Below are 132,899 nucleotides of genomic sequence, written 5' to 3' on the forward strand. Positions count from 1 at the left end.
ATCATGAACATAAAACTCTAATGCTTTTAGAATATCACAGGGGGAAATCTTTAGGATCGAGGGCTAGGCAAGGAGTTCTTACACTTGACACCGAAAGAAAGAAATTGGTAAATTGGACCTAGTCAAAATTTAAAATTTTTGTTCTGTGAAAACCCATGTGAAGAGAAAAGGCAAGCTACAGAATGGGAGAAAATATTTGCAAACTACAATCCAACAAACGATTAATATCTAGAATGTATAAAGAATTCTCAAAAGTCAACAGTTAGAAATTGGGCAAAAGACATAAACAGACACTGCACCAAAGAGGATATACAGATTGCAAATAAGCACCTGAAAAAAATGTTCAATATCATTATCCATCACGCACATTATAACCAAAATTAGAAGTCACTACACACCTATTAGAATGGCTAAAATAAAAAATAGTGACATCAAATGCTGGCAAAGATATGGAGAAAGTAGATAACTCATACACTGCTGGTAGAAATGTAAAATCGTACAGCCACTCTACAAAATAGGTTGACGGTTTCTTACAAAGCTAAGCATGTTATTATCATACAACTGGACTCTTGGGCATCTATCCCAGAAAAATGAAAAGTTAAGTTCCCACAAAAACCTGTACATGAATGTTTATATCAGCTTTATCTGTAATAACCCCAAACTAGAAACAGCCCTGATGTCCTTTGACCGGCAAATGGTTAAACAATTTGTGGTACATCCATACCATAGAAAACTACTCAGCAATAAAAAGGAACAAACTGACACATACAACAGCTTGGATGAAGCTCTGGAAAATTATTCTGAGTAAAAAAGTCAGTCCCCAAAGGTTACATATTATATGATTCCATTTATATAACATTTCTGACATGACAAAATTTTAGAAATGGAGAACAGATTGGTGGTCACAGGGATTAGGGCCTTTGGGGGTGGGGAGGGAGGGAAGCAGGTGTGGCTACAAAAGCCCAAGAAGAAGAATCCTTGTGGCGATTTAAGTGTTCAATATCTGAGGATGGTGGTGAATATGCAAGCCTAAGCATGATAAAACTGTATAGAACTAAACACACACACAAATGAATACAAGTAAAATTATCAACGTCAATATTCTGGTTGTGATACTGCATTAGAGTTGTGCAAAATGTGAACTGGTGCCCCACCTTCATGCACGTCTGTGGGTGGATGCCTTATGAGGAAAAAAAGAAAGAAAAACAACCGTGAGATATCTGAAGACTTTCTAATTATAAAGACCTGGATATAGCAGCGACTTAAATTGGTAAGTGTCTTTTTAAAAAACCCAAACATACAAGTGTTTTCCACTTTGAAAATAAACCATGTTCACTATATTTTAAATCCTCTAAAATGCAAAAATAAAAACACAGCACTGCAATTCCAGCACACGAATACAACCATTTTTAACTTTAATATTTCTATGCATTCCTCCGCAGTCTTGTTTCTGTTTCTAGAGGTTTTTAATTTTGTTTTTTGTTTGTTTTGGTCGCGCCATGCAGGGCATGCGGGATCTTAGTTCCCCGACTGGGGATCGAACTCGTGCCCTGCAGTGGAAGCGCGGAGCCCTAACCATTGGACAGCCAGGGAATTCCCTCCGTTCTTAGTCTTTAAAAACACAACTTCATTTACTTAGCAATTACTATTTCGTGTCCTGCCTTTTTCACTCACCGTCACAAAATAACCTTTCCCCCCACACTTCCACATTTTCCAAAGACATTCTGAATGGCTACGTTAAATTTCTTGGTAGGATCATTCACCTTAATTCCTCCCAGCAGGACTGCGGGATGCGTATCTCTGCGCAGAACGTTTGGCCCACAAAACTTTTAAAATATGTTCCAGAAGCGGACCACTGGGCCAACTTTCAAGTCTCACACACAAGACGCCCTCATCCGTCAGCCCACCTCGCCTATTTACTTACCGCCTCAACCCGGACCATCTGCGCCTCTGTCCCTTTCCGAACTCCCGGCGACCTCTTGGTTGCCGTAGACTCGTGAGGACGTCACGCAGCGGCGTGGCTGGTTTCCCTGGTGACGGTTGCCGGGGCAGCGCAAGAAGGCGTCTGATAGAGGTGCCTGAGCTGCTGCAGCCCAAGAAGGCAGCAGCGGAGTGACCACTGTAAGTGCGGGGGCGGGGGGGGGGGGGAGTACAGAAGGGCCCGGGCTGGAGCTGGGGGAGCCGGCAGCCACCGGGGCCCTGGCCGGAGCCAGGGCTGCATACCTGTGTAAAGATTTATTGAGCTGTACACTCAGGACTTATGCACTTTACTATGTGTAAATTATAATTCAACCTAAAATTATACCTTAGTTAAAAACAGTAATGATGTCTGAGCCCCATTCCTAGGAATTAAGATTTTAATGGTCCAGGGATGTGCCCCAACATTGCTATATTTTAGGAACTCCTAGAAGATTCTAATGGTCAGCCAGAGTTGAGAGCCACTGTTTTTAGGGACAGGTAGGAGTCAACTGTTGAATCTGAGTGATGGGGGGGGGGGCAGTATTCTGATGCCATTCGAGGTCTGGTGGCACATTCAGGCATGGGAGGGTGTGTAGAGAGCTGACGCTTAGCTCGGCTCAGCTTTGGCTTTCAGGGGACCTGAAGTGAGGGTGGGTCTTCCAAGCTTCCTCATGGACACATGCAAAGATAAGGAGCCAACTCCAGGCTTGGGGGTTGTAGACAGGGCTGACTATGTGCTGAGCACTCTTGGGAAAGGAGCGGTTTGTGGAGTTTGCTTAGGCTCAGGCTTCTTTTCCTACTCCAAGGGCAAGATGGCAGAGGATGAAGGCTCACAGGACACCTTGAGGCTCCAGTTCAGGGCCATGCAGGAGATGCAGCACAGAAGGTTACAGAAGCAGATGGAGAAACGGAAGGAAAAAGAACTTAGCTTCCAAAGCAGAGTTGATGACCAAAAAGAGCCCGTGGAGATCTCTGATGGCCTCAGCGTCCTCCAAGCCGGGGAGCAGAACTCAAAAACCAGCTTTGAGCAGAGGTAAATGCAAGTTTGGGCTCTCTCAGGAGCACTGCAGGGAGGTAGGGAAGGTGGGGGAGAATGATTGCAGACAGTTCGACAGGCAGGTTGACCAGATGTGTGTTTATCAGCTGAGACCCAGAAGTTTTGACACAGAGATTGTTATTGAAGACTCTTGCATCGGATAAAGGGACATAATTTGACATGAAGTGTATTCAAAAACCACTTAAAGTCAAATGGAAAATTTGAAACTCATCAAGGTGTAATTTATTCACTTGAATTTTCTTAGGTAGTCTCTCTTTCGTGAAAAATGTGTTTTGGTTTTTGAGGAGCTGGTTGGCTGGCTCTGATGATTCACAGGTGATCACTACTCCAAACCTCACCCGCGACTGTTTTCCTGTGTCAATTTCCCTTCCCTGACACATAAAGACACATAAACATACCCGTCCTAAAGAAGCAGTTTATGGATTCCTTGCTTTTATATGGTTGGTGAAACAGTTGAAAGGAGTCCAGAATCTTCTCATTTTGCTTTAAATTTGCCAATGTCACACAGATGCATTGATTTATATTGGTTGTTAGAAGCAGGAGTCTGGATTGAAACAAAATTGTTTTCTAGTCATTTTGCAAAAAAAAAAAAAAAAAAAATCACAGCAGTTGTTGAGCTATCTCTTTGCTTCTGGTTTCACCCAGAATCTATCTTCTCCATCTGCAAATTCTACTTTTCATGGTTTCTCGATTTTCACAATGTTCTACTGAAAAATGCTAATTAGGAAAAGATAAAGATTTCTCAATAATTGAAAAAATTCATACAGCTCCTAAATATTAGCTCTAAGTTAACCCCAGACCTATTCCCAAATGATCTTTCCCCAAGTCAGAGAAACTGGAATTTGTGGAGACTTGAGCTGTTGGTAGAATAACACCAACAATAATAATAGCTGTTAGTTAATAATTACTGTTATCTATAATTTCCGTAACTTATTTACTACCTGAGCAACTGCCTCTATGGAGCTGGCTCCATGCCTAATGGTAGAAGTGATCACAGACCCACCAGTCACATGTTCCTCATGTTTTAAAGTTCTAAAAAACTGACTTGCAAGACAATTGTAATATACAAAACTAGCCACCTATTCTGATTTCCTATTGGGTTTACCTGGGAGACCCAGAGACCTGGTCTCAACTCAAGGCTTAGACAATTCCTCTTTCGTCTTCTAATATACATATGCAATTAAGGCTATAAACTTCCTTCTAAGTATCACTTTAGCTGCTGTTCACAAGTTTTCATACATATTGCTTCTACAGTCAATCCGTTCTAAATGCTTCATAATACACATTATGATTTCTTCTTAACCCATAAATAATTTAGGAGTGTGTGTATGTGTGTGGTTTTTTGGTTTTTTTTTTCAGTTCCAAGCATATGATGGGTTTGGAGTTCTGTGTTTTATTTTATTTTTGTTCTCTGTTTAGTATTGATTTCTAATTTTAGTCAATTGCCATTAAGAAAATGGTCTGTATAATGTCCATTATTTGGAATTTGCTAAGGTTGCCTTTGAAGCCTAAATTATAATACATCTTTATGCATGTTCCATGGATGCTGGAAAGGAGTATGAATTCTCTGGGTGGGGTTTTATATAGCTCTGTTGAATCCGTAGTAAACCATGTTATTGAAAACTTCTTTCTCGGGCTTCCCTGGTGGCGCGGCGGTTGGGAGTCCGCCTGCCGATGCGGGGAACGTGGCTTCGTGTCCCAGTCCGGGAGGATCCCACGTGCCGCGGAGCGGCTGGGCCCGTGAGCCACGGCCGCCGAGCCTGCGCGTCCGGAGCCTGTGCTCCGCAACGGGAGAGGCCACAGCAGTGAGAGGCCCGCGTACCGCAAAAAAAAATAAAAATAAAAATTGGCACGTTTAAAAAAAAAAAACTTTTCCCCTTTCACTTGTGTGTGCCCTTAATCGTTCAGTTGTGAGAACAGCGTATTAAAACTCTGCTCACTGAGATTCCCTTAATTTCTCATTCCTATTTTGTACAGACCAGTTCTTATCTCCACCCAGTGCCCAACCAGGTACAATAAACCCGGGCTGTGGAGGCCTGACCCCTGCCCATCGGTTCCTGTGATTCTGCCTTTGCCTTGCAGGATGCTTGAAGACGAGATCGAACGGCTTCGGGATCAACTCAGGGAAACAGTGGATGAGAACGGGCGATTGTATAAGTTGCTGAAGGAGAGGGACTTTGAAATCAAACACCTCAAAAAGAAAATAGAAGAGGACAGATTTGCCTTCACAGGTAGCTCCACCGCTGTTGCGAAAGTTTCTGCTCTGAAGTCCAGGTGGGCTGGCCCAGCTGCCATGGAGGCAGCGTGGGTGACCCCGCTGGGACTCATGACAAGAGTTCTCCGTGATGCTCGCTACACGTTCGGTGGGCCAACGGCACCCATTCTGTCTGGATGCTCTGGCTCAAACACTGCATCATGGACGCGAAAAAGCCCCAGTGGAAGCAGGCATTTACTCTACACCACTTGCTGTTGCTGCTCCAGAAGGGTGGACAGGACAGGGGAGTTCGCTCTTCTGGGAGGAGTTCCTGGGATCCAGCAGCATGTACAGTGGACCTTGGCCCTTCAGGTCGGAGTTGGACCTTGGTTCTGTTGCTGGAGACCTTGACCCTGTGGGTCTGTTAGGGACCTTGGCTTTGTGGGCCTGGAGATGACCTTAGCCTTGTGGGTGTGGGCTGGACATTGACCACTGACCCTGTGGTTATGAGCTAGACCTTGTTCTTACAGATCTGGTGGGGAACTTGGCCCTGATTGTCCTCTGCTCGATGTATGCCCGTTGAGCAATTCCCAGGTGGTTGACTGAGAAAGCACAAAGTCAGTGCCAGCCATCACAGAGGGCATGATGCCTCACCTGGCCTCTGCCAGAGCGTCTCTCTATGCCTTTGCTAGTAAACGACTTTAAGAGTAGGCGCACCCAGAGGACCAGTGCTGAATTGAAAAGCAAGGGGAATCTGGTATCTTAAAGGCCCTTGATAGCCTGTTGTGCTTCCCTCCATTCTTTGGCCTCTTCTGTCTAAAACAAAACCACACTGAACAGAAGATAACACCTAACCTGGCTCGGGGTTCAGATGCGAAGGGGCAGCTTTTGCAAGGGTGTCGAGAAGTTGATGGGCTCTGGGGAGAGCAGGAGATGCCTCCTCACCCCAGGAGACCTGGGAGACAGGGCCTGCTCCCTTTTCTCCAGCCTGCCCCACGTCCTGTCTTCTGCCGCTTCTGCTGGCGTGCTCATGGCCTCATCTGATTGCCGGCCCCGAGCCTCCCTCAAGACCTCTTAAATCCAGTCCTCACTCAGAAGTCCCCATTTCTGATTTCCAACTTCACGTTTTGAAGAGAAAAGTCTGACAGTCTCAGTTCATGTTTTTAAACCAGGCTACAGTGACAGGCTGCTGACAGCTGAAGAACTGGTTTACCTTTGGGTGGACTTTTAGTGTTTGCTTTAGTTTAGTTTTTCTATTTCTTTGTACAATTTTTTTAGTGATTGCGCTAAAAGTGATTCCACTTCAGGTGGAATGAAGAAACTTGACCACCACATAAGTCCCTTTACCCTCCCCCCTTATCATACAGCTTTTATATGTATTATGTCTGTATATGTTGAACATCCCGTCAGACTCTGCTATCATATTTGCTTTCAACCATTATACGTTTTAAAAAAACTGAAGGTTGCAAAATAGTCTATTATATTTACCCAGATATTTTAGCATTTCTGTGCTTGCCCATTCGCTGATGCCCCCATTATCATGGGGTTGCAGCTTCAAGAGTGGGGCTTGTCTGGAGACAGAGTTGGGAGAGAGCCCTGGCTTGCTCTCAGCCCCACTTCCTGCCCTTCGGACTAGAGAGGGCTTCTCTTAGACTTCTTTCTGATGTCTAGTTCCAGGATTTGTAATGCTTTGGGGTCCTGGGAGGAAAACATAACCAGAGAAGTCACCACTGGACCATTTGTATTTCTAGGTTTGGTTTCCTTCCCCAGGTTCTTCCTCCTTTTCTCCTGATGTGTCCTAATCCTCTTCAACAGACACGAGGTGGCCGAGGGCAGCTACTCATCGTTGCCCAAATCGCTGCTGGCCCAGGCCAGCAGCAGCAAGCCTGTTCGATGTGTGGGCCTGTGTTTTTAATTGACCTTACCGTTTTCCTTCATTTTAGGGACGGCTGGTGTGGCTGGGGATGTGACTGCCACCAAGATCGTTGAGCTGTCCAAAAAGAACCGGGTGCTGACGGCAGAGTCCGAGGGTGCGAAGACCAGAGCGAGGCAGCTGAGCAACCGCATCCAGGAGCTGGAGCGAGAGGTGAGGGGCCTCAGGCGCCCCTGCCCCGGGCTCCCTGTACCCCACGCCACTCCTCCAGAGAGGGAGCACACTTAGATGCTGTAGGTCCTTCCCAAGGACTGGTGGGTCAGTGTTTGCAATGAGTCCCTCAGTCTCTGTCATATCCTGAGAGGGGAAAGTGTCGGGAAGCAAGGAGGACGCAGGCGATGGAGTGATAGCCCGACATAGCAAGGAGGACGCAAGCTTGGAGCCTGACCAACCTGGGTGTGAATCTCAGCTCCACTACTGACTTGTGTTGTGACTTGGAGCCAGGTATAAGCCCTCCGTGCCTCAGTTTCCTCCACCTGTCAGTGGCAGTTATAACGGCACTCACCCCAAGGTTTTCCGAGGATTAAATGACTTAACACTGTAGAATACTTAGAACAGTCCCTAGCAGGCAGTTAGCACCAGAAAGGCATTGTTGAATAAATTAACAGGGATCCTTGCTAATCTGAAGCTAGAGCCAGGAGCGTTCCACCAGTTCGTCTCACTTTTGTCCACCTTCCTCTTTCTGCTGCCCCTACCTTCCCACAGCTGATGACAAACCCCTCCAGTCGAGAGAGGGCACAAGACCCAGCAGTTCATGGTCCCTCAGGAGCTAGGGTGAACCTACGCAGCTTCTCCTTATGTGGCTGGAGGAGCAGAGGCTGGCAGAGGTTAAGAGGCTTTCTCAAGTCACACAGCATGTGGTGGTGCCGGATTTCAAATCCAGTTCTGTTGCTCTCCAAAATCCTCCACAGTCATTACACTTGGCATTGAATTAGACCTTCTTTATTCTACAATGTATTTTTTTGAGAATCATCGCAGGCTCTGGGCCAGGCCCTGGGGAGACTGTGGGGAGCAAAATAGGCTTGGTCCTTGCCCTCCTGGAGACAGACCAGCATCGAGGGCCCCTTAGAGGGGGGAGTATGCACAGTGGGTCCCTGGAGGATGAGAAGGGGCCAGACTCGGAGGGGTGGGGGAGAGGCCTTCATGCAGAGGACCCAGCAGGTACAAAGTCCCTGAATAGGAATAAAGGCCTGAAAGGGGACCAATGTGGCCGAGCTTGGAGCAGGATGAGGTCAGAGAGGTGGGAGGGCGGGTCGTGCCCAGCCTTGTCAGACAGGGATGGTCTTTGTGTGAAGGACAATTGGGAAACCCTTAAAGGGTTGGTTGGCTGTCTGTGTACAGCAGTGGTCTTGGCCACCAGGCCATGAGCCTGAGTGGCAGGTTTCTCAGTGTCTCTGACCTTGTCTCCTCAACTGCAATGTGAAGTCCGTAGTTCCTTTTCTCTCCGCCTCCCAGGCTGTTGTCAGATGCAGACCATGGCTGCAGAATCATTATTTACTAAGCTGTTCGTGAATCCTAGGCTACGACTGGGGAGTGGGGCAGACAATCAGTTAAACCCTCTCCCATCGCAGGGTGCCTTGTAAAGGAGAGTCCTTCCATTCATGGGCCTTAAAATGAGCTGAAGGGACGGACTGCTGAGATGCGTGACCACACATCAGACGGCAGCACCAGAGCCCTTCACTCAGGCGCCGCAACTGCTGAGCAGGATTAAATATTAAGTGCCAGGTTTGCTTTTTCAGCTGCAGATGGCCCTGGCCAGGCTGCCGGCCAAGGGAGCCACCGACGCAGGAGCCAAGCTGCCGAAGGCCCAGATGGGAGACAGAGCCTTGGTATGAATTCTCTTCTGTGCTGGGGAGTGTGTGAGGCAGCCATGGGCTTGGGCCTCCCCTCTTCCATGGGGGCGTAGGTGCCTCTGTCCAGCATCCACCCCATTACTGAGCCAGTGCCACCATTGCAGCATCCTCAGAGTAGCCATCAGGGGACAGTGACCAAGCCTACTGTCTGAGGCCAAGAATGCCCCAGTGAAGGCTGGTGAGGGGTTAACTCTGATTTAGTCCCCAGAGAGGGAGGTCAGGAGGGGCCTGAGGACCCTGGAATCCTAGAATTTCAGGACCAGGAGGGAAGGAAAACCTGATCCAATTAGCCTCCTATTCTCAGCCCAGCTGTAAAGGATGTCCGTTACAGCATCCTTACTGGAAAGACATCCAGCCTTTCTACCTTAACCCAGGGATGGGGAGCTCACTCCTCAATGGAACCCTGTTTTTTGCTGGGGCAATCCATATTGTAAGAAGTCTTCCCTTTGTGGAACTCCAAATCTACAGCGTAAAAGTGACTATTGGGAATGGGGCTGTTCCCAAGATTCCAGTTTTTCTAAGCCAATGAGCCTCCACGAAACTCAGGGCATGGGAATTGCAGCTCCGTGAAAGGAAGGCAGTCTGACCCAGTGCGCCACCGGGGAGGAGCATGGAGCCCAAGCCAGACAATAAATAGCTCAGAGTCTCAAGAACATCCCAGGAGGCCTCCCCTTGGTTTTCTTTTCTTTTTTTTTTTTTGGCCACACCTCATGGCTTATGGGATTTTAGTTCCCCGACCAGGGATTGAACCTGGGGCCTCAGCAGTGAGAGCACCAAGTCCTAACCACTGGACCAGCAAGGAATTCCCCCCATGGTTTTCTTAAGAAGCCAAATGAGTTGGTGAAGCAGAATCCAAGCCTCAGGACTCCTAGTTCAGTGCCCCTTTTCCACCCAATCTTCGCTGTTGTCTATGACTCAAGATCAAGCCGCCTCATGCCTGTCTTGAGGAGAATACTGCCCTCGAGTGATGGGCCCCTCAGGTTCCAGGTCAGGGGTGAACATGTCTCCTGAAGGCTAGCCTTGTGTAGATCTGTCTCATTGCTGGGGAGGCAATGGAGGGGCTCCGCCCTCAGCAGACGCTAGACTGAGTGTCATTCAGTGCCTTTCCCAGCTCTGAGGGGCACTTCTAAGCTGCCCCTTGTTTATCCATACCTCTGACTGGGGCTGTCCTAAATGGGAAACTACTTGTTCAGTCACTTGTTGAGCCTGACAGAATGTTCTGAGCCCTGGAACACAGAGAATCAAAGACAGGCCCACTGTCCACAGGGGGTTCAAGAGGGGATATAAGTAGGCATATAAAGGAAGGAGGGGGACAGGGCCTTCAGAGAAAGCCCCTAGGCCCTGAGTTCACAGAGGGAGCACACGCTCCACCTGAGGCAGCCAGGAGGTGGGATGGACGAGGGCTTCCTCAGGTGGCCTTGCTGGAGCAGGAAGATGGGGGTGGCCCTTCCAGCAGAAGCAGTACAAGCTCAGAGCAGGAAAGCGTCAATATTCCCATTCTGTTTGTTAGCCGGGCATCAGCGGGATAACGTTTGGCTGCAGCCCAGGGGCCCTGACAGGGAAAAGGGGAACATATCAAAACAAAGTCACCTGTGGATGGAGGCCTTGACGGTAGCTGGGGTAGGAATTCCGACTTCATTCTGTGGCTGCAGGGAGCCTGGGAGGTTTCTGATGGAAGAGTGCATGGTGGGTTGCAGTCTCCGTTCCTCAGGACACGTGTTTTCCCGGGCATCTTCTGATCAGAGAGAGGACAATAGCCATGTCCCCCTCGTTAGACTGTTCAGGGCGACCCAAGCCTGGGCCATACTCCGGAGCCTGCAGGCTCACCCCACATCTCAGTCCAGAGCTCCAAGCACATTCCAGAGTGGAGCTGAACGCCCTCACTCTGCGTGGGGCCTCATGAAGCTGTGGTGTGAGTGGCCTTGGCGCTATCTGCTCCCATGGACACCATTTCCGGTATCGCCTCAGAGGAAACAGCGCGGGGTGGGGGAAGGGCGTGCCAGGCCCAAGACACACACAAAGCCTGTGAAATCTCACTCTGGGCAGAAACAGCTCTGAAATGTCAGGCAGGTAGGGTTGGCTCAGTTTCCTGGGAGGTGGAGGTCTGGGGCCTGGCAGAGCAGAGGGGGTGATGCCTTCCCCAGAACACCATGTGGCCCTCAGCCGCCTTTGCCAGCTGCCCACCCGAGCCAGGTTATGCCCCCCAGCATTGCTCCCCGTCAGAATCTGCCCCAGAGGGCATCCTTTACATGCGTTATCCCATCAACACTCACATGTACCCCGGAGGCTGGCATAACGTGCCCCCATTTCACAGAAGAGGAAACGAGGCTTGGAGACAGTCGTTGCCGCCTGGGTCTCAGATCCGGATCCAGTCGGTGTGCTCTTTCCGTGCCCTCAGGCTCCCAAATGCTCTCACGGCTCCTGCACCGCCAACCACCAGAGCCAGCGGGGGGCTCACGGCACCGAAGATCTGACAGGCAGGGACTGTTGCTTCCCAACCCAGGGCAGATTCAAAGCAGCACCTTAGCAGGGGAGCAGACAGGCTCCCAACAGCAGTGGAGAGGGATGGCATACAGCCAGGCGGCGGAAGGACATGCAAAAATATAGATGAAAGAAAGATGGGGCTTCCCTGGTGGCGCAGTGGTTAAGTGTCCGCCTGCTGATGTAGGGGACACGGGTTCGTGCCCCGGTCCGGGAAGATCCCACATGCCGCGGAGCGACTGGGCCCGTGAGCCATGGCCGCTGAGCCTGCGCGTCCGGAGCCTGTGCTCCACAACGGGAGAGGCAACAACAGTGAGAGGCCCGCGTACCGCAAAAAAAAAAAAAAAAGAAAGATGCATGTATGTTTTATGTAAATTCCCAATTTGCAAATTCTGCTCACACTGGTTACTCTGTTTAGCCTCCTGGGGGTGCTGTGAAGAAGCAGCCACTTCCTAGATGAGAAGACCGGATGAGTCCAGGTCTTCTGGGGCCTGTGTGCAGGTCTAGTTTCCTTGACCAGTGGTTTTCAGCGGGGCTGCCCAGAGCCTCTGGGGTCCATGGAACTCCCCAGACCCAGTCTTCTGGGATCTCTCTTTCACACTAGCGTTCACAGGAGGTTTTGTCTGTGGCTACTAAGGAAAGTTCAGAAAGCCACTGCAGTACCCATCCTGTTTCCCAGAAGTCTAGTCCACCTGATCTGTTGGGACAGGAGCAGATGGTCTTAGTGTCATTGCCTGATGGGACACACAACCCACCAACCAATGTTTCTGTCACCACGATGCCCTGGCATCAGCAAAAGCTTATATTGGGAGAATCAGCCAGTGCAAAGGAAGGACCAGGCCTCTAATCCCACTTCTGTCACCCCAACCAGCTGTGTGCCTGTGAGGCCATGTTATTTCCCTTCTCTGGACCTTATCTGCATCACCTATGGAAAGGGTTTGAATGGGCTGACCTTGGAGTCCCTTTAATGCCAAAGTTCTGAGGGTTTCAGGAACTTCTATTTAAGTCATAAATGGGGAACACATTTGAGAAAAGTTTCATCCAAATAGTTTAAATGAAATATTGTTTTAAAAAAAGACTTTGCTAAGAGTTCCAGCAGGCAGAGTTTTCATGGTTCCTGCAGTTCTTCAAGCCACAGAAATGGAGCATTTGGGGGATTAAACTGGGTCCTTATTTCTATTCAGTGAGCTCATTGCCAGGAAAGGGAGCCCAAGGCCCAGTCTGACAATTCTAGGAGAGGAAGGGCCCAAGTTGGGATGGTCATGGCCCTCCTGCCAAGCTGGGGCCGCCTTCGCTAAAGGAGCCAGCGCCCCTCTTCATCCTGAGTGAGGATGGATTTGCTGTGACGCCAGTCTCTGAGCACAGCAGAGCCCACAGCCTGGGAGTGTCTGGGAGTTGGGAAGCAGCTTCATCCAGATGCTCCCTGTCTGCGGCCACCACCCACATCCACCTGTGTGCGCCACCCTCGGAGCACAGGGCTCAGCCCCCAAAGCTGGGCTGCCGGGATCCACATCCACGCTCCCCCTTACCTACCAGGTCCCCCAAGCCGAGGGGTCACCTCCCTCCAGCATCTGCTCTGCATCGGTAACGGAACCTACCTCAAAGGGGTTGTGAGGATGAAATAAGTTCCTCCTTGTCAAGCACTTCGTGTGGTACCTGCACATACCTGGATAAACGGGGGCTGTGATTATCGTTACTATCTAGGCCTCAAATGACTGCTCTCCCTCCTGTCTTTCCCAACTAGCAGGACAGCCCAGAGGTGAAGGTCTTGCAGGACAGGCTGGCGGCCACAAACCTGAAGATGAGTGACCTCCGCAACCAGATCCGGGCGGTGAAGCAGGAGCTCCGGATGGCCCAGAAGGTATTTCCCGGCCAGGGTTCGGGTCCTCGTGGGTGGGCCTGGGACTGGGAAGGTCATGGCTGGGACAATGGCTTCCATTCAGGAGCTGGGCCCCGCGAGCATCATGCTGCTTGTTCTGGGTCAGGGCTCAGATCCAGTAACTTCCTTCCAGCCCTTGAAACAGACCCATCAGGTGAGGGTGGTTGCCGGCTGCCTGCATGACCCTGCATAGAAGCCCTTGTGGTGCCCATCCAGCCCTGGATGGAGGAGGACAGTGCTGTCCACCCTGGAGAGGCCCTTCAACCTTCCCTGTGCTATGTGCACCCCAATAGATCCTGGGCAGCTCCTTAATAAGCCACCTTGGACTTGGAAGCCTACCGAGACCCGTCTCCTGCCCTCTGCTGTCTGTAATATTAGAAAATGTGAAGGTTGTTTGTGTGTTAAAGGCCCCTTTCAAAGGAAAATGCTCGGACTTCGGAGGCAGGCCCAGCTGGTTCATTATTTATTTTTATTTACATAGTGAATTCTCTGGCATTTGTACCACCAGCAGCGGTTCCTGCTGGAACCACTCAGACCAGCCAAGATTTCCAAAACAGAGTTCTATTGTGGAAACAAGCACCAGAGACTTGGTACGCTAGATGGGTTTCCGTGACAGGCTGCAGAGGGGCCCAGGGCACAAGCTGGGGTGTACTGTTTCCACCTCAAAGCCTCGAAGTTGGGCCTGAACACCTCTCTGCAACAGCCACAAAGCTGGGCCCTTCTGGAACCAAACATCCCCAAGTGACATTCGGTAGCCCCCCCTTCCTTGCTGCACTCAGACATGGCCCCTTGTCAGTGGCTTTGCACGGAGGGCGAGGCCCTGTGGTCGTGTCCTCCCTGGAGCCATCCAGAATGATCTCCGTTCTGGGTGACAGGTGAACAAATTTGGAGCAGGTCTTGGTCAACTTTGTGGTTCACTCATCCCAGAATGTGTCAAGGACAAGGGGCCCCACCTGGGCATTGTCAGCAGTTCCTTGTCTGCCCTAAGCATCACCAAGAAGTGCTGGGGATGATGGGTTCAATGCTTTCCCAGGGAGAGCTGCTCTTGGAGCGTGGTCAATTGGCCTTTGAGGCGGGGGAAGGGGGAAGGTTGTGCAGGTGGAGGCCGGGCCTTCGGGGAGCCCCACGCGCCCAGCACTGTTTCTGCGCGTGCAGCAGCTTTAGGGCTGTGGCAGAGCCCTCTCTCCCGGCCATACTGAAGGCCTCACCTTTTTCAGGTTTTAACCAATGAGGTTGGGGAAGATGTGAACATCCAGCAGCTCCTGTCCTCGCCTGGGACGTGGAGGGGTCGAGCTCAACAAATTCTCGTCTTGCAGAGCAAGGTGAGTGAGTCATCAGACTTCTCCTGGCCCTGAACGTAAGGCTTGAAATGCCCCAGAAAGACCCACGCTGAGCCACATTAGAGACACAGAACCCGAAAATGGCCTTTAGGTTCTGCAGAGCGCACTTGCAGGGCTGTTGTTTCACGTTCTCCCCAGCCAGCCTTATTTTCATTTGTTGTTAAGTGAACAAGCATTTATATTAACACTACATACCAGGCACTGGCGCTCAACAAATACCAGAGCCTCTGATTTATTTTACTCCAGGCAGATTTTTTTCCCCTGGTTCGTGTAAATTTGCGTGACTGTTGTAGGCTTTTTCCGGTTTTGTCCAGATGCCTGTAGGCTTTTGAAGGTTTTAATTACCACCCCCCCCAAAAAAAAACTTAGCCTGTCTCCCTCTTTACGCTTTAAATATTTTGGAGCATCTCTAGAGGCTAGGAACAGGGGCTCCGCAGCCGGACTGCTTGGCTTCAAATCTCAGCCCACCACCCACCAGCTGTGTGGCCTTGGGCAAGTTGCTTCGCCTCTCTGTGCCTCAGTTTCCTCCTCTGTGTACTGTGGATAATGACAGTGCCTACCCCACAGCGTTGCTGGGAGGACTGAATGAGTACAGACGTGTAAATTGCTTACCACAGGGCCTGGCATGGAGGAAACACCGTCCGAAGGTTAGCTGTACCAAGAAACCAAGAGTCACACAAATAAGTGTGTCGTTTCCACTATTTGCCAAGTGCATTGCCTTCATTCCCAGGTTCCCAGGTGGCTTTTCCCCTCAGGGTCTCCTGTGGGATCCCTGAAGCCAACATGAAGGGGGAGAGGTCTCTGAAAAACTGTGGTTAACGACCACTGTGTGGCCTTGTGGTTCAAGAGACCTGAGTCTGAGTCTGGCCTCAGCCACTGGTCTCTAAGTTTGGTGTCTTTGGGCAAATCTCTTCATCTCTCTGGGTCGCAGTCTCCTCACCTGTAAAATGGAAATAATAATGCCTTCCTTGTAGGGTTGTTGTGGGTTAAATGAAATATCGTTTGGGAAGTGCCCAGCACAGTGCCTGGCCATAGTAAACACTCAACACGTTAGTTATTATTGTGAGTGTTGTTAAGCTGTGTAAACAAATGGTTAAAAGTAATAGTACTGTGTTCTTTAACGTTTAAATGGAATTACCACACAGTGCCACACGAGGGCACTGAAATGTGCTTTCAAAGCCATACTGAGGCCCTTTACCAGGGATCCTAGTGAATTTTGCCCCTGGCTCAGGTTTACCCAACTTTGTTCCATCATTTATGTTGCGTTGACGTGGAAATCAGGGTTAGAAGGACCCTAGGAGTTATCCACTTTAAACCCAGTGTGATAAAGCCGTGGTTCTGTCGGATGACATCCACCTCCCCTGTGCTGAGGGCTTCACCCAGGACATTTTGGGGTTTCCCGAAGTTGCCTAATCCTAGAAATCACCCGTAGCACTTGTTTAAAATGCAGATCCCCGAGTTCTTCCCCTGGAGCTCTGACTTGTTGGTATGGAGTGGGCCCCAAGATCTGTCATCCCAAGAAGCGTCTTGGGGATTCCCAGGCTCAGACAACTTCAGGGTACTGAATTCTCCTAACGACATTATGCAGGCCTCTCCACAGATGAGGGACCTGAGATTCAGAGAAGTTAAGTAATCTGTGCACAGTCACACAGCCGGCGAGGCTTTGAGCTGGTCTCCCCGATTCCAAACCCTGCCCGCCCTCTGCAGCATCTCCTCCAAGTGGCCAGGAGCCCGTAGCCTCCCGAGGAGCCCGCCCGGGCTTGGGTGGCCTGTCAGCTCTTCCTGGTACTAAGACCTGCTATCCTTTCCCTCCCAAGTTCCTGGGGCTACACATCTCCTTCTTGGCCTCAGAGATAGGGTGATTTTTCTCATTTACTTTGAAGTCTCTCTTTTCCAAGCTTAACCTCCCTAGTGTTTCCCCTTGTTTTGCTCAGGATGCCACCGCAGGTCCCTCCCATCCGTCCCCCACCCCGGTCCCTCTCCTAGGGACCTCCACGTCCATCTGGAACCATGTTGTCCTCTGTCTAGTGGGGTCTCCTGTCACATCACAGGGCGGCCCCTCTGAGGGTCGAGTCTGACTGCAGACCTGTTGTGGAACCACCCTCAGGTTCGAGAGCTTGAGAAACAGCTGGGACACACTCGGAGCCGGTCGGTAGAAACGGCCAGTGATGAGCTGTCTGTCTATCCCGATCCAAGGAAGCTGTCGGCACAGGAGAAAAATCTGCGGAGGATCCACAACCTGGAGAGGGAAAAACAGGAAAGCTGGGAGGTAACGTATGCCTGGAAGGGGGTCAGGGGCGCCTGGGGCCAGGAGACCACGACCACCCCTGTGAGGACTTGGAGGCTCTGGGGTTCGGGGTCACCTCTGGGCATGTTCCTCACATCCTGTCCATCCACCTTGAGCTGCCTGACGGGTTCCTCACCCAGAGCCCATTTCATGGACGTCGGGTGGCCGCATTCTGGCTGTTTTGGAGATACTGGACCCGAAACCAGCTCTTGGTGGAATGAGGCACTTCAGTTTGAACCCTAGGCTTGGCGCTGTCCACTGAAGCATGACTTTTCTCTTTTTGCCTCTCAGGCAGGGATTGAGGGTCCTCGGGAGGACACACCCAGCGTTGGCCAGTGGGTTTCCTCTCGTGTCCGAGTCTGGCCCCTGTGTTCTCGGGCTGTCATCCATCTGGGTCACGTCCATCATGTGCTTGGGCTGCCTGACACCCCGGGAGGCCGAGGCTGGGAGTCAGGGCTCCGGCTCCACTGACTTGCCCTGTGACCTCAACAAGTCCCCTCCCAGCTCTGGCCTCACCAGCGAGTGAGAGCAAGCGCTCAGCCGTGGCCCGAGTCCCACTCAGCCCTGCAGCCCGTGACCGTGCCCTCTGGTTACAGAAACTTGCAGCGGAGCGGGATGCCCTCCAGAGAGAGCTCGAGGAGCTGAAAAAGAAGTTTGAGGGCGTGAGGTCCCGGAACAAGGTGCTGTCGAGCGAAGTGAAGACCCTCAGGAGTCAGATGGGGACCCTCGTGGAGAAGGGCCGGCATGACGACGAGCTCATCGACGCCCTCATGGTACAGCCACCTCTGGGACCCCTGCCCCACCCAGAGGCCTGTGACCCAGCCCCAGCTCCCCCGGAGCCCTCCCTCACCCCAAAATGCCACCTGCATAACCCGGGAGCTCATTGCCTCCACTGGGCCCAGCCCCAAAGCTTGGCTGCAAGTACGGGAGCAACTCAGAAGCTGCCCGAGGGCCAGTACAGGTCGCGTTATGTGAGGTTGATGCCAGGCACAAGCCACTGCACCTGTGGACCCCAAAGGGGAAAGAAGAGGATGAGGGGGCAGCAGACGGGATTACACCCTGGGATATTTCTCATGGAGGAACGGAAGGGACAGCTGAGGGGGGCGCTGGTGCATATCCTTGTCTGTGTGACAGCATACAGCAGCCCCGCTTCTGGGCACGTGGGGTGTGGTTTATAATGGTTAGTCACCAAGATAACCCTCAGGGACACATAATCCTATTTCACGGATGGGGAAACCAAGGCTCTAATTGGCTAGATAAATCATCCAAGGCCACACAACTGAATTCAAACCAGATTTATCTGATCGTAAAACCTCCTTTGATTAACAAAGCCGCACTGCTTTCCTGACCCTAGCCTGGCCTTTTCTCTCTGGGGCCTGAGCCACCCCAGGGTTTTGGTCTCTGAATTCCTAGCTGTGCCCACAGGCCCCTGGGGTGGTCATGACTGGCTTGACGGTGGTGCAAGGGGGAACTGCTGCTGGCTTAGGCATGCCTTGGTCCATAATAATTCACCAGGCAGTGTGGTGGACAGGGCACAAAAGACCTGAAATCTGGGCCCCCTCTGTTCATAACTCACTGTGTGATTCTAGGCTAATTGCATCCCCTCTCTGAGCCTCAGGTCTCAGTTTTTATTTTATTTTTATAAATTTATTTATTTCATTTGTTTATTTTTGGCTGTGTTGGCTCTTCATTGCTGTGCACGGGCTTCTCATTGCGGTGGCTTCTCTTGTTGCGGAGCACGGGCTCTAGGCGCACGGGCTTCAGTAGTTGTGGCACTCAGGCTCAGTAGTTGTGGCTCGCAGGCTCAGTAGTTGTGGCGCACGGGCTTAGTTGCTCCGCAGCATGTGGGATCTTCCCGGACCAGGGCTCAAATCCGTGTCCCCTGCATTGGCAGGGGGATTCTCAACCACTGCGCCACCAGGGAAGCCTCAGCTCCCAGTTTTTAAATAAGGTGTGGCCTGGATGTCCATTGAGGTCCCTGGGGCCACTATTCTTTGTCACTGAAGGTGCATGGTGAGAGCTGCAAACAAGCCCTAGTCCTGCCATTCACCAGCAGTGTGTCCTGGGCTCTCTGGGCCTCCATTTCCTCCACAAAGAGGTGAAGACAACGCCCTCACCTGTTCCAGGTCGCCAATATGGTCCTTCCCAGCCCCCAGGCAGGAAGCCTCCACCCCAGAGGTCTCCTTGGGAGCATCTCCAAGGATGGGGCCTCCATCAGGTGCTGAAGGATCCGTGGTGAGGGGTCCAGGTACTGCCTTCAAAGGTGGTCTTCCAGCACAGTGGGATAGGGCTTCTTTTTACCCACTGGCTGAGGGGCCACCATCTGAGCTGTTTTCTGTTGTCCCGAGAGCCGCTTAGATGTCCTTCTTAGCCTCGATCTCAGGGAGAAAGAAGTTGAGGACAGGAAAACCTGGTTGAACCCCGCCCTGAGGACAGGCAAGGTGTTCCTCCTGCTTCTCAGGGAAACACTAGCGTCCCACTGTTAGGCTCCCGAGGGAGCAGGGAAGGTGTGGGAGCTGTGGGTGGAAGGAGGCGGTCTTCTCTCATGTCTTCTTTACTCAGGGCCGTGGCTGACCCTCACCTACCCTCCCACTTGGCCCCGCAGGACCAGCTGAAGCAGCTACAGGAGATTCTGGGCAGTCTGAGTCTGCAGGAGGAGAAGACGCGAGCGTCCAAGCACCACTTGGACCAGCAGCTCAACAATGAGGCTCAGCAGAGCAGCAGCCTCGTGGCCCAGCTGCGGGCCACGGTGGCTGAGCGGGAGGCCAAGGTGCGGCAGCTGGAGGTGGAGATCGGGCAACTCAGTATGCAGGTGAGTAGGGCGCTGGCTCAGCCCAGCACCCATTCCCAAGTCCTGGCAAGTCCATCCAGTATCCAGAGAAACCTCAGCCACCTCCCCTTCTCCCCACCTGCCTTCACTTGGGCTGCGCCACGTCCTACCTGGTCCCACTTTGGCCCCCTGCTTCCATCTGGCTCCCCGGCCCATTGTGCACACAGCTTTCCTCTCGAAGGGACACACCAGATTGTCTCCCTGCTCCACATAGAACCTGTCTGTGGCTCCCCATCACTACCCACCTCACCCAATCCTCAAGGGTTCGGGCTCCTGCCAGCTCACCCTCTCCCTCCCCAGCTGTGGCCTTCGTCCTCATGGTCCAAGATGGTGGCCACAGTGCCAGCCTTTACGTCCACATTCCAGGCAGTGGGATGGCAGAAGGGAAGCCACGCTCCTTTGTCCAGTTTGCAGGGCGCCATGTGACTAGCTCCTGCTGCCCCCCCCAACCCTGAATCTTCTCTTCACTCCCCACTTTCCACAACTCCGGCCATGTGAATGCCATTTAGCTCCTCCATGGCCTTACTTTCTCCCTACTCTGGGCCTGTGCACATGCCTGAAGCACACATCTTCCCTTTCCTCCCCCTCAACCTTTGGATCTTATTAGTCAAGAGCTCCTCCAGGAAGCTCCAGGGCTCCCATTCTGGGTTACGTGCCCCTGCACTCCTAACTCCCTGTACATTCCCAAGCCAAACTTTGGTCATGCTGTGTGATCAATTTCCTGTTTTCTCCCCCAACCGCTCCTTGAGGGGGAAGAGGCCATGGTGCCTGGCCCAAGACTGAGCACACAGTAGTTGCTCAGTCAATGCTCGTCTCAGGAGTGAGCTCCTGAAGATATTTTCCCTTGGCAGAGGCCTGGAAGGAACAGCATCTTCACCTCACCGCTGTCCTGGCTCCAGGCACACAAAAGAAGACTGATTCTCACCTCAGAGGCACCCGGACAGCTGGGGCCAAGCACTACCCCACCAGACAAGCTGGCACACACTGAGAGTTTTCTCAGGATGGGCAGGGCTTGGGGGACAGGCCAGGTTGTTTGGGGCTCACGCCAACTGGCCCACCGTTGATGGCAGCCTGACCTCCTGCTGGGGGTCCTGCAGTGCTCCTCCTTCAGCCGGCCCCACCAGCCATCCGGAAGAGGGAGGGATGGGGGAAGGTCTGAGTGTCTCCAGCTGACAAAGGCCAGTGGCCTCAAGTCACACCTGGCATTCATCCATGTGGGTGGGGCTACCTAGAGAGGTGGGCCTGTCCCCATACTTCCCCCTGGGACCTGAATGTGGAACAGCTTCCTGGCCCGATCACCCTCCTTTGGCCATGAAGCTCCCTTTCTGAAGAGAGGCATTATTAGCTGTCATTATAATGCAAGGAGCGCCTTCACCAAACAGGCCTCGCTTTGCACTCCTGAAAAGAAGCCTCTTTCATATCTCCTGAAAGCCCCAAAATCAAGCCAAGGCCCCCTTCTGCCTTCTCCAGGCCTCTGAGCCAAAGCCCTGAGAATGGAACCCACATCTGTTCCCTGCAGTATCTTCGGAATAAAGGAGTAGGCGAGGGGTCCAGTGGGCCCGAGGTCAACCCGGCCTCCGCCAAGTTCCCCGAGGACCCGGGCCTGACCAATTCCCCGGCCTCAGCAGGCGATCACGCTGGCAGGCTTGTATCTTCTCGGTAAGAAAAAGTGGGAGGGGTTGGAAAGTGAATAGTAATTATTCAGAAGAAAGGATGGGAAGCCACGGGTGCAATTTTACGATGCCTGTGGTGTTGTCCTCCCAAAGTGGGGCGGGGTTGCGGGGGGCTTCCGTCAGCCCTGCATCTGCATGAAGGAGCCAGTTACGTCCAGTATTACTTCAAGAGCGTTTGGTTGTAGCTCCCTGTAAATTCCTCTCCCAGCTGGCCTCGAATCTCACCCGCTTCTAGGATTCTCAAACACACCTGTGTTGGATTGTTCGAGGCTCTGATGTCCCCTGCTCCTGTCTTGTTTTAAGCAAGCAAGGGTTCTGGAAAGGAGGGCAGCAAATCCACAGGGCTGCTGCAAGGGCCAGTGCTGGCCCCCTCCTCTGGCTCCCCAGTGCCCTGCTGGCCCCTGCTCCCCTCCCAGCTGGGCCCAGCCTGCCTGCCTGTGGTGATATGCCTGTTCTGCCTTCGCACAGCTCCGTGACCAGCCTGGGCCACACACTGGTGGAATCTGCTCTCACATGGCCTTCCCTGCACAGTCCTCACGGGCCCTCACCCAGGTAGGAACCCAGGCCCCCCACCCCGGGCCCTCACAGGCCTTCCCATCCTTGACTGCTCAGTCAGTATTGCCATCCCATTACAAGGATGGGAAACCGAGGCCAGGCCAAGTCCAGGGACTCTTCCAAGGTTCCATAAGGACATGGAGGGTCAGGGAGGTCCAGTGCCTTATCCAATGTGATAGGGCAAGTGGCTTCAGAGCTAGAGTCTTGGTCTAGTGTTCCTTCCTGCTACCACAGAGTTAACACGAGGAATCTTCCAGGGCCTGGAGCCCAGCACCTTCCCTTGCCTCCCCTTGCGCATTGAGAGTCCATCTCTAGGGGAAGAATTTCACATCATATGGGTTCCCACTTTAAGCCACTGATATCCCCTCAGCTCTCTGGCCCCCTCTTTGTTGATAGAATCAAGCCTTAGGGCTTAAATGGGCCCTTGTTCTTCCTGCCAGCTCACAGACAAAGGGTGGCTTTGTCCTGCCTCGGAGCCCTGTCCCGAGCCCCACCCACTGTCCACTGGAGCTACGCTCCGGCTGTCAGCTGCTTCTCCCACCCCTCGGGCAGGTCAGTTCAGGTTCCGGTCGAGCCTCTGAGGGGCCCTCATCTCATGTTTGACTTGCTGTGTGGCTCCGTCAAATCGGTCCTCCTTGGGCTGCTGTTCCCCAAGAAGTGCTTGGGATACTTCTGGCCTGACATTTGGTAGCACAGGTACCCATGGGCCAAGGCCACCCCTGCAGATGCCCCATCCAGCAGCCTGGGGTCACAAGGGCACTGGGAGAGAGGGGCCCAACTCTGAGCCTCAAGGGCCCATGCCACACTCTTCCAACACCACAAGGAAAACAGACAGGCTCTGTCACTCTGAGGTGGTTGTCACAGTAGTAGAGGCAAGAAGATGGACAAGATGCCCCCAAGGTCCCTTCCAGGCTTATGTGGCCGTGACCTTTGCACTCCACAGGGATACAGGAGCCGATGTGCCCTGGGCTGCCCAGACTGCTGGTTCTTAAGCTTGTTTCTTCCACCACACACAAGTATTTACTGAACCCAACCGTGTGCGGGCCCCTGCCCTCACGGAGCCTACAGTGCTCTCCCGTCAGTGACAGGACAGACGTTCACGGGGTGGGAGTGACCCCAGAGAGCGTGTCTGTCAGGGCTGGCGTGGCGGCTCTGATGGGGTGCCTGGGAGGCAGGCGGGGCAAGGGGATCAGCTCCTCCCCCAACGCGTGAGATCACAGGGGTGACTGGCGTAGGGTTCCCCACTGTGCTGTGCACGCAAATCAGCTGAGGATCTGCCGGGTTAGATGCAGGTTCTGATTCCGCAGGTCAGATCCTGCAGGAAGTGGGATCCTGCAGTTCCAACAAGCTCCCAGGTGATGCCACAGTCACTGGCTCAAAGACCACACTGAGCGGCAGGGCCTTAGAGTGTATTTAGGAGCCAGAAAATGGAGGAGCCTGTAGTCCTCAGAGCCCATCTCAACCAACCCCTGTTTAGAGGGAGGACTGCGGCCCCGCCCTCCCCATGTCCTGTGATTCTGGAAGAGCGAGTCAGCATCACCAGGGTCTCCCTGGGAAGGGCGAGGGCAGAGCAGAAAGCAGCTTGGCACTCGCACATGGGCTCTGGGGGCTTGGGGTGGGGGGCAGAGCTCACCTTGGGTCCCAACCCCAGCCAGCAGGTAAGGCCCAGTGGTGAGGAGGGAACCGGTGATGGGCTGGATCAGGGCTGGAGAAAACTGACCAAATTACAAAGCAAGTGTCCAGGGTCCAGGAAAGTGGACTGGGCTTGGGGCCATGCCAGGAGATACAGGAGGGCCAGGACAGGCTGACAGGGAGACAGAGGCTGGGCCTACCTGACACTGAGAAGGGTGGTCAGGTCCCAGGCCACACAGGTTCCCAGGGCACCCCCAGGTCCCCAAGAGCCAACTTCCATAGCCGCCAGACTAATTCCAGGCCCCTACAGGGATTGGATGGACAAAGGTGCTGATGGAACTACAGCCCTGCTGGGGTCTGGCTTTGGAGCCAGCCAAGTGAGGTCTAGAGACTTCAGCAGGCCCAGGAATAGTAAACTGAGAAGAAGCCAACGGAAGAGGCCGGGAGGGGCTGGATTGGCTGCTTCTCTCTGGCACCCTCTGAGGACCCCTGAATGTCCTTCCAGCCCCTCCCACCACCATAGGGATAAGCATCTCTTCAGGTAACCCTTAAATGACCTCTGTCCGCACCTTGGTCCCCAGGTTCTCGGACTCCCCAGAACAAAAAGCCTGGCAGACACAGGTGACAGAGTTCAAAGCCCTGTGGCAGGCCGCTGAGGTGGAGCGTGACCGGCTCACCGAGTTTGTCACCGTTCTGCAGAAACGGTAACACCTGGTGCCAGGGATGCACTCTCACGGGCCTAGGTGGGCTGAGGGTGGGCAGCCTGGCCCAAGGGCATCCCTCTTGGACAGAGGCCAGGCCGCGTCCATGACTGGGTCCACCTCACTGGTGAGTGTGGTTCCCACAGTGTTGGCCCCGGGCATTCCCAGCCACATCTCACGTGACCCTCAAGTGGCCCTCTGCCTTGGGGACCCGTTGTCACACTTGTGGTTTGCCCTGTCCTACATGCCCCCCGTAGGACAGTTGCATGCAGGTGGCTGTGAGGTGGGCATCTCAAGGGAGGGACTCTCTGCAGTAGGTAAATCAGTCGGATCAACTCACCAGTAATGAAGATCTTGCATGAGCATGGCACTGCACTCGGTGTCACTGGCGGCTTTGGTGGGAAGAAGTCCCAGGCTAGACTGAGGTCTGGAATTACAAAGAGGAAGAGAGCCACTGATAGATGGGGAGCTGAGACTTCCCTGGTTGGGGGAGGAAAGTATGTGGCCCAAGGCAGTGGACCAGGGGGTTTGGTTTCCTCCAAGGGGTTGTTGACAGATTTCTATTCAGATAAATCAGTGTTCCTTGCTCAAGTGACCCTTTTGGCAAGAACTGTAGGTGCCCAGGCCAACACATGGCCCAACGGTGTGACCTCCGCACTGAAAAATATAAAGGACAACACTGAATGTCTGCCTGAACAGGCCGTGTCACATGTCAGTCAGGGCTCTTTGGTGACAGACAATAGAAACCAATTCTGGCTAAATTAAGGGAAAGGAGAGTGTGGGAAGGTGCTGGCCGACTCCAAAGTACTGCCCTCCTTTGCAGGGCAGAAGAGGAGCCCAAGAAGATCCAGGGACCTTGGTAGCAGGAACCCTTGAGTGGTCTCTCCTGGGCCGCTGGAACGATGTAGGCCCAGTGGCTTTCAGTTCTTGTGCCAGTGGTTTCTAGGAGAGAAGGTCTAGCTGGCCTGGGGTGGCTCACACGTCCAGCCCTGGACACAGGCCAGGCACCCTGACTGGAAGGACCTCCAGGTGCTGACATAATGGAGGAGGGGTGGGAATTCCCTGGCTGTCCAGTGGTTAAGGCTCCGCACTTCCACTGCAGTGGGTGTGGGTTCGATCCCTGGTCAGGGAACTAAGATCCTGCATGCCGTGCAGCGCGGGCAAAAAAAAAAAAAAAATGAAATGGAGGAGGGGCAGCTTGCCAAAGGGAAAGATGGAGTACAGTCACCAAAGGAGCTGGGGTGCTGGGATGGCCACTCCCTAAGCAGTGAGGAGTGATCAGCTTTGTTTTCTTTTCAGTAGAAAAGAGAGGATATGAATTGCAGACATGCTCAAGCAAATGAGAAAAAGTAACATTAATTCTTTTTCTGTCATTGAAATATAATGGAGGGCTTCCCTCCATTATATTATATGGTGCAGTGGTTAAGAATCTGCCTGCTAATGCAGGGGACACGGGTTCGAGCCCTGGTCTGGGAAGATCCCACATGCCGCAGAGCAACTAAGCCTGTGCACAACTACTGAGCCTGCATGCCACAACTACCGAACCCCGTGTGCCTAGAGCCCATGCTCCGCAACAAGAGAAGCCACCGAAATGAGAAGCCCGTGCGCCGCAACGAAGAGTGGCCCCCGCTCGCTGCAGCTAGAGAAAGCCTGTGCACAGCAATGAAGACCCAATGCAGCTAAAAATAAAAAATAAATAAATTTATTTTAAAAAGAATAAATAAATTTTAAAAATATATATATAGTGGATAATACAAGCCTCTAACCTATCCAATGGAAGAAATATACCCAATTATGACTTTCTCTATCAATTCCTTTGAGTTTCTTTTTTTTTTAAATTTAATTTATTTAATTATTTATTTTGGCTGTGCTGGGTCTTCGTTGCGGTGCGGGGCTTCTCCAGTTGCGGTGCAGGCTTAGTTGCGGTATGTAGGATCTTAGTTCCCTGACCAGGTATCGAACCCCGGCCCCCTGCATTGGGAGCGCAGAGTCTTAACCACTGGATCACCAGGGAAGTCCCTCCTTTGAGTTACACCTGAGTTTTGGGGCGGTGGATTTGTGCATCAAGGTGACTTGGTTATCTACTGCTGCACCATCCCAAACCCAGTGGCCTCAAACACGATGGTTTATTCTTTCTTACCATTCTGTGGGTGGCCTAGGTAATTCTGTTTCACATCATGCCACCTGGATCACTCACATGCCCCGTTCAGCCAGCTCAGCAGGGGCACCTCCATTCTCCTGTACGTGGCCTCTCTCTCCATGTGGTGCCTCATCTTCCAGGGCCTCTGGGATGAGGGTGGGGCAAGCAAGGCGCCTAGGGCACAAAATTAAAGAGACACTCACCCTCAGAGTCATGCGTGTGTGATTCTCTCTCAGCTGATACCCTAGAGCTTTGGGGGAACTGAATTTTATTTAATTTTCATTAGTTTTTAGTTTTTTTCATTAGTTTTTGATGGACCGTTAGGTTATTTTAGTCTTTTGCTTTTGCAAATAAGTTTCAAGGAACAAGCTTGAACAGGTTGTGTCAGTAGCTTTGTACTATGCTAGCATACAGTTTTGTGTTGGTAGTTGTGTTCTTTTCAAAACTGTTACCATTCTGTTCCTTCTTGACTCTTCACCAAGGTGGGAAGAGCACTTCCTCCAACACTGCACATACACGTCCAGGCTTCCGCTCTGATTTGCATGTGTGTATGTACGTATGTAATCCTTTGCTTGGGTGAGATCTCTTGGGACAGTCCTGGCCTTCTAGCTGAGCCTTCAGTATCACAGAAGTCTGAAATGCCATACCTAACCACAAGAAGGACCTTAGCCCCAGCCTCAGTGAAAGTAATCAGATCCTTTAGTAAAATAACCAAATAACAAGTTCTTCAAGGCCCATGAATTCATGACAGGCATATAGAGAATAATAATAATAATAACAAACAGAAAGCAATCACTAAATCCAGGAAAAGCAAGCAAATAAGAAAGAAAATGTAATCATGAGTCTGAATAATCTTCCTAGTGTAACCCCTTGTGGTAGACAGGATTTTGTCCTCAGTGCCCTTCACCCCGCTCTTGTGCCTGTGAATACTTTGTTATATGGTAAAAGAGACTCTGCCGATGTGATGATCGTTATGGACCCTGAAATAGGAAGATTATCCTGGATTACCAGGTGGGCCCAATCTAATCACTTGAGCCCTTAAAAGCAGAGAAATTTCTCCAGCCCGGGCCAGAGAGATGCTTCAGAAGAAGTTAGAGTCAAAGCATGAAAAGGGTATCTGGCTGGCTTTGAAGATGGAGGGGGCCAAGTAGCCTCTAAAAGATGAAAGTCACCCAGCTAACAACCAGCAGGAAACAGGGATTTCAATCCTTCGGTTGGAACTGAATCCTTCCAACAACTTGGACGAGCCTGGGAGCAGATGCTCCCCTGGAAACTCCAGGTAAGAGCCCAGGTCAGCCAACACCTTGATTGATTTTGGCTTGTGAAACCTGGAGCAGAGAAACCAACAGAACCTGCTGAACTTCTGACTTACAGAACCATGAAGCGAGAAATCTGTGCTGTTTTAAGCTACGTTTGTGGTAATTTGTTACAGCGGCAATACAAAACTAATGCACCACCTAACACTAATCGAGCCCAAAAATGGCAATATAACTACATCGGGAGGTGGAGGGGCGACTCTGTTTGGCAAGGAGAGAGTACTAAAATAAAACTAAGTTCTCATGTTGCCTGACAGGAAGTCAAAAGATTATATTTAAGACTTAAAAAATTAGCAGGATAAACATCTGTAGAAATATGGCAGTAGTGGAAGAAACAGCTCAAAGCGGTAGAAATGGTTGCTTCTGGAGAGCAGAAATCGGGAGTGAGGAGGGGTGGGGAGAGGCTGTGTGTTGTTTTGTTTTTGTTTTTTTTCATTTTAAGCCTTGGAGAGAACGATATGGTTTTAAACGCACATTCCTATATTACTGCAATAAAAATCAGGAAGGACGAGTCCCATGCCCCCTGGTGTAAGGTGTGCCCACCTCTCTGAGAGCCTGAGCAGGTGGGGTGCCAGGGCTTATGGCAGCCCCTGCTCTCTCATCACCAGGGTGGAGGAGAGCAACAGCAAGCTTCTGGAGTCAGAGAGGAAGCTGCAGGAGGAGCGGCACCGCACCGCGGTGCTGGAGCAGCACCTGGAGAAGATGCGCCTGGAGCCTGGGAGGACGTCAGCTTCTCAGAGAGCACCCCCCAGGAGCAAAACAGGTAGGGCTGAGGTGGGGCCGGCCCGGGGTCACATTGGGGCCATGGTGCTCTGGGGCTCCTGGTTCTGACTCGGGGGCCAGCGGGGAGAGGATACACAGCAGCAGCGGCAGGCAAAGCTCCACCCTGACGGAGGGGCTGACCGGTGCTGCTGATTGGCTCCTCCCTCTTTCCTGAGCTCCTTACCTTTCAAGGGCAGGACCCTAAGGTTGCTTGTGTCACTTATGCTTTCATCCCATTGGCCAGATCCTAATCACATGACCACACCAGCTCCAGAGGACAGTTTAGTTGTCCTAAATCAAAAGGTTAGTTCTAGGGCTTCCCTGGTGACGCAGTGGTTGAGACTCCGCCTGCCGATGCAGGGGACGCGGGTTCGTGCCCCGGTCCAGGAGGATCCCACATGCCGCGGAGCGGCTGGGCCCGTGAGCCGTGGCCGCTGAGCCTGCGCGTCCGGAGCCTGTGCTCCACAACGGGAGAGGCCACAACAGTGAGAGGCCCGCGTACCTCAAAAAAAAAAAAAAAAAAAAAAAAAGGTTAGTTCTACTGCTCTAACACAGTGGTTCTTAAGGTACAGTCTCCAGACCAGAAGTGGTAGCACCTTGTGGGGCTGGGGAAGTGAGGGTGTGGGATGCCAGAACCAGAAGCCATTTCTGGGGAGGAAGAACCTTCAGTGTGAAGAGCATGAGCCTGCCCCTCTCCAACATCCCCATCCCAACCCCTCCAGGCTCGGGAGTAGAGGTGTTGCCCCCCAACTTCCCTGCCTCTCAACACCCCAGTACTCCCCCGCCCCCAGCCAAGGACACTCAGATTTTTTCCCAGCGCAGAGATCAGAACGTTTCAGGAGGACATTCCAGAAGTAGGACACAGAGGGGGAGTGGTGCCATTCTCCCACCAGCAGGGCCAGGGCTCCAGGGGCCTTCCAGGAGCTGCTGAGAGACCAGGCTGGGGAAGGTCCTGGGGGCTTAGCCCTGCTGGGCTTGCAGAAACAGGTCCCTTAGGAATGTAGTGTCTCCAGACCATGGACGCACCTCCTGCCACATGGCCGGGCTCCCAACTAGGGACGGCTAAGCCACAGCAGGGAAAACCACTTTGGTCCTGCCTGGACAGGGAAGGGCAACTGCCTGGGGAGAAAGTGACCATGTGGCTTCTGTCCATGCTGGCCTGTGACGTGGGAAGAGCACCGCCCCTCTTGGGGGCATAGCACACCCCTCCACCTGTACAACAGGGAGCCTGATTGTGCAATGTGGTCCCCCGTGGCAATTCCATGCCAGTGGGGAAGAGAACAATAAACCAGTAAAAGATGGTAGGTCAGATGGAGGCGAGTGCTGTGGCTTACAGCTGAGTATAAGGGGACAGGAGGTACAGAGAGCAGCTGTCTTCTACAGGGCGGCCACCCTAACTGATGAGCTGATGTCTGAGCAGAGATGGTGGAAGGGGGTGAGGATGTGGCATAGATAACAGAGGGAAGAAGAAGTGCAAGGGCCCTGAGGTGGGCGCACGGCTGGAGGCTTGGAGGCAGTGAGACTGGATCATGGGGAGGGGAATATGTGGTGAGGTAGGGAAGTCACGAGGTGCTGAGGAGGTGATCCCATCACACAGGCCTTGAGGGCCGAATGTGTATTCACTGTGGCTTCACAGAGCTCTAGAGGCAAGAACTATTATCCTCACGTTACAGGTGAGGAAACCAGCTCAGAGAGGTTGATGATTTACCTGGGGCCACACAGCAGGAAGTAAAAGCCAGGTCTGCTGGTGCCAAGTGATTTCCCCTGCGCCATGCCACCACTGAGGGCCTGTTCAGCACAGACGTCTTCTGATGCTGTGACAGTGCTCGAGATCCCCACCAGGTGGGCTTTGATTTCTTTTTCTGAGCACTCTTTGTCCCCTGGTCCCAGCCACCGTGGATCCCCTGTGCGTATGGATGGAGACTGGAGGTGGGGGACCCAGTGGCAAGAGGGCATCAGATGCGGTGACAGCCTAGACTCAGACTCGACCTGCAGGCCAGACCTCAGGCCCAGCCGCCTTCCAGAAACTTATAGAGTGCAAATATGGAGAGAGCAGTGAGAGGAACCTCCTTGGTACAAAGCGGGCAGTCAGAGCCTGGAGGAAGGCAGCCCTTGTCCTGCACCTTGAAGGAGGTCTAATGTTTCAACAAGTGGAGAAGCAGGAAGTGGACAGTTGGGGGTGGGAGAAGGAAGTGTTAACACAGGGCCATGGCCTCACCACAGAAAGTGGCTGCTGCTGCCCCACAGGTGTGCCCACCTCTAACACCAGGCACAACCCAAAGGAGAGTGAGAGGAAGGACCCATCTTCTGCCCAGATCTCCAATGTGCCCGTGGAATCCCAGATGGAGGAGCTGACCACCAGGTGCTCCCTGCCCCGTCTTCCTGAAAGGGTGGTGTTGTCTGGGTGGAGGTGTTTTGATAGGCAGAGGGATCACGTCCCTCCCCCTTTGACTTCTATTTGCCCAGAAGGCTGGTCCTGCTGGGTCCTGGGTTCTAGGCCTGCAATTCAGTAACTGGCCATCAGAGGGCAGAGAAATCCAGCCATAACCCTAAAGAGCCCATGCTTCCCAAGAGAAGTTTTATCAAGTGTGGGTTACTGAACCCACTTTTCTCATTCAATTAAACCTTTTAAGGTTAAATGCAGTGGTGGGAAAGGGGGAACCTCTATAAATTAGTACTCATGCCTGAGGCAGCCAACATTTGGGGGAACGACGGGGTACCAGGCCCAGTAGCTGTGGCTGGGCCCAGACAGGAATCCCACATGGTATTCCCCCAAGGGTCCCTGAGAGGAGTTCAGAGAGTACCCTGAGTCTGAAGAGCAGCCGAGCTGGCAGCCTTTCCCAGGGCCCTCTACATGCATGCACACACACTCACGTGTGCCAGCTCAGCCGCGCTGAGCCCCCTTCTCTGTGTGGTCTAGGCTGGCCATCCAGGTGGAGGAGAACGAAATGCTGAAGGCTTCCCTAAGCAGTGCCCTCCGGGGAAAGGAGGAGGACTTCCGAATGTACCATGAGACCCTGGGCCAGGTGAAAGGGGTCTTCCTGCAGGCCCTGCGGCAGCAGAAGGCAGACAAGCACTAGGATGGCAGCCCAGTGTCAGCCTGGCTGGACAGGGCAGCCTTAGGCCTTGAGAGGACGAGGCTGTATCTGAGGACTCCATCTGCTCCTGGAAGCCAACCTGGGGCAGCCAGCTGGGCCCCTTCTCCTAGAAGAGGCTCTCCAAGGGCAACAAGAACCAACATCCCATGGCAGAAGGGCAAAGGAGAAGCCCTGGGCACGCTTAGCGATGGCAAGGGAGGAAGCCAGTAGCCTGTCGGCATCAGCAAGAGCTCTGGGATGAGAAGCTGGCTGTGAACGGACAGATGCAGTCCCTTGGGCAGGTGCTCACTGCCCTTGTCCTAGAGCCTAGCAGGGGACCCTGCATGCCCATAGGGCTCCACATGTGCAGGAGAGCCCAGAGGGCTCCAGGCTGGGAGCATCCCCCAGGCCGCCCAGCCCCGCCCCACCTCCCTCACCAGAGCATCCTCACACCCCACTCCTACCTCCATTGCTCTATCTGTGGGCATCCCCACCCTCTACAGACTTGGGGGCACCATGCTCCTAGCCACCTTGTCGGCCCACCCCTTAGGGTTCTTCCTTAGGTGCAGACCCTCAGGCTTGTAATAATAATGATGATTTTCATGATCACCACAGCTGCCAGTGAGTGGGCACCTACTGTGGAAACCCGATTCCATCTAGACCTCTAGTAACCCGGGGGTTGTCACCCTGTTTTACAGATGGAGAAACTGAGGCTCACAGAAAGACACGGAGCTAATATTTAACCCTGGCCTGCATGCCTGCAAAAGCCAGGGTCCTCCAGCAGATCCGAATACCCAGGGTGGGCGTGCCTACCCAGTGCTGGGCAGCTCTGTCCCCCTGCCAGCTGCTCCAAGAGGCACCTCTTTTTGCTTCCGAAAGGCTGCAGCTGGTGGGTGCTGGTGGCAGAGGGCAGAGGTGGGGCCGGCTTGGAGCTCTGGGCAGGGGGATTTTGAGGCAGTGGGTCCAGGCGAAGCCATAGTGTACCTGCCTCACCACAGCACAGGGGTGAACTGGGAGGGCTGCTGCAGGAGAGCCCCCAGGCCCCTCTGTGACTGCCGCAGTGTCACCCCTCTCAACTGCAGTTACTGCCATGGGGAGGGATGGCTCCATGGAGGGTAGCCACACACCCCGACCCCAGACACCCTGGCCGCACCTGTGCACACAGGGGCCCACACAAAGACACAGATGCACCCAAATGCCTAGACTCAGGAGCATGAATCACATGTAGACACACATGTGCCAGCAGACAATGCTGGCTCCACACTCACAGGCCCTGCCTAGCCATTTCCCTGCACATGGGATCAGAGAAAACTTCCTTCACGGGAAAACTGAGCACCCTTTCATCCTCATGGCCTTCACTACACTTGCTGGGGGTCTCTAGACCTGTCACCCCATGCAGGGTCGGGGCTCCGAGTAGCGGGGCCAGCATGGAGTCCCTCCTCAGCCCCATCCCCGAGGAAGGGCTCGAGCAGACAGGGTCCCAGAAGCCCCAGGTAGCTTCCCCCATGGAGGGGGTTCACGGTATGTATGCCGCATATGTGAGCCACTGCACAAGTGACACAAGTGACCGGTCTTCACGAGCGGGAATGTGCGTCTACATACACACACACACACACACACACACACACACACACTTACACGCGTGTGCTTAGAGCAGGTCTGCTCCATTCCCCCAGCAGAATCCCTCTTCAGGACTCACTGAGTTAAAATGTGCCAAGTGCTAGTGCAGCGGCTGGCACACAGTAGGCGCTCAATAAACGTCAGCCAACAGTATTACCTCTATTAGTTCCACACATACTTGTTAAGCAATTACTCTGCCCTAGGCAAGGGGGTGCCAGGTGAGGCAGACTCAGTCCCCGAGCTCCTGGAAGCCCCAGATCAGCTGGGGAGACAGATTCCCAGGCCACCATCTACCGAGCCAGCTGGCCATCAAGCAGTCATCGAGTGCCAACTGCATACCAGCCTCTCCAGGCCTGTGAGGGGCCCAGAGGTGAATCTGACTTGCTGCTGCGGCCTTCAGGGAGCTGCCTGTCCGGTCAGAGAGGCGTGGGAAATAGAGCGCCGCGACGGGGCGGGATGGGTTGGGGATATGCAGAGACAGAAAGCCGTATCTCAGAGCTTCCCACCTTTCCTGTTGGCTTCCGGGCTCAATGCCCAGGTCTGGGTGGGGTGAGGGCTGTCCTTCCAATCTCCCTGGGGTGTGGGTGGGTAAGGGGGTGGGGAGGGGAAGGCCCAGGAGAAGAAAGCGTTGTCAGAAGGACCAAGGGCTGGGGCCCTGAAGGTGGGCCAGGCACGGAGCGCGGCAACCTGGTCTGTCCAGGTTAGTGCCTGTGGCCCCTCCTGAGCAGCACCGCCTGTCCCTGCGGCCCTGAGGAGGACCTCCCAGCCCTCAGGCAGGTGGGCAGCAGGTGGGCTGGACCTGCCTTTCACAGATGGGAACGCTGAGGTCCCTACCCGGAGCCACGAGGTGGTGGGAACGGGAGACAGGTGCCTGGAGAGCGGAGGAACAGCAAGCAGTGAGGCCGGGGGTGGAGACGCCTCACGTGAGGACTCTCCCTGGCCGCACGCCAGGCTGTAGGCCTGGGCGCTCAGGTTCCGACACTGACAGCTGAGACCCGGCTGAGCCATGGGTGTGACTTGGCCACTGTCCCCTTGGGGGCCTTTGGGGCACCACAGCCGAATTGGACAAGGCTGCGGTCTGGCTCAGGCTGATTCAAGCCCCAAACACGCCCCCATGTCCCTGGGCCCTCCCCTGCTCTCAGGAGGCCGGGTCAGGGGGGCCTGCAGCAAGAGGACTCCTCTGGGCCCTCGCATCCAGCGGCCAGAACTAGCCTCGCCATCCCCTCCTCCAGCGAGCTCACGGCCACCCCACAAGGAAGTCTCTGCCCACGCACCCCCTCTCCTGCACACACACCGTATCTCCTATAGTCCCTGAGCCTTACACACACACACACACACACACACACACGCCATAAACAACATACCACACACACACTTTCCCCGACTTTTTACTTTGAGCGACAACAAGAAACAAATGAAAAGGACTTTGAGACTTGAGAGAACTGGCCCCCTGCCCATCTTTCCCGGTAGCCCTTGCTGGTCTTAGCCCAGTCACTTCCTGCCCCTCGTTTTGTGGGCACCAGGTGCCCTCCCCTCACCACCCCTCACTCGGGGGAAGCTGGCCTCAGGCTGTCCGGCCCCAGGTCCAAGGGGCCTCCCTAGCCCTCTACCCGCCTGCCATCCCCACAAGCCAAGCTCCCTACAGACCCCACCGCACGCGGTGGCCCGGTGGACCCCTCCTCCTGCTGTGTGTGAGCGCTGCCTGTCTTGGCCTCTGGAGCGAGGGGTCTCAGCCTCTCTAACAGCCTCTCTTTATGAGCAGTTCAGTGAGCCAGGCCCTGGCCACGGAGTGAGCCATCGAATCCCCCCAAGAGCCCAGTGAGGTCAGGGCCGGCAGTGTGCCCATTTACAGATGAGTATCTGAGGCTCAGAGAAGTGGGTTGCCAGCAAGGCGGAGCTCAGGCTCAAGTCAGCTGGCTGTACCTGTGCTCTTAACGGTGAAGCCAGAGCACCCTGTCTGCCTCCCAGAGCCATTCTCTTGGAGCCTCACGAGGGCACCAGCTGCATGGCCGGCTCAGGCTGGTCTCAGCCAGCACCAGGTGTGGGTGAGCTGGGTTCTTGCCCCTGCAGGTCAATCAACTCCAGAAGCTCCTGCGGCTGAGCCAGTGACTTAATCTAACCTCCTGTTCGTCAGTTTCCCCTTCTATCAACTGGGGAAAATGGTAACCACTTCCCTAGAGGTTGTGGTGACATTAAAAAGAGTTAATCCAGGTACAGCCTCAGAACTGTGATTAACTTATTTCTCCTCTAACAACCACTGACTCTACCTCAGGACTCTACTCGGGTGCCCCACCTCCTCCAGGAAGCCCTCCTTAACGCCCACAGTCTGGCTCAGACACACCCCCTCCCCGACACTGGCCTTCTCTAGCACCCATGATCCATGACTGCAGCCCGCACGCAGCCCCTCCAGTGCAGTAATCACCGTTCATGCTTCTCAGAGTCAGGGACCCGCCGTGCAGGCCTCCGTGTCACTCTGTGGGGAGTGTGTGCTGAGAGGAAGCTCAGCGCCTCCGGGTATTGTGGGAAGGGAGGGCACTCTCCCTCCCAGGCCTTGCTCAGGCCCTGGAAGTGCCCCTGCTGAGGGTCGGGGTAGGAGAACACTTCTTCCTCCTCTAGTCTCCGCTGAGCCTATGACTGGGCTCAGAGGGTCAGCACGGGCTCCAGGACCTGTCTTGTGACTCATTATAGTCACACAGCTCCTTCTACCCTCCAGACCCTGTCCCCCATGCACATGCATAAACGGGCCCTCACAGACTCTGAGATCCTCATCCCAAAGGACCCCAGAGTAGCTGGATCCCTGGGTGGCACTGGCCTTGGGGAGGTTGTGAGGGACCCTGGCACACTGCCCACCATGGAGCGCCGAGGTCCTGCATCCAACCATGCATCCGTCCAACCAGCTGGGCTCTGAGGCCACGGTGGGGTGGCCTTCAGGATACCCCTCTGCATCAGGTAGGCTGCGCTGAGGCCTCAGCTGCCCCTTCCCAGAGTGAGGGCCCTGTCCCCCCACTCCCCTCCCCCAGAGGAGTCCTGGTTGCTTAGTAACAGTGCCGTCTGCCTCCACCCTGCCGTGGAGAGGATGTCAGCCACTCCAAGGACCCGCTCAAGTGACCCTGCTAGCTCCCCTCCACCTGGTCAGCTCCCTATGGGACAGGGCTGGAGTATAGGGCCCACATGTCTCTTGCCAGTTACAATTCCACTAGGCAAGTCAGTCCACCCCCAGGCAATGATGCCTGGCCAGCCAGGATTCTCTGCCTGATGAAATGGACCAGGGCAGGGGGCGAGGTGGGTGTGCCGTGGGACAGCCGTTGGGAATTCACATGGAAAGGTGTGCGCTGGAATTCATGGAAGTGTGGGCATGGTATGAGTGTGTGTCTGCATGGTGGGGGCGTAGCTCACAAGCCTAGAGAGGCCAGCGGGGGCCACCTGGAAGTCTTCCTGGAAGAGGAGCGTCCTGGCCAGCAGTGAGAAGGAGACACAGGCTGTACGGACCAGGGGAGGGAGGTCGAAGTGAGGTCCAGGTGTCCCTGTCTGAGCCTATGCCAATGGCCACCCCTTCTGCCCCTCCCCAATCCTCCCTGCAGCTCCCTGTGGCCAGCAGCTCTGCAGCACTCAGCTCTGCTCCACTTCGCGCAGCTCCGCTCCAGAAAGGCCACCTCCTCCCTGCCCTCCTCGTCCCCCACCCCTCCTGCTGGCACCACTCACCGTTCACAGCCTCGAGGGCGTGGGGACCCCAGAGCTGGACACACCGCACCGGGGCCCCAGAGCCCAGCTGGTCGGACGGTCGCACGGTCGGACGCAGGACCCCAGAGCCCCGAGGTGGGCAGTGTGCCAGGGTCCCTCACAGCTTCCTCAAGGTCAGTGCCAGCCAGGGATGTAGCCACTACGGGGTCCTTGAGACCTGTAGAGCCCACCCCAGGCCCCTCATCGCAAACCTCAGGCCCCAAAGTGGGCTTTACTCCAGGTATACCTCAGGCGGGCAGGTCAGTGGGCAGGGGGCACTCCTCTGTCCACAGGCTGGCCCAGGTCTGGGGTCTATCAGGAGAGGTCCCAGGCTGGGGGCCAGCCCTGGCCTTGCTCACAGAGGCCTCACAGGGGACACCCGGCACCAGCCACGGGGAGCTAAAATTGGAAAGTGGAGAGTGGGAGGCAGCTGACAAAGCTATTTCGCAGGCTCTTCACCGTGCTCCGGTTTCAAGCTTCTGCTCCCTTAACCCGATCCTCAGGGCCTCCCTACCCCCACCCGGCCCGTGGGGAGGTGCGTCAGCCCTCAGGCCAGCGGCGTAGAAGTCAGGTCCGGCAGGCCGCTGGTAGGGGCAGGGGCAGCGGACGGTCTTCTCCGATCAGAGACTGCAGGGGGGCTCACTGAGAACACTCAATCCTGTCCCTGGTCCGCTGTGTGACCTTGACAGGTCCCTGCCCCTCTCTGGTCCATGAGCCCTCCATCTGTGTAATGGGGAGAATGCCGACGGTGGCGGCCCAGGAGAGCTGGTTTTGGAATTGGTGAGGGAGATTTAGAGGATCTGGGGCGGGAGAGAGGGCCATGCCAGCCACCTCGCTCAGCCCAGCCTGAAAGGATGGCCACGGGTCAGGCCGGAGCAGGATAGAGAGGGCACAGGTGCTAGCTTAGGTCCCAGGGATGACCCAGGAGGACTCCTGGGGATGAGCTAGGCCCTGGCAGGAGGGAGTGGCCAGGCTCACCCTGAGCCCAATGCTGGTCAGCACCTTGGGCAGCGGCCAGCACACTCCCCGGTGGCCTGGCCCAGCCTAGCCCCACACCCACTACCCCAGGGCACTTCTTCAAATAGCACAGCCTCCAGCTGGCATCCAGGGCCTGGATACACAGAGCACTGAGAGAGTGGGCAGGTGTGGCCACGGACACAGGCAGGAACCAGGGATATGGCAGGCTGGGGCTCAGGGGCTGGTTGGCGTAATGGGGGTCAATGAGAAGCTATAGGCTAGACCTCCCTCCTCCCGTGGGGAGGTCACAGGAAGTAAAGGCAGCTCAGGAGGGTATGGAATCAGAGAAAGGGGCCCGGAGGAGGGGTGGATTTGTCAGGAGTTGATAGAGACTTACTGAGGGGAGTGGGAACCCTAGGGGCCAGAAATATGACTGAGGTGATGCAGAGGGAGTTTCTCCACAAGAAAGTCATCTGAGGCCTTGGAGGCGCAGTTTGAGCAGAGGGTGGGGACCGGCCCACCTGGAAGGTATGGAGGAGTGAATGAAGGTGTAGAAGGCCGGCCTAGAGTGAAGACAATGCTTTCTAGAGCCTTCAGTGGGAAGGGGGAGGGGCCGAGAGTATCGGCTAGGATGCGGCACCAAATGGCAGGGGGCCTGGGAGGAGTGGGAGATGGGCGGGGAGAACGATGGCATGAGATGCCCAAGGGGCTGTCTCTCTTCAGAATGGGGACCGCTCCACCTCAGTGGGGACCATGAACTGGGCTAGGCAGGGCCGGGGGGCAGCAGTGCCCTCACCCAATCTGTCTCCCTCAGCCCCATCCAGGCTATGGGCGTCAAGACAGCCTTGCCCGCAGCAGAGCTGGGCCTGTACTCCCTGGTGCTGAGCGGGGCCCTAGGCTATGCTGGCCGGGGCCTCTTTGAGGCTTCACAAGGTAACAGCTGGGCCCCGGGACAGAGGGGTGGGACCGTTCTTCCGCTGGGGGTCTCAGGGCTCCACCCAGCAAGGCCAGAAACTTAGAGGCTCCAGACTCAAGGGCAGTCCCTAGGCCTTGGGGCTAGGGGGTTGAGTCAGATGCAGCCACAGGGAGACTCAAATGCAGAAGCACACTGACAGAGACCTGGGCAGAGCCAGAGAAAGAGAGAGAGAGTGTGTCTCAGACACTCAGGGATACAGAGACCTGGCCCCAGACACACAGTGAGACCCAGAGAGAAGCAGAGGCAGAGAGAGACCCAGGCCCTCTCCCGTCCCCCGAGGGTGGCATCAGCCTTGCTGTAGAGGCAGGTGTGGGTGTGAAGCGCCCTGAGACCAGACTCTGTTCTCAGGTGGGGCCCACAGGAAAGCCTTCCGGGAGTCTGTGCGACCTGGCTGGGAGTACATTGGCCGGAAGATGGTAGGTCTCCCGCAGCGCAGGGTCCGTGACCGGGGTCTCTGATCCCTGGCCCGTCTCTCCTGTCCCAAACCCTTCCCCGCTCTCCCCTGTTCCTAATGGTCCCACATAACACAGGGCTGGCAATGGGGAAGGTCTCTGGCTTGAAGTTTCAGCATCTTCGTTTTCTCCACTGGCCCCTCCTCCGTCCTCCTGGGGCCAAACCAAGCCTGCCTCAGACCCTGCTCATTTAGGAAACAAACCGAGACGGGCTTCCGCAGGGCCTCCAGCACCATCCTCCCCAGGAACAACGCAATAATGGTGGAATGTCAGGCAATGTGCTGGACAGAGGGGGAGCTCGGAGCAGCAGGGCAGCCCACGTGGTGCCCCTCATTCCTCTCTACCTACCTTCCTGGTACTTCCCTCAGAGGGGAAGGCAGGGACCTCAGCCGTTGCTCTCCTCTAATGCACAAGAAGACTCTGGGGGCAGGGAAGGGGTTGAGACTCTGACCAGCCCAAGTGCCAGCCCACTCTGCCCCCGCCCCACCTTAACCTGCCTGGGCCTGCCCCAGGACGTGGCTGACTTCGAGTGGGTGATGTGGTTCACCTCCTTCCGCAACGCCATCTTCTTCGCTCTCTCCGGACACGTGCTGTTTGCGAAACTCTGCACTATGGTTGCCCCCCAGGTGAGCTGGACCTGAGCTCCCCCTGCCTCCCCCTCCCCCTCAGCCACAAGGGTTGCAGGGAAGCCATCCTGGGCTCCCACCTCCGTTCACATGGAGAGGTAGACGAAGCCTTCTCCCTGTCCACAGCTCCGCTCCTGGATGTATGCTGTGTACGGGGCCCTGGCGGTGGTGGGCACGATGGGCCCTTGGTACCTGCTGCTGCTGCTTGGCCACTGCGTGGGCCTCTATGTTGTCTCACTCTTGCACCAGCCCTGGCTCTGTCTCGGCCTCGGCCTGGCCAGCCTTGCCTCTTTCAAGCTGGACCCCCTCATCTCCTGGCAGGTGTGTGCTGGGGCGGGGCAGGGGTGGAGGGTGCAGGGATAGGACCCCAAACCTCTCACCCCATCCGAAACGTTTGCCTCCTAAGTCTCCCCAAGCACTTCCTTCACTTTCCCACCCGTCTTCAAGCCTCTGACCATGGAGCATGCCCTGCCCACAAGGTGGTCGCCTCCACCGCAGCAGAGACACGTCCAGCTCCTTCCCTTCTCTGCCCCAGCACTTATGAAATTGGCCCTAGGTGGCCAGTGTTGACGGGCGCTGGCAGAGAGGGTGACGGCAGAACCAGGCTGGGCCCCTGCAGGAGGCTGGGTGGGCTTCCCAGAGACAAGGGGCACCCTGGTGAGCTGGCGGCCTGTTCTCTCCCATCCAGAGCGGGTTTGTAACAGGGACTTTTGATCTTCAAGAGGTGCTGTTTCACGGGGGCAGCGGCTTCACGGTGCTGCGTTGTACCAGCTTTGCGCTGGAGAGCTGTGCCCACCCTGACCGCCGCTACTCCCTAGCTGACCTGCTCAAGTACAATTTCTACCTGCCCTTCTTCTTCTTCGGGCCCATTATGACCTTTGATCGCTTCCACGCTCAGGTGAGGGGACACCCTGTGGGCTCCCAAGACAGAACTGCGCCCCCCCCGGGCGGAAGTGAACCCCCCTCAGGCCCCAGAGGGGCCCGTGTCTCCACTCGCAGCGTTGCCAGGATGAAGCCGCGTCTCCCCTCACCCTCGCATCCCCAGACAGCTAGTTCGTGACTCACCGCTCAGACAGGGCTCCTCGCGCAGGGCTTACCTCCCCCACTCAGACCCTAGCCGTCCCTCAGGTGAGCCAGGTGGAGCCGGTGCGGCGAGAGGGCGAGCTGTGGCGCATCCGGGCCCAGGCGGGCCTCAGCGTGGTAGCCATCGTGGCCGTGGACATCTTCTTCCACTTCTTCTACATCCTCACCATCCCCAACGACCTCAAGTTCGCCAGCCGCCTCCCGGACAGCGCCCTCGGTGGGTGCGCGCCGGGCCCAGAACAGGGATGGGGACGGGGCCGCCACTTGAGAAGGACGGACCCTCTGCGCCCCAACGGCGGCGGAGTCACAGCTGGGGAAGCTGGCGCCCCGGGGGACAGCACCTATCGCAGGGTGGGGGAGCGGGGATTTAGCCTTTGAAACGCGTGGGACTTGGAGGTAGGTTTGCCCCGTGACACCGGGCAGTGGTACCAGACAGAGGCCGCCCACCTCGCCGAGGCCTAGGGCTGATTTCCCCAGCCGGATAGGGTCTCCCAGGGGCCAGCCCCTCCCCCCAGGACGTGGGGGCGGGGCCTCCGTGGGGGCGGCCGGGGCGCAAGGATACCCCCACCCCCACCCCCACCCCGAGCTGGGGAGAGTGTGTCTGTAGGGGAGGGCAGGGCTCCGCGCCTCCCCGGGATTTGGGAAGACCCGGGGTGGCGTGGGGGACGGGGGGAAGGTCGGTGTAATGCCCCCCGGGCCGTGACGACCCCTTGTCCCCAGCTGGCCTAGCCTACTCAAACCTGGTGTACGACTGGGTGAAGGCGGCCGTCCTCTTCGGCGTCGTCAACACCGTGGCGCGCCTCGACCACTTGGACCCGCCCCAGCCTCCCAAGTGCATCACAGCGCTCTACGTCTTCTCCGAGACGTGAGTGCGAGGTCCGGGGACTCGCCTCCGGTATCCCCACCTCCCCTTCGCCTCTTGCCCCAAGCCCCGGAGCTCATCTCCTGGCTGATTCCCACCCGTATGCTCTCCTCCCACAGGCACTTTGACCGTGGCATCAACGACTGGCTTTGCAGGTGAGTTGGGGTGGGGTGGGATGTCACAGCCATCCCCCAGGTGGCTGAGCAGGGCCGTGGCCGGGTGGGTCCACGTCTTCAAAGATCACCTCTGGGCCAGAGGAAGCAGGGAGGGAGGGAGGAGGTCATGGCAGAGGTCGAAGCGAAAGACAGAGGTTTGGACTTGGGTGGGGCCCCTGGAGGTGAGAGAAATGGAGTGGAGACACACAGCAGGCAGCCTGGACAGCACTTGGCCGTGGATTGAGGGCATCAGGAAGGAGAGGGCGATGACTCCCAGGAAGTCGTGTGCCCGGAAGGACTCTGGTTGAAGGAGCCAGCAGAAGGGCCTGAAAGGAGCGGTCAGAGGAGCAGGAGAAAAGGCAGGACCGTGGGACACCCTGGAAGCTAAGGGAAAACCATCCTGGCATGGTAGGGGCAACTGGGTCAGATGCTGCTGGTGTCAAGGAAGCCAGAGACTGAGCGTGAGCGTGGGTGGCATGGAGGTTCTCAGCCTTTCCCTGGAGAGGCAGGGGCGGGGAGGAGTCGGGGCTGGGGGCGTGGGGGACAGAGGAACCGCAGGGTAGTTCCCGTGTGGACAGCTCCTAGAAGAAGCCTGGTACTGAAGGGGGACACACAGAAGTGGCCGAAGGGAGAAGTGGGTGTTTTAAAGACAGGAAATAATGGGACATGCTTGGGTGCCGAGGGGAATCATTCAATAGAAAGGAGGAAGTTGACAGCGCAGGATAGAGGGGTGATTGATGGAGGGAGCTCCCTGAGAAGGGGAGGAGGCGATGGAACCAGGCAGAGCTCTGGCTGCGGCCACGGAGAAGGAAGAAAGGCCGGTGTGGATGCAGAAGAATGGCAGGTGAGTGTGGAAAGGTGAGGGATTCCTCCTGAAAGCTTCGGTTTTCTCCGTGAAGTAGGAGGCAAGGTCATCAGCTGAGAGATGCAGGGTTGGGGGTGGAGGGAGGCACACAGATGCTGCCTCTCTCCTCCTGCCTAGATCACCACACCCATTCACACGTGCAGGAGAGATGAGGTGGAGTAGCCACGGCAGAGCCTGAGAGAAGACGCTGACCAGAGAAACCGTGGCACTGACAGCTCAAGTGGGGTTGGGGGTAGTGGGTTTATGGATTCTAATATGTGAAGGTGTGGGGTTTTTCCCATCAGGGCTTCGCTTCTTGGGTGCAGGTGAGGAGAATGTGGGTGATTGGGCTTTCCCAGATGGGTAAGAAGGAAGAAGTGAGGGAGAAGGGTTTTTAGGTTATTTGTAATGATGACTCATTGAATACAGTTAAGAAGGGTGGTAAAAATAGGAGGGGGTCACAAGATGAGGAAGGTGAGGGGGAGGTCAATGAGATTGAAGAAGTGGAGCTAGGGAGTCAGGTCAGGTGCGGGGGGCAGGGTGAAGGATGGAAATTAGGAAGGAGTCAAACAAGTGGTGCAAAAGTTGGGGTGTGGCCATGGGAGTGGGTGACTGAGGTGGAGTGGAAAAGAAACATTGGTGAAACGAGGAGGTCAAGGAACAGAGAGGCTGGTTAAGCAATGGGTCTTCTACTGAATTTATTTAACAAATATTTATTGAGTATCTACTACGTGCCAGGCACTGTTCTAGGCACTGGGGATACAGCAGTGAACATGACAAAGGCTGTGAACTCATGGAACTTACAGCCTAGTGGAGAGAAACAGACCATAAACAGGTTAAAAGAAAAAAAGATAATTTTAGAGAGTGGTAAGTGTTATGAAGAAAATAAAAGAGCGTAATGGGGTAGAAGCTTCTTTAGTTGGGGTTCGGGTAGGCCTCTGTGAGATGAACTGAGACTTGAGTGATAACGAAATTTGGAGAAGAGAATTCCAGGCAGAGGGAACAACAGGTACAGAGGTCTTGAGACAGGAGCCAGCTGTGTGTGTCTGAGTATCAGAAAGACCAGTAAGGGGACAGCATAGTGAATGAAGGGGAGAGTGGTGGGTGATAGGTCAGGGAGGGAGGCAGAAACCAGATGACGTGGCATCTTCTAGCCACAGGAAGGTGGTTGAGTTTATTCTGTAATGAGGAGCTATCGCGGGAGGGTGTGATTGTGGAAGTGAGGTGAGCTGGGTTACACTGTTAAAAGATGCCTCTAACTGCTGTGTGGACAACGGACAGTAGGGGGCAGAGGCAGAAGCAGGGAGATGATTTAAGAGGCTCTTGCAATGATCTGTGTGACAGGAGATGATCCCCTGGACTAGGGTGGTGTTAGTGGAGGTGATAAGCAGTGCTCAGGACCCAGTGGAGCCCGTATAGCATTTGCTGGTCTGGATGTGAGTGGAGAGGGGAATTGAGAATCCAAGATGGCACCAAGGCTTCTGGCCAGCAACTGAATGGATGGTGGTATCATTAGCTGAGATGGGAATGAAGTAGGTTTGGGCAGGGATGGGGGAGTTGGTCCTTCATGTGAGATGTCTGGTAACAGCTGGATATATGAGTCAGGAGAGAGACTAGAGGGACAGATTTGGGGCTTGTCAGCATAGAGACAGTATTCAGAGTCTGAATGAGATCGCTTGGAGAAATGAAGGTAGCTAGAGAAGACAGGAAGTTCAAGGCTGAGCCCTCCACATTTTGAAGTTGGGTAGAGGAGGAGCAGCCACCTCAGGTCCAGGGTGTTGAATGTGCCCAGGATGATAGCGTTGAGGAGGCTGCCCCCGTTGTGTATCCTTTGCCCGTCTCCCACCTGCCTTTTCCCACACTCCCAGCGGCCCCTTTTCCCGCCTTGCCTGCAGGTACGTGTATGACCACGTTGGTGGGGAGCACTCTGAGGTGATCCCAGAGCTGGCGGCCACTGTGGCCACATTTGCCATCACCACTCTGTGGCTCGGACCTTGTGATACTGTCTACTTGTGGTCATGCCTTAACTGCTTTGGCCTCAACTTTGAGCTCTGGGTACAGAAGCTGGCAGAGTGGGGGCCCCTGGCACGAATTGAGGTGAGCAAGGAAGGTCTGGGGCTGGGTTGTCTGGGGCACTGGAGGGGGTGGCACTACTGCTCTCTGGAGTCTTCCAGCCACACCTGGCTGCCAGGCCAGAACTTTCTCACTACCACCCGCCTCCGGGTCGTCGGGGCAATGGCTCCCTCTGTGGGTACCTGGCCCTCCCTTCCCTTCTGCAGGGTCGGCGGGCACCCGGGCCTGGCTGTGTTGTTCAGGCCCTGCCCTCTCTCCAGAGTTCAGTTTCCCATCTTTTAACAATGAGGGAGAGCTGACCGGGGACTCTCAGGGACACAGGCATATCCCCAGGACCCAGGTGGCCACATAGGCAAGGCCTCTGACCCGCCACGTCCTCTTTCCCCTGGGCCTCTTACCTCACTGCCTATGTTGTCCGGGACCCAGCAGGCCTCTCTGTCGGAGCAGATGTCCCGCAGGGTCCGAGCCATCTTTGGGGCCATGAACTTCTGGGCCATCATCATGTACAACCTTGTAAGCCTGAACAGCTTTGAGTTCACAGAGCTGGTCGCCAGGCGCCTGCTACTCACAGGTGAGGGACGGGGGATACGGAATATGCCAGGTATCAACCTCAAGGACTGTGACCTCCTGAAATGTCCCCACCCCACCGCAATTCCCCAGGGACTCAGCAGGGAGGCACAGTCAAGCGGGGAGAGAGAAGAGTCACTGGGGGAAAGGGGAGCTGCTTCCAGGCGCGCATGACCTCTTCCCCACACAGGGTTCCCCCAGACCACGCTGGCCGTCCTGTTTGTCACCTACTGTGGTGTCCAGCTGGTGAAAGAGCGAGAGCGAACCCTGATGCTGGAGGAGGAGCAGAAGCAGGACAAAGAGAAGCCCGAGTAGGGGAGAGGGGGAGAGGGATGGGCTCTGCTCAGCTGTTCCTGGGAGGGGCCTGACTGATACAATAAAAGACTTTTTACCGCGCTTTGGCTCTCCCCTGCCCCTTCCTCCGGCAGTCTCCTGGCTCCCTGTCCAGGCTGGATGAGGAGCTGGAGGTTCAGGGAGGGGGCTCCAGCTCTTGGCGCAAACAGAACGTGTAGGAGACACACGTGGAGGGCAGAGACCACCGACCTTGGCAGCCCAGCAGCTGAACACGGAAGCCCCAGGTCTTCAAACCACCTGGTCGCTGACGCTTGGAGCACCTGATCCCAGACCCCGAGCTGCTTGCTCGGAAGGCACTTTATTCTTCTTACAGGAGACTTACCCAGGCTGCAAGGTGCACTCGATGGGGAACCCCCCCCCCCCATCTGACAGGCGAGGAGACTGAGTTCTGTGGGGAGTTTACGGGCACACACAGCCAGGCCGGGGCTGGGCCGGGATGCAGCCTGACCAGCCCCCGAGGTTCTGCCTCATGGACCAGGAACACGGGGGATATGGAGACACCGGAGAGGCCAGAAGTTTCTCGTCCCCACCCAAAAGGCTAGCTCCAGGTAGCGATTTCCCCTTCCTGGCTGAAGCGGCCGCTCGGGCACTGTGATGGGATGGGATACAGGTGGGCTTTGCCTCTCCCAGACTCCTCCCTGGAGCCCCCATCCCAGAAGGCTGGGCCTGTGTGGGCTGCAGCATGGGGGGCGCGTGGTCAGGTCCTCTGGGCGGGTCACAGCTTGGTCAGGCGCAGCACGTTGAGCCGTACAGGTAGGAAGGTGGCTCCAGCGGCATAGGCGATCTCCCGCAGGACCCCCTCCCACTTCTTCTCATCCTCATTGTACCTGGGGTGGGAGGAGTGGAGACACGGACGAGGAGCTCGGTCAGCCAAGTCCTGGGTGGGACCCAGCAGGGAGGGGTGGCTGGGTGCAGTAGGCCACCCCTGGGGAGTGCCGCCCCCCCGCCTCAGGCCCATCCCCAGGAAGGCCAGCTCTTGGAGAGCGCCCACGCTCTGGGAAAAGGGTCCCACCCCCAAAGAACACCTGCCCTACCTTCCAGGAAGAGCCCCCTCTCAGGAAGCCCACACTCCTTGAAGTCCACCTCCCTCCAGGAAGGTCTGCACCTCCCCAAACCCCTCCTCTTGAGAATTTCTGTACTCAACTCTCCGAGAAGTCCCCCCGGGTCCTGCCCTCCCAGCAGCACTGCCCTCTAGAGGCTGCCTGCAGCACTGAGCATCACTGAAGGTTCAGAAGCTGCCCCAGGCTGCCGAAACCTCGCCCCTCCACCCCCAGCTAGGACCAGCCATAGAAGCAATGGCTCTGAGAAGCTGGGATCCAGCTACTTCTCAATCCCGACCCAGCTCTCCTCCTCAGGAGGGAGGGGAGAGGGAAGAGCTGGCTGCCTCTCAGGGCCTGCTCTCCTCCCTGGGGCCCGGTTCTGTGAGCCTGGGCCCTAACTTTGGCACCAGGTCCTGATTGACACTGTCGATGCCCCACAGGGGGGCGTGGTGACATGTGTGCAAACCCAGACTTTCCCAGCAAACTGGAGAGACCCTGGGCTGAGCGAGGCATGTCTGCTGCCCTGTCCCCACAGGATTTCCTGGAAGAGGGATCAGCTCTGCCCACAGATAAGCCTGCTGGGCGCTGCCTCGGTGCCCAGCTGGCCTCGCTCACGATTCCCCTCACCTCCCTAGGGCCAGGCTCACCTCCAGATGTCGTTGAGCTCTGTGGGAACCAGCTCCCCGGACTCAGTCTCCAGTGTGGCAAAGCCGCCGATGGCATAGAGCGTGCCCGCCAGGCTGACCAGGCTGAGCGAGCTGCGCTCTTGCGGGAAGGCCTCAAAGGGCGCCCACCTGGCAGGAAGCAGGGGGCGTGAGGAGGTGCCTCAGCCGCCCCCGGGGGGCCGCAGCGAGCCCGCCAGCACTCACAGCTTCACCTGCAGCCTGCAAAATCCGACCCCCAGGCACCCGTGCTCCCAGCCCAACCTGCTTCCCGACCTTTCAGGGATGCCCTCTGGTCTTCACTTCTTCCCCACTCTTTTGCCCCTCCCGTCTCCCTCCGCTGTCCCCTTGTCATTCCATCCAACCTGCCCCATGAAACCCACCAGGGCTCTCCCCAATGTCCCGCCTTTGCTCCTGAACCAACTCCAGCTTGCTACCTCAGTGACCATTGAGACCGTCCCTTGCACTCCTGCCCCGTCCCTTTTCTCCCCTTCACGGTCCAGTGACTCTCAAGGTGCCTTCACTCCCCTCCCCTGGCTCCCGAAGTTGGGTCTTCATCCCTCCAAAACTGCTCTCGGGTCCCCAGCCACCACAGGGCTCTGGAATCCAGGGTCCACAGTATGCACTTCTGCTGATGTGACTTTCTTCATTTCCCACTTCCCAGCCTCACCTCTTGGGATTCCTTGCTGAATAATGCATCTGCCCCTGCTGCCCCCAGAGCTTGGGCCTCGGCTTCTCCCACTAACATCCTCTCCCTGAGGGAGCTTGTCCCCTCCGAGTACTGTCCCCCCTCCCCAGATCTCACCCTCGAGCTCTCTCTTTGCCCTAGTGGGCTCCTCCTGGACACCCAGTCACCTCAAATCCACATGTTTTAACTCGACCCTCACTTTTCCTACCTAACTCCAACGGTTCTTCAATAAATGACCTCCTTGGGACTTCCCTGGTGGCACAGTGGTTAAGAATCCATCTGTCAATGCAGGGGACACGGGTTCGAGCCCTGTTCTGGGAAGATCCCACATGCTGCGGAGCAGCTAAGCCCGTGTGCCACAACTACTGAGCCTGCGAGCCACAACTACTGAGCCCGGGTGCCACAACTACTGAAGTCCGCACGCCTAGAGCCCGTGCTCCTCAACAAGAGAAGCCACCACAATGAGAAGCCCGCGCACCACAATGAATAGCAGCCCCCGCAACTAGAGAAAGCCCGCGCGCAGCAACAAAGACCCAACGCAGCCAAAAATAAATGAATAAATTAATATAAAAAAAAATAAATGACCTCTCACCCTCACTCAAAAGCGTCCGCCTCTCCCTCTCACCCCCACCATCCAATCAGTTGCTACATCCTGTTTCTTCTGTCTGCTAAACTCTTGCTACTGAGTATGGTCCCTGGGCTGGCAGCGTCAGCATCATGAGGGAGTTTATTAGAAATATACTCTGAGGCCCCTCCCCATACCTGAGAATCAGAATCTGCATTCAGAGCGAGATCCCCAGGGACTCATGGGCACATGAAAAGCGCTGGCCTAAGTCTTTCTCCAGTGCATCCTCTCTGCCCCATCCCTGCTGTACCCCCAGCTCCAGACCACCATCACTTCTTGCTATACAGCTGTACCCCTGCCTCCTAGGAAATCCGTAATCTCTTCTCTACATGAGCTGCCATGAGGCATCTTAGGAAAACGCACAAGGGAGCTTAAAACCCATCAGAGGCATTTCATTACTCTCAGGATAAAGTCCCTCAGCCCAACTGCCCCCTCTCCAGCCCCAGTACCCACAATCCCCACCTCCCTTCACCCACCACACTCCATCCAACCTGACCAATGCCCTCTCCTCCAGTAAGCCTGCCTTTTTTCTCCTAAATGCCTTGGCACCAGCCTTCCTTTGCCTTTGGGCATCCTTCTCCCACCACCTCTTTAGCTGGTTGAGTCCCACTGGTCTGCCAGCTCAGTTTTCTTCCTGATCTCCCAGGGCAGGGCAGCTTCTGTCTCAGTCACTGCTGTATCCCTAGCACCAGGCCAGTGCCTGGTACGAGTCTCTGAATGAGGAACCTGGCATCTCCGGGGAGCTCTCTCCTGCAGACCAGGCTGGCCACAACCCTTGTGGGGGAAGCCCACCTCACTGCTGATCGGAGTAGAGGGGCTAGTTCTGTGCTGATGTCCAAGCTGCACAGTGGAGACTCAAGACAGAGGCTATGTTTCCTGCCAGGGCAGACACAGAGAGGTCTGACATAGGCCCAAAGCCACACAGCCGGGCTGGTACAGTGGGGCCCTTCGTCCCTGGCTGTCCAGTGGAACGGGGGCAGGGAGGGGGGAAGCAGCCATACTTGCCGTCCACGATGTTGTACACCTCAGCTGAACTGGTCAGCCCTGTGTCTGTGACCCCAGCAGCCACAAAAATGCGGCCGTCGTGGATGATGGCCCCGAAGAGTGAGCGGGCAGTCTTCATGGGGGCCAGCTCCCTCCACTCGAACTTCTTAGGGTCATAGACGCACATCTTGTTCAGGCACTTCCTGTGGCGGGGCGGGGGGGGGGGGCGCAGTGAGTGAGAAGAAGGAGGCGGGAGCAGAGCCGCCTCTTCCCTTGGCCCAGTCCCTCCAGCTGCCTCGCAAGGCAGTCAGGACAGACCCCTGACAGCCTCGGGGAGACTCTGCTTCCGTTCTACCCGCCGACCCGGCTGCTGCACTCCTTCCTGGCCCGCGCCTCACCTGTCGCTACCTTTGCCGCCAATGACGTAGACAAGGTCCATATGCGAGAGCACAGAGTGGCCGTACACGGCATAAGGCAGCGGGTCCGATTCGCCCCATTTGAACGACCTAGAGGGGAGGGGAGTAGGGCGCTCTCAGCCCCCGTCTCTGCATCCACCCACCACCCAACACATATTGGGACGCCCCCGATTCGTTACCGGAACTCCCAGACCTCTTAGCTCCTCGCTCCCACCCCACCTGCCAACCCCGCCGAGCCCCGACCCAAGCCCGCCTCCGCCCCTAGCCCTGGGCTCTCGCTCCCCCGCCACGCCCCGCCGCCGTCCTGGACCAGCCCCCAGGCTCCTCGGCCCCGCCCCCAGGCCGCGCTCACAGCCTGTCGTAGCACATGACCGAGTCCAGGCTGCGCTCGTCGTCCTTGAGCTCTCGGCCGCCGACCACGTAGATGGAGTTAAGAGCCTCTCCCAGGCCGAAGAGGCAGCGCGGCGAGGGCAGCGGCGGCATCCCCAGCCACTCTGAGTCCAGGTGGTCAAACTGCGGGCCGGGTGGCCAGTCAGCGACCGCCCCCCACGTCCCCCACCAACCCACCGCCCCAGTCCCAGCCCGGCCCCACCGCGGCCCCGTCTGGCCACCCCCAGGTCACAGAGGAGTCCGGGTCTCCAGGTAGGGCCAGCGCAGACTGGAGGCGGTGCCTGGAGACAGTGCCTCTCCTCCTATCAGGCTGAGAACAGCCGACCGTCCCACACCCCGTAGGTGCCGGGAGATCACCGTTATAGCACCGTGATGGGGCATCCCATACAGAGCTGAGAAGGGGCCTCTGAGAGGGAGGCCCAGCTGCCGTCCTGGCCTTCCCCAGCACAACTCCTGAACTGAGGCCTGCCTGCTCCCTGTTTTCCACTCCATCCCACTGCACAGGAAACATCCAAATACAGCCACTCACCCCTTAAAATCTACAGTGTAAGTCTGCGACCTTGTGTACCCCAACAGGTGTTTTTTTTTTTTTCTTTACTGGCGCACCCCTGCGGCTTGTGGGATCTTAGTTTCCCCACCAGGGGTTGAACCTGGGCCCCCGGCAGTGAGAGTGGCGTCCTAACCACTGGACCACCAGGAAATATCCCCCAACAGTCTTTTAATAACCATACTAGGGGCTCATCTTTTGGGAGAGTTTTCTGAGGGCTGAGCACTGTGCTGTTGAACACTTTATAACCATCAATTAACCTTCAAACAACCTTATCAAGCAAGGAAGAATAATATCCCCATTTACGAACAGAGGCCCAGAGAGAATAAACAATGTGCCCATGATGTGCCTTGGCTGGTAGAGATGCCCCCCCTCCCACCCACCCCAGCTTAACCCTGGCACCACACTGTCCCTCACTCCTCTCAAACCTGGTCAGGCCTCACTCAGCACACTGCAGGCTCCTTCCCATCTCCGTCCCCGGCTCACTGGTTCCCAGCCTGAAGCACTGCACCCTCCCCTCCATGTCTCCGAATTCACCCAACTAGCAAGGCTCACACCTACATGGCCGGTCACCAGAAAACCATTCCTGCCCTCTGAGATCCCACTGTCACATTATAACTTGGACTGGGCACTCCACTCTCCTGGTCCTTCCTGGGCCTCAGTTTCCCCATCTGTGCAATGGGAGAGGAAGGGAGGATGGTCCCTTTGTTTGAGACACTCCGTTCCACATTCCAGTCCCAGCCTCATGCATAGTTGTTGGCCAGGACCCCTACACTGACCTTGTTCTTCCTTCTCACTGTCCCTGACTCCACCCGCTGTGCAGAGCTAGGGCCTCCAACATATCAGACCATCCTGAGGCTGACATCTCCCTGAAACTGAGACACCGAAGTTGTGCATCTTATTGTCAACTGCCTATAACTATCTTCAGCCTTCAGGCAAGTGGCTGTCAGTCATCCTCCCGGGTCTACATCTCAGCCTAGGCCCAATGGCGTTCCCCAACAAGTAGACACAGGCCTCTCCTGGGCCCCAGGGCTGCCCAGAAATCAGAACTGGCCATGCCCCTCCCAAGGCTGGCCAGGCACCTGCAAGAAGTAAGCACTCATGGGGTCCTCTTTGTTGTCCTCATTGTAGAAAAGGCCCCCAGCCACGAAGACCTGGTTCTCCTTGGTCACTAGACTGACGTGGTTCTTGGGGACCTGGGTGGAGAGGGAGGCACAGTAGCACTCGTTGGCTGCCGGGTCATAGGCCACGGCGCCCTCCTCACTGATCATGAAGATGAGGTCCTGTAGGAACATGCCAAAGCGCAGGGTGTCATTGAGGATCCCGGGTAGGACGCGCTCGGCCTCCTCTTCATCCTCCTCTGCCTTGGCTTCGGCTGTGCCCTTGTCAGTGGCCTTGGCCCCCGCTGCCTCTTTCCCCTTCTCCTTCTTCTTGCGCAGCACGGTGATGCGGCCCTCGTGTGCATCCTTCACCATCTGCACCTTGCGCAGCAGCTCAGGCTGGGCACGCACGAGAGGGTGGCGCTCCACGCGGCTCTCTAGGAAGGCGCGCGGCAGCAGGCGGCAGCGCACGCTCTCGAAGACGGTGGGCAGCGAGCGCTGGCGCTCGGCCTGCCCCTCGGCGTCGCCGCTGCTCGCCCATCTCATCACCGCCTCGAACACGGCCTCCTCCTTCTCCACGTTGAGGCCATCGCTGGAGATGATGGCGATGAGCTCGTCAGCCGAGAGCCCGAGGAAGTCGGCGTCGCGGGCCACCAGCGAGAAGCGCGCGCAGATGAAGTCGCGGGCGGCCACGGCAAGGCGCGCGCAGTCGAGCAGGAGGCCTAGGCGGAAGACCGCCAGGCAGTTGGCGAGGCACAGGCGCTTCTGGAGGAAGGACACGCAGATGGTGAAGATGGATGGGATCTGGAAGCGGTGCGCCGTGGCGAACAGGTCCTGCACGCTTGCCTCGTCCAGCGCGATCTCTGACGTGTACAGGTAGTGTAGCACCTGGGCCACCACGTCAGGGGACACCTCCTCCAGGCGCAGCTCGCCCGCGCGCTCGGGCTCGGCCAGGAAGCGCGCCCGGAAGTAGGGGCTGCAGGCAGCCAGCACCAGGCGGTGGCATGGGAACTCGCGCTCACCCACCCGCACCACGCAGTCGAGGAACTTGCCGTGATCCAGCATGTCCTTGAGCCCGTCCTGCAGGAGCGTCTGCTGGTAGAGCCGCTGCTCCTCCGCCTGCTCCAAGCCCGACGCCATGGTGTGTGGCCTTCTCTCCGCACTCCCTGCCTTCTTGCTGGGTCGCGCACAGTCTACGCAGCTGTCCGAGCCGGACTATATATAGAGGTGGACTGGGCCCTGTAAGGCGAGCTGCCTGGCCTCCTGCACATGACGCAGAGGGGACAGCTGGGCTAAGGCCCCCTCCCAGAGCAGTCTTGACTCAGCCCAGGGGCTCATGGGATAGGGGTGGGGTGTCTCTGTCCTCCCTGAAAGATGAGGGCCTTGCTGTCTCATTTCTAAACGGAGCACAGAGAGGCTTTGACGGCTTTCCTTGGTTGGGTGATACCCCTCAGGGGAGGGGATGACCCAAGCTCCGCCCCTCAGTCCAAGGAGAGGGAAGCCTTTGAGTCCCTCTTCCAGGGTCTCCCTTCCTCCATGCCTTCTCCGCCTTTCTACCCAGGTGCCTCTAGCCTCCTCCTTGGGGTGTATCTTGCTCCAGCCACCCCTGGACGCAGTGTGCTTGGGTTTCCTGCTCAATGAGCTTGGGCATGGGGACCCTGTTGCCTCAACTTTAAAGTGGGAAGACTTTTCCCCTTTCTGCCCCAGCTCTGAGAGCCTCCTTGGACTGTGCAAGGAAGCAAGAAGGTACTTAAATAAACAAGGTCACCACTTTCCTGGGGGTCCTGGGAAAGCCAGATCCCTGTGTTGAGCCTCAGTTTCCCTTCCTACACAGCGAAGAGATGGGCGAGTTCAATTTTAAGGGCTTCAGTTCTTCTGAGATTCGGAAGCACTGAGGTTCTGTGTCCCTGCGAGTACACTGGCACAGGGTTTAACCCTGTAAGTCGTCAGACATGCCAGAAGATTTAATTTCATAGGATTCAATCATTCTAGGTGTTTAAACCCCCAGGGATCAAAAAACAAACATAACACTCAGTTTAATATTCCAGGAAAGCTGCCTATGCTCGGTTCTTGGTCCATACTAAGCTTGGCCTGAGCCTGTGCAGCCTTGGGGCCCCTGCACCCTGTCTAGCATGTATGGAATCGGGGTAGAGGTCTGGGACAGCCGGTCCCGATGCCCACCCTGCTGTGGACCTCTGACCACCCTCCCCCTACCCCACACATGCACACACACACATCAGCCTCAGCCGCCAAGATTAACTTGTTCCCGAAGTGCCAGAGGGTGCAGCTGTGGGTTAAATTTAGCCCCCGAGACACTGGTGTGAACTGCTATGGGGCATTCTCCCACCATTCTTCTGAGTCACTTGTTTATAACCTCAGGCTTGCGGGGGGCAGGGGGGATTGGCGAGGGGGCCTCAGCCTGGGCCAGGACTGAGTCATCTCCCCGTTCTGTGATCTCAGTGATGTCACTGCCTGTCCCTCTGATCAGTGCTTTCAACCTGCTTGCTCACCCCACCAGCGGCTCCCAGAGGGGCACAGCACCCAGGCAGTTCCTGGAGGTTGTCCTGTCTGTCTTTCAGAAAGGGCAAAGGCTCACCCAGGGGCCTCCGGCCCGGCCCTGGACTGCAGGGCACTGCCAGTAAGAAGCATCAGTGAGGAGACCAGGCTCCGAGAGGCTCAGCAGCTTGGCCAAGTCACACAGCTGGCAAGTGGCTGAGCCAGGATTCGAAGCAGATCTGCCTACCTCCAAAGACTGTGGGAATCCCTTTCTACCTTGCTGCTTCCTGCAAATAACAAAAAATGTCTGTTAGGGCTTCCCTGGTGGCGCGGTGGTTGGGAGTCCGCCTGCCGATGCAGGGGACGCGGGTTCGTGCCCCGGTCCGGGAGGATCCCGCATGCCGCAGAGCGGCTGGGCCCATGAGCCATGGCCGCTGAGCCTGCGCGTCCAGAGCCTGCGTGTCCGGAGCCTGTGCCCCACAACGGGAGAGGCCACAGCAGTGAGAGGCCCGCGTACCGCAAAAAAAAAAAAAAAAAAAAAAAAAAAGTCTGTTAGTCAGAGTCTCATTTACCAAAGACCAGGACAGGAGGTACTGACTGAACAATTAACTTATATTTATCAGATGACTCAATGACATATTTTTAGATTATGATGAATTCCATGGTGCTCATTTCCTACCAGGCATTCTACCAGAATGTTTACAAGTGGCGCATCCATTCATTGAGAACCTACTGTGCACTCTTCTAAATGTTGAGGATTCAGCAGTGAACACATCGGGCAACAATTCCTGTCTTTATGGAGCTTACCGTCAGTTGAGGGAGGGGGCAACAAATAAATATATAAATATATACGGGGTGTCAGATGAGAACTGCTATGGTGACAAGTAGCTGGGAAGGGGGCATGGGAAGTGACAGGTGGAGGTGGTCACAACTTTAAGTGGAACAGTCAGGATGGACTCACTGAGAGGACTACACCTGAGCAGGTTCAAGCCAATGCAGAGGAGCTTTCCAAGCAGGGGAACAGCTTGAGCAAAGGCCCTGAGGCAGGAGTGCACCCCTCATGTTCCAGGAACAGCAAGGAGGCCAGTGAACAATGAACGAGGAGGTGAGTAAGGAGATAAGGGCAGAGAGGTTGTGGTGGGGTATCATGTCTGGCCAGTGTACAGACTTCAGTTTTTCCCCTCAGTGAAATGGGGAATCACTGTTTATTTTTAAATTATAATTATGGGAAATGCATGTATTTCCAGAGAGAGAATGATATACTGATCTCCCATGTACCCAGCATCCCATTTCAACAACTGTCAAGTCATTAAGTCATGGCCAATCCTGTGTCATCTCTGCCCCACCCACTCTGTTCTCACCCAAGGACATGCCCAGGGATCGGATGTGGGAGGGAGGAAGCAGGACTCCAGGGCTTGTAGTTGAATCAAAGGAAACTGTCATCTCACTTCATCCTTTTAAACGTTACGGCGCTGGGCTTCTCAACAGAAACGCGCCAGCATCTAAAATTCTGAGGGCAATGATTTCCAGCCTGAGTTCTAGACCCAGGCCAACTCATTCCTGTGTCAGGGTGAAAGAAAGAGTCAAGCTCTTTGGAATTTAATCCCCTGAAGTGGTCCTGAGGAGAAGGTAAACTTTAGGGTTAGGAAAAAGGAGCCCACCAAGACATAAACCTTCTAGAAGTTAAAGATCTCTGCAATGAACTGAAAGGGATACAGTCTCGGCAAAGTGGGACAGGGAACCACTGGCTGGGGGATGTTGTTAGGCATTCTCAAGTCTTCCCGTGGGAGCTGGTTGCAGTGTGTGCACCCCAGGGTTATCTTGCTGCACGGCTCCCTGGTTACAAGAGTGATGAAATCGATGGAACACCCGCCGTGTTTGCACATATTGGAAGGAAAACTGAATTTATAGCAAAGGGTTTGGGAACGCAGCAGTGATAAGCACATAGAAACCGAAGCAAATCACGCTTGAGAGAGACAAAAGTAAAACGTTGTGCAAGAAAGGAAATGGAATCATATTCTGTTATATGGCTTGGTTGAGATCAGTATTCACACAGTCATAATAACGTACACACTAAATATTACTCTAACCCCAAATAATAATATAACCATGCTGGGAGGGAGGAGGACGGGAAATTGTGTGCGTAGTGTTTGTGCGTGTCATGGGAGTGAAGAAGAAATACATCAGTAGCTGATGCCTAAAACTGAAGAAAAGTAGCATTGGAGGTGTGCTTCTTGTGGGCATGAGAGCACCAAAAATACCAGCTGAATTGGAGCTGCTCGCCTACCGGGAGTTGGAGAGGAGCAGGTGCAGGGGACTGCAGGTTTTTGTTAAAAAACGAAAGTTCTAGAAGTATCAATATTTGGCTTCTTCAACTATGCCCAGGTAAAACTTTAACTTTAAAAAAATAGATATTTTCCCAGGGATTCTATAGAAAATAATGCTTGTGGCATCAGGCTGTTGCTCACAGCACGGTGGGGTCGAAGGGAGGAGGCCATGGGGAGAGGCAGCAGACAGACCACCGATGGACGGGTAGAAGAGGGGAAACAGAGAGAAGCTGAATCCCCACAAGACACTGCAGGAGCAGCCAGGCCCGCAGGCCTGACAGCAAGCTTCAGTTTTAGGGTGACTTGAGCGAGCCCCTGTTCCCTTCAGAGAAGTGGGACTGTGTGGAAGGCAATGTCCCCATCCTGGGGATGTGTACCCCCTCTCTGGCTGGTTAGTGAACCCACCCACCAGCCTCCTCTCCTAGCCCTTCCCGGTTATCCCCCTCTCCAGGTATCTGGGACCAAGTGCCACATACATGGGGGCCTCAGTCACCGCGTGTCACCACAGCCTAGAGTCCTATCCCGCACAGAGCCAGCGCTCCAGTGAAATAATTCTTGGAGGTCCGCAGGGAGAGCCTCCTGCTCCCTCCTCGGAGTCCGCTACCTGTCTTCCATCTGCGATGTCCTCCCGGGTGCTGACATCTGGCTCCTTCAGACCTCAGCTCCCGACACTGGATGTCCCCCAGGAGCCCAGCCCACCCTCAAGGGAGGGAGAGGGGGTGTGCAGATGCTCGGGGCACGGGTGTCCACGTGGTCTTCAGCCAAGCTGTCAGGTTCCGTGCTACCCTTGCTCTGGTCCAAGTCTCTTCAGCCAGTAGTCAGGGCCGCAATGTGTAAAGAAGAGGCTGGGCCAAGGGACAGTTGTGCTGCCTTTATTCCCCTTCACTCTTCTCCTCACCCTCCTGCTGTCACCCGCACACTCTGGGGCTGTGGGGTGGCCACATAGGGCCAGACATCAAGGGTCCACATGCCTGGGCACAGCTGTTGTGCCACCGAGCCCCCCGAGGGGTGCTGTGTTGGCCGTGGTGGAACGCATCAGGATCGGAGGCTCAGGTTCTGCCCCCGGCCTGGGTTCCTAGGGCTTGAGGCCCACCTCATCTCTCTGGCCACTCACCTCCAGCTGGCCCAAGACCGGGGAGTACAAGGGGAGCCAGGGAGAGGGCAGGCCCAGGCTCTGGGCTTGAGGTCTTGGCCAAATGGGCTGAGAAGTCCAACTGGACAGAGGGACGCCCTGGCAGATCTCCAGTGGGAGGTGATGATCCCAAGCCCCCTCCCCACCACCAGCCCTGGGAAGCGGGTATGATGCCCAGTCCCCTCACTCCAATACCCAGGTGCTTGTTAATTTGTTTTAACAATTAAAAAGGAAATGTAAAAGCTGGTAAGACAAGAACCCCTATCCATACTGGCACTGCTGAGGTACCATTATTGCTTCAGACCCTTGTGGTCTGGCCAGAAAGGAGCTCCCACCAACACTGGCCCAAGGGGAAGAGAGCATTTAGCACCAGGGACACAGGGTTCCTGTCCCCGCTGGGGTAGGGGTCTCCCAGGAGAGGGGTTGGCCGTGCCCACCTACAGCTACAATGACCGTTTGACCAGTGCCCAGCCTGCTGTCTGGACCCCTCTTGTGTCCTGAGAGGAGAAGTGTATAAGAACAGGAGACCCAAGTCCTGGGACAGGGTCTTGCTACCAGCTCCCCACACCCATCTCCAGCCTCTGCTTGTCAAAGTCTGGCCTCATGGACCAGAGGCCCAGCCTGACCAGGGCCCCCTAGGCTCACTAAGGCTGCAGGGAGGGTAGCAGGTGACAGGGCCACCAGCCCCTATGGGAGAGCCCAGCGTCAGCAACAGGGGGTGGAAAACTCATTGGAGTCCCAGCCTACAGCCCGTTCGGGGAGATCAGACTTCTCTTAGGAAAATGTGGGCCAGCTCTGAAGCTGTCAGGCACTGGGACCAGAGGTTAGAAATAGCAAAGGGAAGGGGGAAGCAGGGAGGGGAGGACCCTGAGGACGTCATGGAAGCCCAGAGATCACAGGGTGCAGGAGAGGAAAAGAGCTACAGTAAAGCAGGAGCCTGAGAGACACGGCGCTGACCCCGTAAGAGGCTGGAATTCCCAGCCTTGGCGTGGGGGGGAGCCTCAGTACTGGGAGCCAGACAGGGAGCTTTCCCCTCTCGCAGAGCGGACCACTTTTTCTCCCCAGAGGACAGCAGGGGCGTCAGAGGGTGCGTACATAGACTCTGGCTGGCACTGTTCCTGCTACAGCCCGAAACTCAACCGGGCCAGGGCACTGCCCCCTCTAAGCCCAGAGAACCATCTGGGCTGTGTGGCTTGGATTCTAAATCCTCAAATCACTCGGGCTCCTTGGGCTTGCCCACATCTGTACATAATAAAGTGCTTTGTTTATTGATGATTAAAATGTCCCCAGCCCCCTGCCCCAGTGCCATGGGCCTTACAAGGAAGTCAGAGGGGTCCTGACTCCCTCAGCCCTTGGGCTGATGGGGCCAGTCCCCCCCAACCTGCCCCCTAGGCTCAGGCCTCTTCCCACTCCAGCCATGCTGGGAAGGTGGTGATGCGGGGGCAGTCGAGGGGTTTAAGGTGCAAAGAGTATAACAGACAAAACTGTATAAACACAATAGGAAAGAGCTTAACTAGGAAACAGGTAGCTTATGGAACCTTCCTCCCCATTTCAAAGGCAGGAATGGAGACGTTAAACGACAACAAAAAAGGATGTCCTATTAGTGCTGGCCTCGTGAGGGCAAGCATTGGGCACAGGCTGGGTGGGGCTCTCCCGGTACCCCCGACCCCGACCCCCAGGGCCTGATCGTGCAGGCTCCTCGCTCCACCCATGAGCACAGAGGCGCAGGAGGGACGAGGCCGCTGCACACCAGCCAGGGGCAAGCTGTGGCCAGGCCCAGGGAGTGGCTGAGGCCTGTGCTGCCTTCCAGGAGCAGAGACAGACACAGACACAGACGTCTCTAGCGTGGGAGATTCGGCTGGGGCAGCTGGTGAGGGATGGGCTGCTCCGTGAACAGCTGCCCTGCCCCCTGCCCCACTGATAGCACCTTGAAACCTCAGAACATCTGCCCGGGCCTGCTCCTTAGGGCCCTGGTCCCTGGGGTCCACCCATGTGCAGGGGGCTCCTGGGGGCTGGTGCTGTGGGAGCCAGCCCGTCTGCCCACCCAGGACCTGGCCCACCACACCCTGAGGCCCGGCAGCTCCTGGGGACATCTTCCCCAGGACCCAGGGCCCACGGTGCAGCCGGGGGCAGGTCGGGGATGCCGTGGGGAAAGCAAATGCCTGGGGTCCAGCCCCCGCCCGCCCCCCTCCCCACGGTGCACAGCTGTGGTCGTTGCACCTCGCCACGCACGCCCACCCCGCACAACCCCCGGCGTCCGGGCCCAAGTCCCTGCCTTAGCATCCGCACGCAGCCCTCACGGTGGGCCCACAAGTCCTCCAAAGGGGGACGGCACCCCAACTTTTCCCCAGACCCTCCGGGATGAGGGGCGAGTGAGGGGGCCCAGGACGGGCGGGGATGAGCAGCTGAAGGTGACCTGGGCTGGGCCTGGCCACCCCCCTCTGGCTGAGGCCTCAGCGGAGCAACCAGTCACACCTGCTCCCCAGGTCCCTCCCCACCCGTACCTGCTGCCTCCAGCGCCCCCCTCACCTGGAGGGGGTTGCTGTCAAGAGTTTCCTCTCTTTTCGTTCTCCTTCACTTCCAAAAAACAAACAGACAAAAAGTAAAGGCTTCAAGGAGCCGCTGAAAGGGGGCACTTGGGAGTGAGGTGAACTCCGCCAGCTCTGGGGGCTGCCAGCCTGCACAGCCCCCAGGGTCAGAGGCCCCGGGCAGAGCGTGTCCAGCCAACTCTGGAGGTGTTGCTCCCCCCCGCCCCGCCCCACGAGGACAAGTGGAGGGTCCTGGGCCCGTGCAGCAGGCAGGCGGTTAGTTGTTGGTGCTCAGCCTCCCGCCGGGGCTGGCGGCGGTGGGGAAGAGCGGCGGCGGGGGAGGCAGGGTCTGGGGCAGCCCGGGCAGCAGCGGGAGGGCCTGGGGCGGGGCGGGGGGCAGGCCCGGGGCTGCGGGGGCGCTGTCGCCGGCCAGCGGGTGGCTGACGCGGAAGCACTTCTCCTTGTGCGCCTTGAGCATGTTGGAGAAGCGGAAGCGCTGGCCGCACACGTCACAGGGGTAGGGCTTCTCGCCGGTGTGCGTGCGCCGGTGCCGCTTCATGTTGGGCCGGCTGGTGAAGCTCTTGCCGCAGATCTCGCAGATGTACGGCTTCTCCCCTGCGGGGTGGGTGGTGATGGGCCGTGGGGAGTTGCTGGCGGGCCGCTACGCCCCCACCCCCCACCCCCGCCCTGGGCCAGCCTCCGGGCGTCCACGGAACCATCCCGGCCCGGCCCTGGCACTCTCGGATCCTTGCCAGCCTGTACCAGCCTCGCCCGACCTTGGGAGGCAAGGAGGCCGGCGCTGAGCCTCCTAGCGGAGAAGGGGGCCCGCCCGGTGCGGAGCCCCTCCCCGTGGGGCAGCCGTACCTGTGTGGGTCTTCATGTGCTCATCGAAGTACTGCTTCATGTTGAAGTCCTTGCCGCACCACTGGCACATGAATTGCTTGTGGCCGATGTGGATGCTCATGTGCGACCGCAGCTGGTACTTGTACTGGAAACGCTCGTTGCAGTTCTGAGGGCGGGGTGGAGGGTGAGGGGGTGAGACCCGGCGCAGAGCGGGGGAACAGCCTTCAGGGAGGGAAGTGCTGGCCCGAGACCACAGGGCTGTGGGAAGGACTCACATGGGGAGGGGCTCCTGGGCAAGGAGGTGTGGATGCAAAGGCCAGCCGAGGTGCTCCTGGGGTGGGGCAGTGCACGGGCACAGGTGGAGAGGCCATGGGCATGCAGGGCCCAGGCAGGAATGGGGGTCAGGAAGTGGGAAGAGGCCACAGAGTGGAGGGAGCCCTCATGCTTAAAGCCCTCCATCCTTCCTCCTGGCCCAAAGGCGCCCCCACCTCATCCCCACCTGCAGCTCCATCTCTGATCTCTCTGCCTAAGATGCTCCTTTCTCCACCTCTCCAGAAAGCCTGCCCCATGGTTCCAGCCCATGCAGACTTCCCACCCTGAACCTTCAGGGGTTGGGTTAGGGTGGGGTGGCAGGGGTGTGGGGGGAGGTGCAGGTGGGCAACCAGGTAAGGATGGAGTGGGAGGCAGACATCAAGGAGGGCCCCCTTCCTTCTGCATCCTATCCTCCAGTACCCCAACCCCTGGTTTTTAAGCAGCTACTGCCTCTGATCCCTGCCCCCGTCCAGGGTGGCTCCTGGGGCAGGAGGAGAAGGGAGCTCACCTCGCATCTGAACGGCTTCTCCCCGGAGTGCTGCAGTGAGTGAACCTTGAGAGACATGCTGCGTTTGAAGGACTTCCCACAGGTCTCGCAGGTGAAGGGCATGTCCTTGGTGTGGGCTACAGGGCAGGCACCATGGCCATGACATCTCGGGGGGACCCATCTGGCTCCTCCCAGGGGACCCCTGCCTGACCACCCCCGAGATCCGGCCCAGATCCCGCCTCCCAGGACACCACCTACCCTGGGGCCTGCCCCACAGCCTCTGTCCCCCAGGCGAGGCCCCTTCCCTCCCGGCTAGGTCTCTCTGTTTGGTCAGACAGGCATGGAGGCCCTCTTGGTTCTTTAGCGTCTGGCCTCACTCCCAAAGCTTCGGGGAAAGATAGAAGGATTTCAAGTGGGACTGGCCTCGGCTCAAATCCTGGCTCAGCCACCGGCTCCCTGCATGGCCAATGTGTGCCTCAGCGAGCCTCAGCACCCTCTTCTATAAAAAGAGGGTAGAGTGGCCTTGGGCCTCCAGGGTGGCTGGGTTTTACAGAGGGTGGCACCTGTAAAGGCCTCAGCCTTGGGTCCCATGCCATCCAGAGGGAGTTAGTTACCTGCGCTCCTCCCAGAACAAACTCCAAGGAAGATCTGGGAGGAAGCAACTGGAGACACGGAGGGCCCCCCTCAGAGTTCAGAGCTGGGGAATCCAAGCCCAGGAAGGACCACCAATCCTGGGTTACCCAGCATGCTTCTGGCCGATACCTAGACCCCGGGGTCCCAGCTCCCAGTCAGTTCATGCTGGAGGCCTCTAGCACTGTCTGGTAGACAACGGGGGTAAGGCCTGGCCAGGGCACACTGCCCCTCCTTGGCTACCCCTCTCTAGAGCTCCAGGCCCCAAGCGGGCAAAGAAGCGAGGGCCACCTGGACACCAGCCTCCCAACCAAGCCCACCTAGAGCGGAGGGAGAGCCATGCCCAAGGCAATGAAGTGGCCCAAAACACACTTGGGGCCCTCCTTACTGTGTCCAGGTATGACCCCTGGGGGAGGGTTGTATTCAGAAAAGCCTGAAGCCCTATCAGAGGCACAGCTGTCCTCAAACTGAGACTGGGCCTGTGTCAGCCCCTATGGCACTTCATGTAATTTAGAAAAAGGTGCTCTGGTGGACACAGCCCCATGTCAGGATGCACAGCCTGGTTGGCAGTGTGCTAGCTGGATTCTGGTCCCCACCTGCCGTCTTGTCCAGGAGTCCTTGTGCCATGTGCAACCTGCCCAACTATGCATGGCAGCCCTGGCCCCAGAGCCTGTCCAGGACACACCTGCCACTGCAAGCAGCCCCCCACCCCCTACCTCCCAGCTACGAGGGGCCTTCTCACCCCTTCATAATACCCTTGGATTGGGAAGTGTTTCCCAGAACACCCAGCAGCTGGCCCGCTTGGACCTCAGGCTCCATCCCTCACCAGCCTGGACTTACCGACCATGTGCTTGCGCACGTGAGCCATGGTGTAGAACTTCTTCTCACAGATCTCACAGGAGAACTTCTTTTCTGCGTAGCCGTGTACAATCTTATTGTGCTCGTGGAGGGACCAGAGCTTCTTAAAAGCTTTGCCACACGTCACACACTGTGGGGTGAGAAGACTTTAGGCTCTGGGTCAGGACCATGTGACCTAGGACTAGTCACTGCCCCTCTCTGGGCCTCAGTTTCCCCACCTGAACTGTGCTGGAGAGAGAGGCCTTGATGTCCAAGGACCAGCCAGATGTGATGTTCTGAGAGTTGGGGGTGGTAACTCCCTAAATACTTACCCACCTACCCACCCACCCAGGGTGGGTCCCTCATCCTGAACTCACTAGGGTCAGGGGCCACCTCTTCCAGGAAGTCCCTCCTCTGTGCTCATTTCAACAAGGCATCTTTCTACAAAGAAGAGACACATAACTGGCTGAAGGACCACAGTGGGTGAGGAGGCTACTCAGTTCATGGAGAAGTCCCTCAGATGACAGGTCCTGGCAGAGCTGGGCCATTATCTCTGCTGCCTCCCCCTGCTGGGACCCATGCCCTGACACCATGGAGATCCCCAAGGAGACAGATTCCAAAGGACCGGGGACTGTAGGAGGTACAAGGGCCTATCAGGCAATAGACGGTGGCGGGAACCTTGAGGGCCACACTCCCTTCCTCCTCTTCTCCTGGGCCCTTGTCCTACCCATCCCTGCAGCAGGCCAGGGCTCGGGCAGAAACTGGGTCAGGGTGCCCAGGACAGAAGAGGTACAAGCGTCTTTCCCCTTCAGGAGGGAAGCTCAGGTGTGTGCACACGGAGAGTCAAAGGGCAGCCCAGCAGGCCGGCAAGTGGGAGCGTGGGCACGAGGGTGGGGCAGGCATCCAGGTAACCCCAGATAACACTTTCTCCACAGGGCACTGCAATTAGCAATTAGTTCAGGCAATTAGCACCCGCCTACCTACTGCCCCCCAACCTCACTGCCAGTCAGAAAAGGCAAAAACCAGCCTGGCTGGCCCTGTGCTGCCTGCACCCTGAAAGGCCAGGCTGGCCCAGACTCAGCCTGGCTCAAGGCTTGGCAGCCAGCCCAACTCCCCTGTTTGGCCCCGGCAGCCCCTGTGCTTCCCAAACTGCTCATCCGGTCCCTTTTCCCAGGCCCAGGCCAGCTGGTACCTCCAAAGAGCTGGATGCAGGGCTTTCTTCCTGCTCCGCTGCCCCTTGTTCCTTTCGGCCTTTGCAGGAAGTGGGAAATGGCGCCCCCTTCTGGGCAAACCCCTCCTCCCCTCATCTGTGCTTTCGCGCAGTGCACAGTCTGAGAAACTATACATGGTGGCCCTGTTGGCCTTGCGGCAGCCCAGAGATTTACTAAAACACTGACTCATCCCTCCTCAGAGCTGGCTGTCCCCCAGCTTCACATGCTCAGACAACTCTCATCCTCCCGAGTCCGGGCTCCCCTCTGTCCCTCTGGCCAAGGGTACTGTTTGTTCTACCCCTATCTGCACGTCTCTGCACGTGCGCTGAAGCCCAGCTCTATCCACCTCCTCCAGGAAGCTCTCCCTGACGTTATCCCTTGAGCTCTCACCACCCTGGGCTCACCCTTGGGCCTGGGCTGGTCCCACTGTCCAGGGGGCCAAGCCTGGTCTCTGCAGACTGTGTGGGCAATGCAGGTAGCAGGACACTGGGTGCCCGGGGCCCAGTTCCAGCCTGGCCCAGCCTGGATGGCTGCCCCTGTGGGCCCCGTGAACCCACCCCGAGGCCCACCTGGATGTTGCGCTCGCAGTCTGTCTGCCGGTGTAGCAGCAGCTCACTCTCTAGCAGGAAGCGCTTGCCGCACTGGTCGCAGATCTGCATGCGGCTGTGGGTCACGTTCATGTGCTTCTCCAGGTACCAGCGGTTGTTGAAAACACGCGGGCACTTCTGGCACGGATGGTGCTGCTTCTCCTCCAGCTTCACCTTGGCCCCCAGACCGTCAGCGGCCTGTGGCCCTCGGGCTGGGGCAGGAGACCCTCCTGCAGGTGGCTTTGGCCGCTTCCCACCCTGCCGCCCAGCCTCCTCAGGCTCAGGGAGGCCCCGGCGCCGGGCGGACCGCGTTGCCATGCGACTGTGGGGAGGGGCGTCTGCCCCGCTGCCGCGGCACCCCGGCCCCTGCCTGCCCCCCGCCTCCCCATCCTCCTCCCCCTCCTCCCCCTCCTCCTCCTCCTCCTCCTCCGAGCTCTCCTGACCCTGCTCGCTGTGCCCCTCCCCCTCCTCCTCCTCCTCCTGCTCGCTGTGCTCCTCCCCCTCCTCCTCCTCGTCCTCCTCCCCCTGACTGCCGCCCTCCTCCTCCTCCTCCTCCTCCTCCTCCTCCCCCCCTCCACTACCACCGCCCTCCTCTTCCTCCTCCTCCTCTTCCTCCTCCTCCTCCTCGTCGGCCTCCTCATCCTCCGAGTGTCTCTGCAGCCCGTCCTCCCCGCCCAGCACCATGGTGGCCGGGCCTGTGGCGGCGCCCGGCTTCCCCTCGGGCCCTGTGGACACGTGCAGCGTCTGGTTGTTGAGGTTCACCTCCACGATGATCTGGGACTGCTCCCGGTGACTGTAGGTGCCAGAACCCCCAAGCTCCTCCTCCAGCTCCTCCCCGCCCTCCAGCTTGCACAAGCTCGCCGGGGGCCGGCCGGCCTCCTCGACGCCACCCTCCTTCTCCTCCTTGAAGAAGGGCTGAGCCGGCCCGATGGTGGCAGGCACCGTGCCACCTGTGGCCCCAGCCCCGTCCTCAACGCGCACCGAGTAGGGGTCAGGGCCCTCACGGGCGTAGATCTTGGGCAGGCCCGGGGCGTCGGCCTCCTGCTTGATGTCACAGTAGTAGGGCGGTGCGGCCGGGGTGCAGCTGGCGGCCGGCTGGGCAAGGGCCACGGCGCCAGGGCCCGGGGGGCCGAGGGAGCGGGCGTCCAGCAGCTCCTGGCAGGACGCGGCGATGTCGGCCATCTGCAGCAGCGAGGCGGCGCTGAGCACCTCGTGGACGTTGGCTGCGTTGACCAGCAGCTTGGACGTATAGATGAAGTTGAGGATCTGCTGCAGGCCGCCGGGCGCCAGCGCCTCCAGGGACAGCTCGACGCGCTGCAGCTGCTTGTTCTGGGTGAAGAGCGAGTGGAAGAACTGGCTGTAGGCGGCCAGCACGCCCTTGTGGGCCGGGAAGACGCTGCGCTGGGGCACCAGCACCAGGTCCACGTCGCACAGGTCAGGCTGGAAGAGGCGCTGCTCGTTCAGGCGGCCCATCAAGCAGGCGAAGTGCAGCGCCACGTCCTCCACCAGCGAGAACTCGGCCGCCGGTGAGTCCGTCGTCTTCTCAACCAGCAACTGGGGGGCAGAGGGCACAGGTCAGGTCAAGGCCATCTGGGAGGTGGCCACCCACCCATCACTCCTGGTTCCATGTTACAGGGAAGGTGCCGAAGCCCAAGCAAGGACGAGGGGGAACCAGGATTCAAGCCCGAGTCTGCTGTTTCTCAGAGCTCAAACTCGGGTCATGACCTTCTGAGGCTGCATGTCAGCCCCTGGGTCAGTGGTTAACTTTTCCTGGCCTCCAGCTCTTCCACTGTGAAATGGGAGAAGTCGTCCCGGGAAGGGGAGGGGAAGAGGAAGAAAGGGGAAGGAAAAGGTTCAAGGGTGACCAACTGTCCAGGTGGGCCAGGAACCTAGGGGTTTCCTGGGATGCGGGACTTTTGATGCTAAAGCCAGGGCTGACCCCAGCAAACCAGGACTGGGTTGTCTCCCCAGAAGCATCCCCAGAGGCATCCCTTCGCCATCTCTGGGCCCCATGGATCCTCTCTTCCACACTCACTCACATACGAATAAAGCCAAGCCTGCCTAAGCCCAGACGGCTCAAGAACACGTCGGGCTCACTGGCTCACTGCTCTGCCTCTGGCCACTGCACCCCTGGGGCGGCACCTGAGGGAACCCCTCAGCTCACCCGCAGCAGCCCTCAAGGCCTAGGCCTAAGGCCTTGTAGAGGCAGAGACTTTTGTGAAGAAATCCAGGCCCATGGTCCCACTGCCCTGTTGGAGGAGGCTGGTGAGGTCCAGCCGTCCCCTCCTTCCTCGACCAGAGCTTGGGCCAGGCTGCTGCCTGTGGCCTCAGGCCTGGCGGCAGCAGCTCCCCACCACAGAAAGGTTCTGTGGAGGCAAAGGACACAGCTGTGTTACCTGTCCACCGTGCTTGAGGCAGGAGGACCCTAAGGCTTGTCCCAAACCCTTTTCTCTCTAGGCCCCCAGACCCCAGGGTCAGGTGTGATCCAGGCCCAGAGGTTCCGAGATGGCCTCATCATGGAGGTCACACCACTGGGGGCTTCTGGAGCCTGAGGGAGGCCCTTGGATCTGATGGGTCAGATTCCTAGGCCCTTGGGCCGCATCCAGTACCTGTGAATTGCCCAAAGTAATTATTCCTGGTTGCACCACAGTGGCTTCCCCAAAAGGTGGGCAGCACAGACAGGCAGGCTGCCCAGTCCCTTGCATGGGTCCAGCGCACAGCAGACGTTCAATTAACATCTGTCGACTACCTGCCTGGCTGGACCAGCCCCGCAGGTTCCAGGTTCTGGCCCTCCTCAGGCCCTGTCCAGCTAAGTCAGAGCCTCCTACATTTGAGGGTACCTTGCTGCACTGCAAAGACATCAGCTCCCTGACGCCGTGCACCTCTCTGGAAGCCTTGGGATGAAACCCCAGTCCTGTGCATCCACAGCCCACCCCTCCCCTTCATGCCAGTCCTTCCGATCAGTCCTCCCGGAGCCTCCAGGGGCAACCTGCTGACAGATATGCCCTGGGTTTCACCCTTCACATCCAGCAGCCCAGGACAGCACCCATGCTCCCCCCACCCCCTCTCTCACCACCACCTCTCTTGAGTTCTCCCCCAACACCTCCTTCCCCCCAGCCAAGCAGCCACCCATCTGCTCGTCTGTCTCGGGGCTGCTGGCCCGTCCAGGCCTGACCAATCTAATGGGGATAAGATGCCAACCCCCTCCCATCTCCACCCACTGACTCATTGTGATTCATCTTCTGGGACCAACCCCTATTACACAGATGGGGAAACTGAGGCTCAGAATGGGAGGGTCCCACAGCAAGCAAGAGCAGAGCCCCTAGACTCTTAGCTCTGCTAAGGCCACCCAATCTGTGCTGGACTAGACACTATTCCATGTGGAACTATTTCTTGGCCTTTAATGACTTAAAAAGCAGGATGAGGCATGTGGGGACCCTCCCACCCAGGGGACCAGCTGTGCTTCCCCAGACCCCATCACCACCTCCGGCGACCTGCACCCTCCTTCCTAGAGCTGCTGCCACCTGCGAGTCGGTGAGGGGTCAGGGTGCAATTGGCTGTAACGGGTTCCTCAGGGCCTCCAGGGGCCAGGCAGTGGTGGGGAAGTGGCTTGGATAAGGACTTGGCAATGTCGGACCTGTTGTGGGGTACCCACCCTAGGGCACGGGGTTCTGGTCCACTGCTTCCCCTTCACAGAATGCCCTCCAGTGCCTGCCTGCCATGGGGCAAGGGCAATGCCCGACACTTCCCTTGTGCAGATCTGGTCCCAGGATCCAGTGAGGACCCCTCTGGCCTCAGCAGGGGAAGGAGGGTTAATCTAGGGGGTAGTGCTGCCCCAAAGACTCCATTTCCAAGGCAATACTCCCAGCCAAGCCAGCACCATCCTTGGCCCTCGAGGGGCCCAAGAACCTTACAACCAGGCAGCCTGACTGGACTTCCTTGACCGGGCACATAGATGCTGCCTAAGTCCATAACTGGCAGCCCCTCAGCAGGGCGCAGCTACCCCCTAGCCTAGTACCTCCCACACAGGGCCACCAGCTGTGTCTGCCTCTCCGGCCAGATGTGCTAGCTCCCTGAAGCTGCAGACGCCCCTCCCCATCTGGTTGTGCCAGCTGCAGCCACACACCCCACCCCCAAGTCCAGGCCAGCCCAGCTAAGATACAAGACCAGGGGAGTGGTCAGGCACTTGCGTTGCCAGGGCGTTTCATGCCCTCAACCCTCCCCCCAGGCTGGGGGAAGGCCAGGTGCCAGGGACACCTGCCGAGGCTGCCTTACCATGGTCAGACCCTTCTACTCCTAAGGGGCACTCTGCCTCACTGTCACGAAACCACCAGATTCCTACCCTGCCCTGGCATCTCCCTGGAGGCCCTAGGATGAAACCTGGGCGTCCATCTGCACACCCTACTCCTATGTCAATCCTTCCATCGCTGGGCAGCAGTGGGTGGGCCCAGACTGAGCAAGGGGGCACAGGCTCATGACTTCCAGCCTCCTCCTTTCAGGGAGGAGGTGTCTATGCCAGCCTCCTCTCAACTCAGGCCATCCGTCCTTCTGGAGAAACAGGCCCAGAGAGGGCGGGAGACCGGCCCAAGGTCACACAGGAGTTTGGACCGGAGCTGCAGGCGTCCCCCACATTCCGCTCGGCCCAGGAGCCCCGAATCCCCAGTCAGGGCGTCTCCAGCGCCCACGTGGCCCAAGGCCCAGGCGGGAATCCGACCTCCTCCCTCCCCCCATCACCCAGTCCGAGGGCGGTGCCCTCCGGGCTCAGAGAAGCGCCCCCCTCCGCCAGTGCCTAGCAGGACCTCAGCCTCTCGTGCCCGGGCCCCAACCCCAGGAATTTAACCCCTTCCCCGCCGACGGCCGCGTCAGAGCGCCGCATTCCCAGCCCGCAAGGACCCAGAGAAGGGGTCGGGGAGACCCGGAGAGGGGTAAGATCCGTCACATCCCTCCACCCCGAGCCGGCCGGCCGTGCGCTCCAGAGGGCAGAGCGCGCAGGTGGGCGGATAAGCGGGGGGACAGGCAGGGCCTTGCGTACCATGGTGCCGTGGCGCTGGGGGCTCACAGGGCCCCGCGGGATCGCGCTGCCCCCGGCGGCCAGGCCGGGGCCGCTCCATGAAGAGCCGCGCTGGGGGCCGCCCCCGCGCAGGGCCCCGCGACCATGGCCCCCGGGGGCGCGGCCGGGCGGGCTGAGGCGCAGGGCCGCGGCGAGTCCAGCCGCCGAGCAGCTGCGGCCCCAGAGCCTCGGGCGCGGCGGGCGGGGGGCGCGGGGCGCCGATTGGAGCCCGCGCGTCAGCTGGGGCCGCCGTCTGGACGCTTAAAGGGCCAGGCCGCCCTGCGCGCCGGCGGGGGCCGCGGACACGCGTGGTGCGCGCCGTCCCGGTGCAGCCCGCCCCTCCTCGGGCCGCCGGGGCCCCTGGCCAGGACCCGCCGCTCCTATCCTAGCGGACGGACCCCGGCCTCACTCTCCCGCGCCGAGCCCCCTTTCCTCCGGGAAGTTCGTCCCGGAGTCTAACCTCGGTGTCCTCCAGCTGCGCCACAGAGGCGGGGTCGGAGTAGGAGGCGGCCCTGAAATCGGTAGGCTGGGCTCCCCACCCCCGACCCCCCCCCCGGCCCCCACAATCAGCTGCAGGAAAGGCTTACCCCTGCTCCCCTGAGCGACCTCACACTGAGGGACCGAGCCCCCGTATCCTAGCCGCGTCACCATCCCCACCCTCCGGCCTGGGCTGCTCAGACTTTAGGGTGAGCCTAGGATCGACAACTAGCCTGGCCGCCCCCCTCCCCACCCCAGGACAGCTCAGGGTTTGTTTTGGTCTGTGCCTCCAGGACTTGGTTCTGGTCGACCCCTATGACCCCTACCTGGTGGCTGCCTCTGGCTGCCCAGGGCCGCCCAGGGCAGGAGATGCAAGAACCCGTACCGCAGCTGCATTGATGAAATCCTTTAATGTGACAGGCCCAGAGGCCTAGGTCCCACTGTGTCCCCCAGCCATGTGGCCTTATGGCTGCTGAGAGGCCGCCCTGCTCCGTCTTTGCTGGGGAGATGCGGCCAGGCCTGCGGAATGCTGCTCTGGCATGGACACCAGTGGGGGCTGGGGGCTGGCTGTGCTGGCAGGAGGCTGCAAAGGAACACTGGCAGGCTGAGCAGGCAGCAGGGTGGGGACCACAGGGTGCTGGGCCGGTCAGGCTCTAGGTGGTGTCTGGGCCGCCATTGTGGCGAGGGGGCCTCTCTGTACGGCCCATGTCATCATTCAGATGCCTTTCTGTGCCCCCACCTCCAAGCTGATGGCTGCCCCATCTCTGGTCACTCTCACATTGCCCCCATCCTGCAGTACCACAGAGTATCCCCCTACCCCTCCGCTCACATGTGCACTTGTGCTTACACACCCACCCATGCCTGGCTGTAGCAGTGTCCCCTGAGTATGCCACCTTACTCATGAGTAGGCAGGAACTCTGGGGCCTGTTCAGAGTGACTTGGTTCTGGGTGCCAGGGAAGGAAATGGAACAGAGGCCAAGATCCCCGGCAGGCGCCATCCTGTAGTTTGATGTCTGTCCTGTGAAACTGCAAGGGCCTCCCCTGAGGCCAGGATGGGTAGGCCCTTACGACAGGGCCATCCCAGCATCAGGGAGAAAACATCTCACGGGCCAAGACGGGGGTGACCAGAGGGCGCCAAGAGAAAGAGGAGGAAAACACATAGCCACATGGAGGGTGAGGAGAGACCCTGGTGGAAAAAGAGATGGGAAGAGAGGAAGGGGCACAGATGGGGACATGCCCCCAGAGAAGGCCACTGCAGACATCCCGCACTTCTGTGGCCGTGGTGGCTGCAGAGACAGCTGGCTCAGCTGCCAAAGACCTCAAGCTGAGGCCGGGCCAGAGCAGCCTGCATGCCTGACCAGCCCATCGCCTCAGGGCTGCCTTCTACTTCTTCCTCCATCCCAGCCCACTTCCTCTTCTGACTCAGTGGATCCTTGCACAGGCCTGGGAGGTGGTAAGAGAGGAACTGTGTACCCACTGGTGGGATAAGGACAGTGAAGGTACAGCAGGACAGATCACACAGCAAGACACCAGCGTCAGAAGCCAAGAAAAGGGAGGCTGGAGCAGTCTCCCCCGCAGGGTGGGAGGAGCCTGGCAGAGAGGGCTGCACAGGACACTCCTGGGCCCACTTCCCAGCCAAGGTTTGGCAGGGGGTGTGGCCAGTGTGACCAAGGACTGAAGGTTGAGTAACACTAGGGCAGAAGGAGAGGAAGGGTACTCCAGGCAGAGAGAACAGCACCTGCACAGGCCGGAAGGGAGGATATAGTTAAACGTCTGCAGGGAGCTAGAGGATCTGATGTAGCAGAATCCAGATTCTCGTCTGGTGGGTGTGGCCGGATGGCAATAGGCAGAATTGTTCTCTTGGCCTTTGAAAGAGTCATGCCACAGGATCTTCCCCCTCAGGGTTGGTCAAGGCAGGCTTTCTGGAGGGCGTAGGGTGGGACCAGTTATCGGGGAGGGGGATCCCAGGCCAGAATCGCATGCCACAGCGGCAAGCCAGGAGTCTGTGGAGACGAGGGCAGGGCTGGATGATCCTCAGACACTTGGGACTGGGTGCAGGCGAGGTCAGCAGAGCCACACCCCTGCCTCCAGAGGCCAGCTCATGGGTTTTCTCACAACTTCCCTAAGCTTCTAGACCGAACTCCTCTCCCATGTCGGAGAGGAGGAAGAGATTCAAACCATGCTGGGGGGCAGCACATGTGTGCGTGTGCGCAGAGCAGGGCTCAGCCTCCCTAGGCGGGGCATGGAGCTGGGTAACTGTGATGGGGGAGGGAGCGCAGAGTGGGCAGGGCCAGAAAACAGAAAGGGACACCACAGCATGGGGTTGGTGGGGTGGCAGGGAAGTTCCACCTTCCTACTAGGTGCTGACCCAGGGCTCTGCCGGGTCGGGGAGCACGGATCTCTGGGCGTGGGGTTGGAGGGGGTGTGGATTGCTCCTGTCCTGAGCTCTGCACTAATAGGCTACAGCTGTAGGGGGGTGGGGGCCTAATTCAAACCAGCAGGTTGCCCAGTTCCCTCCCAGAGCGTAAACGTCATGGCCTAGGCATTCAGGGCCTCCCTAGCATCTACCAGGATCCTCTCCCACCCTGCTGGTTCAAGGGGCCCTGGGCCTCTCACTAGTGATTGAGCCTGGCCCTCCCTGTAAAACTTGTGGGACAAGCACTCTGCTCTTGGAGGCAAGCCCAGGGGCTAGTGTCCCTGAACAATGTGTGTTTAGTTCCAAGCATTTAATACTCACCACTCCTAAGATAGAGGAGTCCTTAGTACCGAGGAGTTGTATTATAAAGGTCAAGCAATTTACCTAGCTATCCACCTAGAAGTGTCAGAGTGGAACTTGAACCCAGGCAGTCTGACTCAGGCCCCAAACCCTTAAGGGCTGTGCCACAGAATAGTTGCTCATCGAGATCTTTTATTTCTTCAAAATAAAATCAGATTGGGCCACTGGGATCCTTCTCGGTCTTTCTCTGGGAATCTGGCCTGGTGGTAGAGGTTTTAGTTGCAGGAGACCCTGGGTGACCTGAGACTGGGAAGTTCCAGCCCAGAGCCCTATCCCATGGGCTCTCTGGGAGGCTGATTCATCTCCAGACCGGCCCAGGAAAGGACGAGCACCCCGGTTCCCATGTCTGGTTGCACCCTCTTTTGGGGTTTATGAGCCGAGAGACTGGCAGTCTAAGGACCATTAGCCTCATGTTACAGAGGAGTCAGGCCTCCAGATGCAGAACGCAGGTGTCTGTCCTGAGAGCTTGGGTCACATTTTCTACCCCGACGTCCTCAGGACTCTAGGCTGGCGGAAGAGACGCAACCCTCCCCAGGCTAGTCTGGGTCCTGCCGACCATGAAACTCGGCTCATGAAACCCAGTCTCTGGAGCTGGAGTTCGATAGCTGTAGGTGGTGAACAGTGGGTCTGGGGTCTCCAAGAGGCAGAAGTGCTTGGCCCAAGCTCCGTGTAGCCCCACTGGAGGCCTTCTGATTCACGGGGAGCAGAGGAGGCAGGGGCGACGGAGCACTGCCTCTACCTTCTACTGAAATCTTTAAAGAAAACCGTCCATGAGAGCCTCTTGGTCCTTTGTGTGTGTTGCCCAGGTGGGATTTCCTCGCCTCACGCTCATCAGGCACTGGCTGGAGCTGCCGAGGGTCTGTCTGCAAGAGGTGCAGTCTTCTCAGGGTGCCAGCTCTTCTCCCTGACCTTTACAGCATCAAAGAACTTCTCCCCTGCTGAGCAGCAGTCCTCTTGGCACTCTGCCCAGTTCATTCTATCACCCGTGCCTCATGGGATTCACCTCTCGCTCTGGGCAGTGACAGAGTGCATTCCCTCTCCCAAAGACCAGCCGTCTGAGCCCAGGCTCTTCCCACGTGAGCCGTGGCTTCCAGCCCCTCACCTGGCCACACAGTTTGTGTCACTCACTCTGCACCGGCGGAGCCTCCTTTCGCTTCCCAACAGTGATGCCTAGCCAGTCAGTGTTCATGGTCACTCGTGAGAGGGGCATTTCCCTTGAATTCTCTTGCCAGCTAATTCAGAATAGAAAAAACCAAAGTCTTTGACACATTTCCTCCCGATACTGCCCAGCTGATCAAGACGATCACTATCAGAATTTGATTAAAGATCCTTGTGTTCTCTAAAAAATAAGACCCTAAAGGAACCTCACTTGGGGATTTCCCTACAGCAAACAGACTCTACACTTTTAAATTTTAAGGCAACACATCCAGATTTGCCTGTTTTCAGGAACTGCCTGACTTGGGGGTTTACTGTTAACTTTGAAAACTGAACCTCTGCCAATCTTACTGTGTGAGGTTATGTTGTATTCACTAAGAAAGTACAAATCCCTTTGAGTTCTGAGGAGAATAAAGTTAATTGTACTTGTCCTGCAAATTCTCATGTGGATGCTAAAAATATCACCATGAATGTTTTCTCCAGGAGAGAGTGCTATGTGCCTGCCTGGTGAACCACTGTTAGGGAGGGAAGGTGGAGGCTGCAGGTGGCGTAGCAGGTAAACATGCTGTCCCTAGGCAGCATCTCACAGATGGGGGGGGGGGGGACGTATTCCCTCCTCAGCAAAGGCATCTGTTATATGCAGGTCACCTCAGCTGGATGACAACAGAGCCTGGAAGAAACGTGGAGCTGGCAGGGGAAGCAAGACCAGGCACCATCACTGGTTCTCTGCGTAGGTGAACATTTCTGCCTGAAGTTCTCTCTAGCTCCACCTCGTGCCCCACCACTAATACTCGGCCAGAAGACGAAAACAAGCCACAGACGGATGAGATGAGGTCTCTTCACTGGCTGGGTCAGCAAGGAGACTCAATGTCTCCTTTTCCATTTCAGAAAGACTATTTGAAGTCTGGATGAATAAAGGAGGATGAAACATGCACAGACTCAAACTTAGACTAAGTATATATTTTAATGTCTACAAGGCCCCCCTTTCCAGTTTTAGGGAAATTTAAATGAAGTGTATACAAATCAGACATTACCAATATGTACAAAAGTATTTTCTACAGTTTTTGAACAATACCAGCTATATCATGTTTCATTTGCAGTAAACAGGACATTACAAAACCAGTCCAATAATGCCTTGTCTATTAAGAAGCACAATACACATAATTCAATTTTATTAAAAAGTAACTTAAAATACAGAACAATCCCCTTTATGAAGAAAAGCTATTTCTGTAGTCCATTCAGTAAACACACAAGTTGAATGCTGCAGCTGAGGGCTGTTCTTTTCCATGGAGAAAACAAACGAGGCTTCTGGGGCCCACCTTTTCAGGGTAAAATTCTACCCACGGCACAACAGGCGAAGTTATTGCCTGTGGGAGGCAGAATTCTAAAATGCCCCTTCCCCTATTTCATGCCCCAATCCCAGGAACCTGTAAGTGCGATACCACTTCTGTGATTATGTTCTGTGGCACAGCTGACCTTAACATAGGGAGACTATCTCAGTGGGCTTCATCTAATCACACGAACCTTAAAACAGAGGAGGAAGGCAGAGAGACCTGAAGCATGAGAAGAAGGCCTCGATGGGCCATTGCTGGTTTGAAGATGGAGGGAAGCACACAAGAAGGAATGCGAGCAGCCTTAAGGAGCCGAGAAAGAGGACCCCGGCTGACAGCCAGCAAGGAACTGAATACTGCTAACAATCTGAATGAACTTGGAAGCAGATTCTTCCCCAGAGCCTCCATAAATGAATGCTGCCCTGCTGACCCTTGATTTCAGCCTTGTGAGACCCTGAGCAGAGAATCCAGCCATACTGTGCTGGACTCATGAGCCACAGAACTGTAAGCTAAGAAATGAGTGCTGCTTTAAGCTGCAAAGTTTGGGGTCATTTGTTACACAGCAATAGAAAACTAATACACTGCCCAAAGGTAACTCTTCTTAACATAATTAGATTTGGCAGTTTTTGTTTGGGTTCTAAATGCAGTTTCTTTCCACTGCATATTAGTAAAGCAACATTCTCCTCTGCAGGCAACTTCTGAAAACCCTTCATATGATCGCACATTGTTCTGTATTCACTATCAAGTATGTTTGTTTGACTTAGGTCCTATTATCTAATGTATTCTCATCTATCAACTTGGCAAACAACTGGCCACAACCCTGTTTATGAACCTTTTATGGGTGATGGTTTTAATATATCCAAGGTCACCCCTCCATCCATCAGGGGTGGTCAGATCCCTCCAACTGAGGGCTCTTTCCCACTTCCCAAGTACACCAGGCAAGCCCTGGGGTAGGATGGCACAGAGTTCTGCATCAAACATCCAATATGAATTTCTTCTGCATAACTGGATTAAACTGGCACTAAGGTGATTAAGTACACTTGGGGAAAAAACTCAAACTAAAGGTTAAAAAAAATCTCACCAGGGCTTCCCTGGTGGCACAGTGGTTGAGAGTCCGCCTGCCGATGCAGGGGACGCGGGTTCGTGCCCCGGTCTGGGAAGATCCCACATGCCGCGGGGCGGCTGGGCCCGTGAGCCATGGCCGCTGAGCCTGCCTGCGTGTCCGGAGCCTGTGCTCCACAATGGGAGAGGCCACAACAGTGAGAGGCCCGCGTACCGCAAAAAACAAAAAATCTCACCAGTTTTTACAGGTCAAATCATTTTTGCAGGAACCACCCAAGACTGTGAAAGTGTGTAATCTATGCAGTACTGCACACCCCGATCCCCTGTCTGTTGTCGTAGGTTTACCGTCTCACACAAGGCTTCACTGAGTCAGTGCAGGCCACTGAAACAGGGGAACATGCTGGCGGGTGCTGGGAACAGTTCAACTGCTCTTGCACCTGCCTCTTACTTGAAAGACTTAAAAGTAAAGGCCTGCAAAATGTGCCCAGGATGGTGGCTGGGAGATCTTGGTGTTACTTTTGAAGGCCACTCTCCAATCAACTCCTCCAGGGACACACGCATCAGTTCTGTGCAGCAGACCCCAGGGGCCACACGACCCCATGCCAATCCTGCCTGCTCCATGGCCTCCAGCCCACACCTGTGCTTGAGAGAGGCCCTCCAAATATTTAAAGTGAATAGAGCTTAGAAGGACCCATGTTTGGTGCCAATGAATTTTTAAAAATTCATTTCTCTCTCTGACGGAATTCTAATGTATAGTATGTAAGAATAATGCACCAAAAGGTACCAAGCACCAAAGCATGAACTGGAATAGAATTGTCTTTTTACAAACCGAACTTCTGATAGTATTTATTAGAAAGCACATAAAACATGAGGGCTTTAGAGACAGTGCAGGTATTTATAGTTAAGGCTGATTTACTCTTCTTAACCTCACCCGCCAGCCTGAAATAATACGTATACTGGGCTGTATGGTGACTACTTTTCTGATCCTCTGAGACAACAAAGAAGTAAGGAATGAATTAAGAACCCCAGAGCCACTGCCTTATACTCCTGGCTACCATTAGTATCAGTTCTGGGCAGTTTGTTTTTAAGAGCACACATGTATAAGATTCTGTGTAATTGGCATATAAGTATTTGGTCACCTTTCACAGTTCTCCTTCACAGTTCTATGCTTGGCAGCATATATGCTAAAACCTTAAAAACGGGCAAAAAGAATCTGTATTCTAAGAAATACATGAGATGGAGAGAAATAATCTAGCTAAAATAATATTGCAAATTATATTTAAATTTCATGATTTCTTGATTCAAGAAAATGAAATTCATTTCCATAGTTGGCTACTGTAAAATGTGGCATACAAATATTTTTAGGAGACATATCTGTATTTTAAATTCTACGCACATGTAAATGAACAAATAACAATTTTAAGTGTCTATTTTTCAACTTCATCTCTAATATTGAAACAGAACAACAGACTGCCATTAAGTTTCTTAAACTTTTAAGTTACCAGATATTTACAAATAAGATACAATTTGTATCAAAAAAAGGGGACACTTTCAACTATATCTGCTGCTTTCACTGGGACTCCGGTGATGAGAGTAACTTCGGTCACTTTCACTGTCAGAGCCATAAGATCTACAACTCCTGTATAACAAAACAAAAACAGAAACACCTTTTAATTGTCAACCCTCTGAATTCCTCTTGTAGCTTCTTTTTTGATATGAGTGGCCTGAGAGCAAGTGGCTTGAAGAGGCACAGCATAGTGGGTCGGCGAGCGGGGTACCGACTGTGGCAATACTGCAGACTTTTCAAAGGTGTCAATGACAGATGGTGGTAATATCAGGTTAAGATAAAATAAAGAAACTTCTTGGGGAATTACTTGAAATCCACTCATATATGTGAGAATAATTTTCCATGTTACCCAAAATGAACATCAATATTTAATTAGACTGAGGAAGTAAGGGAAAAAAGGCCCACAAAGAGAGTTTCATTAAAAGACAAGGAAATCGAAATCAAAATCAAATCAAAATGGGAGGCCAATGAAGGGTGAGGGTGAGGTGGGGCAGGGACAGGACCACTGGGAGAGTGAGTCAAGAAGACCTGGTTGTGGTCACCATTCAGTTATTTCGAAAAATATTCACAGAGAGCCAGTCACTTTACTAGATGCAAAGGGCACACACAGAGTAGACTATGTAGAGTTTCCTGGGGCTCAAGGATAGTATAGAATAGGGGGCAAGATAAATAAAGCACATGCGACGAGAGGGCAACATATCTCAGAGTGAGCAGTCAGGAAGGGCTTCCCTGGGGCAGTGAGTGGGTTGCAGTGGAGACCTGCAGAGTAGTTGAGAATTGGCTATTTCAAGAGGCAGGAGGGGAGATGGTGAAGTGGGCATGTGACTCTCTAGGCAGAAAAAGAAAAAGCTTCCAGAATGTTAGCGCAGGGAAGACAGAAAAGCCCAAGCTGGAGTTGGTAGGTGGAGAGGCCTCCATGCAATGCTGAGGAGCATGGATCTGCCCCTGAAGGCAGTGCGGCATCCTTGAAGAGTTTCAAACAAGGGAGTGTCCAGATCACACTGATATCCTACGAGCACAACTGACTGTAGTTGTAAGGTATGGGGGAAGGGTAAGACCAGAAGCCACCAGGAAAGGGACATTACAAAAAGCAACCCACAGTATGAGCCATATGTTACATAAAACATACCTATAAATACATATAATATATAAACATTTTTAACCGTATAAACTGCAATCCTAAGTATTATATTTTATTATGTTACAGTTTTAAAAATATTACCTTTTTAAAATTTAAAACACTGACAAATTGGCTGTTAGTTCTAGCAAGCCACCCTATTTAAAGAATGGGCCATGGTTTGAGTTGCCTTCTCTCCTTATTCCTTCCAAAAGAAATGTTTGTCCACGGATATGTGAATATTTAAAAATCCATTTTAGATTCAAACATTAACAACCACCAGTAAATACTACCCAGCAACTCTTAATACAAAGGCCACTTTCAGTAACTGCCTTTGGGTTGATGAAGTTCAGGCAGAGAAAGAAGTATTTCTGTCCTCAGAAGATGGTGCTTTCTCTTCTACAGCAGTCTCTCACCCCACACCCTAAGTGCCCACAGTAGCTTACAGTGCTTGAAAGAACAGAGACCCACCTGGACCGCCTATTGTAGCTTCTGCCTCGGTGATAACTGTCGCTCCTCTGGCTTCTACTTCGACTCCGACTCCTGCTATAGTAGCTATCGTAAGTGTAGGACCTGCTTTAAACAGCAATAACAAACACTAAATCTTCCCATTCAAATACTCATATATTCCCATTTCTTTTTAGCTTCTTAAGTGTCCTCTTAGAACATGGGCACTATATGACAGTATGAAGACACATCTGCAGAACAAGTACTGGAAACATTTAACAACTGCCCCAAATCAGACTTACCGTATTAAACAGAAAAATGTTATAGTTTCTTTTCTGCATTGAAAAATATCACAAAATTAACACTGAGTTAGTTCAATTGAATCTCATGGATCTTATCAGACAATTATAGTCAATGAATCCCTGCCATTACAATTCGACATCAATTATCACTTTTGACACTAGAGCACAATGGGCCAACAGATTAAAAACTGTTCAAAAAGACAAACATATGTTTTTCAATAACATACAACACCTTTTAAAAGGGAATTAAGGGCTTTATAAAACAAGGCCCTTTTAATTTTGCCCCCGCAGGTGGTTTCCCAACCCCTGTCCATACCTGGACCGACTGTGGGGATCGTATGAGCTGCTCCTGGATCTGCTCCTGCTGGACGTCCTAATAGGAATCACATGAGGGGCTATCAACTTGTGGATCAGGACAGGCTACATCAAAAATCTAGACATTTATTTGCCCATCAAGGAGAAAACACAATGAAATCCAGCAGCTATATTTATTTCATTTTCATATCAAAAGTATATTGGAATTTTTTTAAAAAGCATGTTGGATTTCACAAGAAACGTTAGAAGTTTTACACAATTCTTCTATGAGGTGCACATCAAGAAAGTCGCTGGGGAGGAACTGGGTGGGGAAGGGGAAGACACAGGTGGGACACTTGTAAGTAAAATGAAGCTGCAGCAGTGGTAAATATCTGAGAGGCAAAAAGGGGCTGGAAGAAGCTGGGAAAACCAGAAACTTGGGGTCACCCACCACACACACACTTCTTCCTCTGTCCTCTTTTAATAGTCCTCCTCTCCCAATATCTAACCCGAGTCAAGAGATGACTGCAGATGGAAACTTAGGTTAAAGAGGATGTACTGGGGGTTCAGGTGGTAGTCAGGGCCTCTTTTAAATATTTCTACTGCTTCTCTTTCCTCACTCTGATAAGATCCCATCTTGAGATCAGCCAGTAAGAATCCAATAGCTCTTTGAAAGAAAGAACTAGGTGAGTAAGTAGGCCTGTCTGATAGTCAGCAATGACAAGACCCTTTTCAACAGCTACCCCACTCTGCCTGTGCAGGGCAGGCCTTCAAAAGAAGACAGATGGAGACCCCACAGTAGGACAGGATTCACAAGCTCACCTATGGCTTTTGTAACTGCGATAGGAACTGCTCCGGCTTCTTGTGCGGCCTCTGCTGTACCACCCTCTGCTCCGACTTCTGGAGTAGCTTCTTGATCTACAAGTAAGAGTGGAAAATATATAAATCATGTTAACTCATTATGCTGTTAAAACTAATTACTAGTAGGGCAGGAGGGGAAAAACCCAACAAGAGGAAAGGTCTCTGGAAAGGTCTCTCACGAACTCCTCACAGTGGGTATCACAGAGATGGCTAATGAGGGTTTAAACTGAACAGAATAAAATAAAGAGAAAACAGAAAAGGCTGATACAGGTATGTTCATAGGAGCCCTACCTGTAATACCAGAAGAGGAAACAATCCAAATCTCCATTAACAGTAGAATGGGTTAAAAAAAAACTAACACAGATATATACTGAAATATTCTAAAGTAGGAAAATGAACTACAGCTGCCATGTATCAACAGAGGTAACTCTTGGGAACATAATGTTGAGTGAAAAAGGCAAACGTAGAATATCTATACCTATAAAAAAGGATTTTGTTTGAAAACAAGCAAAAGCAACATTATATATAGATAGAAACATTTATAGTAAAACTACAAAGAAAAACAACAAAATTATAATAGAAGTTTAGAACAATGTTTAACTCTAGGAGAGAAGAGAGAAAACAGGGTAGCATCGGGTAGGACTACATTAGGTATGTCAAAGCTCTATTTTTAAAGCTAGATACCATTTAAAATTATTTTTTATACCTTAATCATTAAAAAAATTTATACCTATTTAATATTTAATAAAACAAACAAGAAGCTTAATGCAATTTTGCCCCCACCCTGCTTCCCCTAGTTTATGCTTGTCATTCAGGAACTGAACAATACCCCTGTGTATGTGCTACTCAGGTAATATCTTCATAGGTTTTATTCAGTATGTACTTATGTTTTGGAAGACAGATGCAGTTTATTGGCAAAGACACATTCTGTTCTCATAAGATCCTAGTCATTTACTCAACGAACAATTATAGAGCGACTCTGTTAGGTGAATGAAAGATGAGTAGCAAACAGCCCCTGACTTCACTGAGTTTGCAGGCCAGAAGGGAAGTCAGGCCCACGTAAGTAACCGAAACAGGGAGGCAAAGTTTAGCTATCTCAGTCTACTACCTGTGAGCTGCCCAACTTAAGAGCAAATTTCTTAGCGTTTCCATGCCTCACTGTCTTCACGTATGAAATGAAATACCACCCACTCCAAAGGCAGGGGCAGGAAGGCAGATGAGAATGGCCAGCGTCACCAACAGCTCAGAGCTGTCTGAGTGTAAACGGTAAGTACACACCGAGCGGACAGGAGGCTGGAGTAGCTCAACAGGCACCTTCATCTAGAATATGAACCCGGAGACAAAAGGCCAGGATTCACCAGCTCTCTGGGCCTTGTTGGGAGTCAGAGAAGGAGGAGGTAGAGACGCCAACAACTCAAGCATGGAATGGTCTGAGAGGGAATGAGGAGCGCTAGCAGAGGGCTTCTAGAAGGACTGAAGGGACTGAAAACATGCCCTGGCACTGGCCATGCGGAAGTACCTGAAAATCTCAGTCAGCTGAGTGAGATGGGCAAGGGAAGGCACAGAATACAAACTGCAGGCAACTGAAGAGTAAATGGGAGATGGTTATTGTAGATGGTAAATGTTGGTCCCTATTTTTAAAGAAATCTGGGTAAGGGAAGAAAATGACTGATAGAAAACTAGGAAGAAAAAAAGTTAAAGATTCTTACTGCATTTTAAGTTCAAGTGATGAAAATCAAGCACAACGTAATAAAGGATATGAGTCAGAGGCAGTGAGGCAAAACCATGAAACATTTACAAGGAAAAGAAAAGAACACAAATTACTTGTTAACTTCATACCACCATCACCAATTTTTTTAGTTTAAAAAATGCTCATTCTCTGCATTAGCCAGTCTATGCTGATGACAATAGTTAGACGTAACTTGAACCAAAAATCAACCAATCAATCTTAAGATGATCATTTTTACCATTTCCTGCCCCTTGAATAAAGATCAACTAGATGCAAGTCCTCGGCAGGTAACTTTGCCTCTCTGGCCCTCACCCTCCACTTGTATAAAATGGAGGGTTAGATTACTGATCTCGAAATCCTACATATTTTGTAAATGCAAGATTCCCTTCTAAGGCATCACTAACAGTAGAGAGAGCGGCCTCACTCCTTTAAAAATGGAGAACTTGCCACCTATCACGGCAACTCACTGCAATTGCCATGGAGCTTTAACTGACAGCAATAGATTTTTTACCCTGAGCCCAAATTTCTTCCCCTGAAATCTCCGCTCCCTGTGTCCTCAGCCTGCTCTGTGAGTCACACAGCACAAGCTTTCTCCTTATTCCCTCCCAGATATTGGGAAACAGTGATCTTGTCCCTAACTCTGATGTTCTTCCAAGCAAAACAATAACAGACTCTCCTTGGGAGAAAAAAAGGAAAAGAGAATAATGCTCACCGATAAGATGATGTGGAACTTCTCGATCGACTCCTTGAGTGACTGTAGGAGACAGACCTTGTTCTGTGCCTTGATTTGGTCTCAGATTTACTTCGAGATCTACTTGGACTCCTGGACTGGCTATCACCATCCCGACTAGGTGTCTGCTCATCACTCGAACTCTCCTGATTTCTTGGCCTCCGGTTTAAGCGTGCTGTCTTTCTTACTTCATCAAAGAGAGACCCAGGCCGAACTTTATTTTTGCTTTTAATTTCTATCCTCAAGCCTTGTGGTTTCATTTCAGGCACAGCAGTCAGTGCCTTAACTTCCACAGCACTTGATGTAGTAGCAGACGGTGCTGCCAGGTTCCCCACACCTTGCAGGGGCTTCCATTTATTATCCATGAGGCTGGTCTGGCTTTTCTCAGCCACCTCTCTCTTCACAGAGCTTTCTACAGCAGTGGCCAAGCTGGCAGAGCTGCTGTCCTGTTTTCCCACCTCACCCACCGTTTTGCTTTCTGACACGATGCTTTCCTGTTTTCCCAACTCTGCCTCAGGATGCTCTGCTGGCATATCCTGCTTTAGAACAATGCTTATATCCGGGGTGTCAAGCCTTGAATTTCCTAGAGGGGAAGCCCCCTCGGCCTTTGCTGGGGAACTCCTATCAGGAGTGCAAATCTCCATGTTGTCATCTGTTTGAAGCAGATCCTCCACTCCGCTTGGGATGCTCTCTTCAATATGCTGAATGTTCGGGGGAGAACTGACCACATTTTCCTCAGTGTTTAAAGCTGCGGGAGACACACTGAGTTTACTATCATCTTTAGTAGGCCGATCAGTATCTGATGAAACCGTTATTGGATTATGTTTACCTGAAAGACTGCCATCTTCACAGGGCTTCTCAGTTTGGGGAATATTTTCTTTTGCGGCTTCACTGTTTTCACAAAGTTGTTTTTTCTCTTTTGCTTCCTGAGTAACTTGCTTTTCGTTAATCTCCTCCTCCTCCTCTTCACCAAATTCTAGTGGAGGCTGCCAGTGAAACGCTTGTTTTCGTTTTGGAGCCTTGTGTTTTTTATCTTTTTTCCCTTTCAATTTCTCTTTTGCTTTTTTGGTATGTTCCCTTTTAAGATGCTCCTTGGAGCTGTGTTTATGCTTGTGGGGTTTTCCTCTACTGTTTTCTGAATTGGAATAGAACCCCTCAGAATCAGAGGTTGATGACCGCTGTTTGCTTGATTTCCAGGCACTATTACCATCAGGCAGTAAAGTATTTGCTGAAGACTTAGTTGCTGGTTTGGCTTTGATGTGAATTTCACCCAACTCTGACTCAGAATCTGAAGTGGCTTCACCTTCTTCCTTATCAGAAGATGGCCGGGAATTATTTTTACTGTTTTTAGTTACATCTTGTTCAGAATTTGACTCAGAGTCCCATTTACTCCCAGCGTAATTCTTCCTTTTGGGCTTACTGCCACTTCTAAAGTGATCAGAAGGACTTTCTTTCAAAGTTCTTTTTTTTGAATGAGGGCATTCCCGTTCAGGCTTAGATTTCTCTCCATCTCTGTTTTTCTCTTGTTTATTATTCATGTCCATTTGGACTTGCTTCTCTTTTTCCTGGGCTGACTGTGTAACCCGAACACTTGACTGTTCACTGTCTGAAGAATAATCTAAAGATGACCTGCTTTCACTGTACTTTCTATGACATGAAGACTTGTCTCTGCCTTTGACATATTTATTACGAAGTGTCTTTTCAGAGCTGCTGCTGTGCCTTTTATTTGAGGAGGTGTTTTTTTTCCCATTGGATCTAAATTTTCTCTTGGCTCGTCTTCCATCATCACTGCTAGCAGAAGAGTATGAAAATGATCTACTACACCGTGAGTGGTCACTGTATTTATTTCGTGAATGAGATCTAGATGAGGGAGACCTAGACCTTGAATGTGAACTAGCTAAACTTCGAGATCCTGTGTATGACCTGGAATAAGATCTACTCCTAGAAGATCTACTCCTTGACCTTGGTGAACTTTCTGAGCTCCTATCACTGTATTTTGAATAAGCGCTCCGATCACTTTCTGAATTTTTTTCTCTTTTATGGTAGGATGATGAACTACCAGTCTCTTTAACATTTGCTAAACCGTAAGTGCTTTGGATGGGCAGCAAATGGGTTGTTTTAGCTTTCATTTCCTGGATTCGTTCATAAGAGGGCTTCCAGGGCTTCTGTCCAGGCTTCCACCTTGAAGGAGGAGGGCTGTCACTCAGTGGTATTACAGGAATATTTTCCGCCACCACTGGTTGTACTAAGACATTTTCACTTTGTGTCACTGTTGCCCTTAAAGGTTCTGTTTTAACAGGTTTATTTTCACTTAACTGAGAGGCTGTTCCTCTTGGTGATTTTGATGCTGTTCTTTGGTGCCCTGACTTAGAACTAGATCTGGACTTTGATCTACTTCGAGAATGTGATGAGGATTTTGACGGAGTCCTTGATCTTGAGCTTCCTCTAGAATAAGACTGTGAGTGAGATTTTGATCTGTAGGAGTCTCTGCTGGAATGGGTTGAAGAGCTCTGGTCATCCTTATCAGATTTAGACCAGTCCCTCTTGGACGAGTGATGAGATGACAGCGAGGAAGAACGAGATCTCCTTTCTCTATCACATGAGGATTTCACTCTTCGGGTGGAAGATTTTAAGGATTCTATGTCAGATGGTACAATAATCCTTCTCTTCTTAGTCTGTTTGTGCCTTCTGCAATGTTTCTGCTTTTTAGCTTTCTTTTTATGCTTAACCTTTTTCTCTTTTCTGCGTTTTTTATGGTGACCATCAGAGTGTCTTGCTGTACTTAGATCTGAATAATATCCATTATAGGACCACGATCGGGATCTCTGGGACAAGCTTCTTTCATCCCATCGGCTTGAACAGGGGTCACTTAACCTACAGAAAAGGACATAATATGCATGCAATTATTTACAAGCATGTTTTCTATGCTTTAAAATTAAAACACATTTGTTGTCAATACAAATGCATCAGCAAAAGCTTAGTTAACAACCAAGTACTGACTCTGTCAACACTTTAAGCACACATAGGAAGGATAAACCAACAGCTGATAGGCCTGGTCCCGACCTTGTAATTTCAAAGAGATCATTACTATCAGATCACTACTATCAGACTTACAAAAGGATTTTTTTCAGAGCCAAGCCAAGAATTTTCAAATTCGATAGGAAAATAGCTTTGAAAAGCAAAGCAACTACAGCAATCACAAAAGCACTGCTGCCCTACTGAGTTCCTGGCTATCATCCACTCAATAACACTCTGCCTCCAGGAATAATTTCTGAGGGAGAATCAAATCAAGTTCCCAAACAATTCTGTTAATTCTCTGCAGATACAGGATAACTGCCTGAACTTTAGGCGAAGGCTCTTTTTCTTTTTTGGCTGCACGGCTTGTGGGATCTTAGTTCCCTGACCAGGGATCAAACCTGAGCACCAGCAGGGAAAACTCCCGAGTCCTAACCATTGGACCACCAGGGAATTCCTTAAAAACATGACTACTGTTTTTATCTCAGCCTCATACAGGTAATCAACAACTTTCCCCTACGGTTTTAGTTAAACTACTTAGTACAGAAATTAGGGGAAAAGTACATTAAATAGATGCAGACTTTACAATATCTCAGTGGCAATATCAGGGCTCAAAACTCAGGGTTCTCAGTGCCACTGTGTCTACACCACTTCCACACAGCAGACGCACACCTTTTCCTCCTCTTCTAACTTCGAACCATTCTGCTGGATGCCCATAGAGAAAAACAGAATTCTACCATGAACAATTACACAGGGTCCCATTGGTATATTTTGCACTAGCTCTTCTGGGGCCAGCCCCATTTCTAAAATAGATACTGCACTGTGGAGTGTCACTGAAGACAGGACATGGATACACTTCTGAAGAAACAAAAGTCCCTGGGGTCAGAAGTTAACACACACACTGGGTACAGATTTCTCTATCTACCCATTCATTCATTAGTGGCTAGGAAAGAATCTGCTAGGAAAGAATCTGCTATATAATTTTTTTTTTAAGTCCTGATTATTTCTAAAATTGAACAAGAAATCTTTAAGAAATTCAGGAGAGTTATAGTCTTGTGAGGGAAAACAGAATTTTGATTTAAAAGCACCCAAAGTCAAGCGGCCCTCTTCCCATTTCACCAAGCATTCCCAAATATATTCTCTTTGGTCACAGTCTAATTTTAAAGGTAAATATTTAGTGAAAAGTCCAGAAATATGTCTCTATCCCCTTAAGACTTAAAATATAGAGGACACAGGATTGTACTTATACTTACTTATCTCCTTTGCTCCATTTTTCTCCACTAGGCGGTCTATACGCTCTCAATCTCTGCATTTCTTCTTTCCAGTGAGGAGGCGTTTCGCTGCTCTCATCGTCACCTGATTCGGAGCAGGGTCTTGGTCTTGGGGGTGTGTGATAGCGCTTTAAAAACAAAGTTAGGAATGACTGCCTTCAAAATATCTCTTAATTGTAATCTGCTATAGGACAGAGGTAGGTATAAGACCCAATCTGACGCCATTCAAAGGCAATAACGACTGAAGTACCAAGAAGATGGTATGAAGTTGTGCCAAACTAAAAAAAATGCGAAAGCTGGAGATTCACCTGTAATCACACACAACAATTTCCTCTTTGAAGTCCTAATGGTTATACTCATTAGCCTAGATTATTCAATATACTAACATGTCTCAGCATACTGATTATTTCACATTCATTTCATATTCAAACCCATTCAAACACAGCAGTAAACACTAATCTAACAGCATAACTATACAGAATACAACTAGCTCCTTGGACAGATTTTGGACTATACCTAAGATTAAAGCTAGGATTTTGCCTAGAGGTAAAAACATTTTACCGCTTAAGATAAGTAATTTGAAAAGAGTCCAGTTTTAACACACATACAATTGTGCCCCTTCCTTTAATCTTCCGTCCAGACTTTGAAACAGATGGTTTCTGATCATTTACAGTGGGTGTAATATCAGGAATCTTCCTGGAAAAGAAGATTGAAAATTTATAAAAAGCAAATGCTAGGCAGTTTTCTCAGTGTTTAAATGCAGAATTTATGTTCCTATCATACAAAAACACTTCATTTAGATTCAACACTTTTGTAGAATGAGGCACTCCATATAACCTGATTTTCTAAGCAAATCCTTTAAATACAAAAACTTAAAAAAAAAAAGTAACCGGGGGTTCCCTGGTGGCGCAGTGGTTGAGAGTCCGCCTGCCAATGCGGGCGACGCGGGTTTGTGCCCCGGTCCGGGAGGATCCCACATGCCGCGGAGCGGCTGGGCCCGTGAGCCATGGCCGCTGGGCCTGCGCGTCCGGAGCCTGTACTTCGCAACGGGAGAGGCCATAGCAGTAAGAGGCCCGCGTACCGCAAAAAAAAAAAAAAAAAAAAAAAAAAGCAACCCAACTGAGTAGAAATACACGATACTAGTATCAATCTTTTAAAGTACAGAACTACTTTCAAAACAATCCTTTTTTAGATGTCTCTTGTCTAAACAGTAATGTTCTTAGGGAATCCTGAGGTATTGTTGACTCTAATGCTCAAGTGTTTTTAACAGTTTTAAATTTTATCTTATATATATTTTTAAAAATATTTATTTATTTATCTCGGCTGTGCTGGGTCTCAGTTGTGGCACGCGGATCTTTACTCGCGGCATGGGGGATCTTTTAGTTGCGGCATGCGGGCTCTTTACTTGCCGCATGCGGGCTCCCAGTTGCGGCATGCATGTGGGATCTAGCTCCCTGACCAGGAATTGAACCCGGGCCCCCTGCACTGGGAGCACAGAGTCCTACCCACTGGACCACATTTATTTTATATTTTTAATAGTTTGTTTGTCTACCCCACTTTACTATAAGCTGCCCCTCCTTCAATGCTCTGAATCTGCTACTTTATCTTATGGGTGATTCTAAGAGTACAGTTTTTATGGCAGCTACAGTCCTCCATGCCTGAGAAGTCTTTTCATACTTGAGTTTGTTTTGTACCTGTTATGATTAACATAATGGCTAGCTTTTATTGAGGACTTACTATGTGTCAGGCGTTATATTAATAAGCATTTTAAACATATTTATTGGGTAAAAATACATAACATAAAATTGGCCATTTTAACCATTTTTAAATGTACAATTCAATGGCATTAATTATACTCAAAACGTTGTGCAACCATCACTACTATCTTTCCAAAACTTCTTCATCACTTCATCCTGAAACTCTACCTATTAAGCAATACCTCTCCATTTCCCTCATTCCCTTAGCCTCTGGTAACCTCTAATTTATGGCTGAATAACATTCCATTGTATATATATATACACCACATTTTGTTTATCCATTCATCTGTTGGTGGACGTGTGAGTTGTCTCCACGTTTTTGCTACTGTGAATAATGCTGCAATGAACCCTGGAGTACAAGTATCTGTTTGAATCTATTTTCAATACTTTTGGATATGTACCTAGGAGTAGACATGCTGAGTTACATGGTAAATCCATGTTTAACTTTTTGAGGAACCACCAAACTGTTTTCCACAGCAGCTGCATCATTTTAGACTCCTCCTAGCAATGTATGAGGATTCCAATTTTCTCCACATCCTCACCGACACTAGTTTTGGGGGGTTTTGTTTTAAATTACAGTCGTCCTAGTAGGTGAGACACGGTATCTCACTGTGGGTCTGATTTGCATTTTCCTAACGACTAATGATATTAAATATCTTTTCACATGTTTGTTCCCCATTTGTACATCTTCCTTGGGGAAGTGTCTATTCAAGTGCTTTGCCCATTTTTAAAATGAGTTGTCTTTTCGTTGCTCTTGCTCATGCTTTTGGTGTCAAATATAAGAATCCACTGCTGAACCTAAGGTCATGAAGGTTTACCCCTATGTTTTCTTCTAAGAGTTTTATGGTTTTAGTTCTTATATTTAGGTCATTGACCTATTTTGAGTTAATGTTTGCATATGATGTGAGGTAGGGTCCAACCTCATTCTTTTGCATGTGGAAATCCAGGTGTCTCAGCACCATTTATTGAAGAGACTATTCTTTCTCCATGGAATGGACTTTGCACCCTTATCTAAAATATAATGGCCATGCAAAGTTTGAATCTCAGCATCAAAAATTAGAATTTTTATCATCTTGGGCCAGTTATTTAGCTCTTTGAGCTTCAGCTTTCACACTTGTAAAACAGAGATAACACTTCAACTTATTTATACGAATTAAAGAGATAATGTATGAAAAACTGTTAGTTCAGTGCTTTGCATATAGTAAGGGCTTCCCCCCAGAGCAGGGTTCTCAAACTCAAATGCTGACAGGCAGGTAATGTAAATCAGTGAAGTGGACACAATAGAATAGTTCACTTTCCACTTGATTATTCTTCCACTTGAAGAATAACAGTTCAAGCCCAGTGATATACTTCAACTTCTCTTGGTCAGGAGACAGCAGAGATTGGTATGAATAGGGACAGCACTCTGAGTAGCCACTAATTTTTGCCTTGCAGTGAAACAGAACCAATGTTTTGGAGGATTCTTCAATTTCTCAAGAGAAGAAAAAATCTGAATTTTTGTATAAGTCAACAATGTTTGAGCCAGTATATGAGCCAATGGTGACACTGTCATGAGAGGTGTCATGAACCTAAGGAATATAATGAATCCAATTCTGGACACCTGGGAGCCAATTTTTTAAAATAAAACAGTAATATGAAGGACAAATAACATAGGTCTATACTCCAAAGTTTTCATGATCCACCAGTTTTCTCTTCTGCTACAGAGGCTCTCAGACCATGAGTAGGTCCCATATTTCAGGGTCTGAACCTCAATCACGGGGGACCAGATATCGGATGTTCTCAGTGTCCACTATGCCCATCCTCTCGGAGACTCACACTGCTCACCTAATCCACACGCCACTGAGGTACTAACCAGAGGTCAATATAATAAATGACACTGGGGAAAAAAAATCTAATGGCCATAGATGTATGGGTTTATTTCTGGACTCTCAATTCTATTCCATTGGTCTCTATGTCTATCCTTATGCCAGTACCACACTATTTTTTTTTTGAATTTTATTTTATTTTTTTACACAGCAGGTTCTTATTAGATACCACACTATTTTGATGACTGCAGCTTTGCAGTAAATTCTGAAATCAGGACATATGAGTCCTCCAACTTTGTCTTTCTCCCTCAAGATTGTTTCAGCTATTTGGGACACCTTGCAATTCTATACAAACTTGGACACTGACTTTTCCATTTCTGCAAAGTCTACTGGAATTTGACTGAACCCATAGCTCATTCTGAGTAGTACTGACATCTTAATATTAAGCCTTCCAATCCATGAACATAGAATGTCTTTCCACTTATTTAGGTTTTAATTTCTTTCAGCAGTATTTTAGATATATACCTATAGTTTTCATTGTACAAGTCTTTCACCTCCTTGATTTAATTTATTCCTAAGTATTTTATTCTTTTAGATGTTATTTTATGGAATTACTTTCTCAATTTCCTTTTCAGATTGTTCATTGCTGGTTGTTAATAAGTGTTTTAGAGGCATTAGTTCATTTAATTCTCATAACAACACTATGAGGTAGGTACTATTATCATCTCCATTTTAAAGACAAAGAATTTTAAGATTAAGAGGTTAAAAATGTTGCCCAAGGTCACGGAAAGAAATTAAACTTGACTCTTATAACCATTTTATAGGGTTTTCCCAACCAGGAATCTGGCTCCAGATAAACATACAATATTACTATAAGAAAACCTTGACTAAAAAGTATATTATAGTCTTTTCGGTCATTTCATATTCATGACATCATTTGATTCTCACAATGAGAGATGTAACAGGGACTCTTGGCAGGCAATTGTTAACCTCGTTTTCCTCATGAAGAACAAAGCACTGAACCAAATGACTTGCCTATTAAGTGTTCGGCACAAATTAATGTTCACCGGGGAACCTTTTAGATGCTGATCCAAATGCTGCCACCCTCTACCTCCTCCCCACAACATTCTGATTTAATCTGCTGTATGGCCCAGAAACTGGTATTTTTAAAAGCTTGCCAAATTACTCTGAAGTGCAGCTGAAGATGAGGACAAATGAATTAGAGCAAGTGTGGAACCCAGCTTTTGCTAAGTGAATTATAAGTGATAATGAGCTTAACTGCTGGTAAATTCAGTAAGGTGGCAAGCTCACTAAGGTTGACAGCCCCTGTTTCTTATCCTTGCATACCTTGCATTCTTAGCACACAATTCTAGCTCCCAAACAACTGATCGAATCTCAAACATTCTAATGAAATAGATCAACTTGCTATCTTTGTATGACACAACTACCTGCCAATTATGATTTAAAATAATTCTGCAGAATATAAGTTCCAAAGATGTTATGTAACCAAAGAAGAGTGATGACCAAATAAACTTACTAGCAATATTCAACCACAAATACAAGACAGTGGTATAAACTACTTTAAAAATACCAGATAACAGGGGTCGGCAAACTTTTTCTTAAGAAAAGAGTCCAAGAGTAAATATTTTAGGATTTTTAGGCCAAGAAGAAAATTAAGATGACTATGTAACAAAAAGAAAACAAGTCTTCACAAATGTTTTATCAATGAAATTAGAAAGTATCATTTTTGTGACACAGATCTACTAAGGAGAGTGGAATTCTTTTTCAGGGAGAATAACACTTCACTTCATTTAACTAGGGTTCAGTATCCCCTGTCAAAGCAGATAATGTTAATACTGTTCTTCTGGTAATGCGGATCTGTAATGAGATTTTTACATACTCCATCTCTGAAAATATCTTTCCACACAGATGGATTTTATGTGTAGCACCTAAAATACTGGAGAGTTATAAGTGCATCACTGTGATGTGTAGTGCACTGAAGAGCACATAAAGCGATGAGAGCACCACATACAAACTCTCTGCAACTCTTTGATTCTGCTGCTGTAACACAAAAACTGCCCAAGAAAAATAGTGAACAAACGGATGTGGCTGTGTTCCAGTAAAACTTTATTTACAGACACTGAAATTTGAATTTCATGTAATTTTCACATGTCACAAAATATTATTCTTTTGATTTTTTTCCACAAACATTTAAAAACATAAAAAACACATTTAGCTCATGGGCTGTACAAAACCAGGCAATAGGCCGAATTTAGCCCATGGATGACTATAGTTTGCCAACCCCTGCTAGATGACACTAAAACTGACCTTTCAAGTTTCCTACCTTCTGAAAACCAAATGGATTTGATCAATGAATGGTGCCTTATATTTTCAGAAAGAAGGATCCCACTAAAATTTGTTCACAATATATAATATTATATATAATATAATAATATAATTAACAGCAAAACTACTGATACCTTACAAAGCTCACTAAAAAGGTTTACACAACTGTCATAAAGAGAATATTCAATTTTTAAAAATGAAAACATCAGTATGTTAAGCTATTAGTTCAAAGATACATCCCATTTCATAATAGCTTTTTAAAATGAGAAAACACAGAATTTTAAAATATCTAATGAACTAAACAATAACCACAATCAAGAGACTTGATTGTGAAGAGGGACGTGTGCATAACTTCTCAGGCTTCAATATTAACTCTTCATAGGAAACGTGTCAATTACACCAACCACTTTATGGTATTTCTATTCATATATTTCCCTTAACAATTCTAAACTTGAGTCTAACACACAAAATACATTAGTTACTATTTTTTGAGACCAAATCTAAAGCTACCTGTTAGTTTTTCCAGTATAGAGGATTTATCACTGAGCAAGTTAACAACAGTAACGTATGGGACTAAATTTTATCCCCAGTCATCACGCAATAATTTTGCACTATAAACTGGAGTATGTTTTATCACTCGATTGGATCCAAAGAGTTCAACTAACCCTGTTTTGACAACCAAAATCTCACCTCTAATGAAAGGCCAAGTAAATGAGACTGGTAATGAAATCTTTCCAGATCTCCACTAAGAACTTTTCCCCGATCAACTTGCCAAACCCCCTCTCTCTACCAGCAGAATATGAATTTTGAAAGGTAGGGTACATGCCATTTACGAATCCAATATCTCCCCCAGTATATTTCAAAGTGCTCTGACTATGGGTCATGCTCAATAAATGAGTGTGGACCTGCAATGAGCTAACAGAATCACCAGTCTGAGAAACGAAAACATGTAGGTTAATCATCCTTACGGTTCAGGCTCCACTGTGACAAGAGGCATGTCTCTTCTTAGTAAAAATCGGTTCTCGGGCACTGGAGGAATCTCTTCTGGGCGCACCACAGGCTTTTCCCTTTTAGCATTTGAATCGATACACCTTTTTTCATTGGTATCACTCCTCTCAGAGTGACTTAGAGAGAACAAACCGAATCACCAATTAAGATGTGTAATGTCTGCATTTTATAATAATATTAAATAATATAATAATATAATTAGCAGCGAAAGTACTGATACCTTACAAAGCTCACTAAAAAGGTTTACACAACTGTCATAAAGAGAACATATAAAACATCAATGCAGTGAAAAAGCCACAGCACTTAAATTCTGATAAGAATTGCCAAATGATCCTTTTTTCTTTTCTCACCTGCAAACGCGTAAATGTTTTATATGAAACATCTGTGCTACCCTTGATTTGCTAGATTTCAATTTGAAGTCCACAAAATGCTATCCTTTTCAACAATAGGTAACAAAGCTAAGTTTACAGAATCACACATACTTTCCCCATTCCAGGGTGTTTGTTTCTTAGGTAACATCACCTTGGTGTTTCACACTTACCCTTTTGGGCTTATTATATGTTTATTCCTTGGCTCTTCTGAACTGCTTGCTTCCTTTCGTCTCTTTTTAGAATGTTTAACTTTTGGCCTCCTCTTATGTTTCCTTCTTCTGCTTCTCTCATGTTCAATTTCACTTTCTGAGGATGATTCGGAAGAGGAAGAGGAATTGGAAGAGGAATCCGAGACTTCTGAATGAGTTGGTTTCTTCCTTTTTTTCTCAAAAACTTTTAAGAAATATTAACAAAAATATTAGTACTGCATTTCAGTGCCTATGTTTCAGAGTAAAAAATGTGATTATCAAGTATTGTAAAACATGTTTTGTATAAAGAAAACTAAAAACAAAATTTATTTATTCTTTTTTTAGTTTTAATATTTTTTAACATCTTTATTAGAATATAATTGCTTTACAATGAATGGTGTGTCAGTTTCTGCTTTATAACAAAGTGAATCAGTTATACATATACGTATGTCCCCATATCTCTTCCCTCTTGCATCTCCCTCCCTCCCACCCTCCCTATCCCACCCCTTGAGCTGATCTCCCTGTGCTATGTGGCTGCTTCCCACTAGCTATCTATTTTACGTAAAAACAAAATTTAAATAAACTTTTTTTTTCAAGTTGATAATACAATTTGCTGGTGAGATTGTAAGGTAACAAAGCCCTCATGAAGTATATATTCTAGTTGGGTCAGAGAAGAAAATAAGCAACTACATAATATGACAAATGATAAATGCTAAAAGAAGGGGGAAGTAAAGGCAGGGTAAAGGGAACAGGGAAAGTCGAGGTAATTTAAGATAACATTTGAGCAGAAGCCTGAAGGAAGTGAGGGAGGGGGTCATGCAGGTATCTGAACGAAGAGTATTCCAGAGAGAAGGAACAGCCAGCACAAAGTCCCTGAGCGCTTGACATGTCTGAATAAAGGTCAACGTGCTGGCAAGACAATGAATGAGGGGAAAGAGAGATCAGAGAAACAGTAGAAAGCCCGAATCCCTTACAGACCACTGTAAAGACTTTAGCTTTGGCTGATGGAGAGGGAGCCCTTGGAGAAGATGGCTCTGGTTGCTGCTGAGGACTGTAGAGGGCCAAGAGTGTAAGCAAGGAGACCAGTCAGGAAGCTATCATTGCTGAGAAAAGATTACAGAGGAGCAAGGACAGAGGCAAAGTGAACAGTAATGAGGCTATTGCTATCTTGTAAAAGATACCTGGGTTTGGACCACGCTGACAGCAGGGGAAGTAAAAAGAAAAGGTCAGATTTGAAAAGATTCCCTGATGGGTTGGATACAGGGTATGATATAGAGGCATCAGGGCTATTGCTATACTACTCGTAGGAGTTTCTTCCACTACTGAAATCTAGGAGGTATCTTTAAGTTACAGTCTTCAACATGTGTTACCTGCATCCTAGCTCCCTCTACCCCCAAAACACTCTTACCGTCTTTTGTTGACTTCGTGGCAAGCACCCCACAGTCAATAACTCGCACATCTGCATAAGGTCTACTTGCAGCATCAGTTTTCAGATTTTCAATTTGTTCGATTACTTCAAAACCGGAAATAACTAGTCCAAAGACAACATGCACCCTGTTGCAATACAAATTCAAGAAAAAATTGTTTTGACGATAATTAAGCCATGAGCAGTAATCAAGACAACTGTTATCAATGACATATCCACAGACCTGAAAATAAGAGCGAAGTGTTTGATGTATGAAGCAACTAGAAGGGAATTAGAACTTCTGCTTCATAAAAGGAAAAAAAAAAAAATCTCAAACTGGGCCTTAGTTTTCTGCCTTAAAAACAATGGTTCTTAACTATTTTATAGTAAAGAGTCTGATAACAATCAGATTGCACTTGATACTCAGACACCATCCTTACAGGGTCACTCAAGAGCGCATGCCTGAGAAGTTCACCCATGAGCCCACGCAAAGACCCCTTCAGTGACATGAGAGGTCTCAAGACTACTGCACCCTGTGATCCTTAGGAAGAGCTCGGCTAGGAGATTAACCCAGAGATCAAGAGCGCCCCCTTGAGGGTTCACCCATGGTCTAATCTGTCTTGAACTGGCCACCCAAACACCTCTCCAAGATAAAAAGAACATAACTCTTACCCATCCAGGTGTGGAGCAGGTTTTGTGGTACTGTGTAACAAACATCAACATAAAGAAGATGGCAAAAACCAGGTGTTCAGGTGAACAGAGCAGAAGGGTTTAAATCACAGCATGTAGAGGACAAAGAGGTAAAGATAAAAAGATAGGGGAAAAAGTTAAACATGATACACACCTGAACTTAATAAGCTTAAAAACAGCAACAGTAGTCATTTTACTGATTTAAAAAAACCCTCAAGATTATAATGAATTACAAACTCATATCTCTCTCCAACATGAAGACTATATATGTATACATATATGTGATACAGGTTTGAAATACACAGCATAAATATACATTAAAATTAAAGTTATTCTCAAATCCAAAACAATGACAACAACAACAAACTCAAAATTTATCAAGATAATTAAACAAGAATAAAAAACACCTAGCCATTTGCTTATGGAAAGAAGTGTGATCAACACTTAACACTTGCCCCACATACTTAAATGGATTTTTCTATTCATTATTTTTCATACTGAGTCAGTCTGCATCTTTTAGGCAGGCAGATGGAGGTAGGCCTCAGGAGTCCTGTTTTCAGAACTTCCTGCCCCTCTTCCTTCACCTAAGGTGACCCTCTGCCACTCACAGCAACTCTGAAAATGCAGTAGGGAGCAAACCTTCAATCTGCTAACACTCTGACAGCAAACTAAGTAATCATGACATCATAGACACTTCAAATTTCCATGGCCCAGAAAACACCCAACCGGCTGCTTCTATAGTCACAAACTGGCAGTCACTCTTGGGAAGTCTTATGGGGTATATTTGGTTAAGATGTTTTGAACCCAAGCTAGTTTTCCCATAACACTTTCACAGATCTTCAGACTATGTGAATTACAGTGGGAAAAAATTCAAAAGCAGATAACTAGACTCAGAAGTATCTATCACAAACATCTTAGTTTATAAGAAAGAGAAATAATATTTGAGAGAAAGGTCACTGGATTATCAGGCCATGTTAAGGCAGTCAATTGTACTAGAAGCTCCCTTACCAATTTTTATACTCATTTTAAGGCAATTCTATGAAACGTTAAGCCAGTAAAACACAATTTTAACCTTCACAACAATGCTAAAAATCATTCTACCAGGAAATGTAACACTTATACTTACATTAAGAATATTCAGTTCTGTAAAAGCACTACCGAATTTAGTTTTAAAAAATTAAAATATCAACTCAAGAAGTGCCAGAATTTTAAAGGGAATCTTGAGTTTTAAAACCACTAGTCTCAAATTTTCCTTAGAAGATTGAGAAGTGGTAGTTTAAGCCAATGTAACAATAAAAACGGATAAAAACAGGCAGAAGAAAGAAAGAAGAAAATCTTGCAAACTGGTGAGTCACTGATGCTTAAATCATGAAACTAGCATCCCGAAATTACCTTGGACAAGAACTTTAAGATAGAATTGTGCTTCCCATAATTAAAAAACTTTACCAAGCACAGTAAACATAGTAAGAAGTTAGTACATACGCTAGACAGTGATTCCACTGTATGAAAGATGGAAAGAGGTAGAAATTTTAAAGGTAAAAATGTTCTACAATATAAGGGATCAGTCTCAAACATGCAGTAGTGAAAACAATGATTTATTGATTAGATATATTCCTCTTCCTTGGACCTTTCTCTCACAATTCTCAGATATTCTGGTAATGGGGAAAAGCCTACAGATAGTCTTAAAACACAAACAACCCAATTCAATTTGCATCCTGGCTAACAGGAGTGCTATGAAAACCACCTTAGAGCAAACCTTTGGAGCAAATAGTGAGATTAAAACATCTGAGCTAACTGCAGTGATGCAGCAACATAATACTTGAAACTCAATTTGAGGATAGAACCTTTATGGACAGGCTCAAGTTTTGTTTTTAATTCAAATGAAAACTGAAGACAAACTTGGTCCTTTAGTGCAGTAGTGAAGAAAACAAATGAAGACAAGAGCAATTCTTTCAAGGACAAATATCAACTGGCCGACTGTGCCTAAACTGGTGGGAATAATTAAGTCCATTACTTGCATCTGCATTCAGGATGCAGAAGTACAAATTTATGCTTTAGTTGGGTTAGACTACATAATAAGAATACTGAAAGTATCTTAACAAAAGCCCCCTGGGGTTCTCAGCCCACACTCTAAGAGTAGAAATTCCAATGTAAAGCAAGCTTGCTGGCACTGGGCTGATGGGCAGGGGGAAATGATATGCTCGGTCCAAGCCCTTCAATTCTACTAAAATGGGCAAAGAGATCTCATCCCACCAACTCTTAATTGCACTGATGTTTCAAAACTATACAGCTGTAAAGACCCAGGCAGTGGTAACATATGCTCAGTAAGTTAAGACCTTAAGGCCAGAGACTATCATAAATATGTAAGTTTATACATGCTTATGAAAACATACCTAAAGGAGAAACAACCACAAGAACACTTCAAATTAGAAAAGCTTTCAATATTTTCACATTTCCATTTTCTCCTGTCACTCAAACACTGATTTTCTAGTTTCCCTCACCTATGAATCTGCTTCAAAAATATATGCACATTTAAACCTTGTAAATCTTAGAAACTGAAAAGTATCACTGTTACTCCAAAAAACAATCTACATATATATATTTACCATTATCAAAGCAGCTTTCGGCCTTATACAGAAATTAACAGTTCTGTACTGAAATGAGATCTAAACCATTATATACAATATAACCCACCCCCCAAGATGTGTGGGAACTAGGTGGTAACAAGCCACTGAAATTAAAATTATACTTCCCAGGATTAACCATGAACAATAAAACATACTTGTTTTACATGTACTGCTGCCACAGATCAAGCAGAAAGTTTTTTTTCTTAAAATGGTTCAATGCACATAACAACAGGATTAAAGAGATAAAGGCAAAGAAAGAAAAAGAGAGAGCCTTAGAGTAATGAGACATTACCTTTGGAGCGCACGGTGTAACACTCTTTCTGTAAATTTTACACAAAAATGGCAAGAAATAAATTGTAATACACTTTTAAGACAAGACTGAATCTATGTTTTAATATCAATATAACTTTGAAATTAAATACTTTCAAGTTTTATGCAAAGCAAGAAAGCTTTTTAAAAAGGAGGGCTCTAAATTTTCTTTCACATAGGATATGTATGTAGAGATGAATTATGTTTAAGAAAAGCATTGTAGTTTAAGTGGGAATCTGCTCAGGTCCCTAATATTGTAACACCAGAGTGTGAATAATAGCTAGAAACAAAACATTATATATCGCTTTACAAATCACAGAAACTGGCTAAGTCATCAACTAACATCCTTCTCAAAAAGAGAATAATGTATCCTGAATACATTCATAAGTAAAAAATCTGAATGCCCAGGAGCAGTTACTAGCAGTAGAAATCAAAAATTTCAATGGAAAGAACTGAGTTAAGAGACTTAAAACAAAATTTCAGGGAACTTTTTTTACTAATTCACTTCAAACAATTAAAGTACCTTTCATGTTTCTACATTTGAAAGCTTTTTTGGTCACACATCAAAACAGATTACCATCAGCAGTTAATGACCAAATGTTTAGACTGCAGCTTCTGTTCACTGCCATTACATACACTCTTATAGTTGTTAAGGAACTGAAAATAATAATAATAATAAAATAATAAGGCAGCATACCTAGAATTTTAAGGATCTTCTCAAAGGATAAAAAGGCAAGAGAGATATAAGTATAAGAAAAAGTATGCTGTCAAATCTTGGCCACAGTACTTTCTTTTCCTGTCTAATCTGATTTTCTCCATTATGAAAATTTTTTGTTCAATGAATATACACTGTCTGACCAATTTTAATTCGATTAAACTTTAAACATATCTGTTACTATTCAGACCAAAACCTGTATTACATACAGTGGACAAAATTCTTTATAGGGGTTTTGGATATATTAAATCTTAAAATATTTAAAAATAGCTTTAATTTCTTATAAAGGCATTGATACATGAATTACTGTCAAAAAAATGTTTTAAATAATGTGGTGTTTCCAATGAATGTTGTAAAAAAAAAACTGATTCTAGTTGTAAAGTAGTATGAGAGAAGGAAACAAAGACAACCTATTTCTGTCTTAAGCAGGCTTTAACATGCAATTTTTCCCTTCAACTCCTGAAACTATCACACCCGTAAGAGGCACCAATTTGTACAGAGTGACAAAGCTCATGTAAGGGCAACGGAAACTAACCAAGCCACGTTACAGTGCTCTACCTATTGTTCCATAAGTCACCAAAATAAAACAGCTTTAAAAAATTCAGCACTAACATGAACATAACACACACCAAACACCATGAGATACAAAATTCCTTCCAGGTTGCTAACACAAATGTCACACAAACACTAAGTAATATTAAGACTGGATGTTAGGGATGACACTTAATATCCAGAGACGATGGATTATGGTTAAGTGTCGTGAAATCTGTTCATGAAAAAATCTTGAAATTAACATATGAAGGTATTACCCCCCAAAAAGTACAGAAAAAAGCCAGAACTTCTCAGGTTATTAACACTTACTAGCATTTCTTCTCACACAAATTCATGAATATGTGAAGGGAAAAAGATTTCTACCCCAAATCTACTTTTGCTACCCCAAAAATATCAATATAGCTTTATAAAGCCCTTAAAACCAAACCACCCCTCAGCTTCCCTTGCTCTGCTACTCTGAAACGATCAGCACTTCTCTCCCATTCAGGTAAGTAGCCATTCTTAAATGACATAGAATATATCCTAGAACTTACGTTTTCCTCCCACAGTCCTATTTATGACTGTTAAAATTCAACACACACTTTTTGTTTAAAGTTCAAAGTTTGACTTTTCGACATTATCTTATTTTCTTGTATTTTTATAATTATCATGACCACTAACAGTGGCCAACGACAGAGCCTGTTCTCCAAGGCTCTATGGGTCTTTTCATTCCCTGGTTGTGATATGAGGCCTGCACAGACTAAGCCAAGGGAGACGACAGCAACCGCCACTCAAACATGTTCTAACAGCAGCCGACGAAGAGACTGCAGCCAATTTAGGCAAGATGAGCCAGAGTTTCTTTGCAGCACCTTTCAGACTGATGAAAATTAAGCAATTACAACTATTTCCTTTAGGAGAGACAATATTTACATATAAATCATTCCACATATTCAGAAACTTAGGATCAACCTACAAAACACTTTCTTCCTTTTATGTCTGCATTTTCACACCAAAATGTCTACTTTATATTTGAAAGTGGGGTAGATACTTTACAAACAGAAAAGGAAAAACAAAACTAACTCAAGGTATATAGTTAAGTAAGACTAGATACAAGGCTTCCTGATAGCTAGGTTAGTGCTCTAACCCAGAGTTAAGTAAGACTAGATACAAGGCTTCCTGATAGCTAGGTTAGTGCTCTAACCCAGGAGAATAGTTATTTAATACAAAGCTATAAATCACCTAACTAATCTTTTTAATGATTACTTTAGGCAGTATCTTCTTTATCCTTTTGATGAATGAAAATAAAGACAATGAAAATCAGAGTCAGAATTAACAGACTGTCATGACTGACAGCCGAAGGAAAAGAAAAATGCTTTCCTACGTGTCATATTATTCTCCAGCAATGCTTGCAGTGTCTAAAACTTACTAAAATTAAAATAAATTCAGGGGAATCCCCCAATGGTCCAGTGATTAGGACTCCGCTCTCACTGCCGAGGACGCGGGTTCAATCCCTGGTCAGGGAGCTAACTAAGATCCTACAAGCCGCGCAGCGAGGTAAATAAAATAAAATAAAATAAAAATAAAATAAAGTAGAGTAGAATGAAGTAAAATAAAATAAAATAAATAAATAAATTCAGAGCAGACCGGTCAATAAACCTACGTAGCTTACAGTGTGCAGCATTCTCTTTCTAGCTATCAATTTCTTTAGGATTATGAGTAAAACTCCTATAACCTGGGCTGCATATGTCTTTTCTTCCTTACTCACCATTATCTATAGAACAAAGGATCTCTAAATTCTTTTCTAGTCTAAAACTTTGTAATCCTATAGCTTCTGCTGTGGCTTCTTCCTAGTCTTTGGCCTAAAAAATAAATAACAAGGACCCAGTTAACCTGGTTACTACTCTGGTCCCAGTTCTTTGAATTCCTTCAAAAATAGCTCAGCATGAACAAACCATTACTTCCTCAGTGACTCATGGGGATAGTGCCATATTTCACTTCTTTCACGTTTCTTGAGAAGTACTATTCCAAAAACAATTAGTTTTCTTCTATTTAGGCCCCTAAAAGCAAAATCACTATGACTAATATAGTAGTAGATAAAAGTAGTTACTGTAAAAATTACAAATAGCTTTATAGAAGATAATCTGGTTTTTATCACACACATAATTTTTCCACCCAAAGAAAGCAATATATACAAAAATATGTTTAATAAGATGATGTATATGCCTTAGGAAGGGGAGGTTTTAAATGTTTTAAGTAATGAAGACAATAGTTATTGCACAAAGCACAATAGTTATTCTTGAGCACAATAGTTACTGCTCAAGAATTCCTGAGGAACATTTTGCTCAAGTACCCACACTAACTGCATCAAATTTACTCCTTAGAATTACAAGGTAACAGACGTATAGCATAAACTACAAACACAATTTTGCAAGGATATGTTAAAAGTCCTTATTAATAAGCCTATAAAACTGGAACTATAAAGGCAGTTCTTGGCGTTTTATGATCCATTCTCACACTACCCTTTCTTTTTCAGACTGCAGAACTGCTGCTCAAGGTGCCACAGGAAGAGCTGTGGGAGGAGGATGAAACACAGAAGCCACCCCTGGGAAGCCTTCAGACAGCTCAGTGACCATCAACCCTCAGAACCTCAACTTTTAGAGCGATTATCTGTGGTCATCTATACAATTTGAAGATAGTACATTATACTTTTCTACTACTTCCAATTCCAAAAGAATTTGGGCTTGTAAGACATAGACTTTCAAAGATATTTCTTTCATGGGCTACCATCTCCATTTTACCTATCCCTTCTATAAAAGCAAAGAAACATTTTGTTTAGCAAAGTGAACATTAGTTTTATTTTATCCTGCAACCCCTGAGGAATTGGTACTTTTAGCTCACATAAAAAAAAGCACACGCATAAAAACTTCTTAAAAAAAAAAAAGAGAGAGAGAAGGATTTTTTTGCAAAAATGGGTGCAAAAATGTTTACTTCCAAGATTGCTTTTAACTGAAAACTCATTTCCAGAAGTAAATGTCAAACTAAAAGTAGAAAATTTTCTTTCAATCACAAGTTCACAGTGATTTTAGTGCCATCTACAATCAGTTAATTATGAAAACAAGGTTAAAAAATTTAATACTAATTTACAGATGTTAAAATTTTAATTTGGTATTCCTTGTCAAAAAATAGTCTAATGTAAAATTAAGATACGTAGAAAACAGACACGGCTTTAATTTTATTTGATACTAAACATTTCTAGAAAAGGCTTAAGCGAGTAGTAAATAACATAAAAACAAGATACTCTAAATTTTTTGAAGAGAGAATCTCATATACTGGATTTTAACTAATGTATGTAGGTGCACGGGTTTTAACTCTAACATTTTCTAAATAAGCTAATTAGTATATAACAATGGGAAGAAGCTGCTGCTACCTGATAAATAAAAATTTAAATGTACTGATATAAAAAAGGAAATCTAAAAGAAACTTTAGAGCCCTCAGATGGTAGCTTTTTGACCAATGAATCATTAGTTTATCATGTTCACAGTTCAGATAAGCTTAAAAATGGAAATGGGAAACCTCAATCAAAGAGTAAACAGCTTCTACATCAAGTTTTTCAAAATATTTCCCCCTACTTTTTTTTTGGCCCTCAAGGAGGTTACGAATTGAAAAATAGTCTAGTAAAGTAGGGTAATAACTAATACTCTATGGGATCAAAACAAGATACAGGAATAACTGTTTTAGGCCTTCCTTTTTTCCTGCACAACTCCAAGCGTTATCATCTTCTATCAGCTTTCCATTTTTAGGACATTCTTAGGAACAGAATGCCCCTTATCTGAACTTTATCAGATCATGTTGGAATCTATTTTTCACACAAACTTAAAGTGTGAGATTTATTTTATATGAATAATTTACTCCTTTAAAGACAGGGAAGCGCCATTCATACTCATCCATTCAGAAAGATGACAAAATTTTTTTTCTGGCAAACCATGGAAAAATATTTCTCCAATATACATAGCATAACTGCAGAGATTTACTTCCAATCAAAAGCATTAAACTCCATGCTAGCCAATTATCTTTCATATCTTATACCATGGGATTATAATAAAAATAGGTTTTGGAGTAGCTTTAGATAAGAATATAACTAAAAGTATGCCAAAAGTCTTTCAGATGAGAAATAAGTAAGGTTTTGGTTGTGTATACACGTACACGTAAAGGTGTTTGTTTTTTAAACATCAAATTCAGCATTCTGAAGTTTTCTAAGTGATAATATCATAAACTTTGGTGGAAATGATAGCAACATTGGGTTAATTCAATTACGCATAGAGATCTCACAAAGTTTAAGACTGTTAACAATGCTGGCTGAACACCAAATCATTTATCTCTATACAATGTCAGAAAACAATGGCACCTCTCTCAAACTGGTTCAAAGAACAACAGTTAGAGAAAAAGCAACCATACTATGGTTTACTCAAACCAACTGCTTTCCATGCCAAGGGCACATCCAGTCCTAGTCATGGACAAGCTTTAAATGTTCATCAAGGGTTTATGCTCCAATCCAGATTTGGTAATCTGAGCCCCCAAATTTGTTAAAAGTCAAAGCCAATTTCTTTTCTTAAGATGACAACATATTTTGAAAATAATTTACATCTTTAAGTTACGCCTTTTAAGTACCATTCTTCAAATCCAGGATATATGCTTACCGCTGAGGTGGCTGTTAGAGCTTACCAATTACTATAACATAATAAAACCCAAGTTGACAGAATCTAGCATTAAACTTGGTTTAACGATACCATCTTTCTCATGAACAGCGCTTCTCTGTTTAGAAAAAGCTCATCTCTGAATTATGCCTACTCACATGAAAAACTGGGAACCATTGGTATGTTTCCCTCGATTTGCCATTGACAAAAGGAACGCTCTGTCATGTTTGAGAATAAAGTTTTCATCTGTTTGAAGAAAACACAAATTTGTCAGTCTACAATTATAAGTCACTTTTAAAGTGCAATGTTCAAAGTAATAAATAGAAAGCAAAGGATGAAATTCCTCTTCTGGTCAGTACAGATACTTGACTGAATACTTTGAAAAAAATTCTTTTAACTAATCAAATAAAAGCATAAAACAAAAACAAAAACTGCTACTTATTTACTACTTAGCCTTGAGAAAAAAGAACATATATTTAACACTTTTATACAAACAGCCTTAGAACAGTCACTTTTAGTAGTAACATACTTTGGCTAAATGATGTTTAAACTATTAACTTTCAGGGAAAACCAGCAAGAAAATTTTAGAAAAATCTTTACAGTAAAGCTCATTTCCTCCAAATTTCCAATTAACCTGCATAATGCACTATACATGGGAGTTTAAAAATCCTCTTATGTGCTTAATTTCTATATGGTAAATTTATTACTCAATTCAATTGATGCTAGACTATGAAACCAAAAACCAAAATATTACAGTAAGTTAAGTTGTAGGGACATGCCTAAATTAAATTATGTAGATTCTTTCTAATCAATAGGATCAAAAACTAAGGAAGCAAGTCCTGTGAGTACAAAAATTTAAATGGCAAAATACAATTTTTTGATATACAAATATCTGCCACAGGGAACAACCACATTACAGTGGCCTACAGCATTAGTTTCAAACTGTTACATGCTAATAGAACCAGCTAAAGAGCTGTTTCCTACTAGCTCAAAGGGAAGACTCTGTCATAAAGATCACTTAGAGATGGATTTAATTCCAGCAGAAATATCCTGAAAACTAATTTAAATTTCCTGTTAACACTCATACAAACAAATCTTTCTTTAAAACAAACAGAAACATAGAAAACTTTAAAAAAAAGATTACCTTGGGAACAGGCTTCTGAAAAAGTAGTAATCCATTTTCCCCCAAAAGAAATATAAAAGACTATTATAACACTGAAGCTATCATGGCATTAAAACCTGGTAAAATTGGATCCCATTATAAATTTCCACAACTGACTTTTCTAAGGCTTTTTGGGGCAAGTGCAATAGTTAGATTTATGCAAGTACTACTGTAGGAAAAAAACACAATCATATAGCTCTAGTATACAAAAGAAAACATACAAACCTTTGAGAAAGGAAGAAATACCAAATTTTATTCAAAGAAATTGCTTGGTTTAGAGAAAATAAACATTAACTAGATTCTTTTCCCTGATGTGGAAATAATAACCCATTGGGAAAAGAAAAGAAGATACAGATGCATGTATGAAACAGTATACAGAATTTTCCAAGTCTTCAAGCAATATAAGAAATCCAGCCACAACCTGACCCAGACTGTCCATAAATTTATTAGGAAGGGTGCAAGGGAACAGAGTTGGAGTTTGTGTTACTGAGCTTCGTTCTCTTACCTTTTCATTTTGCAAAAGACCACATTCTCTATAAACAAAAGAATATGTTGACAGTTTTAGGCAGGAAGATAGGAGTTTTCATGTATATAGTTGCCTAACCTCCATGCTGAAAGTCATGTTTAACCATAAAGTTAGCCTTAATTAATCTTGTCAATTAAGTTATATATTACAATGTAATTTATCCCCAAGTTCATGCAAATAAAGTATTTTCATGCAGCATTAGTTTCATGCAAAAAGTGAACTATAAGTAAACCTCTTCTCATTAAAAGTACATGGTCAAACTTGCTTTAATATCAGAACTGAAACAAAAGACCATAAAATATTAAGCCTTACCTTTAAAATATCCACCATAAATTGATTCTCCACCTTTTCCATTACCTGAAAATAATGAGCTACATTAAACAATAATGAAAACTAAAAATATACTAACACACATAAATTACTTTTTATGGTTTCAATTTGCTGAAGGAGCAATTACTGCAGATGATAAAAATTCTAAGACTCCTCAATTAACCTCAGTTTTAAACTATAAATCCAATCCCATTATAATAAAAACTATTTTAAAAATTCTCTCCATGACCCACTTATTTCAAACAGCAATCACACCAACAAAATTCTAAAAGAATAAAAACAATTGAACAGTACTTTGGCACCAAGTAACTGTATTAAAACTGCGTAAAAACAAACAAAAAGAAGTCTTATGCTTTTTATACATTCTTGGCCTATAACAGTCATTCATCCAACAACTATTCACTGACCACCTAATATTTACATCATACTGTGACACTATATTTACAATTAAAAGTAATAATGAGATGCTTTAGAAACTGATAGAGTTACTAAGAACATAAGTTTTAGCTCTACCTTCACTGAAGTCCCCACCCTGAATCATAAAGTTTTTAACCACACGATGGAATGTAGAACCTTTATAACATAACTTCTTCCCAGTTGTTTTCCCAAGGCCTTTCTCCCCTGGAAAAAAAAAAGAAATAAAGTTTAGCTACAAACATATCCTTCCATGGAAAGCACCATCCAATTAATCCTTTGTCAAATCCCTCCCTTGTGTTGGGCACTGTAAGAGATAAGTAACATCATAAATGTTTTTCCTCCCTATTTTTTCTACTTTTTAAAAATATAAATCCAATTACACGTAACAAAGAACAATCTCATTATGTTCTGCTTCTCTATCTTCTAATCCTAAATTTCTTGTGAAATCTGGAATGCTAAATTTGTTCAAAGTACTAAAATCTGTAAAATTCTACCAAAATTAGTCAGTTTTGAATATACTATTATTTTATAAACTACAATGGATAAAAATTTCATTACATATGGTGGTACTTCCTTTTTCATTTCTGAGACCATTTCTTTCTCCTCTCTTCCCTTTAAGAAATGCTTCCCTAACATCATATCAGTGAAAATAATATTTTTTATTTGCTAAACTCATTTCACAGATCATTACTTTTTAAGGAAAATATCTACTCTGTTAAGCAAGGTAAAACTGTAAGCCAGGACTTCTCATTGGAAATAATTTAATAATTCATTTACCTGAGCATAGGCAAAGGAAGTTTTTGCAAGTTTTTGGACATATATCTGAAAAGAGCTGAAACATAATGCGACCAACTGAAATAAAACACATGAAAAAAGGGTAAGCAAGTTGATTATATCATATTTTATATGGGAGAAATAAACAGAATTAACAAATCAAGGGGTCCATTTCTGTAATTCATTTTAATTTTTTAAGAGATTCAACAGGAAAGAATTTAACTAGGCAATACCAACTAACAAAAACCCCACTCTATTAGCATTAGGATTCACATGCAACCAAACTGATTTCAGCCCTAAAACTGTAGGATTTTAAGTGTCTTTTAAAGGGACCTTATATTATTAGATTCCTTACAGTACATCTCCTACCTGAACTATTAATCTTCTTTAAAAATACTCTCGAAGGACTTCCCTGGTGGTCCAGCAGTAAAGAATCCGCCTTCCAATGCAGGGGACGCGGGTTCGATCCCTGGGAACTAAGATCCCACATGCCGTGGGGCAACTAAGCCCGCATGCTACAACTACTGAGCTCGTGCACCTCAACCAGAGAGCCCGCGTGCCGCAAACTACAGAGCCCATGAACTCTGGAGCCCGCACGCCACAACTAGAGAGAAAAAACCCGCACACCATAGCTAGAGAGAAGCTCGAGAGCTGCAATGAAGACACTGTGCGCCACAATGAAAGATCCCACGTGCCTCAACGAAGATCCCGAGTGCCACAACTAAGACCCGACGCAGCCAAGGAAAAAAAAATACTCTTGATAATAGTTGTCTGATTTATGCTTGAACCCCTCCAGTGATGAGAACATCATATCATAAGATAGTCATTCTGGGCAGTACTGTTAGAAGAAAGTTCTGTCCTCTACATCAGCTTTTTACCTTTATGAAAAAACTGTTTACAGACAACTTCCTGAACTGCCACTCACAACTAAAACTCACGTTCTATTCCTGAGAGAGTATAAAGAGAATAGGTACGGTTCCTAAAAACTAACCAACAAACAAACAACCCTACAATAAACAGGAAATGAGAAGGAGCAAGTCTGAAAATTCAATTTAACTATGCCAATAGAGAAGTGTTTCACAAACCTTTTGGTCTCAAGACTCCTTTATACTATTTTTTCTTTCTGTTTTAAAACTTTTAATTTTTTTAGTTTATTTAATTTTATTTTTCTTATTTTTATTTTTTTGGCTGCATTGGGTCTTCGTTGCTGCGCATGGGCTTTCGCTAGTTGCGGAGGGAGGGGGCTACGCTTTGTTGCAGCGCATGGGCTTCTCACTGTGGTGGCTTCGCTTGTTGTGGAGCACAGGCTTTAGGCACGTGGGTTTCAGTTGTTGTAGCACGCAGGCTCAGTAGTTGTGGCACATGGGCTTAGTTGCTCCGTGGCATGTGGGAATTTCCTGGACCAGGGATCGAACCTGTGTTCCCTGCATTGGCAGGCAGATTCTTAACCACTGCACCACCAGGGAAGTCCCTCCTTTAAACTCTTAAAAATGATTAAGCTTTTAAAATGTGGTTATATTTATTGCTATTTACTGTATTATAAATTAAAACTCAGAAACTTTCAAAAAACAAGAATACACAAGCACACATTCCATCAGCTGTCAGAGTGGTGACATCATCACATATTGTGTAATCTCTGGAAAACTCGACTTGTGAATGAGAATGCAAGAGGCAAATTACATTATTCTAAAAATGGTTTTGACTTTGCATACCTCCTGAAAGTGTCTCAATAAAATAAGAAATGGAATTTTGATTTATAATCACTTTCTTGAGTTCCCTTTCCCTTTATTCTACAAAATCTTTTCCATTATGAACATCTGTATATACTCAAGGAGACTTGTGGAATAAATCAAAATTAACTGTGGACCAAGCATAAGTCATTTTCAGTATAGACACAGAATGATTTACTGTGTATCACTATGATTTTAATTTATTCCTGGCCATGACAGTCAGTTCCTCTGAGGACAAAACAAAGCTACTGCGTAAGAGACAATCTTAAAGGATAAAAAGTGGGAGATGGAATCATATAAGGAGACTTTCCCAAGTCAACAGTGCCAAATGGAGTGCTGGAACCAATTTTAAAGCAATTTCAAAACCTTCTAGCTGATCTTGATATCTAAAGGAATGAAGAAAAAGGTAAGAAAAGAAAGCAAAAAGGAGGACAGCAATGTATCTAAAATCATTTCAGAATTTTAAAAACTGCATGTAATATCAGTAATATTAAATACTACTCTTTGTATTTACATGGAAATATTTTACCAGCGTGATAAAAGTATTTCCATCACTCTTCATAAATCCCTAAGAAATGGCTGGCTAGGTGGGTGTCAAGTTCAAAATCATCTAGCTTTGCAAACTAGAACATACTTATATCTTTGGAATCCCGTTAAGATAGTTAATTTTCAGAATAAAAGATGTAATCAAAACAACTAAAACTTTGCCTTTTCTGTTAGGACTATAGTAATAGTAACTTCAATATCAAGGTTTTTTTTTTTAATTAATTAATTTATTATTTGGTTGCACCGGGTCTTAGTTGCAGCAGGCGGGCTCCTTAGTTGCAGCACGTGGGCTGCTTAGTTGTGGCATGTGAACTCTTAGTTGCATGTGGGATCTAGCTCCCTGACCAGGGATTGATCCCGGGCCCCCCGCATTGGGAGCACAGAGTCCTATCCACTGCGCCACCAGGGAAGTCCCTCAAGGGTTTTTAAAAAAAATCTTTAATGCCTCCAAGTGAAAACTGATGAAAGTTTCAAATATTTTTAGTCTCTCCTTTACAGATGATTGGTAGTTGTGAACACCCTAGTGGTACAATACATATGAAAACAGCTAAATGTGATTATATTTCCAGCTCTAATATTCAGAGAGGGATCTCTAACTACAATGATTTTTAAAAAAATGCTCACCTCTAATATCTTACCCTCTAACCTGATGAAGAAAAGAAATTTCTATTGACCTCTCATTCTCATGGGGCAGGGGTTAGAGCAGAGGTTTTGTCTTTTCCATCGCATTGTGTTTTTAAGAGCAAAAGAAAAAAACTGAACAAAACCAAATTGTTTTGGGCTCAATACCATGGTGCAAGGTTAAAAACACTGCTAAAGGCTCTAAAGTGAATGATGTACATATCAGAACTGTAAAATATCATACTGGGCAGCTAGTTCATCCACCAACGTCAGAATTTCCTTTGCAACAACACTGACAGATGAATACCAACAAAGGCAGAAAAATAACAGAAAAGCACTGGGACTCAAACAGGGGTAGGAGGTGAGAATTAGAAAAGGAACAGCCATCTTATGTTAAAGGTAGAAAAGGAAAAAATCTTTGTATATTTCACTTGGCGTTTTGAGGCAAAGAAAGAAAAGGAAAAAGACAGTGCTAAGAAGTGAACTTTCTTCTCTCAAAGTCCCCATAAAAATCCATATGAATTTTCTTTCATGACCTTTCAACCAGGCCTGGTGCTATTACTGGGATTCTCTGGGCCCTACTTCTAATAAAATAAGGAGAAAAAGGGGTGGGGGAGAACACTCTTGCTTACAGAAATGGAAACAAGCCTTTTCCCTAAAATTGAACATGAGCTCAGTGCTCGAGCTCATGCTCATGCATGTGCACTAATTAAAGCAACTTAAAAAAAAGTGTGTCAGATACTGTGCTAGGTTCTTTACAAATACAGGCAGCTCTGCAATAACGACAGAACTGAAATAAACATTGCATTATCCAAAAAATCACATATAAAGACAACTGTTTCCATGGCACAATAGGGGTTGGGGACAAGGGAATTTCAGGTCATAGTAAAAATGATTTTTTTCCTTAAGAGTATCAATAATAAAGGCATGTTTTTAGTTATAAGAATATGTTATAAAACTTAAACATCATTGAGGAAATCCTACAATTGATCACACCTCACTCTGGCCTTTCTCAGCACTGTCATTAGCATAATCCTTCTTGTGGTCTTTCAAATTGCTATTAGGACAACAAGAATAACTCAGAAGAGCAGTGCTGTTTACGGTTCTTCTCTTCCACATCACTAGTTCCCCACCTTGTTATCTAATTGTGTCACAACACAAACGGTATTGCTCCTTAATTAATCTATCCATTAGAATAAATTCATTTTACAAAAACACAATCTGTAAGACAGGTGGTTGTATTATTTAATTACTTTCCAAGAACCTTATTATGCAGGCACTATTGCACTGAAGTCCTATTAATTTATGAGTGTATAAAAAGGGGAGAAATCATTTAAATAGTGCAGACCACTGCATCCAGTCACTGTATTCATGAGCTTATGACCCAGCGTGTGCTTGAGATGGGAGATTCATTTCTCCTGTTCCCTCAGTACAAATCAGATCTCATATGCTCGTTCTATCTGAAAGTATAAGCTATCTTGAGTGTGAGTCTAAAGTTTAAAGGGTAATTTTGAATACAAGCAAATTTCACTGTACTGCTATCTTTAGAACCACAATAACAAAACTCTATAGTATTTCCATTTACAAAGAGGTCAAGTGGCTTGCCCAAGGTCATAAGCAGTACTCAAACATTTGTCTTCCTCTTTACTTAAAACTTATTTCTCGGTTTCAGTTCCAAATACTTTACAATGTTTACTAAGAATACATTTTAAAAAAAATAAATTTATTTATTTATTTTTGGCTGCGTTGGGTCTTTGTTGCTGCGTGCGGGCTTTCTCTAGTTGCAGCCAGCGGTGGTTACTCTTTGTTGCAGTGCGCAGGCTTCTCATTGCAGTGGCTTCTCTTGTTGCAGAGCACAAGAGCACGGGCTCTAGGTGCGTGGACTTCAGTAGTTGTGGCTCGCAGGCTCAGTAGTTGTGTCTCACAGGCTTCAGTAGTTGAGGCACGCAGGCTGCAGTTGTGGCACACGGGCTTAGTTGCTCTGCGGCATGTGGGATCTTCCCGGACCAGGGCTTGAACCCATGTCCCCTGCATTGGCAGGTGGATTCTTAACCACTGCGCCACCAGGGAAGCCCTACTAAGAATACATTTTTTATTCAGTTTCTTCAATTCATGTGAACCTTCAGCAGTAAAGTTAAAACACCCATTTCAATGATATCCCCATTTTATCTATTTTGATAACTTGCCAGGGTTTTATAATATTACTCTGAGGCCCACATAAAGCAAAATTCTATAGTCAAGCATTCCTTTAAAGAAACACTTTGGTTATCACTTTGGAAAACCACCTTTAAACCTCTGACAAATACGAAATAAGTAATGTTCTATTTAAAAAGGGAAGGCGGGGGACTTCCCTGGTGGCACAGTGGTTAAGAATCCACCTGCCAATGCAGAGAACACGGGTTCAATCCCTGGTCTGGGAAGATCCCACCTGCCGCGGAGCAACTAAGCCCGTGCGCCACAACTACTGAGCCTGTGCTCTAGAGCCCGTGAGTCACAACTACTGAAGCCCGTGCGCCTCAAGCCGGTGCTCCGCAACAAAAGAAGCCACCACAATGAGAAGCCCGTGCACTGCAATGAAGAGTAGCCCCCGTTCGATGCAACTAGAGAAAGCCCGCCTGCAGCAACAAAGACCCAATGCAGCCAAAAGTAAATAAATAAATAAATTTTAAAAAATAAAAGGGGAAGGGGCTGTATTCCTCTAAAATGTCAATGTCATAGAGACCAAAAAAAAAAAAAGGCTATGAAAAAGAAGGATAAAGAGACATGACAGCTGAATGTAGTATCTGATGCCAGACTGGATTTTGTATTGGAGGGGAAAAATGTTATAACTGATTTTTAGGCTAACTGACAAAAATGGAATATAGAGACAGCAGATTAAAGTATTGTATCAATGTAAATTTATGAAGTTGGTAACTGCATTGTAGTTATGTAGGAGAATATCCCTATTCTTTTCTTTCTTAAAAAATGTTTTAATGTTTCTTAAGACTCTGAATATCCCTATTCTTAACAAATATACACAAGTATTTAGGAGTAAAGAGCCATTGATGTGGGTGAACTGCAAATGGTTCAGAAAAAATTGTGTGTGTAGGAGAGAGAAAGAGAGAGATTAATAAAGCAAATGGTATAAAATGTAAATAGGTGAATCTGGGTAAAGAATAGATGGGTATTCTTTTTCCTATTTTTATTTTTCAACTTCTTATAAATGTGAAATTATATCTACACAAAAAGTTTAAAACATCTGCAGATAAAGCCCAATGCTTGAGTTCTATGAAAGCATGTGTCTATAAGAGCAGTTCTCAAACTTTTTGGTCTCAGAATCTCTCTATACTCTGAACAATTCCTGAGAACCTTAAAGACTTTTTAATATGGATTATTTTAAATAATTTACATTTTCAAATATGAACAAAAAATTTAATGAGTGTCATTGTTTTACATTTTTGCACATCTCATTAATGTCTAGTGTAATAGAAGATAGTTAGATTTTCCTATCTGCTTCTGCATTCAATCTGCTGTGTCATCATATGCCATGCAGCCTTTGGAAAACCCTACTGGATACAAACGGAATGGGACTGAAAAAAATGGGGGTTTGATTCCTCCTGGCCTCATGACACCACCTCGCAGTTTGAAAACAAAAGGTCTACACCATTATACTACTATAATGTAGTATATTACAGCTATAATTTATTTTAAAATATCTTACATAGACATCCTCATGTAAAGTAATCAGATGAGTTTTAAAACTATACCTTAGGCCTCTAAGAAAGAAACACCCTTCAGGGATGATAAATCAAAGGCCGTACTCCAGAGGTGGCTTCTAATACTGCTTTTGCTATCTTTATTTCTAATCAAACAGAGGCCTTGTAATTAGCAAGATGAATGTTAGAAATGGGTTCTTATTGGTAAATTAGTGATGTTTGGAACATACAGACTGAATAAAAACATTTGGAGATAATCCATACCCTTCCATTAACAGGACATATAAATCTGGAGTCACCCTTTGGAGTGGAACCTAAGGCTGGGTCCACCAAAAAGGTCCTGGGTCTAGTCAAGATTTTGGAGGATTCTGGTGCAGAACACTAAAAGATTCGCATGACAATTTTCAAGACCAGAAATCTTTCACAAGAGTGCCTGGAGCACTGAAAAGGACAGAACTGGGACTTCATCAAACTTACAGAACTGGTTATATGACTTACTTGTGTGCATACTTGCTTGCCAACATCTACAGGTGGCAAATGAGACTTGCTTTCACTGTTCCCTGGTAGCAAGGTTGTGACAAAGGCAATCTATAGCCATCACCTAACTTATCGGTGACTCCCCGATATACTCTAAAAAGAACTTAATAGCCATTCTTAACTGAACTGGCTTAAATCAGTTTGCAATAGATACCTAAAACCTGGCCCCCTGGGCTCCAGTACTCCATTTCTTGATACAAGATCTGAATAAGGCAAGTAAAAGGCAAGTTTCTGAGGCACCAAAGAAGGAAAAACAAGATTTCTATTTCATGTCTGCCCTGGAAGGTACTCAGTTTAACCAACCACTAACAACTGAGAGAAGTAACATTTAACCAAAGAAAGGTGGGCCTACCTGTCAGAAAAATAAAGTTGTCAATGAAAATTTCATATCTATACTTCCAAACTGGGTACCATATTTCAAACAAAAAGCTACTACTTTCAGAAAATATGAATTTATTTGTAAAGACGATGAAAAAGGATTGGCTAATTTCTACCAGTTAGGACCTTTAAAAAATTTATAAGGAATTCTAGGTTCAGTCAAGATGGAGTAAATATACCCCACCCTATCTTTCTTATTGAATGCACCTAAACAACCTTGGACAGAAAGCATGGAACAATTACCTAAGGACTGAAAAATAATGGTAGTAGGCATTAGGGAAGGACATCAGAACACAAAAGCCCACCAAACTGGTAATGAATTTTGTTTTTGTTTTTCCTCCCATATCTCTTGGCCTGGAATCAAAAGCAATCTGAAACCTGGAACTACTGGGTACAGAGAGAAAGAGCTCTAAGAAAAGCCCTCTATTTCTAGAAAGGGGGCCCCAACAGATCAGAGTGAATAGGGGATATCTCATTTTTTGGTGTATTTTTTCCACACTCTCTTGTCCCAGCTCCTAAGGAACTCTGCAGTGGCAGCAGCAGTGACAGCAGTGGTGACTGGGCAAGCATATAAAACTCCAAGGGAGGGGAACCCTTCTCTCTGACTAGAGGAACTGTGGTCCTAAGAGCTTAGGAAGAATTCCTGTTGCATTTTACTCTCTATTCTGTTGCCACTTACCCTCAGAGACAGACACAGTCATGGGAAGCACATGGCAGAACAGGGAAACTAAAACTCTTGCTTTCTAGCCAGATGACCAAAAAAGGGAGTCCCTAAAGGCCAGAATGTGTTGGGGAGATCTCAAAAAAGAGGGAGCTCAAAAAACAATCCCATTAAGGTGTACATGAATTCGTGGGCTTATCCATGAACTATGCATGGATCTGACACTAACCAGCAGAAGGTGGGTGGGAACTTCCAGGCTGAACCTAACTGGGTTGACTGTTTGCTATAACATCATCATCATCAACAACACAAGTCCATATTCTCCCCAGGATTTAAACTACATCCAGGGTCATATAACATAGCATACAAAATATCCAGGATACAATCCAGCACTTATCGACATTTAAAGAACCAAGAAAATCTCATATCTCATAAGGGAAAAGAAGACAATCAAAGATAGCCACTCCGTGATGATACAGATGTTTAAATTATTAGACAAAGACTTTAAAGCAGCCATTACAACCATACTCCACTAAGTAAGGACAAACACTCTTAAAATGACTGGAAAAATAGAAAGCCACAAGCAGAACCAAAAGGAAATTTTAAAATGAAAAAGTATAATAACCAAAATTAAAGATTCACTGGGTGGGCTCAACAGGAGGTCAGAGATGACAGAGGAAAAAGTGAACTCGGAAAAAAAAAAAAGTGAACTCGAAGACCAGTTAACAGAAATTATCCAATCTGAAAAACAGAAAAAAGACGGAAAAAATAAATAAGCAGAGTCTCAGGGACCTGTGGGGTAGTATCAAACCTCTGATATTTGTGTCATCAAAGTCCCAGAAAGAGAGGAAATAGTGTTGGACAGAAAACATATTTGAAGAAATAACAGCTGAAAATTCCCTAAATTTGGCAAAAGACAGACACAGATTCAAGAAGATCAGCAAACCCCAAAGAAAATAAACACAAAGAAATTCACACTACAATAAAACTGCTGAAATCTAAAGACAAGACAAATGTTGAAAGTAGCCAGACAAGAACAATACACTTACATTTGGGGGAGCAACAGTTCGAATCACTACAGATTTCTTATCAGAAACCATATAGACCAGAGGGGAGTGGAACATTTTTCAAGTGTTCAAAGAAAATAACTATTAACCCAAAATTCTATATATAGTGAAAATATTTTTTAAGAATAAAAGCAAAATACAATTTGCAGTTGAAGGAAAACAGAGAATTTGCTGCCAGAAGTTCTGCTCTAAAGAAATACTTAAAGCAAATTCTTCATGTGGAAGGGAAATGTTACCAGAGGAACTTCAGACTTCAAAAAGGAACAAACAGTAACAAGAAGGGTAATGATAAGAGTATCTTTTTTCTCCTCTTAAGTTCTTTAAAATATGTGTGACATTTGAAAGCAAGTTTTCAGTGTCTGTAGATGTAATACATAGGACAAGTACAACATAAGGTGAGAGGTAAAGGATGCTATATGTGGGATGGTTTTAACAGTTCTCTTGAAGTGGTAAAATATTATTTCTAAGTACACTGTAAAGAGCCAAGCATATATACTGTAATCTCTAGAGTAACCATTAAAAAAACTATACAGAGATATCTCTAAAAATTCAATAGAAAATTTTAAAAATACGAATTCAAATAATCTAAAAGGCAAAAAAGAGAACAGAATAAAAACAGAGGAAGTAAAAACAATTATTAAAGTGACAAATCCAAACATAACAATTATATTAAGTGTAAATGGTCTAAATATACTGATTAAAAGACAGAGAATGTAAAAATGGATTAAAAACCAAGACCCATCGATTTGCTATCTCCAAGAAACCCACTTTAAATATAACGATATAAGTAGGTTAAAAGTAGAAAATGGGGCCTTCCCTGGTGGCGCAGTGGTTGGGAGTCCGCCTGCCGATGCAGGGGACACGGGTTCGTTCCCCGGTCCGGGAGGATCCCACATGCCGCGGAGCGGCTGGGCCCGTGAGCCATGGCTGCTGAGCCTGCGCGTCCGGAGCCTGTGCTCCGCAACGGGAGAGGCCACAAGAGGGAGAGGCCCGCGTACCGCAAAAAAAAAAAGTAGAAAATGATGGCTTCCCTGGTAGTGCAGCGGTTAAGAATCTGCCTACCAATGCAGCGGACACGGGTTCGAGCTCTGGTCCGGGAAGACCCCACATGCCACGGAGCAACTAAGCCTGTGCGCCACAACTACTAAGCCCGCGTGCCACAACCACTGAAGCCTATGCGCCTAGAGCCCATGCTCCACAACAAGAGAAGCCACCACAATGAGAAGCCCGTGCACCGCAACGAAGAGTAGCCCCAACTCGCTGCAACCAGAGAAAGCCCACGCCCAGCAACAAAGACCCAACTCAGCCATAAATAAGTAAATAAATAAAAAGTAGAAAATGACATACCATGTAAACACTAATAAAAAGCTGCAGTAGTTGTATTCACATTGGACAAAGTAGACTGTGGAGCAAGGAAAATTACCAGGAATAAAAAGGGTCATTACATAATAAGTGAGTTAATTAAGAAGACATAACAATCCTGGGACTTCCCTGGTGGCCCAGTGGGTAAGACTCTGTGCTCCCAATGCAGGGGACCCGGGTTCGATCCCTGATCAGGGAACTAGACCTGCAGGCATGCTGCAACTAAGAGTTTGCCTGCTGCAACGAGGATCTCATGTGCCACAATTAAGACCCGGCACAGCCAAAATAAATAAATAAATAAATAAATAAATATTAAATTAAAAAAAAAAAAAGGACATAATCCCAAATGTGCAAGCATCCACCTAACAAAAGAGCCTCAAAGTAAATGGAGCAAAACCTAACAGAACTGAAAGGAGAAATAAACTCCCGATTATAACTAGAGATTTCAACACTCCTCTCTTGGTAATCAATAAAAGAAGAAGACAGGAAATCAGCCAGGATATAGACGAACTGAACAACACTATTAGCCAACGTTATCTAAATGACATTTACAGAACACTCTACACAAAACCAGCACAATATATATTCTTTTCAAGTGTACCTGGGAAATTCACCAAAATAGAACATATCAAACCTTAATAAATTTTAAAAAGCTGAGATCATACGAAGTATGTTCCCTGACCATAATGCAATTAAACTAGAAATCATTATTAGAAAGACAACTGCAAAATATCCAAGTATTTAGAAAGTAAAACACTTCTAAATAATTCATGAGTCAAAGACTAAGCTGCAAGGGAAATTAGAAAATATTTTGAACTGAAAAGAGAATGAGCAATATATCAAAATTTGTGCGGTACACAAAATTTGTGGGATCCTTCACAGAGGTAAATTTATAGCATTAAATACTAACACTTGACAAGAAAGGTCACAAGTCAACAATCCAAGTTTCTGCTTTAAGAAGCTAGAAAAAGAGCAAAATAAAGCCAAAGCAAGCATCAGAAAAAAAGAGCAGAAATCAATGAAATTGAAAACAGAAAACAAAACAAAAAAATCAATGAAACGAAAATCTGGTTCTTTGAAATGACAGTAAAATTGATAAACATCTAGCCAAATTGGCCAAAGAAAAACAGACAACAGGCACAAATTATCAATATGAGGAATAAAGGCAATACCACTATAGATCCCACAGACACGAAATTAAGGAACGATGTTGTTTGACAACTTAGATTAAATGGACCAATTGCTTAAAAGCTACCAACTACCAAAACTCACTCAAGGAGAAATAACAACATGAAGAGTTCTATAACTATACTCAAATAATTTAAAGACATTTCCTCTTTTAATATATATTTGCATTCATTTGGTGGCTTTACAATTCAAAAGTCTAATTCACATGTTTGCTAAAAAATATACAAATTTCCACTGATAGTAACGCAAAAGAATACACACTGTGTTGTATTCAACTCAATTTTTATCAGTACTTCTTGATATCTCATTAATGTGGATAGTATGTCCACTCTTAAAGGATCTCTGCTCATCAAAGTAAATCAAACATATTACTTTATATTAATATTTATATCGTGAATTATTAACTATAGCAGAAGAGTATTACTTGAATAAGTACTCAATGACATACATACTAATGTTTAAATCCTGCAAAGCAGGACACCTCATTTCAAACAACTGAAGTGATCCTTAAAAGTTGTGTAAAAATCAAGTATCTATTACTTACATAATATACTGAAAAGTACTGAAAAGTGCTAGAGAAGTATTATATATGAGACTGAACCAAATGAAATTGCCAATTATCAACTGGTTCAACCTAGAACAATGTAAGCATTCCTTGTTTTCTATATGATTCAGTGTTCTCAAGAGTTCTAGTCACTTCTACCAGAAAGGTTATTATAGCGTTGGGGACCGAAGTTCATTTTACATTTACCAAACGTATCCTGGAGATGTTTCATGATGAAAGTCATTTGCAAAACTAGGATATGAACATATATACGAGGAAAGGAGTACTGTACTTTACGTGGCTAGAGAACCTTTGTTTGACCTCCACTTTCCAGGAGTCTGCTATTATTAACTCTTAAAAAAAAAAATAAGCTCTGTTATTCAAAACGTGGAATCAGGGCTTCCCCGGTGGCACAGTGGTTGAGAGTCCGCCCGCCGATGCGGGGGACGCGGGTTCGTGCCCCGGTCCGGGGGGATCCCACATGCCGCGGAGCGGCTGGGCCCGTGAGCCATGGCCGCTGAGCCTGTGCGTCCGGAGCCTGTCCTCCGCAACGGGAGAGGCCACGACAGTGAGAGGCCCGCGTACCGCAAAAAAAACAACAAAAAAAAGTGGATTCACTATATAGTAAGGATTAAGATCCACAAGGCTCAAGTATGAAAAAGAGAGAATGCAACAAAATTACTAAGATCACATCATTCCTCTGCTCAAAACCCTTCAATATCTTGCCTCACTGAGTCAAAGTTCTCACTATGGCCTTTACCCATTTCCTGCTACTCACCTGCCTCCTTTACTCCAGCCCCCGTGGGCTTTTCTTGCTGTTCCTCAAACTTGCAGGTACACTCTTCTCCTCAGGGCCTTTGTACTAACTACTCCCTCTACCAGGAATGCTCTTCTCAAAGATATCCACACAACTCACCTCCTCATCTCCTTCGGGTTTGCTTAAATGTCATCTTCTCAAAATCGCCTTTTCTGACCGACCTATTGAAACAGTATCCCTAGGGACTTCTCTGGTGGCGCTCCCAATGCAGGGGGCCGGGGTTCAATCCCTGGTCCGGGAACTAGATCCCCCATGCATGCCACAACTAAGGAGCCCACCTGCTGCAACTAAGATCTGATACAACCAAATAAATAAGAAAATAAAATAAATAAAATAAAACAGTATCCCTACTACAAGACAAAAAAAATTTTTTTTTGGTTTATTGTCTGCCTTTCTCCAATAGAATATAAACTACAAGGAAGAGAGGCCTTTGTTTAATGCACTGCTATATCCTCAGAGTCTAGAACAGCAGCACCTAGAATCTGCTGAACAAGATTGGCACAAAGACTGTATATATGCCTCCAATTAAAACTTCCCTCACAGATACTAAAAAAGAGGTAAGAAAACAGTTTGGAACCCCGCGCGCTCTGTAACTTAGAACGAAACAACTACCCTCTAGAAGAAAATATTTTATTTTCAACAAAATATACTAACGAATGGCTGGATTCCCTAAAAACAAAACATTAGTGCTAAGCGCACACATGCTGCAAGTCTGTTGGTACTGAATGCTTTGGTTTATCACCCAAGACTTGTGCTAAGTCATTTTCCTACGAACCAAGAAAATCTGGCTAAAGACACTTAAGGAAAAATAAAAGCGGAGTTAACCTATTAATGCTGTACAAGGATTAGGAAATACAGGATATACGAGTCCAAAGCTCACAGTACAGAGTGAGAGACCAGAAATCGAAATTGGGAGTGTTTGCCCCCTAGAGACACTGAGAGAGACAAAGTCCACAAAGGACTGCACCCCTTTTCTTGGCGCTAGGCATGGCATGAACACTCATTCCGGGGGTGCAGGGGGGCATGGAGTTTGGGACTGTGAGGCCTGTTTAGGACTGGAGTGGTGTATCCGGGCCACTCTCCTCTGCACAGACTTTCGCTCAGGAGAAAAGAGAGTGCCGACTGCGCCTACCAGCTCCCAAAAAGGCTTGGGGGAGGGGTGATTAAGGTAGACCCCTCCCCTTCCCCAAGGCAAGCCCAGGGCCCGCAGGGCTACCCAGTGTCCCGGCTCACCCGGCTCCCGGTTGATCTCGATGTCGAAGTGACACTGCGGCCGGTCCTGCGCCCCCATCGCGACCGAGGCGGCGGCAAGAGCTGGGAGAGACGGGGAGGAAAGCGGTCAGGGCGCGGGGCTAGGGCGGAGCCCGCGCCTCAGTCACCTCCCGCTGGCCTGGTGCGACAGCGCCCGAGGCCGAGACCAGCTCCCTCTCACCCCAGGCCTCCCGGCCCCCATGGAGCGCGCACACACATGCAGACTAGCTCTTCACCTGGCTGGCCTCCAGCCTGAGCTGCTCCCCGTGAGCAGAGAAGAAACCGCTGCCACCACGGCCGAAGCCCAACGCCACTAACAGACCACCACCCCCGCCCCCTGGCCCGGCCTCCCAGTGCCACGCTAAACCCCGCGAGAGTCGGGACAAATACCGCGAGAGTACGGTCTCGAAGGCTGTGGGTAACAGAAGGGGGTGCGCTTACGTGGGCGTGCCTTGGAGCTCGAAGAGCCTCCAGCCCCGGCGCTCCTATTCCTGAGCTGGCCCTGTTTTGCCCCGCCCCTTTCCCCCTGTGTACGTTGGAATCAGTCGCCCAATCTGGGAGACCCGGACGCGCCTGTGCTCTCTACGTTCAGTGGTCCTTTCTCAAGGACTGTGTCTACGTATTTGCAGATACCGCGAGGCTTTCCTGTTTCCGAATCTGCGAAACAGTTGGGAGAATGAGGTTGTTGAGGTTTAGTAGAGCGACAGAGCTTTGGTTTTCTTTTTCTCAAGGAGTAGTTATGGCACTATCCCGTTAGACCATAGGCTGAACTGTGCGTTCGTCCGCGCTTTGGGGCCAGCGTCACTGGTATAGTTGTGTTCAAGGCCGCTCTCCCTCTTTTGTGAAGTGTCAGTTCAAGACCTTTGCCCTTATTTTAATCGCGTTCTTCGTCTTATAGAATGCAAGGGTTCTGGATACTAACATGTTAGATGATATATGTATGTTCTGAATACAACTCTCTTGTTAGGTTTATGTAAGTGCGAATATTTTCTCCCAATCTGCGTCTTGTCTTTTGTTTTGAAAGTGGCTTGTGCAAAGCACAAGTTTTTCGTTTTTTATTAAATCACTTGATCAATTTTTTCTTTTATGGCTTGTGCTTCTTTGTATAGGAAATCTCTGCCTACCCCAAGCTCGAGAAGGTTTTCTCCTATGTTTTCTTTTAGAAGTTTTGTAGCCCAACCTTACACCATAGGTGTAAGTCTATGATCTATTAGAATTTGTGGATGTGGGGTCAGGTAGAAGTTGAGGTTCATTTCTTTTCCCCGTAGGTCTATACAGTGGTTCCACCACTATTTGTTGAAAAGACTTTTATCCATTGAATTACTTTGGCTTTGTGACCACATATGTGCGATTCTATTTCTGGACTCTATTTGTTACACTGATGTATCTTTGGGCTGGGGCCACACTGTTGGGTTGTAGTTGTTGTTTTCCATTATTTTCTTAAAATTGTAAAATATACATAAAATTATCTTTTAACTGTTTTTTAGCTTACAGTTCAGAGGCTGTTAACTACATTCACATTGTTGTGCAACCATCACCACCATCTATCCATAAGACAATTTTCATCTTGTAAAACTAAAACTTTGGGGACTTCCCTGGTGGCGTGGTGGTTAAGAATCCGCCTGCCAATGCAGGGGACACAGGCTCGATCCCTGGTCCGGGAAGATGCCACATGCCGCGGAGCAACTAAGCCCGTGCACCACACCTACTGAGCCTACGCTCTAGAGCCTGCGAGCCACAACTACTGAGCCTGCATGCCGCAACTCCTGAAGCCCATGTGCCACAATTACTGGAGCTTGAGCACCTAGAGTCCGTGCTCCACAAGAGCAGCCACCGCAATGAGAAGCTGGCACACCGCAAGGAAGAGTAGCCCCCGCTCGCGGCAACTAGAGAAAGCCCGCGTGCAGCAACAAAGACCCAAAGCAGCCAAAAATAAATAAATAAATAAAAATTTTAAAAAACTAAACTAAAACTTGGTACCAATTAAACAATAACTCCTCATTCTCCCCTCTACCCAGGATCTGGTAGCCACTCTCTACTTTGTTTTTGTTTTACTTTATTGTGGTAAGAACACAACATGAGATCCACCCTCTTTTTTAAAAAATTTTTGGCCATGTCATGCAGCATGTGGGATCTTAGTTCCCCAACCAGGGATCGAGCCCACACCCTGTGCAGTGGACGTGCAGAGTCTTAGCCACTGGACAGCCAGGTAAGTCTCGAGATCCACCCTCTTTAACAGATTTTTAAGTATTCAAGCTGTCTAATAAAGGGGGGCAGCTGCCATCCTACTCCAGCTGATGGTTGCCACATGGATCTGTAACCCAGCATTGCTAGAAAGCCAGGCTTTTATAGGAAATCCTCTTGTTTTTTAAATATTAGCAACTAATTCAAAACTAAATACATTGCACAGCACCCACCATGTCTGCTGATCAGATTAGGCCCATGAACAGCCTACTTGGCATGGAGTATGAGCACAAACCACATGAACAGTAGAGGAGGGAGGAGACCAATGATGAGTTAGAACCCTACAGATGGCAGAACGGGTGGGGGAGCAGGCTGCCTTCCAGACTTGAGAAGGCCTAGAAAGGGCCAGAGCCTTCAGCTAACACACAAAGCTAACACACTTGGTTGTTTACCATGTGCCCAGCTCTCAACTGCATTATCTCCATCTCACAACGTCAGGAGGCGGATACTACTTTCATTATCCCCATTTTAGAGCTGAGGAAACAGAGCTTTCTGAGGTTGTGTTAGATCTGGGACTCAAAATGAGGTCTCTCTTCACTGTTTACATGTTACAGCCTCCCTGGGTTGCAACCCTTGACTCCAACAAAAGGTTTTAATTTGGGGTTCACAAGAATCTCTTTGCCTCATTTAACAGATAAGTCTCAAAGAGGGAAAGTTCTTTATAGAACAAAGCTAATAGAGACAAAAAGAACAATAAAATAGAAAATCACCATTATGTAATCCCTGAGGAAGTAACAGATCAAAGCTGGGTAGATTATAATTTAAGTGAAAGGCTATCAGGACTTGATAATAAATCAGATTAGGTTATTTCCTGATGTGATGTGAAAGCAAGCAATTCCTACGATGTATTCTTGCCAAAAATATTAGAACCTGAGTCTGAATGAGCCTCTACCAGTTTATAGGAAAAGTGGGCGATTAGTGGGACAGATATAATGACACCACAGGGATACAACAGAAATGTGAAAAATTTTAGAGCAAATGACCTAGTTTTTCCAGCAAATGGCAAAGAAAAGAAAAGGGAACTGTTAAGTACTTTTAGAGACTTAAGGGACATTAACAAGATGCAGGGTGTAAATCTTGTTTGGATCCTGATTCAGACACATCAACAAAAACACATTTTGTGGGAACAAAAGAAAATTGAACATCGTGGAATTCAGGGCATGCTACTCCAAAATATGGCACCTTGGCATATTGAATATTTCAAGCTGAAGGAATGAGAAATGGCAGATGCTGGAAGGACTCTCAGACCTTCTCCCATGAAACAGGTCATGAGACCCTCATATTAGAAGTGTCCTCCCTACATCCAGAGGGACACAGATTTTGAACAAAAAGGCCTTACTAAGTTCCCTCCAGTTTACTACACCTAGCTCATAACCTTATGTCCTATCACATTTTTCCATGACTTTCTACTTTTCATCAAACTTACTATAAAAATGCTCAGGTTTAACTGCTTCTTTGGGTCTTCATTTCCTTATGAAGGCTCCCATGTCATATAAAACTTATATTAAATAAATTTGTATGCTTTTATTAATCTGTCTTTTGTTATAGAGGCCTAGCCAAGAACCTTAAAAGGATAGAAAGAAAAAGATATCCTTCCTCCCCTATCACATCTTCTATTAGTAGATGATGTTAGATAATAATTAAGAAAAACTATTAATTGTGTTAGCAATGATAATGGTGTCGTTACATATATTTTTAAGTCTTTACACTTTTTCTCAAAAACCAAATGGAAGACTTATTACGTGAAAATTTCTACGCCTCATCAGTTTTTTGTGGAAAGGCAAGCTTTATTTCAAAGCAACCTGAAAAGAGCAGTCAGGGGGTCCACAACCACAAACTGGTAGGAGGGCACACACAGTTACATGTCCATTGGCAGGGTCTCAGTCGGGAGTCTCGCCCAATACCTGCTCAGTTTCCTCTTCAGGTTGAAACTGAAAAGGTAGACTCGAAGATGCCCCTGATGTCCAAACACACTTATTTCAGGAAGGAGGACACCTGGAGTCAACTTAATTGAGCGAATCCGCTTAATTATTAAAATAAATATTCTCTCTGAGAATACGGTTAATTTAGTAGCTTTCTTTGCATTTTCACATTTTTAAAAGAGCTACAGAGGTTCCATTCACCTTCAAAGCAGGTGAGTTGGTAAGGATCCTGCCTCCATTTCCTAGGAAATAGATTACATTTGATTACTCCTCACAACAGCCAACTGGAAGATTATTCCATTGCTTTTGAAGCACTGGTTGGGTTGGCGTCTGCGATGGTGGCCAAATAAATGAGATTTCTGTGTAACACATGCTGGTACCTATGGGTAAAAAACAGGTAAAAATTAGATGTTTGCTTTTACTGAACATGAACAAAAAACTGGAAAAGAATTTATCCACCCCAGTGAATGGCTCATCCACTGACTGGATCACTCAGTGTTGTCAACCTTCTTATTTAACATATTGAAGGAAAATATATCCAGAATCTTACCTGTTCTCACTTCTCACTTCCATAGCTACTTCTCTAGGCCAAGCCACTATCACTTCTTGCTTGGACTACTGGAGCAGTCTCCTAACCTGTCTCCCTGCTCTACCTTTGCACCCCTACTCTAATTATCCGCATAGCAGCCTGAGTGATCACTGTACAATTTAGGTCAAGACCATGTCATACCTCTGTTCAAAACCCTCCAAAGGCTCCCATCTCATTATGAGTAAAGCTGAGCCCTCATGGCCTATAAGGCCCTATATGATCAGGGCCTCTAGTTACCCTCTCTGATCTCATCTCCTACCACTTTCCCTTTACTCACTGAGTTCTGGCCAGAGTGGCCTCCTCGCTATGACTTGGAGATATCCAGCACTCTCTGGCCTGGGGGCTTTTCCACCTGATACTCTCTCTGATTCACGTATCTGCATAGCTGCTCCCCCACCTAAGGCATCTACTCAAATGTCACATCAAAAATACCTGGTATAAAGTAGCGCTCTTCCCCCCACTTACCCTGCTTTATTCTTATTCGAAGTGCTTATTAGTATGTGCCTAGTTATATGACTCTACAGTCTAGAAGGTAAGTTCCATGAAAGCAGAGCTGGTATCTGTTTTGGTACTGATTCCCCAGTGGCTGAAACAGTGCCTGGCACTCAGTACTACTTATAAAATATCTTGAACAGGGAATTCCCTGGCAGTCCGGTGGTTAGGACTTGATGCTTCCGATGCAGGGGGCAGGGTTTTGATCCCTGGTCGGGGAACTGAGATCCCGCATGCCACATAGCGCCCCCCCCCCCCGCCAAAAATTTTTTTTTGAACAAACTTAAAGAAGGGACAAGACACTTCCATGATCAATGCACACTTACTATAATAGCGATTCTCAATCAGGGGGTAGAGCTCTCCACCTAGGAAGACAAATCAGGCTAGGGGGCAGGAAGCGTGGACGGTGCAGTGTGAAACGGTCCATTAGGAGATTTTGATAACTTTCTTACCCCATAGTTCGAGAATCACTGCACCAAATGGAGTGTTTTGCAACTATTTTCCATATAGAAAAATGAGAGTGTTTACTATAAACTGTACAAAAGCAAAGTACCAAATGCCAGTGTCCAATGTAAAGACTTACCCAAAGATGGATATCTCTACTATTCCACCGAGCTGTTCAGTGAGGGATTGTAGGTTACTTTTTTAGGGGGTGGGAAAAGCATGGCTTCGGTAACAATGAAATAAATTTTTTTGTTTCTGTAATAAATGGGGCATAATTCCCGGAACGACATTTAGAAAAGAGGCTGTTTTCTCTCATTTTGGCATATAGCTAGAGGGCACGTTAAATTACTGTGCCAAATTTACCTCTGTCTTAACCTGGAAATCTTTTATTGGTCTTTGCATGTGTTACAAGAAAAGTATGAGCCAGGGTTCCACGACCAGAAAGCAGCCGCTGATCTCATCACCTCCGGACACTAGTTTTCCGAGTGCTTTCCTCCCCATCCCTGTTGTCATCGGCTGACGTGGCTTCACCTGAAGCAGTCTTTGTAATGAGCACAATTCAAGTTTTGAAGAGGGAGCCACGTCTGACTCCAAGCTTCACAGTGCACTGTCCGTATGGTCTTGGGCAGGTAACCTCTCTGAGCCTCATGTGCGATCAATCACTCAAGACTCCTAGTTCAGGTCAGCTGCTGTATTCCTATACTGGCTTCCCCGCCAAACTCATTAGTCAGGGGAATAGGGAGGGGACTTACTGGACGCATTCATTCGCCCGGCCTTTGTTCTGATATTCCACAATACAGCGGATCAACTGATCATTCTCCTCCAGGAGCTGAAAGATCAAAGGGTCAGTGCAGCACGACATCAGGCCGGCGGGGACAACTGCCTCCTTCCCCGCCCCCGCCCCAATGCCGGGATTTCCAGCCCCAGCGCCTCTGCTGACTTCATTCCCATCTGACAGCAAGTCACCCTACGCACACCAGTCTCAGCTGCTCACTCCAGGAAGCTTCCAGCACCCGTAGCACTTCGGGATCTCTGCTAAGATCGCTCTGCCCGCATTAGCGCTCACCCGCTGGATCGTCTCCTGATTGACTTCCGCCTTGCCTCTCAGCCAGTCCGGCACGAAGGCCACCGACATCCCGGGAAGCCAGGTTGGAAGGCTGCCTCACGCTTGCAGACCCCCGCGCGTCTAGACCAGAGCTGACCAGCAGCCCTAGACGCCCTACAGCCGCAGCAAGGACCCAAGATAAGTGGGCATACGCTCTCGACGTTGATTGGGTCCTCCCACCTAGCGGGCGGGGAACAGGCGGAACGTCATTTGTGATTGGGCGCGCAAGAGCGATTCTCAGCGTCCTCCTCCGACTCTGCCCCTGGGGCTTCGGTGCTGTTTGTGGATCTTTTGAGTTTGCGCAAGCTAGCCTCAGGGGCGGGGCCCGGCGTCAGCTCCTTGCCTTTTAGGCTTTGGGCCCTGCTTGTCTGCGGCAGCACCTTATCAAGGCTGGAACATGGCTCCAAATCCACACCTCTTTCAACACCACTCTGGTGCCTCCAGGCTTGCGTCTGGAGCCTGAACCCTGGGCATTGCCTTCTGCCAACCCAAACCCTGCAGGGCCAGGGAAAACACCAGTGTCAGCTTTACCCTTTGCTGAGGGAGAAACTCGCCTATAGGCCTCTTTTTCCTTTGGGCCCTTCTTTTTTTTTTTTTTTTTTTTTTAAATCAGATTTACAACCCTAAAAAGCACTATTATTTTCCCCAATTTACAGATGAGAAAACAGAGGTTAAGTTACTTGCCCAAGATCTCATAGCTACTAAGGGCAAAGTCAGTATCTGAACAGAAGCAGTCTGGCTTTAGAATTTTTGATTTCAACCACTGCCCTGCACAGCCTATGCACCATACTGCAGAGGTGGTTTGCTGCAAGATAAAGGGAGGAAGCTGGGCCAACCTCTTGGGCCACCCTGTTACTGCTGGCAACCACTAAAACTCTGAATTGGTTGTCTTCTCTTTTGTCTAGTCCATCCATGGTAAACATGGGAGCAAGGTTGGTTTTCTCTGTAGCAGAGAGTGAGAAGCAGCCACTTAATTTAGGAGGCAGATCTTGGAAGACTTTACTCCTCAAAAAGGGTATCAGGGCATTTCTGACTTCTAGAGCTTCATTTCCCTGAGTGGTGGCCCT

The 132,899-nt window shown here is 49.3% G+C and overlaps 6 protein-coding genes across 15 annotated transcripts; 2 read left to right on the plus strand and 4 right to left on the minus strand.

The window, feature by feature from the left end:
- The first annotated feature begins 2,152 nt into the window (after window positions 1-2,152).
- Window positions 2,153-32,331, plus strand: CCDC13 (coiled-coil domain containing 13). Its single transcript, XM_022553780.3, has 15 exons — window positions 2,153-2,992; window positions 5,099-5,247; window positions 7,154-7,296; window positions 8,883-8,972; window positions 13,222-13,338; window positions 14,574-14,678; window positions 16,804-16,965; window positions 17,580-17,756; window positions 19,589-19,795; window positions 21,333-21,472; window positions 21,955-22,038; window positions 24,255-24,377; window positions 28,439-28,593; window positions 30,840-30,954; window positions 31,513-32,331. Exons 1-15 carry the CDS (start codon window positions 2,631-2,633, stop codon window positions 31,670-31,672), a joined length of 2,289 nt encoding a protein of 762 aa, XP_022409488.3. The 5' UTR covers window positions 2,153-2,630; the 3' UTR covers window positions 31,673-32,331.
- A 1,192-nt stretch (window positions 32,332-33,523) lies between these two features.
- Window positions 33,524-46,307, plus strand: HHATL (hedgehog acyltransferase like). The gene is made up of 12 exons (XM_022553779.3): window positions 33,524-37,143; window positions 38,781-38,899; window positions 39,291-39,358; window positions 39,907-40,020; window positions 40,147-40,341; window positions 40,709-40,918; window positions 41,149-41,320; window positions 41,824-41,968; window positions 42,085-42,120; window positions 44,860-45,061; window positions 45,467-45,608; window positions 45,795-46,307. Exons 2-12 carry the CDS (start codon window positions 38,794-38,796, stop codon window positions 45,917-45,919), a joined length of 1,515 nt encoding a protein of 504 aa, XP_022409487.2. The 5' UTR covers window positions 33,524-37,143; window positions 38,781-38,793; the 3' UTR covers window positions 45,920-46,307.
- KLHL40 (kelch like family member 40) lies at window positions 42,135-55,449 on the minus strand. Its single transcript, XM_022553777.2, has 6 exons — window positions 52,393-55,449; window positions 50,726-50,886; window positions 50,356-50,463; window positions 49,975-50,160; window positions 47,646-47,792; window positions 42,135-46,785 (listed from the first exon to the last, which is right to left on the minus strand). Exons 1-6 carry the CDS (start codon window positions 53,548-53,550, stop codon window positions 46,674-46,676), a joined length of 1,872 nt encoding a protein of 623 aa, XP_022409485.1. The 5' UTR covers window positions 53,551-55,449; the 3' UTR covers window positions 42,135-46,673.
- A 2,677-nt stretch (window positions 55,450-58,126) lies between these two features.
- On the minus strand, window positions 58,127-71,913 carry ZBTB47 (zinc finger and BTB domain containing 47). 2 transcript variants are annotated; one of them, XM_089919098.1, is made up of 6 exons: window positions 71,654-71,913; window positions 65,783-67,354; window positions 64,006-64,153; window positions 62,557-62,672; window positions 61,758-61,902; window positions 58,127-61,508 (listed from the first exon to the last, which is right to left on the minus strand). In XM_089919098.1, exons 2-6 carry the CDS (start codon window positions 67,271-67,273, stop codon window positions 61,171-61,173), a joined length of 2,238 nt encoding a protein of 745 aa, XP_089775224.1. In that variant the 5' UTR covers window positions 67,274-67,354; window positions 71,654-71,913; the 3' UTR covers window positions 58,127-61,170. The 2 variants fall into 2 exon arrangements, with proteins under 2 accessions (XP_089775224.1, XP_022409529.1); XM_022553821.3 differs by lacking the exon at window positions 71,654-71,913 and adding an exon at window positions 70,833-71,343.
- A 5,118-nt stretch (window positions 71,914-77,031) lies between these two features.
- On the minus strand, window positions 77,032-125,392 carry NKTR (natural killer cell triggering receptor). 9 transcript variants are annotated; one of them, XM_022553814.3, is made up of 18 exons: window positions 125,273-125,392; window positions 125,019-125,099; window positions 110,643-110,717; window positions 109,962-110,069; window positions 109,431-109,475; window positions 107,589-107,676; window positions 98,537-98,566; window positions 97,868-98,013; window positions 96,442-96,664; window positions 95,861-96,016; window positions 89,593-89,680; window positions 88,967-89,112; window positions 84,681-87,572; window positions 82,201-82,296; window positions 81,401-81,457; window positions 81,085-81,117; window positions 80,807-80,908; window positions 77,032-79,290 (listed from the first exon to the last, which is right to left on the minus strand). In XM_022553814.3, exons 2-18 carry the CDS (start codon window positions 125,074-125,076, stop codon window positions 79,203-79,205), a joined length of 4,431 nt encoding a protein of 1,476 aa, XP_022409522.1. In that variant the 5' UTR covers window positions 125,077-125,099; window positions 125,273-125,392; the 3' UTR covers window positions 77,032-79,202. The 9 variants fall into 9 exon arrangements, with proteins under 9 accessions (XP_022409522.1, XP_022409527.1, XP_089775222.1 ...); XM_022553819.3 differs by having other exon boundaries at window positions 80,807-80,911; XM_089919096.1 differs by lacking the exon at window positions 107,589-107,676 and adding an exon at window positions 109,098-109,125 and having other exon boundaries at window positions 80,807-80,911.
- A 3,652-nt stretch (window positions 125,393-129,044) lies between these two features.
- SS18L2 (SS18 like 2) lies at window positions 129,045-131,965 on the minus strand. Its single transcript, XM_022553812.2, has 3 exons — window positions 131,794-131,965; window positions 131,480-131,556; window positions 129,045-129,582 (listed from the first exon to the last, which is right to left on the minus strand). The coding sequence occupies exons 1-3, from the start codon at window positions 131,860-131,862 to the stop codon at window positions 129,495-129,497; spliced, it is 234 nt and encodes a 77-aa protein (XP_022409520.1). The 5' UTR covers window positions 131,863-131,965; the 3' UTR covers window positions 129,045-129,494.
- Between the last annotated feature and the right edge of the window lie 934 nt (window positions 131,966-132,899).

The sequence above is a fragment of the Delphinapterus leucas genome, chromosome 10, assembly GCF_059928025.1.
Source record: "Delphinapterus leucas isolate spDelLeu-1000000601 "Yukka" chromosome 10, BTC_Dleu_Yukka2, whole genome shotgun sequence".
Lineage (NCBI taxonomy): Eukaryota > Metazoa > Chordata > Mammalia > Artiodactyla > Monodontidae > Delphinapterus > Delphinapterus leucas.

What these genes read in the sequence shown, in the direction of transcription:
- SS18L2 (XM_022553812.2), bottom strand. Translation starts at nt 131,862, where the DNA reads ATGTCGGTGGCCTTCGTGCCGGACTGGCTGAGAGGCAAGGCGGAAGTC. An exon ending in ATCAGGAGACGATCCAGCGG is followed by an intron (nt 131,557 to 131,793) that starts GTGAGCGCTAAT and finishes TTGATCTTTCAG; the next exon opens with CTCCTGGAGGAGAATGATCA. An exon ending in CGGGCGAATGAATGCGTCCA is followed by an intron (nt 129,583 to 131,479) that starts GTAAGTCCCCTC and finishes TTTTACCCATAG; the next exon opens with GTACCAGCATGTGTTACACA.
- CCDC13 (XM_022553780.3), top strand. Translation starts at nt 2,631, where the DNA reads ATGGACACATGCAAAGATAAGGAGCCAACTCCAGGCTTGGGGGTTGTA. An exon ending in GGACAGATTTGCCTTCACAG is followed by an intron (nt 5,248 to 7,153) that starts GTAGCTCCACCG and finishes CCTTCATTTTAG; the next exon opens with GGACGGCTGGTGTGGCTGGG. An exon ending in TCCAGGAGCTGGAGCGAGAG is followed by an intron (nt 7,297 to 8,882) that starts GTGAGGGGCCTC and finishes TTGCTTTTTCAG; the next exon opens with CTGCAGATGGCCCTGGCCAG.
- NKTR (XM_022553819.3), bottom strand. Translation starts at nt 125,076, where the DNA reads ATGGGGGCGCAGGACCGGCCGCAGTGTCACTTCGACATCGAGATCAAC. An exon ending in TTAAAGGAAGGGGCACAATT is followed by an intron (nt 89,113 to 89,592) that starts GTATGTGTGTTA and finishes TTGTTTTTAAAG; the next exon opens with CGCTATCACACACCCCCAAG. An exon ending in AAATGGAGCAAAGGAGATAA is followed by an intron (nt 87,573 to 88,966) that starts GTAAGTATAAGT and finishes CCTTTTCTGTAG; the next exon opens with GTTAAGTGACCCCTGTTCAA.
- ZBTB47 (XM_022553821.3), bottom strand. An exon ending in ACTGCGAGCGCAACATCCAG is followed by an intron (nt 64,154 to 65,782) that starts GTGGGCCTCGGG and finishes CTCACCCCACAG; the next exon opens with TGTGTGACGTGTGGCAAAGC. An exon ending in GCACATGAAGACCCACACAG is followed by an intron (nt 61,509 to 61,757) that starts GTACGGCTGCCC and finishes CCCACCCCGCAG; the next exon opens with GGGAGAAGCCGTACATCTGC.
- KLHL40 (XM_022553777.2), bottom strand. Translation starts at nt 53,550, where the DNA reads ATGGCGTCGGGCTTGGAGCAGGCGGAGGAGCAGCGGCTCTACCAGCAG. An exon ending in TACAACATCGTGGACGGCAA is followed by an intron (nt 47,793 to 49,974) that starts GTATGGCTGCTT and finishes GCTTCCTGCCAG; the next exon opens with GTGGGCGCCCTTTGAGGCCT. An exon ending in GAGCTCAACGACATCTGGAG is followed by an intron (nt 46,786 to 47,645) that starts GTGAGCCTGGCC and finishes CTCCCACCCCAG; the next exon opens with GTACAATGAGGATGAGAAGA.
- HHATL (XM_022553779.3), top strand. Translation starts at nt 38,794, where the DNA reads ATGGGCGTCAAGACAGCCTTGCCCGCAGCAGAGCTGGGCCTGTACTCC. An exon ending in AGTACATTGGCCGGAAGATG is followed by an intron (nt 39,359 to 39,906) that starts GTAGGTCTCCCG and finishes GGCCTGCCCCAG; the next exon opens with GACGTGGCTGACTTCGAGTG. An exon ending in GCACTATGGTTGCCCCCCAG is followed by an intron (nt 40,021 to 40,146) that starts GTGAGCTGGACC and finishes CCCTGTCCACAG; the next exon opens with CTCCGCTCCTGGATGTATGC.